The sequence below is a fragment of the Aedes albopictus genome, chromosome 2 (genome assembly GCF_035046485.1).
Source record: "Aedes albopictus strain Foshan chromosome 2, AalbF5, whole genome shotgun sequence".
NCBI classification, from domain to species: Eukaryota; Metazoa; Arthropoda; class Insecta; order Diptera; family Culicidae; genus Aedes; species Aedes albopictus.
The window spans coordinates 284,031,302-284,175,480 of NC_085137.1; the positions used below are offsets into that span (position 1 = coordinate 284,031,302).

At 38.8% G+C, this 144,179-nt stretch overlaps 4 protein-coding genes across 6 annotated transcripts; 2 read left to right on the top strand and 2 right to left on the bottom strand.

Moving 5' to 3' along the window:
• Window positions 1-331: 331 nt before the first annotated feature.
• LOC109416685 (tRNA (adenine(37)-N6)-methyltransferase) lies at window positions 332-5,067 on the bottom strand. Of its 2 annotated transcripts, XM_062851972.1 has the most exons (6): window positions 5,049-5,067; window positions 4,712-4,826; window positions 4,522-4,654; window positions 927-1,310; window positions 610-867; window positions 332-553 (listed from the first exon to the last, which is right to left on the bottom strand). In XM_062851972.1, the coding sequence occupies exons 2-6, from the start codon at window positions 4,780-4,782 to the stop codon at window positions 344-346; spliced, it is 1,056 nt and encodes a 351-aa protein (XP_062707956.1). In that variant the 5' UTR covers window positions 4,783-4,826; window positions 5,049-5,067; the 3' UTR covers window positions 332-343. The 2 variants fall into 2 exon arrangements, with proteins under 2 accessions (XP_062707956.1, XP_029728913.1); XM_029873053.2 differs by lacking the exon at window positions 5,049-5,067 and having other exon boundaries at window positions 4,712-4,908.
• Window positions 5,068-8,174: 3,107 nt separating this feature from the next.
• Window positions 8,175-49,637, bottom strand: LOC115266603 (uncharacterized). Its single transcript, XM_029873050.2, has 4 exons — window positions 49,339-49,637; window positions 14,204-14,581; window positions 9,232-9,348; window positions 8,175-9,158 (listed from the first exon to the last, which is right to left on the bottom strand). The coding sequence occupies exons 1-4, from the start codon at window positions 49,357-49,359 to the stop codon at window positions 9,084-9,086; spliced, it is 591 nt and encodes a 196-aa protein (XP_029728910.2). The 5' UTR covers window positions 49,360-49,637; the 3' UTR covers window positions 8,175-9,083.
• LOC115263672 (uncharacterized) lies at window positions 37,762-44,712 on the top strand. Its single transcript, XM_062851973.1, has 2 exons — window positions 37,762-38,279; window positions 38,357-44,712. Exon 2 carries the CDS (start codon window positions 38,660-38,662, stop codon window positions 44,204-44,206), a length of 5,547 nt encoding a protein of 1,848 aa, XP_062707957.1. The 5' UTR covers window positions 37,762-38,279; window positions 38,357-38,659; the 3' UTR covers window positions 44,207-44,712.
• A 27,451-nt stretch (window positions 49,638-77,088) lies between the features above and the next one.
• LOC109416501 (uncharacterized) lies at window positions 77,089-80,874 on the top strand. Of its 2 annotated transcripts, none has more exons than XM_029873044.2 (2): window positions 77,089-77,416; window positions 79,117-80,874. In XM_029873044.2, exons 1-2 carry the CDS (start codon window positions 77,402-77,404, stop codon window positions 80,638-80,640), a joined length of 1,539 nt encoding a protein of 512 aa, XP_029728904.2. In that variant the 5' UTR covers window positions 77,089-77,401; the 3' UTR covers window positions 80,641-80,874. The 2 variants fall into 2 exon arrangements, with proteins under 2 accessions (XP_029728904.2, XP_062704784.1); XM_062848800.1 differs by lacking the exon at window positions 77,089-77,416 and adding an exon at window positions 78,864-79,056.
• Window positions 80,875-144,179: the final 63,305 nt, after the last annotated feature.

The window sequence follows — 144,179 nt, forward strand, 5'->3', positions numbered from 1 at the left end:
CTTAACGATATTCGGAGTTTAAATGCAACTCAACTGACAAGATGGAAGTTTTGTGCGCTTTTATTGCAACTCTTTTAGACCAAAGCATAGAAAACCACATTTTGGATGATGTTGCAGGTGCTGCTTGGGTTATATTTGAGATTCCGTTTCCACAATCGAAAAAACTCTCAACGTTTTCGTCTTTTTTCAAAATACGAGTGTGTAAGTCTCAATGTTAACCAATCGACCACCAAAATGTTCAGCCCAGTACACCGTAACGCAAGAGCTCTTTCATACCCATATACCGAACGATCTGTGATATTGAAAAAGGTACTATAGACAGTTGAATTTCCTTTCGTCATATTTATTCTGCAACATGATCCTCTGTTGTATCACCGATGTCGCTGAGATTAACTACTTTTCTTACGTGCAAAACATGAACCGTGGAATTTTGGTCGTCAAACTTGCACGTAACAGTGCTCTCACCAAGTTGAAACGTGTATATTTGAGATCCATATTTTGTCCTCAAGTACACCGATCGAGGATCGGCTTGTAGTATGTCAGTTATTGATTTCTGAAGTTATTAAATTTCATTATACTTAGTTTTTATGTTGGAATATTATAATTTACCTTGTCTTCGCCCAATTCTGCGATTTGCTGTTCGGCATTTTCATTGAACACAACATTCAACGTCGATCCGTTCGAGATCCAATTGGGAATGACTACATTTTGACTTGGACCTTTAGATGAAGATGCCACGGCTTGATCTATGTTTTCTTCTCCATCTGGTGCCTCTCTGGAACTGTAGAACTGCTGCTCATCGATTTTTCCTGGAACGTCGTACTGAGGTATGTAGGGTTTAATATCCAACACGGGTGTCTCATCAACCTGTTAAGACACACAGACATATTAGTTCCAGAACGGCATGTTTCATGTTCAACTATTACCATATCAGTGCCATAGAAATAAATGGAAGAGTTTTCAATTCGGTCAAGTTGCACCAATGATAAACCAATCGGACAAGGTCGGTGAGGTGATCGTGTACTGAAGACTCCAACTCGCTCGCCACCAAGACGAGGTGGTGCTACTTTTGCTTTCAGATGGGCCTGGTTGCGGTGGAAGTGATAGATTATCCATATGTGGGAGAAACTTTCCAATCCTTCAATTGAATGCTCGGGGTTGTTGAAAACCGTTGGACATAGATCAATACGGCTTAAAAGCTTTGAAGCAACGTTAGCCTGGCGAGGAACGGCCCGTTTTTCGGAAAATGCAGTGCGGATGACGCCAATCGGATTGAACGGTATGCCTCCAGAATCGGTGTTGTCATGTCCCTGGAATTGATATGTGTTATCATTGGTAATCTTATTTGGAAAAGTATAAACGTAGGTAAACACAGTTCTTAAAATGATTGGCTATGCCCGAGCCACGATTGCTTTTGGAGGATTTCAACTGCCACTGATTCTGCACTTTAAGATGATAGCTGTTCAACCTTGATATGCATGTATATGACTTCTGCTACAACTTCAGCAGGATAACTTTGAAGACTGCAGAACTTACACGTGCGACATTGTCCACATCCTTCAGACAGCCGATCAGATCATAAAACATCAGGGTGACGCACACTCATGTGAAAACCATAAAATACGAAAAATGTCAAGTCTTATCTCCCGAATCCGTTGTTTTGAACTTCCAGAAGCTACGTTCAACGTAAAATCGATTAAGTCTGAAGAAGCGCTCAACGAAAACTTGGTCAAAGGAATGCAAAAGTCTTAAGATTTAGATTTTTATCGCTCGGTGGTGCTGTAAGCGTTGAATTAATAAAAGCTTTGGAATTTTTGTATGCTAAACAACTTTGTCGAAGACCGCAAAGTGTTCCGACACATATGAAGAAGTGATACCCTAGTCAAAGTAATTTCCAGATTTATGATGAACAGCCCCTAATGGCAACGGTTGTCATTCCGGACCCTTGGAGTGAGGACACTAAAATGCGATGGATCCGTTCGCGCCAAAAAAAAAAAAAGAAGCGCGTAAAAAAAAATTGCGTTAACCAAAGGATTTCTTTACGCGATTTCCCTTTGGCAAACGGGCAAAATCGCGTTAAAAACGAGCAAAATAAAACCGTGTAAAAAGCCGTGCAAAAATAGAATTAAGTGTAACTCATAATGTTTAAAAGGATCGAGACAATTTGAATGAGCCTTTTTGGATTGTTGTACTTGAACGTGAACATTTGCTTGTGATTGTATAAATCTTTGAAGTAAGTGTTTATGTTTAATGGTTAAGTTTGATCTATTATTTGACAACTCTGCAGAGATGGATTCGGAAGATAATCTTCTGATGTTAATCGCGAGTGAAAAGGCCACCCAAACCAGTGCGACGGACCCTGAGTAGTCCAGCTGACGATAAGAAGCCTCGCATGAAACACACCCAATCGTCAACCTCCTTAAAACTGTTGGTTAGCCTTTCCAAAGGTTTCGTCGATGAAAATTTTTTCAATGACCTGATGACTCAACTTTTCACTATTCCACAAAAACATGCTCGTGGTGCAATCCTGCCAACTTTCACCGGTTCAGGATATCCCAAGGAACGGGCTGGTTTACGGCGAGCAATGCCCATAGCAAAGAGTGGCTAGTGAATTCTCTCCAGCATATAGAAGATAATATTGTTCCAGAATTTGATATCAAATTTTCTGTACCAATTCAGCCGCTGAGAAAAAAAAATATTTTTTGGGTATCTTTGGTACCTAAGCTTGATAGAAACGCTCACAAAATTGTGCTAAACATGATCGCCAAATTGAACTCGGATGTCAAATTCTGGAAGGAATCTCGCATTTGTCCACTAGTAAATGGAACGCATACTATTGTTATGATGATTGACGAGGATTTGGTTGATTTGCTTATACAACAAAGGAATCGTATCTTCTATTCATTCACTCAACTTTATGTTAACGTGTATCCAAAAGCTTGAAAATGAAAGGCAAGAATCTATTATGTAAAACTGAATTTGAATAAATGCTGAATATGCAATCATTAATAACATTTTAATGAGAATTATTCTTGCAATTTTGAACACTGTTTTTATTACAAACTAGCTGTACCCGGCAAACTTTGTCTTGCCTACTGCGTTTTTTGACGTTTCAAGTTTCTATCCAAGACCAAGCCCCCGGTCACAAAATGTATGGAAGATCAATTTCCAAAAACTCTCAATTTTTCCATGTTTTTTGCCTCATAAACCTTCCTTGGGTGAAAACTAACAGAACAAAACAAAAAAGATCAAAATTGGACCTTCCGTTCGCAAGTTATATATATATAGATGTGATAAATTCATCAGTAATCAGCTCACTCCAGTTTTCATCACTTCAATATAATAATTATATTGTTGCATGGGAAAACTGGAAAAGCAAAAGGTAACCCTAGGTAGTGATGCAGAATGCAAGCAAACAATATTAAACGGATGTTCCAGGTTCACTGTTTGGTAAATCAGCTACAAGTCGTTGATGGGAAACCATTTTTTCAAAGACAGTCTTTTAATCTAGTTTTAATACACATCCAAAAAAAATTAATATGTTTATGTAAAATCTGACACAATCAGCATAAAAAGCTTTCAAAATTCTTCAAATATATTTACACAAATGATTTACGTTGAAAGTATTAGTATTAGATTACGGTATGCGTGCTTACACATCTTGCAGGATATCATGTATGAAGAATGCAGATACGCATGTGAGTGAAAATTAGTTCAATACATTTTTTCCGATTGTCGAAATAATTTCCGTCTTTCGGCAATATGCATCATTCGGATATGAAAAATTGAATTTGACTTGGAGTCTATTACTTTCCCATGTACAAATGCTCTACAGTGCAGAGAACCTTCTTTGAAAACTCTAAGTAGTAATTTCTATATAAAAAACCTATTTTACTTTTGGGCCACCATTAAATCGCCACCAAAATGGATAAAAATTTGACAGGACTCTAGTTTTGCACCAAGAATTGTAATGAATATTTGGAAGCTTTTTTTTAATCTGATCTACTCTAATGGTTAGCTTAGGATCTTTATTACCATTTTAGCATGCACTCGTTCGTGAAGTAGAGCCTTGTACCATTTGGGCAGGTGTACCTATTTTGGGCACTTGCCGCTATAACTTGGTCAGTTTTAAACCGATTGATTTGAATTTTTGTATAGAGTTAGGCACGTGTAGTATCTAACTCTATGCAAAAATCCAAATCAATCAGTTGAAATTGACGTAGTTGTAGCGGCAAGTGCCCAAAATAGGTACACCTTCCCAAATGGTACAAGACCCTACCCTATAAATGAACAAATAAAAATAAACAAATAAATAAATAAATATTGGAAATCTATAATTTACACAACATATTCATTGGAACGTTTTTGAATCAAAATAGAATTTTCTTATTGGAACTGATGCTGAATGAAGAACAAAATTGGCCCATTGGCATCTAGTGAAATGTTCATTTTCCAATTTCCAAATTACTAACAAAAGATGATAACATTTTTATCGACTGTAACATGAATATGCATACTTACGTTTTCAACAGAACTTTCCTTGGTGTGTAAGCCGGTGTTCAATTGACAGGAACGGCACTTGAAATTTTCCAGTGTGTCCTTAATTCTTTGAACATCTTTATGGTGAACGTGCTGTAGATTGCTTATTTGTTGTCTAAAACATAATAAACTAAATGACAAACACTACTAAATCAATTGATAAGGACCATACCTTAAGTTTTTAATTTCATTTCTTGCAATAGAAAGCTGATTTTTCAAAACTTCAATATCACTCTCGCTCATCTTTGATAATTTTTTCTCTTATGTTCCATTAAATATTTCGAAGACTGTAAACAAAACAGAAAAATGTCAAACTGTCAAAATTATCGACGGCAGTCAGCCAGTCAAAGTTGCCATAGATATTTCTAGCATCAATCACAAAAAATATCGTTTTTTCATTAACGTTAAAGTTGGGCACACAATATTCAATTGACGAATGTCTATTGTGTGGCTGATAAGAAAAACACCAAAGAGAGAATGATATTAAACAAACAATAACTAGAACGAACTTAAGAACTCAACGACTGTTTACATGAACAGAAATAAACACAATTCTACCCTTCTCGAATTGGGTTAGAACATGCAATCTAGGCTAGGTACAATATACGCGCTTTTGAGAACTTTCTTTTCTTCGTACATGCACCGCGTGGTGGAGGATAGGAGAACTATTGTAATCGAGTCATTTAAATTGATCGTTGATTTAGTACCATCTTCGATAAATAAATGTTTTTTTTTTTATTTAAACAGTAGATGTATTAGAAATTAGATCGCTAAAAGCAAATAAATTAATTAATTTTATTTCCTATCTCAGATGTATTTATACATTATTGTTTTATACACATGTTGTGTATGTTTTGTTTTGGATATAAAAATTGATTTGACACTTGTAGGACTGGTGTTGACGCTGTAAGGGCGTGGCAAACGAGATGTTGGTCACACGAACACTAGCGACATTGGCATTCTGTGGCTAGTTTTTCTACTATTGAAAAACGCTGCCGAATGTCTGATCACATATAAATTAATCGATTATTTTTATGTGTTTCATTTGTCAGAAATGTGTAAGCTATTTTTTCATCTGTATTAACGAGATTTGCACATTTTGCGAGTATGTCGGGAGTGGGATTCGATCCCAGGTCCTCGGCGTGATAGTCAAGTATTCTAACCATCACACCAGATCCGCTCCATGTGTAAGCTAGTTAAGCTGTCGTGAATTTGGTTGTGACCGATGCTGCCAGTGGTAAAGATATTAGAGTTTCATACCTGATACCAGGTTCATATTGTTCTTGTAAACATTTATTCTAATTAGAAATTTTATCACAATCTCACTCTAATCAAATAATATTTCGTGAAACAAAAAGGTTTGTTATTTGAATTGAATTTATTTCACATTTAAAAAAACCAATAGAAATGGAAACATTACAATGTTTTTTTTTAAATAAGAATTTGATTTGCTTCGTTTTATTGAACAGCTAGATAATAATAGAACAATACATTTATTTTGCATATCCTTCATATTTATTTTGTACATCCATTGTATTTTGTTGATTTCTATTTGCATTAACTCAGTTATTAAACTGGCATTTTGAAATGGCTTTATTTTCAAACGGTTGTCAACAATACTATTGTTCACAGTACTTTTACTGTTTTCAAAACATCAACTACTTGGTCTAAAGAATTATTTTTTACATAAACTGTTGGTAACTACAATGAATATCGCATGCAACACAGCGAAACAAAAATTAACCCTAAAAGGGATACCTGGGGTACATTGGACCCCAGGCGCCTTTCAGAGCTCGTTTTTGATGGAACACACTCAGCGAGGTGACGAAACTGAGGTCATGAAGGTATCCCTTTTAGGGTTAACTACACAGCGCAACATTTTTTGTCTCAAGAGCAAACTTATGTGTCTCTGACAGATTTTGGGCCGCTGAATCCGAATCTGGGCTCAGATTTGCTCCATCACGTCAGAATTTTGAGCTATACCTCAATTTATAGGGCAAAATATACGATTTTGGGCTTTTTTGACTGCCAGTCATCAATCATGGCAATATTTTTTTTAGGCAATCAAAAGGTAAATTGGTCAACTAGCATCTAAATTAACGACCATGTAAAATAATTCGTTTTACCAAATCGAATTTGATAGTTTTAAGCGATTTATGATAGGTACGATATTTCCCATACAAGTCATTTTCCAAAAGTTGCATGCAAGTTTACATACTAACATAAAATGCTTAAATCTATCAAATTTGATTTGGTAAAACGAAATATTCTGCATGAGTCGTTAATTTAGATGTTAATTGACCAATTTACCATTTGATTACTTAAAAAAAATATTTCCATGCTTAATGGCTGGCAGTCAAAAAAGCCCAAAATCGCATATTTTGCCCTATAAATTGGGGTATAGGGTAAGTGTTCCAATTATGGTTATAGTACCAATCATTCGCCATATTAGATTTTCACCATTTAACGGTGTAAACCAACAAGAAAAAAATTGTGAACAACAGATCACGTTCACAAAAGATGGTTGCACTCATTAAAACTCCACATATTGCTCAAATTATGGTAGAAATAAATCATTTTCTTTAACATTTAGGTTTCCTTGCACCCTTTTTCGCCATAGTGTACCAGTTATGGCTAATCCCATAAGGAATGCATGCAAATAGTGCGAAATGGAACCAAAGTTAAAAAATGTAACCATAATTGGTACAGGGTTCCTATCATTAGCACTCGCTGTAATCAATACTAAAAGTAGTTTTGGCTCCGTTTCTATATTTTTCCTGTAAAGTGTGGAAACTTAGCTATCTTTCAACATGTTGATGACATTCGTTGGTCTTCTCGTTATTTTTGTACAAATAGTTTTCCTTAGTAGTGCCATAATTGGTACACCCACTCTAGCTCAAAATTGTGACGTGCTGGAACAAATTTGAGCCCGGATTCGGATTCAGCGGCCCAAAATCTGTCAGAGACACATAAATTTGCTCTTGAGACAGACCAAAAGTTAATTTTTGTTACGCTGTGCTATTAGTCTGTCTCAAGAGCAAACTTATGTGTCTTTGACAGATTTTGGGCTGCTGCATTCGAATCTGGGCTCAGATTTGCTCCAGCATGTCACAATTTTGAGCTATACCCCAATTTATAGGGCAAACTATGCGATTTTGTGCTTTTTTGATTGCAAGCCATTAAGCATGGACATATTTTTTTAAGCAATCAAAGGGTAAATTGGTAAATTACCATCTAAATTAACGACTCATGCAGAATATTGCGTGAGATTACTGATGGAACACATACCCTAGTTGTAGCAGTTCGTACCTACATATTATCTATTTGATTACTCGCTACTTGGTGTTTTATGGCCGGCTCGCATGGCCCCCGTTTACTGTTCGGAGGGACTCAGTAAGTTTGCCGAAGCAAACCCCTCGTCCCTGTTAGCCTATGATCAAAGTTCCCATCGGTTGCTCGTATCCTGGCCAGTGCCAACTAGGAGCAAGGGATCGGAATTTCATGGCAAGAGTCTGAAGGAATAGGGATGAGTCGCGTAGCCAGCCTTCATCATGCCAATGAAAGCAGTATCTTATTTACGACTGGATCAATAGACAGTGGGAAGCATCATAATAAAAAGAAAAACTTCATTAGTGTTTTTTTTTCGAATTACAATTTTTATTGGTCATTCAGTTTGTTTGCAAAATGATGCGTATTAAAATATGGAACCTTGTTTAAATAAAGAATTTAATATAATACTGATCATTACATTTCTACATTGTACAATAAGTTAATATGCTCATCAAGGTAGAAATACAGACAGGTACGAGAATCTCAGTAATCAGTGGAGACTTAGAGAGGTATGTAGAGGGGTTGGTAAAGTTGGCAGCTGGCAAGTTTGTTTTCGCTGCACTTCATTGCTTGGGCTGCTAGGGGTTGTTTAATTGTCTCTGATCGGTCAAGTGAAAAATTGGATACACATGTGATCAATTATGTCCCGAACGGTAGACATGATTAAAAAAAATGCGAGAAAACACCTATTGCTTTCTAGATGAAAGGTGCTTCCTCCAATTTAGAAAAAAAATAGTAAGTTCAGATTCGGTTCGATGATATACATTTTACCACACGAAGCACAGCATTGCTCGAATCGTCTCAAATCAAAACAAAGTGGCCAGCTGTCTTTACCTATTTTCAATAGGGCATATTGAATAATCTGACATCAAGCCCGTGCACAAGGGAGGGGTTTTGGGGGTTAAACCCCTTCCATTGCCGATGTTCCATACACTAGGCGCCCTGCCGCCCTTAGCCAAAATTTGGGAAAACCCATCCCTTGTTGCGTTTTCTGTGCACGGGTCTGTCTGACATATAGGTCTACCTCTCTTATATGTACCTTGATTCTAATCATCATTCGATTTTCAACATTAATACACACTATACACACTATAAATACTTAAAAGGGCTCATCTTATACATTAATCATGCCTAACATAACTTCATTTCGATACTAGAATACAACCATCAGATTCGGTATTGAGGAACAGGCAGAGTCTCTGGATGACCGCCTCTTATTTTCCATTGCGTAGAGAATGTTTATCAACAGTGTGCTCCTTTGGCCACATGCACTCACAGCCCGCATCGTACTGAAATTCGGAGAAGATCGATTACTATTTTCCAGCAGATTTAATTTTCTTTCTGAATGCTGTGGGAGCTTACCTCCTCCATCCTGACGTGTTCCCAGCAGTTCATCGCCTTCGCATCGTCGCCTGCTTTCCGCCTTGTGATGAACATTTTCTGCCTAATCTGGGTGCACGATAGTCCCGTCTCTGAGCACTGGAAATAGAAGAAGTGAAAATTCTGGCTTTAAACGAACAATTTTCACAGAAAAGCGTGCATTTCCAGATGGTTTGATTCGAAAAATTAGATTGCTAGCTTTAGATAGGCACCTACTACATTTGGATAGAATGTGCGATCTAAACTAGGGTATTGGCTCCCTTATTAAACATGTGGTTTCCATTTTCATCCTACGAAAAACAAGGGATTGGAGCGCTGTTTGTTTTTTTTTCTTATTTTTGTATTTTTTGTTAGAAGTGAGCACCCATTCAAACACAAAGAACAGAATCAATCGGTGCGGTAATCGCTTGTTTCCGAATAGGATGAGTATGGGAGCGTGAAATTACTGATGGCACACATACCTTACATGAAATATAAAATCTTCCGCTTTACTTACTAATAGGTATCAACTTTATTCATGTATTTCGTCATTGATTTCAGATCATCACAACATTTGCAAATATTCACTCACATCAACACTGCCCGATCAGATGGGAAAAAAAATATTACAGGTTGTGTTCTTTTGTTACAATGATTTTTGTAACAACGGTTGTTATAAAACATGTACCGTTAGTAGTTAAAATAACAAAAAAATCTAACAAAACTCGTTCCAATTTAAGCAAAAATATAACAAGTTGAGATATAATCATAACAAGATTATATAACATTTTGTTAGACTAAACATGCGACATCATAAATATTACAAAAGTTGATATACACATGTTTTAATTATTGAGACAAGTTTTGTTATAATTTTGTTTCTAAAGTAATAACAAATTTTGTTTTGTTATTATTGTTCACCTTTAAAAATCCTTAAAACAAAATTATAGCAACTTCTGTTATTTCTGACAACGGTCGCTATAATTTTGTTATTATCTTGTTAGGAGCTTCTGGTCGGGTGGTTGCTTTCAAACCAGTTGATCAAAACAGATAAAATTTCGCAAGTAGGTAAGTGTTTGCATGTGTATTAGGGTATTGGTTCCCTTATTAAGCATGTGGGTCCCATTTTCATCCCACGAAAAACAAAGGATTGAAGCGCTGTTTGTTTTGTTTCTATTTTTTGTATTTTTTGTTAGAAGTGAGCACCCATGAAAACAAAAAGAACGGAGTCAATCGGTGCGGTAATCGCTTGTTTTCGAATAGGATGAAAATGGGAGCATGAGATTACTGGTGGCACACATACCCTACATCAGTGTTTCCCAAACTTGTTGGAGGAATCGCCCCCTTGGAGCTTGGGAAAAATATTTTCGCCCCCCTATTAATGTTTCTATAGCACAAGGCTGATACTGTGCTAAGCTGAAGCCCGAAGGATTCGTTATTGACATATTCATTATCATTGAAAGCAGTTTTCTTGTTCAAAAATGAAATCTCCGTAGTGAAAATTTATTCACTGAATTGTGGGTACAAACATTTGCTTTCCGAGCGAGAAAACTGCTTTCGTATTTTCGAAGATGATGATTATTTGAATGACGAATCCTTCAACATTAAAAGCCCATTATTTGACGCTATACTGTGGCAAAACCAGTAGTGGCAGTAATGTATTGATCTAAAAAAGTATCGCTCTGATTTTCATTGCATGGTTTTGTAAACGCATCGATTTTTTTTTGCATTTGAATAAACTATTTTGAACCCTATTGATCGTTCTTACATAAGTTTTGAAATGATGTTTGTACTATGTTTTTGAAGGTCTCAGGCCATTCGGCTGAAGGCCATTGGGCCAAATGGTCATTGGGTCTTTTTTTGCCGTTACGTCCCCACTGAGACACAGTATGCTTTTCAGCTTAGTGTTCTATGAGCACTTCCACTGTTATTAACTGAGAGCTTCCTTTGCCAATGACCATTTTCCATTTGTATGAACTTTTCCTTCTTTGTAACATAGGCTGTTCTTTCTTGTATTATTGTTAAAATAGTTTTTTACAATAATAGTTGAAGAAGATGATAACAACACATCCATTTACAGATAACTGCTAAATATCTATTAGTCCCGATGACAATTCAGCCTAATGTCCATTCCGCCTAATGACCTTCGGCCTAATGACCCAGCATCATTCTTGAACAGTTGTTCATTAAGCAAAATAGAACGATCTGTGAACCCTTATGATCATTCGATATCTTTAACGAGATGTTCTACCAGTGTTCTAAAAAGAATGGTTTTCAACCCCGATGTCAATTTCAAACATTGTTTCAATTGTTTGACAAAAATATCTTTCATGCAAAAAGCATAACTCAGAAATATATTGGGGTATTTGCAATTGTAGTCAGTTTTTCTCATTAAAGAAAAGCTTGTGATCCAAACTGACAAGCTTCGTATGGAATGGAGTACTTCCTATGTTTTAATTATATTATTAAATAAGTAGACATGCAGCAGTCACTTGCAGCAGTTTTGAGGGAATTTAACAATGACTTTCTGGAAAGTTTTCAAACTTACTCTTAGTAATGCAAAGTTTGGAATTCATCCAGGAAGCTTCTCTGAAATATTTTCAAAGTATTATGACGAACTTCATCCGAAAAGTGTTCTGTAATTCGTCTGAAACTTCATGTTTTTGGTTGAAGATTTCATGAAGACATCTACCAATGAATTAAAAATAAAACTTTCTCGTTTAGTCAAGAAACCAATCTCCTTACATAATTTTGATGAAAATCAATCAAGAATGTTCGCCATAAAAGTTTTTTGATGTATGTTTGTTAGATTTCCAGAAACCATAGAATTTGCTTTGGAAATTCATGTAGTAGTCTCACTACTCTCACTTTACTTGTTTTCTAGGAATTTTTGCAAAAAGAGTTCACATGAACACCAAAAATTCTGTAAAATTAAATCGAATTCTAAGTATGAAGCATTATGTCAATAATCCCAGAAACAATACATCTAAAAATGTCAGAGGGTTTCATTATTCAGTTAACATTCTGGACCCGTGCAAACTATTTATATTTTCCAATCATTTGAAAAGTCGCCCCCCTTGTTAGTATTTTCGCCCCCCAATTTTGGTTTTTCAAATTTTCGCCCCCTTCGGTATGATTTTCGCCCCCTAGGGGGCGATTTCGCCCACTTTGGGAATCACTGCCCTACATGATTGCTTCCGAAATTTCGTCATTTTCCTAACTGTACTTTAAATTGTAGCGGAAAGAATCATCTGCCATGCAAATGAAAATTGGTCATGATTGTACAATGTTTGAATGCACGCCTTTTTGTTTTCGAGCTACAATTTAAAAAAGTAACGATTTTAATGAAATAAGCGGATGGTCATGGTTTCGATCCCAGCCCCGGCACTTGAAACTTTTCGTCAGCTGCCTTCCCCCCCCCTGAGTGGCTGACACCTGACCCTTTTCTGAGCATATATAGCTCTAACGAATCCGGAAACTTGGACATCGGCGATCGGCAACCCATAATGGACGACCCCCAATTGGACTGGAGAAAGAACAACAGCCACACATCAACATCATCGTGCTCTTCATTCTACCAAGGACAGGGTAGAAAAAGTGAAAGCAGCACAAAGGAAAACCAGTTCGAATAAGAATACAATAGAAAACATTTAGGCGCTGTACAAAGTGTAAGTGTAGCTGCCAATTGGAATCGCTCACGTAGTGCCCTAGTGGACAAAAAGCTGTAAATTAGGTTAAGTGGTTGAAGAATAAAAAAAAAACTATTAAACATACAGCAAAAAGTTTGCAGTTGAATTTTAGGTCAATTTCATCGATCCATTGCAGATTTACAGCCGTATTTCTGTGTCCCGATTATCGCGGATGCAGGATTTAGGCTCAGTGTACCAGTTATGGCTATAGTACCTCAAATTCGCCATAGTTGATTTTCAACCGTCAAAGATACAAATCAACAACAAAAAAATCGTGAACAACAGATCACGATCACAGAAGATGATTGCAATCATTCAAACTTCACAATTTGCTCAAATTATGGTAGAAATAAATCATTTTCTTTAACTTTTCGGCCTCCTTGCACCCTATTTCGCCATAGTGTACCAGATATGGCAACTCCCATAAGGAATGCATGTAAATAGTGCGAAGTGGAACCCAAATTAACAAATGTGTCCATAACTGGTACAGGGTTCCTATCATTGGCACACGCCGTAATAAATTCTAAAAGTAGTTTTGGCTCCGCGTTTTTATATTTTTCCTGTAAAGTATTGAATCAAATCAATCATTTGACTTATTGTTTACATTCGTCGGTCTTCTTCTTATTTTTGTAGAAATAGTTTTTCTTAGGTAGTGCGATAACTGGTACAGGCACCCTATATAGACTTTAGAAATTTTTGTCAAACCCAACGAAAAATATGAACAGTCATGATTTTTTTTCGCGGTTTTCATTTACGCGGCCGCTTAAATGAAAACTCCATACAAAAAAAAAATCATCGTCTTATTTTTGCATGATTCGTCGAAAAATGGTGATACTTTTTTACCCGGTTTTTTGGATTTTGAACTGAGTTTTTTTTACGTGGTACGTATCCCCCGCGTAAAAAAAACCTGGCTGTATATTTGATACCACAATTGATTTCTTTCTGATGGGTAGCGGCATGGTGTGATGGTTATAATACTTGACCATCACGCCGAGGACTTGGGATCGAATCCCACTCCCGACAAACTCGCAAAATGTGAGTTCTTCCTCCTTCGGAAGGGAAGTAATGCGTGGGTCCCTTGATGAACTAGCCTAGCGCTAAAAATCTCGTTCAGATAAAAAAAGATTCCTTTCTATTTTATATGCAGATTAAGTAATAATTGAGTTATAATGTGCAGGCTCCCTAAAAACGTGTGAATGTATGCAAAATCATGCAAATCAATGCTCACGGCTCTTTTCGACCTTCAAAAACATTTCATATACCTGACTCCCTGCCCTACTACTTACCCTGTTCTGGTAGGTGTTGTAAGAGTTCAGACACGATTCGGTCACGTAATGGTCTGGACGATACTGGTACCCATCCGAGTTGTTCCCTACGTACACAATATTAATAAGCGACTCGCAAATCGGGTGTCGTGGATGGGCACGTTTAAGTTTGAAATCGATAGTCTGAAGGCCCTGTGCCGTGTCCGCCGCCAGTGCACTGGAATAATCGTCGAGCTCATCTGCTGCATCGGGTTGATAGCTTTCGGCCGGTGCATATTGTTGCCGGCGCCATTTGGTCATTGGTCTCCATAAAGGAAATCCAATCATGTCTTTGAGCGGACTGTCGTCATTACTGCCACAAACGAAGGTAAAGGTGATGGCTAGCACTGTGACAATTACCTGAAAGGAAATTTTAAATAAAGTTTAATTGGTTGATTTTCTAAATTGATTTATTTGAACAGAATTGAGCCAAGATAAAGATGAAATTCATATGTGCCACTCCAGGAAGGCGGAAGGTAAGCTTCAACAGAAAGACCAGAGTTGGGATCATTTTTTTGCAGAGTTACAATAACTTATTACTATCTCAGTTCAAAGACTGCTACCAAAAACAATGTATGGATGAATTTAACCTTGTAGTTGTCTCTGAAAGTTTACCGAATAATATTAGGGTCGTACACGCATACCAAAGTCGTGAGCGAGCTGTGAAAGCAACTCTCCCTGCGATGAATGCAAATTACATTTACGTGCTACGATGTTTCTGAAGCGAGTTAACAGGAAGTGAACGTAACTGATTGCAAATGAATGATCCCTTCCCTGAGAAAGACAATAACTCTCCGATGTGCTGCAAGCATTGACAATGACATGATAATATTAGTCGATTTCAACATTTTCCAGGATGCTTTCATGTTTTGACTGTGCATGCATAGACAAGCCTAGTCGCAAAGTATTCCCTTCCAAATATCAAGATTTTTTATTGGGACAATTTTTGGAAGTTTTAAATCATTCGGCGCTTCCCAAGTAACAATTATACTTTTGTGGCAATCCTGAAGTAATTTCTAAGATAGAATAATAAAACTTAGCAATAAAGCTCGTTGTTCAGCAAATCTGAGATAAAATAGGTATAAAACATCCATAAGACTAATCTGGCCCACTCTTCAGGAGATCTTCAAAGCTGCTTTTGAAGACTGCCTTGAAACTAGTTGTATTTATGTACATGCGTTGATGATTGATTATAAGAACTTCATGAATCTATAACAAGAATATCTTGAGGCATGTTGATCTTTTAGCTGTCTTTCTCAAAAGTGTCAACAGTGCATAATAAATGAAATCTGCATTATGCAGATGCAAACAAGTTTTGTTTCATGGATGAAATAATAATTGAAATGCGAATTAATTTTCATCAAATTGAAATGGCTAAAACATTAAAATTGCCTGACAGATCATTGATGACAGGGAATCGAAATTTTCCGTGCCATACCCACTTTTTCGTTGATATGCCACCCAAAACATACGAAAATTACAAAGCGCCTCAAAAACAATATCAATCATTAATATACGAAGACATAAATTTCCTTTAAAAACAAAAGGCTACGCCACTTTTTCAATTCTTTCTAAGCATGGCTGCCGTTCCAAGCGAACAAAACTCATGCAGCCGCCATCAATTGTTATTACCTTTAATCCAAACCCCCTCAAAACAATGATGGAACCAAGTCACCTTGCATGAACGCTACAGCCTTTATCCTTTATTGAAGATTGTTTTTACTAGTTATGATCTTAAGGCAGATTTGTTCGTCTTAAATGAAACTTATTCGTTTTATACAAGAGTAACAGCCTTTGACAATTGTTTGTTTACGTTTTCGATGCTAGAAAGTTGTCTCTGTACATTTCGCGGTGTTTCGCGTCAAAATGTGCCAATTCTATTTTGTTCCCCTGTATTTTTGCTATTAATAATGAAGTGAAACTTACTACAATTACACTATTTGGCATGAGCTTGAGCAGAGTCACAGTAAGTACCCATTTCATTTTCGATTCGCATAGCTATGGCCTGTGTGAGAAACTGGTTGAAGGCAGGACGACAGCAGCCAGCTACTCGCATTTTTGATTGGCCGTGAAATCATTATTTCGTTGATATGATTACTTTTTAGCACAAGAATGGCTAAATTATCAGTGAGCAAACATGTTTATATGTTTATATTTGCATGAGAACGCGGTTTTTCAACCAATTTGTTACATTCATTATTTGGATTGAAAAATAGTTCGTTGTCTTATCATTATTTTGCATAGTTCTTGTTCCAGAGTAATGGCTCTAGCTCAAGAATAGAAGGCTTCAAGAAGTTTTTAAAGGAGGATTAGCCAGATGAAATGCACTTGAATAAACGAAGCATAAGCTTTTAATAAAGTATGTTGATGTTATGTGTTGAAAATAACTTCAAATACACCTTAAAACTTATTATAAGATTTAATGCTCTTGTAAATTAAGTTGTTTTATGCGCGAATTTCAAAATTAACTTGAAGACAACTTAAAAACCGCAAACGAACGAAGATTGTATTCTCTTGTTAAAAACAACTATAAATGTTCCATGAATTGGTCATGCTGTGATAAAGCTTCCATAAAAATAATCAAATCTAAAAGGAATTGAAATTGTTACTTGGGTTCTGAGCTTATTTTTACTTGGGATTTAATAAAAAAAGAGTATGACCATATGAATTATCTCTGCTCTACTCGGTGCTTTATTCTACATCAGATAGACTTAGGATAGAGTAAATAGCAATTTATACCCAATAAATCCAAACTGCAGAAGATCATAACAAAATTTCACCTTTTTAACGAGGGCCATCCATAAAGTACGCCACGGTCCTAGGGGACAGGGGATGGAGGTGGTTGTGAAAGTGTGACAAGCGATGAATAAAGCATAGGAAAAACCCGTACGAAGGGGGCGGGGGTCAAAACTTACCAATTTCAGCGTGACGTACTTAATGGATGCTCCCCATAGGTTGTCCCAAAATTTGCACATAGTCGAAAAGCTTGGGGGCTCACCCTGCAAATGATAGCTAAGGGTGTTAGAAACAAACTTTTGTATGACGGCAACTTTCAGAAATGACGTTTAGAGGTCGCCCCGGCGAGATTTTTGAAAAATGGTCATTTTTCTTAATAAATTTCATACAAATATTTTTTACCGTACAAAATTTGGCAATACTCACTATTTTTATAATTTTTACAGCTTGATATGGATCCAAACTACTTGGGAAAAATAATTAACGACATGTTTTGCAGGTAACTTTTTGATACTGAATTTTTGAATTTACTAAAATTTGTCATTTTTTGATATACTGTGTATTTTACCCATCATAAAAAGTATCTGAACATTATGCCAATTTAAAACAATTTCCATAAAAAGATAGGAAATTTTATGAGGAAAAACTTTGCCGAAGACAGCATAGCGTTTTTTCTATCCGTTTTAGAGTTATTCACGATTTACTATTTGGTGAAATTTTGATTTTTAGGTATTTTTAAGAAAAATCACATAAGAACTGCCCAAAACACATACAAAGTAAAAAATCACGTATACTCAACAAGTTTTTCTCTTCATTGTGTTTAGGAATTATGGTGGCATCATTTATTGAATTTTTGTTTCCGTTGACAAATCCATTTTCTTTGATATAGAAATACCTACTAGCGAGAAACTTTATCATTACGTACCATTTTGAGATGCCTCAGTAGGCCATGGCATTTTCAACGGTTATGTACTGACAATAGTCCATTTTACGATCCGATTTTTTGAATGAATTTTGACAGGAGGTAGCGTCCAATAACCCGTGAAAATCATATCATCATCAACATTGTTGTCACATCGTAAAATGGCTCATGGTTTATACGAGCATAATACACAATCAAACGCCCGGCATATTTTCTATATCATTCAGAAGGTGATACATTCCTCAAAATATGCCGTTTTGGTTTTCAATGATGTTGTTTAAATCGTTCAAAGACATGAATAAAACGTTCTAGTAGTCCCTATCATTTTGATCAACACATAGGACGATAAAAATGACGTCACTTGTTTACGTCCAAAACTGTTGTTTGATAATAATAGCCTACCTTATCTTATTGTATGCCGTGTATGTGTTATGGTAAACAAATTGTTCTAAAGTGCCCCACACAATGCATACGTTTGCGTGTGCGAGACAGTAGTTTTACACATTTCCCATGGGAAAACTGTCAAAAAAAAAAACGCAAACCTCGACGGAACCCGAGCAGGAGAAAATAGCTGAAGAATAACTAACTCAGGTATGGAAAACCGAATACCTACAACCTGAATGAGGTATTAAGTAGCCCTGCATAAGAGGTAAAATATCTAAAATAATAACTGGTGTGTATTCTGTGCATAACGCGTGAATAATGACATCAGGTATGGCAATACCTAAATAATAATTGGAGATTTTTCCATACAAATTGCGATTTTTCCATAATTGAATAATACCTCAAGCAGTCCTCGACACCAAACCAATAACTCATCGAGGTATTGTATCAATACCTACAAAATACCAAAATAAATTATTTTCAATACCTGGATAACCAACCAACCTTCTCTTGGTATGATACCTGACTTTGGTATTCTCCAGTTATGTGTCAGTTATTAGTTCCTGCTCGGGAACGGACGCTATATGTTCCAGGCCTAACTTTGGATAACATTACGTTAACTCACTGGTTCATCTTATCCCACCCGTTTCAATTTGCCTCGGTATATCTTATTTTCGGTGTTGATAAGATAGTTCAAGTCAGTAAATGTAAAAAAAAAACATGCTCTGCGTTTTAGAATGTCTTGAATTGGAACTTAGTATCTAAAAATTGGTATTCTTACGTAAGATGTTCGTAATCGCGATTTGAATTTGGTATGGATCAACGTATTCGCCTTTATTCACTTTGCCACTGTTTCCTGGGCTGTTTCACTGGTCCAGGACTCATACGTCTTCGTGTAGAAAAATAATTGAGAATATGGACAGGAAAGTAAGGTAAACGCGAAAATATGGCTCAACATTTTGTGGAGAATATCTTTAAAAATCAATAGGCAGTACGTAACTTGTCAAGAGAACTAGCTTTTCAAGAAATCTTTGCTAGTTGATTTCTATATGAAGGGATTGAATAACAAAAAAAAACAATTAATTATGTCACCATAATTCCATAACACAATCAAGGCAAAAACTTGTTGAGCATACGTGATTTTTTACTTTGTATGTGTTTCTGGGAAGTTCTTATGTGACATTTTTAGAAAAATTCCCAAAAATTCAATTTTCACTAAATAGTAAATTGTGAATAACTCTAAAACGGATAGAAAAAACGCCATGTTGTCTTCGGCGAAGTTTTTCCTCATAAAATTTACTATCTTTTTATGGAAATTGTTTTAGATTAGCATAATGTTCAGATACTTTTTATGATGGGTAAAATGCACAGTATATCAAAAAATTACAAATTTTAGCAAATTCAAAAATTCAGTATCAAAAAGTTACCAGCAAAACATGTCGTTAATTATTTTTCCCAAGAAGTTTGGATCCATATCAAGCTGTAAAAAATATAAAAATAGTGAGTATTGCCAATTTTTGTACGGTAAAAAATATTTGTATAAAATTTATTACGAAAAATGGCCATTTTTCAAAAATCTCGCCGGGGCGACCTCTAAACGTCATTTCTGAAAGTTGCCGTCAGACAAAAGTTTGTTTCTAACACCCTTAGCTATCATTTGCAGGGTGAGCCCCCAAGCTTTTTGAACATGTGCAATTTTGGGACAACCTACCCCAATGAAATTTCACTAGAAACATTCATGTTTTCTTCGTCAAAAAAGTATGCTGAAAGAGTTGCTTAAGCAGATAAATTTCGAGTAAAAAAAAAAAATGCAAGTTCTACTATATTTTATTATAAATTTGTGTCATACAAAGATTGAGAGCTGGTTAAAAATTGACAAAGTAATGGGAATTAAAGTCAAATTTTATAACAAAAAATATCCACCTTCGTAGTCAATTAGCCACTTCTAGATGTCAATATTTTTGGCTGAGATTCCGATTTTTTTCTCTTTGTGTGATTGTAATATAAAACAGCACATCAATTCCAATTTACAGAAAAACAAGCCACACCCTAATCTTTACCCGTAAAACAGGCCGTTCACTCACTTGACAGTAATCGGCTTAAAAACTGCAGAAGCCGTAATTGCCCCATATTCTAATGACGATTAAGTATTCAATTGCAATATGTTGAGCGTTAGAAACGGAATGCCAATTTCAAACTGTTTCCTGGTTAATCATCATCGACGCGTGAATTGCACTTGAAATCACTCTGGGGAAACTGTTTACACGTCCAGATTAAAAGGACCGAAAATCACCTCCACAGAGTGAAGCAAATATTGACTTAGCATTTTCCAATTATCACGTATCGAATGAGAGCAGCGCTTAACATTTTGCGGCAGCAACATTATGAAACTGTGTTCGGTGTCATCCACCAAATCAAACTATCACCATCATCATCGACATTATCGCCACCACCATCAGAGATAAATAAAGACACGCATTCGAAAGGCTCCTGTAGGCTGCACACTGTTCCAATTGGAACGTATTGGCAGTTCTTGCACCATTATCAGCAACGTTGAATTTGCTAGGTCAACATAATTAAAAGCTAACCTTTAGTGATAACGTTTTATCTATGTACCTATGTACATCAAACGTGCATCAGGTCAAAGCGCCAGTGACGGCCAAAAGCCACCGAGAGTTAGACTGGAGCTGGCGGGGATCCCATAGGTAGTCTCTTGTCAACACATTCACTCTAAGCACAAAGCATCATCACGCGTTTTCATGCCCTAGAGGAGTACCGTGAAAGGGGATGGAATAGTTCGTTTTTCAACTATTCCACTCAATAACAAGTTTGAGGATCACTAGTGTACATTTGTAACGTAACGCTGAAACTGACAGATTTAATTACATATTCTGAAAGTAAACTAGCTAGACAACACTTTTTCCAAATTTCATAAATATTGGATCTCTAAAATGATAGCTTATTGTAGCGCGCAGACTCCGTAGTGATAAGACTTAAGTAGTACTAAACTTTAAACGCGAATATCCCGAAATTGTTTTCTTATTGTAATTCTCAATAACAAGATTTTTAATGATGATTAACCTGGGCTTGTTAGGGGAATATCTGTAAATAAAAAGAAAATTGCGTTAAGTACTGTTCCTTTGAATTCCACTAAGAATTTCTTAGGCAAATTCTTAGTGGATTTCAAGATTTTTAATTCTAACACGGCTTGTCTTCCTTTCCGTAGGAAGAACTTACATTCTGCGAGTTTGTCGGGAGTAGGATTCGATTCCAGGTTCATGACGTTATAGTCATACAATATAACCATCCAACCAGGGTCGCCCTACATCGCGAAATTATGTTTCGAAAAGTGCTATTACGGTCATCTCGATATCTTGAAAACTATATGACCGATTTGCAAACATATTTTTTGAAATTGTTCGTTTTTTTTCAAACAGAATGGATGTGTAATGGATGGACACCATGTTATTTTTATTGTTATTTTTTATTTTCAATTTTTTTTCATCTCATAATTTTATGAAAACAAAATTGAAAAAAAAAAACTTACAGTTTAGGGGAGGAAGGGGTAACCCCGTCACCTTAAGCATTGGGATTATTTAAAATTAATGTAAGAGTTAATTTAATATTTTAACTACGCAGAATGTTTGATTCATTAGTATTTTATAAGATTTGTGCATTAAAATTTTGAAAATATGTTTATTGTACCGAATAATGTACATATCACAAACATATTAAATATTGATGTTGTTAATGCAGTGCGGGTAAGACCGTCACCCCTATGGGGTAAGTCCGTCATACCTTTTTTTTCAAGATACTTTTGAAGATTTTAATTTGAAAATGTTTCCAACATATTTTTGATGAGTTGTGATGGTTTACCAATTATTCTAATCAGTCGTTTTTTATATGATCGTTAATTTTAAAGTATGTGCGACATGCTGGCAAATACGGAAAAATCTACTTAAGCGATCATGCCGTTGTTCTCCATGTACATCAGTATAACTGGAAAGAACAGCCTATGGTTTAACCATTCGCACCGTTGTAAAAAGTACATACTACCAAAAACCTCAATCGTTCTCTTCTTCTATTTCTTCTTTTCATTACGCTTGTTCTATTGTTAAGCTTGTTCTACGAACACTTCCACAGTTATTAACTGAGAGCTGCCTCTGCCAATGACCATTTTGCCTGTGTATATCGTGTGGCAGGCACGAAGATATTCTCTAGTATATGCCCAAGAAAGTTAAGAAAATTTCCTTTACGTAAAGATCCTGGACAGACTGGAAATCAAACCCATCACACACACGGTCATACCTCGAAATAACGTAATTTTTAGCTTGATATAGCGTTCGGCTCCGTAAAGCGTTAAACGTGATTGCGCCTCGACTAACTGAGTTACATAAAAATAATAATGATTCTATTTTGCCAGCCCTCAGGTGAATTCTCGAAGAATCACTGGAGGAATACCCGAAGAAATCCCAAAAAGAGTTCCTGAAAGAATCCTCGCCGAGTGTAGAATTAGCATCTAAGTTAAAATACACATACACTCGTTGCACAATTATGGGTCACTCAAGGAACAATCATTACATAATATGAATCGTTTTTCATACAAAAATAACACTTTCATCGTTTTTATTTTATATTTTATGTGCGGCACAATGCGCAAAAAAGTGCTTTCCATGACAGTTGCAAATTTATCATCTGAAATGCGATGTTAAAATCAAAATTGCAACAAAACGATAAGAGATAGAAGTTTGGTGTCAAAGAACGAATTGTAGAGTGTAACAGGGGCCACAACTTTGCCAAAGAAAGAATTTTAATTTATTACGCATGATTCAAAGATAGTTGACAAAACCCAATAAAAATACACCATTTTTAGCTATTTTGCTCTAAAAAACATAGTTATTTAACCAAACCAATCGATTCAAAGATGCCATTTGTTAGAAAATTCAATAATCTTTCGAATAAGTGTAAAAAAACTTCAATAAGTTTGACCATTTTCAAGTTATTTCCAGTTAAGGCAATAAGAGTCATAAACATGGGAAGTTCAATAACTACGTAACGGTTGAGATTTGACCATATGCGTAGAACAATTTTTTTCTCCATTTATGGTCCTCTATCACCCTCTTAAAAGTTTGCACTCAGGAACCTAACACCCTGTATATTTAAGAGGAAAGTGACTAATAATTGTGTGTGACCCATAATTGTGCAATGAGTGTAAATAACAACTAAAAAAAAAAGAATCCTCGCCGATGAGTGACGGGCTTACCCGAAGAGCCAACTTTTCTTAAATTGCACCGTAATTTCTGAAAAATTATTGAAACTGACCTTTCGATGAATCTTGGCACTAAAGAATAGTACAGATGAGAATACATGATTGATTAAAATAAATTTCTATGCATGTTTTGTAATTCAGAGGTCAAATTCTACCGACGAAAAATTACTTCCACCGTTGGTGCTACAACGTGTGCGTTTGTTTTGTTTATTTTCTTCGCGTTTGACAGGTCAATGTTGTTATCATGTGTCTCAAAAAAGTAAAAATGGTAAAAACAAATAAGATGTGTGGCCAAAATGCTACTAAATAACTATTTTCTGGTAGAATCATTGGGGTGACGGGCTTACCCACCCTCACGGTGTTACCCGCTTTTCCCCTACAGTAGTTTACATTCTTTTGTCCACTAGGGCGCTGCATGAGCACCTAAATGTATTCTATTCTAATTCTACTATATCGCACTGGTTGCCTTTGCACTTCTGTCACTTTTCTACGCTGTCCATGGTAGAATGATGAACACGAGGATGTTGGTGTGTGGCTCTTGCTCCTTTTCCAGTCCGATTGGGGGTCCATTATGAGTTGCCGTTAGCCGATATCCAAGTTTCCGGGTCCGTTAGAGCATATGCTCAGAAGAAGGTCAGGTGTCAGGCGCTCTCAGAGGGAAGAGCAACTGACGAAAAATTGCAAGTGCCGGGGCTGGGATCGAACTCATGACCTAACACTTATGAGGTGAATGTGTGACCACTACACTATGGGCCACGAAAAAAATGGTAAATGATGTGTAAAAATGGATTGTAAACACAAAATATATATAAAAAGACATCGAATGGAACTGAATGGGGGTTCATTATTGATTTTTTTTGCTTAGTTTATCAAATCTACCAGACTGACCGACCAACCGCTCTCCACCCTACGGTACGACGAATAACGACGAGAAATGCCTCGTGAGCATAACAATGCCCATTTTATGAGCGAAATTTGTTTGGATACCCCACGATACCGTACGTGACCGTATGAGTGCCAACTGGTTCTGGCTGACGTTCCTCTAAGGCTGCCGCTATCATACACGTAATGTGTGGATCTGGGAAGCACCGCTTTTAATTATGCCAATTATTTGATAACAACTCAACAGCGCTGCTCATCGTTATCGGCAGTTTGAACATCTTTATCAGAAAACTGCCATGGAAATGTCATGGTTATACTGGGACTGGCTGTAGGGGAAGATCCACAGGCTAGGGTACGGAAGCTGATGATGGTGCCACCATAGAAGGAAGAAGATGCTACATACTCTTTTACTTTTTCAGTGGAGCTACGTCAGTCATACCACGCTAGTGTAGTGTAAAATCATACTGAGTAGTGCCATACTAAGTAAAGGTTTCACTAGGATTGATTTTATATTCTGTGAATCATTAGATATTTCTAAATAATTATCTTGTATCACCTTCATTTAAATCCGTTGTAAATAAATATATTTATAGTGCAGTTTTATTTTTTTGTATAAAGTAGATTTTAATTATATTCGGAACAGCTGTCGCAATTGTTGGGATACCACAACTATACGGATAGCCACCCTTTACGCATCATATGCCATGTAGGATGTCGGGCATGATGAGAAAGCATAACGATATGCTCCCAAGAAGAATATTAAAACGTTTTGATAGGTTTTCCTATTCGATTATGTGTCGGTTAATTAGTTTTATCAATACATACACACCAGTAGGTATCGTCGTTTGATAGTATTAAACACCTGATAAATTGGGCAACAATTTGTTTATCACTTACACAAGTTTACAAAATAAAACGAAAGTCGTGAACTTCTGTCAACGACCAAAATTTTTGAAGCACGATTTAGTGCTGATTTCGAAACCGACCTTCAAAAAATTTAAAGTAGAAGGGTTTTTGAGTTTTAGCTCAATATCGAGTTTTGTAACTTTTCAAAATATGTAATTTACTAAAATTCAAATATATTGCGTTTTGTTCAACCAATTTTAAATCTTTTTCCATAAACTAAAAGCTGAATACAATACCATTCGATCATCTGAATACAGGATTTGCGTCAGATTGATGAAATTAAAGATATTGGCGAGTTTTAGGGACGATCTTCTTAAATTTTAGCAAAATTCCCAAAATTTTTTGAAGAAATGTATTTTTTTCAATAAGAAAAAACCAACTGAAAAAATCTTTCTCGACGTTTATTTGACATATCATATGTAGGCGAGTTACATTAAAAATTTCAGCTCAATCGGAGCATTGATTACGGAGAATGAGATGTTTGAAGTGAGCGACTTTGCTTAAAAATAGAACAAAAATCGATTTCAAATCATCAACCTTGTATGGAAAGTCGAAAAAATTTCCGCTCTACTGTAATTTTTTTCCTTCGCGTTTTCAAACTCAGAGCATGATTCTACACCAAAAATGATCATCAGCTTACCGAGTTCAAAAATGCTGTAAACTAGTGTTATTTGAATAGAGCCCACCGTAGAGATGAAAAGTATCATAGTGATAAGTGTGAATCAATCAAGTTATTGTATTGGATCAAAAATACTTCTAGCGTAACATGTGAAAAGGGCCTAAAGGCTTTTTGTAAACAAAGTTTGTGTAAACAAACATGTTTAACATGTTTCGGTCGCTGTGGGACTCATCTTGATCTGCCCACGGACAACAACACACTTAACAGATAGCCCGAAGATTACTCTTTCTGATAAGCGTGTTGATGTGCGTGGGTGGATCAAGATGAGCCCTTCAGTGACCGAAACATGTTTGTTTACGAAAAGCCTTTAGGCCCTTTTCACATGTTATGCTTTAAATTTTCCGCATATTTTTCTATTACGCGCAGTTTGGCGCCTCAATAAATACTGAATTTTTGCACATAACTTTTTTTAATGATCTTTATTTTGCACCTGCGTGTCAAAAATACATTTTTTTTAACTTATCCTAATTCTAACCCAACTTAAACTAATTAGGGTATTGGGATGCTTCGTTAGCTTAGTCCACTCGTCCGGCCTATCTTAAGGCCGCACGGGACGACGTGTAATTTTTCCTATCTTCCCTCTCTTTCTAACAATTTGCCTCGCGATTTTGAAGAAGCAAGTATCAATTTCCACTGCACTGGCGTAGCTGAAACTTTAATCGATTATGCACCACGAGTGAGCAAATGAACGATCAAATTTCTAGTCAATAATATGAAGTAGAAGTTGAGATTTGCATCTTACTAACAACAGAGCAATGGCGGTCGATTCAACCACCGTCCCGTCCGGCCTTAACGAAAACCAAAAACTCAAACAAACACGCATAACTGGAGATCGTAAAAGCTATGCGACAAACAACTGTAACATTCCGTTTCAATTTTAGCACTTTAGAGCATTAATATGGAATGAACATGTAGCTTTGTTTAGTTTTTGTAGACGCCATGATTCTTCGGCTTAGTAGGTAGTCTATAAACATGATCATAAATGGCATGATTCTGGGACATTTCCAATTGACTTTTCGATAACTAAACATTTGATGCAACGGTCAAAGACGCTATTTTGATCTTGTATATTTGTTGTCTGTCAACGAATAATAACTGTTTTACAAATTAAATGTGGGCCGAATATTAAGGACATTTTTTTCACTATGAGCATGAGCATGAGCAATGAGCATAGATGACCGCACAATTCGTAGTTGCTACTCCGTGATTGACCAGAGCAATCAAATTGCACAAGGAACCAATGAATAGGGCTTGGTATTAGCTTACTATTCTCAATGTGCACAGTTAGAGAGCTCTCAAATTTAGTAAGGTCAATAACGGCGCCGGCCACGTCCTTACGGTCATCGAGGATGGGAGGGAGTGTTAGTGAGACAAATGTTGTTAAAAACACCGCGAATCGCTGCATCTCCACGTTTGTCTCAGGAAGGATTTTTTGTTAGTAGGGAAGGGTACATTGTCAGTCTGGGAGTCATCAGTGGTTGGTGATGTGATTTGACAATGGATCAAATGGATCAGTAAACACTAACTTTCGCGCACAATCGATCACTTTTCTATAAATACGAAAACGTATCTGATGAAAAAAAAACCTGTCGCGTGTCTCCACCCCATCAGGGGGCAGAAACTTTTCGCCCATTCCACGCAGGCCACGCAGGAATGAACTGAATGCAACAAAGAACACATCAATAAACCAAACCTTTTGCATACACAACATGGAACAACACATTACTAAACACTAAACGCGCATCTATTGTTTTCGATTTCGCGCGATACAATAGCGAACGCGATCGATAAGGCTGCGATAGTCACTTCATACCGGAGCGATGCATGCACAGCAAGGAACAACATAACTTAATCGAGAAATGCTTGAACCGAGTGTAGATAGAAATGCCTGTTAGTAGGGATGATTTCGTTGGGCCAAGCTTAACGCCGGCAAGTGGTACAAATTAAACAAATTTTTGATTTTGAAAAGCCGCCATCGTCGATTCCGGGTCGCAAAAGGAAGGCAAACACACAGACAATCGAACGCGCACGGAGCTTTGCTCGCTCTGTTCCGATCTTCTACCGCGAACTCCCGTTCAGTGTCACTGCCAATGCTTACACACCGAAATACGCGCCACAGACAAACAGACGTAACACTTGCGAAATTTCCATCGACCACGCTTTTAACGATCATTTTAAATTTTCATAGTTAGGGCTTTCACAACCAGAAGCGCGCGCATCGTTTTTCTATGCGTTTGACGTTTCACACTAGCGCCTTCTGTTGGCGATATGGCACAACACGGTGATTCGTGCAACTTTTCCACCAGGTGATGGTAGTGTGAACTGGGCGACGGATTTCCATGAAAATCGTTCAAGGTGTTACGTCTGTTTGTCTGTGTACGCGCTGTAACTTTACTAGACGGATGATACTAAAAGGATGTTAATAAATATCGCCATTTTAAGTTTTCGAATAACTATTTTCTCGCGTTAGCGTACTTAACAAGATTGCAAAAATAAAAAACAAAACTCATCATCAACGAATACTCGTGACGCGTAGTATTAGTACCAATAGTTTCACGTCGCTGGCCTAATAATACTGGAGTTAATGCGGTTACTGACAGGCTGACTAAAGTGACAGGATGAACTAACGCTTGTCGCACTTGTAATATAAATAAAAACTGTGTGATTTTTATTAAGGACATTTTTTCACTATGTACCCAAATCTTGGCTCATTAGTAAAATGACATCAAAAACATCGATAAAGTGACGTCAACAACTGTTATTGTTGTTCATATGTTACATTGCTTGCATATGAACCTGAGACGAGACTCGCGAAGAGGAAAAAAAATCAACGTCAAGTGCAGCCCAACTGAGCTGTCAGTTGTGGCCCGTTTGATTACGTTACCTAAAACGAGTAAAGTATTGCTATCCGAGATAAATTCTGAAGCCAAAATTCACTCCGAGCAGCATTTCCTTCTCCTGTACTGTCAAAAATAAATTGAAAACAAAATATTCTAATGATTACTTTGCTTGGAGATTGTTGGCGATGCAAAATTTCACCTCAACATGATTTTGTGCGTGAATGGGATTCAGTCACACTGCATGTGAGGTGATGCGGTCACGTACATGTTTGAACCACCAGCCCAAAACATAATGTCAACACAGATAGGAAGAAGAAAAAAATAACAAAGTGGAGAAAAAGAAGACCGTCTTCGCGAGTCTCGTCTCAGATATGAACCAGAAAGAACGAACAGAAAGACAGATTTTGTGTGCGGTGACTGTAAAAATATAACACAATAATTGGGTTGCGTTGTTTTCGTTACTAAATTAAGTATTTTTAATGATTTATTTATAGTTTTGAGAAAATTTGACTCCGAAAATGAAATTTGAAATTAAGATTTGTAAACAAACAATTATAATACTTCAGCAGAAATATTGAAAAAATGAGAGAATAAGTGGTTCTAGCGATTGGTAAGCAATAGGCCAACGTTGTATCCACTAATAGGCCAATGTTTGTACCATAGACCAGCATTGCATACCATCGCATTGATTTTTTTCAACGTAATTAAGCAAATTCTTGAATATTTATACGTTAGTTTACTTCCAAGTGTTGAAACATGCATTTTGTCTAGAGTGCGTGATAGGGTCAGCATATCATTTCTAGTGCTACTAATTCACGAGTTATGCTCAAAATTGTCAAAGCGGTTTGTATATTAGGCCAAGGTATGGTACATATACCCCTGATTCTAAAATCATTGTAAATTATCGTCAAAAATCGTTGCAGTCTTCTATTGCTGACATCTGTTCCAATGTTTCAATATTAGAAATTTTATGCAACTCATTAGTACTTCAGAATCATTTTCAAAATTTTATTTCGAATTTTCTGTAGTTGCTTTTTTCTGGTATTGCAATAGCTCGACCATATTGGGACAGCGTACAATATGGCCAGTCTGAAAATTTGTTTATAAATCAAAAATTTGTTTTTGCGACAAAGTTTTGATTTCCTATTAATAAGTGGATATAAATACTTAATAGGGGGATTTACTTAACAGCGTAAACTGATTAAACTGATTAAACATCGCGATCACCAAGCCAATCTTTGATTATTTCTTTAGCAAAATCATGAAACATTTCAAAGCAGAAAATCATGGCTTACGCAGCGTTTTAATCTGTTTAGTGAGTACCCCTAATGCATTTATTACAGTTAGTTTGAATACTTTCTATGTGGTTTTAAAAATTTTTTTTTGTCTTTATTTTTGAGATTTTCAGCCCTAGGCTGGTTTATCTCAACAGTTTAAAAGTTAAGTTTTTATCTAGTAAGAGTCCTAGATACTTAACTTCGTCCGATCAATTTATTGGAGTTCCCCTCATAGTGACATTATGTCTACTTGAGGGTTTCAAATAAAGAGCTCTTGGCTTATATGGAAATATTATAAGTTGAGTTTTGGAGTATTTGGAGAAATCTTCCATTTTTGCAAATAAGAAGAAAAAAATATCTAAACTTTTTTGCAATCTACTATAAATGACACGCAAACTCCGCCCCTTGGCTGAGATACCTGTGTCATCTGCAAATAACGTTTTTTGACATCCCTGTGGCAAATCAGGTAAGTCTGAGGTTAAAAATATTGTATAATATTGGTCCCAATATGCTGCCTTGTGGAACACCAGCTCTTCCAGGTAATCTATCTGACTCGGAATTTTGATAGTTCACCTGGAGCGTTCGATCTGATAAATAGTTTTGAATAATTTTAATAATATATAATGGTAAATCATTTTTTTTTCAATTTTACGGTCAAGCCTTCGTACCAAACACTATCGAATGCTTTTTCTATGTCAAGGAGTGCTACGCCAGTGAGGTAACCTTCAGATTAGTTGCAACGAATGAAATTCGTTACTCGTAAAAGTTGACGAGTAGTCGAATGTCCTTGGCGGAATCTGAACTGCTCATTAGCAAAAATGGAATTTTCATCAATATCAATCATCATTTTATTTAAAATAACCTTTTCAAAAAGTTTATTGATAGATGATAGTAAACTAATTGGACGATTACTGGAAGCTTCGGCAGGATTTTTGTCAGGCTTTAAAATTGGAACAACTTTAGCATTTTATTTATTTTTCAGGAAAATATGCTAACAGAAAACATTTGTTAAATATATTAACCAAAAATGATAAGCAACTTTCTGAAAGTTTTTTGATGAGAATATAGAAAATTCCGTCATCACCCGGAGCTTTCATATTCTTAACCTTTCAGTACTCGCGCCAATTTTTGTAACGCGAGCAGTCGCGCGTTGTACTTTGTACAACACCCATACATTCTGAAATATCTAAGGATTCTGATTGTTTAAAGGAGGACTGTCTTTGGCAAAGTTGTTGTAAATTTCATGGGCTACTTGATGCTGACAAAGTTGATTCGTAATATGTCCACTAGGCGGCGCTAGTGAGCAATATCATGTTATATCTTATATCTCAGGATCCGGATGTCTTAGAAAGATGGTGTCTTCGGCAAAGCTGTTTGGTAAGTCAACGGCTTACAGATTATTGGCCGTTTAATTGGAAATTCCACCACTAGGCGGCGCTAGTGAGCAAATAAACTTTATGTCCTATGTATCTCGGAATCCTGATTACTTAGAAAGATGGTGTCTTTGACAAAGTTGTTTGGTAGGTCAAGGATTTACAGATGATTCGCAGTTTAATTTGAATTTTCACCACTAGGCGGCGCTAGTGAGCAATTTCATGTTATATATTATATCTCAGGATCCTGATGTCTTAGAAAGATGGTGTCTTCGGCAAAGTTGTTTGGTAGGTAAACGGCTTACATATTATTGACTGTCTAATTGGAAATTCCACCACTAGGCGGTGCTAGTGAGCAAATAAACTTTATATCCTATGTATCTCGGGAACCTGATAACTTAGAAAGATGATGTCTTCGACAAAGTTGTTTGGTAGGTCAAGTACTTACGGATGATTCGCAGTTTAATTTGAAATTTCATCACTTGGCGGCGCTAGTGAGCACGTAAATATTATATATTATGTATCTCTGGACCCTTATTACCCTTATTACTAGCTCCACTTTACTCAGAAAGACGGTGTCTTCGGCAAAGTTGTTTGGTAGATCAAAGACCAAATGGAGGAAAAGTTACCTCTCGTGCCGACCTTCTAAAAGATCGAAAACTTACAGATAGTTGTCCGTTTTAATCGTAATTTCACCACTAGATAACGCTAGTGAACATAAAAAATGAATATGCAATAGTTCTCAGGATCCTGGTTACTAGAAGAGAGATGGTGGTTTCGGCAAAGTTGTCAAATAGGTTAAGTGCATTTAAGTGGTAAGTGATGCCAATGAGTATGCAAATTTTATATCTTATATATCTCCGAGTCTGATTACCTGGGACGTTGATATCTTTGGCAAGGTTGGTTGGTAGATCAAGGGCTTTCAGTCGATTGACCATTTGATTCGTGCTTCTGCCACCAGAAGACGCTAGTTGTAAATTTGCAAAAGCATGAATGTGTTATTATTCATCTAGAAAAAAATCAACGAGCTGTAAATTTTTATATTTTCGAAAGTTTTCAAAATTTTAAAATTACACAACTAGTTGATTATCATTTGTTTAAATTTGCACTTGATTGATTAATTTTACATGAAGTTGAAGCGCTTAGTAAAATATTCAATAGCTGACCGTCGTATTTCAATATACTCTATCTTAAGGTTGTCAACGTCACGGGATAAGTACATCCATCCTTTATCCGTTAAACAACAATGTCGAAGACATCATCTTTCTAACCCGACGTCTCCACTACACAAAAATGATTTGCCATTTTGCTGGACAGATGTGTCATGACAGAAATGTTCTCTCGTTGTTTGCATGGAAAGCAGCGGTGTTGATCATTTCTGTTAAGTTTTCTATTTCTGGCAGCAAAATGGCAAGACATTTCTATCTAGTGGAGACGTAGGGTAAGGAGGGTCTGGGACTATTTGGGCAGGAGCACCTATTTTGGGAACTTGCTGCTATAACTCAGTAAGTTTTTAACCGATTGACTTGATTTTTGAGACACGATCAGATACGCACAGTATCTAGCCATGTTCAAAAATTCAAGTCAATCGGTTTGAAATTGACTGAGTTATAGCAGCAAGTGCCCAAAAAGGTGATCATGTCCAAATGGTCTCAGACCCTAATCAGGATCTTGAGATATATGAGGTATAAAATGGGAATGCTCACTAGTGCCATCTGGATGTGAAATTGCACGTCATATTTTTCTTCATCAGTTAGTGTTTGATCTACTAAACAACTTTTCAGAAGATACCATCTTTCTAAGTAATCAGGGTCCTGAGACATATGAGTTTTAAAATTTGATTACCCACTAGCGCCACCTAGATGTGGAGTTTCAAATCATACGGCTCTCCATCAGTTAGTGCTCGATCTACTAAACAACTTTGCTGAAGACATCATCTTTCTAAGTAATCAGGCTCGAGATATATGAGTTATAATATTTAAGTACTCACTTGCGCCACCTGGATGTGGAATTCCACATCATACTTGTCTTCATTAGTTAGTGTTTGATCTACTAAACAACTTTGCAGAAGACACCATCTTTCTAAGTAATCAGGATCCAGAGTTATATGGGATATAAAAATTACATGCTCACTAGCGCCTCCTATCGGTTGAAATCTGAATTTCTCAGATCACCTCGCGAAGGCCCTTGATATCCCAAGTAACTTTGCCGAAGACACCATATTTCTAGATCTTTTAGATTTTGAAATACACTAATTCACATTCAACAGTCTATCTTATCTTAAATATAGTACGTTCTTCATATTGCGATTTTCAATTTTCCGCATTATAAGGAGTTATACTGTTTTCAAAAAAGGTCTTATAATATTCCAAATAAGATTCCTGTAGAATACATTTGGGGTAGACATCGATAGAAAAGATGGTTTCAAAGTAATAGTCGATAATTCTCATGTGTTGTACAAAGTACAACAGCGCGATTAACGGAAGGTTAAACTTCTTTATAATAGATCTCATTTCGTCCAAATCAGTGCCCAATGCATTGTTGAAAATGTGCTCATGATTGAGAATGTTTTCGAACTCGCGGGCAACCTTATGTTCTATTGGACTAGTGAGACCTATACTGAAATTTTGCGCACTTCCAATCTGTTTGGCGAGTTTTTGTGGTTTTTTCAAAATTTGTTAATAATATTTTATTATCCTCTTTCAGCGCAGGAATGGGCTTTTGAGGATTTTTCAAAACTTTTGTCAATTTCCAAAACGGCTTCGAACTGGGGTTTTATTGAGAAACTTTACATATGTGCAAAATTTTTGTTTCCTAATTCTGTGAAACGTTTTTTAATGTTTTTTCACATTACTTATTCTTCTTTATGTCGTCGTTTCGAGCTTTCGTTGCCAATTTTTCATTCTGCTTGCGTATATTTAGGCACGAAAGTACTCTATGCCCAAACAGGTCAATAATATTTTCATAACGAAAAAATCCCGGATCGATCGAGTTACCAAACCACCACCCTCAGCCCATCTTGAAAAATACTCGCGCGTTTAGGAGGGGAAGGAAAGGCTTGTTGCAAGTTAGCCAAAAATAATCATCATAGCTTTGTCGTTTCTCTCAATTTTTAGCTGTCAACGTACCACGCAATGCCACGTACACTGTACAACATTATGTTGGACAAAGTTGAAACATTAAATCAATTATTTTATGACTTGATTAACATAAATTATGTGAACGCTCTCGTAGTTGAAATTAATGTCATCGTGTTGTCGCACTTTGGTAATTCATAGAGTTGCATCACTATCTTAGCTGTGATTGGTTCATCAAGTGCGTAATTGAATCATCGTGCATGAATCACGAGTTTGAAATCCTAGATGCTTGCATACTCAGATAAATATTCATAGACGGCGGATCTAGTTGCAGAGCTTGCGTGGTCTAAGCATTGAAATATATGACGTTGGTTACCGTTGTTGGATGACTGTCATGCAAGATTATCATAATTCACAGCCCAATTTGCATTTCAGAAGCTCATCGGCTATTAGTCCTCTCCGACCGGACAGATAGTGGTGGAGGCTCGCTGTTTTTGTCATCCGGTAGGTCAGTCGACAAAAGTGGCTTTCCACTCGATAAATGTCCAGTTCAGATCGGGCATGGCTTATATGGGATACCAATAATAATTCAAACATGGTTAGCCACACAATTTTCACTTAATTAATCAATATGCACTCAGATATTGGATCAGACGTTCGATTTGCAGCATCATAAATCCATTATTACGCACAAATGTATCCTGTTTGCGATAATACTCAACCGGAAAATTGTTTTTATTATTTCAAAGCCATAAGGTAGTGCAACCTGATTGGTTTTTATCTGGTTTGGAGCCAATTTTTACCAATCCAAATGATTAAATGGATCACGTATAAAAGTGAGGTGCTCAAAATCCCAGCTATTGATGGATATTTTCTCATGTTGTTTCGGTCTTTACCTATATCAATAAGTCGATTGATGCTTTGTACTCCGCTTGTGCTGAAGCAAATTTATTTCATCCCATTTTTAATCTACCCTCGTGCTTCCAGTTATCACAGCTTTTGTAGTATTGAATGCACTCTCTACATTCTTCAGCAATTGGCTTGAAATTGAAATCGTCCACAGCCAGGACTGGGAAGTTGACCCAGATGCGGGATGAAAAAAGTGAATAGTGATATACTGCATATAGTACAATCCTATGTCCAATCGACTGAACAAATGAAAAACCGTAAAGTGATTCCAATTCGGGGTGATATTTGCCGGTTTGACTGCACCGGCAATTAGTGCAAAATAAATAGACGCATAAAAACAATTTGGCGTGATAAGCCGGGATGCAGCGGATGGGCAAAAGCTCGAATCGAACGGCGGCAAGCATCAGATTGGATTTATTCACCTTGTTTTGTTTTTTTTTTGTCTGGCTGTGGTACAATAGCCGATCTGAAAGGTTGTGCTTCATTCGATAAATGGATTTTATTTTGGGGCTTGGAAATTTTAACTGGACTGCAAGAATCATCATTTTTCGTCGCATCAATGTGAAGCTATAAAATGTATGTAGAGATATGTAATTAATTGTAACATAGCAGAGTAAACGTGGTTTAGCAAGTTGTATTTGTCTTCATTTTGGCTAACTAAGTTGAGGATAGTATCACTACTATGTGGATTCTCAACTGTTTTTAGGCATGTTGCCACAGACGATCTATGTTGTGTCTGATAAAACGCCAAAACAGAAATGGAATTAAAATTTAATTTGAAAAAGTGAACATTACTCTTCTGTAGTTTTAACATCGCATAATATTTTTGAAGTACACTCCCGTTCAAAAGTTTGGGGTCACCCCCTCAAAAACATGTCATTTTTTTAGGCCCATATCTCCGCCAATTTGCGTCCGATTTCAAAACCCTAGGTTTCATTCAAAAGATAATAAGTCAAAGAAACTTTGAACATGATTTAAAAGAAACTTTTTCAAAAATTTTTGTATGTAAACTTAACCCAAAGTTGCCAAATTTTCTAAAAAATGAATATAAACTTACGGCAGTGTCGCTGGAAGTTGGGTCGACCAAATTTTAAGATGAGAGCGGTAATATGACCCATTTTCTATTAGCTTTCAATTGCTTTTTACAGAACTTAGCTAAAAAATCTAGAAAAAAAGTTATTAAGTAAATTAATCCTTGATGTCATCGACCAAAAGTTTGGGGTCACCCCTCAATATGATGTATCGGCCAAAAGTTTGGGGTCACTATAGTAAAACATGGAAAAGTGATTTGGTGATGTCTTCGTCACCTATAGTTCAATTTTAATTATTTTTGGCTCATTTCAAAGATAATTAACTAAATTTACGTTTGATGTCTTCAACTTAACGTATTTATCGATTTTTGTATATAAAAATGTTATGTAAGGTTAGCACATTTTACCACGCTTCAAAAAATGAGGCAACTTTACGTTAAATTTTAGTATGTAAATTTCAACAAATATGTGTGGTTCAATGTCTATGCAGTAAGTATCATTCATTTTGTTTCAAATAAGCCAAGAAGAATTAAAATTGAATGAAAGATGACAAAGATATCAACAAAACACTTTTCCATGTTTTACGATAGTGACCCCAAACTTTTGGCCGATACAGCATTTTGAGGGGTGACCCCAAACTTTTGGTCGATGACATCAAGGATTAATTTACTTAATAACTTTTTTTCTAGATTTTTTAGCTAAGTTCTGTAAAAAGCAGTTGAAAGCTGGGCCTAAAAAAATGACATGTTTTTGAGGGGGTGACCCCAAACTTTTGAACGGGAGTGTATGTTTCGTTCTGGATCAGTAGTTTTTCGATACAACTGATAGTTTGGTTAGAGAACATACACAAAATTTAAATAAATAAATTAAATTTAAAAAATAAAAATAAGCTGTAGCATTATGTTATTTTTAAGATGGTCGTTTTTATTACTCTGGGTCCTTATTGAAAGGCTTCAGAGTACCAGCTCCTGAGTCATGTTATCTTGAGGAAAAAGTTAAAATTATCATGGACTGGTGTAGGGATAATGACATGTAAGACAATAGGAAAAACTACCCTTAAACAGGGCAGCAATGCATGAGCGTACTGCACAGTTCTGTCATGTTGACATCAGGTTTCCAAACTTCAGCGCCAAACTGGTACGTTCCCAAGGAAATTACACCAATATTGCTCCTCATCAAGAATTTTTTCGCGAAAACCTCTTCATGAATTGTCTTTTTACGATGTTTTTCTGTGTTTATCATGAAAGGGGCATGTTAAATACCCCCTCTGAATTAGATAAAAATGAAATTTCCAACCTAGAATAAGTAAATACTTTTGACCAATAGCAATTAATTTTGACCCACTGTGCACACCGAACGCACAACACTTGTAAATAGTAGCATAAGTAAGGTAAATAAAATCAGTTGAAATCGTTACCCCGCCGCGTATGCATACCCAAATAGTTGCTCCCGGTCTTGTTCGGTTTTGTGGTGTCCGAAAAGTACAAAACGCGACGGTTTAGATTACCCGCCCGCTGGTGCAGTGTCTGGGGAAGTGATTGTCTACATCGATTGAAATCAGAGTGCGAAAGAAGTGCAAAACCAGCTAGAAAAAGTGTCCCACGAACAACCAACGAAAGAAGAGTGGTTAAGTACTAAACATAATTTGGTCCTTCGAGCCGGATTTCTGGACCGCCGGTGAAGAAAAGTGTCCATACAAGCGCCTACAAGAGGCCATAAAGTGACAAGTTCAGTTCAAATTGCCTAACGAACCGGCAAAAAATAGTGCGACGGGTATACACTTACCCCTGTTTAAGTGCGCGAAATTGCGATTCCCGGTAGCATCTAGACGCCTTGAACCACCATTGCAGTGACAAAATCACGAAGAGAGTGCATTCCCCCCAAGAATCTCCCATTTTTACGTAACACTTTGTTGCCGTTGTGTGAACGAGTGGACGATCGTCATCAATCATCCAACCGGCCGACCCACGACCGAAATCGTTCTGGTGTGGTGCAAAGTACACAGAGGGTCGTGTGGCAAAAATACTTGGACGAAAGTCGGTGAAAATCAAGGTGAAAAATTGAAGTTCGGATTGAGTGACTAAGCGGGGGGCTGATTCTTGGCGGTGGAAAATTACGTGTGTGTGATTCATTTGGCGCTACCGGTGAACAAAATGGCGGAAGAAGCGAAGACCTTCGATGAGTGGCTGCAGAAGAAGCAAAATGTACTGGATTCCGTGGCTTTGTTGGAGTTTTATGTGAAGAATTTCGACAAGGAGGAGGCCAGAAAGGAGCAGGTAGAAGCTTGGGCGGAGAAGCTTGAGCGGTTCTACGACGAGTTCCATAAGGTAGCCGTCAAGATGGAGGCCTTATCCACGGAGGAGAATCCCATCGACTTAAAAGGTGAGCGTCAAAAATTTGATTCCCGATATTATGTTCTGCGTGCATTCTACCTGAAGCAGATTGCGAGGGCCGCCAGTTCCTCTTCCTCCAGTCACTCCCCACCTACGAAGCCAATGAACGTTCGGCTTCCGGAGCTGATTCTCCCTAAGTTTAGCGGTCGTTTGGAGGACTGGTGCGTCTTTCGCGATTCCTTCCAGTCTGCTATCGGTTCTCGGAGTGATATCGGTCCCGTTGAGAAGCTGCACTACTTGAAAGGTCTGGTTCACGGTGAAGCGGCACGTATTCTCGACCCTATCAAGGTCAGCGAGCAGGGCTACAAGGACGCTTGGAGAGCACTCACGCTGCGATTCGAAAACAAGCGGCAGCTCATCAAGTGTCACATTCGGACGCTCTTCGATACTCCAGCGATGCGTAATGAATCGGCAGAAGATCTTCTGGCGCTGGTCGATCGCTTCGAACAGCAAATCTCCGTGTTGAAGAGTTTGGGTGAACCAGCTGACAAGTGGAGTTCCTTACTTGTTTACCTGCTGACAGTCCGCCTCGATTCATGTACGCTCCGAGAATGGGAGAACCACTGCGCCAAACTCGACGCTGACAACATCGCAGCCGTTCTGGGAGGAACCGCGTCGACATCCAGCGCAGTTGCTGATGATTCAACTTCCATGCCATCGTACGTCCAGATGGTCAACTTCCTCCAGAACTATGCTCGAGTCCTGCACGCTGTTTCCCCGGCCACATTCGCTCCTTCTCCTCGCAACAAGCCCAAGCTTCCACCTAACTCAGCAGCATTCCCCGTCGTAGCGCCGCAGAAGAGCGCATCCAGTTCGACACCTTCGAGCTCCAGTACCAGCAAGTCGGAGAAGCCGTGCGAGAAGTGTGGACAGGGACACTACCTGTACCACTGCCCGGAGTTCCAGAAGCTGGATATCGCGCAACGGACCGACCTGGTAAAAGAAAACAACATCTGCTTAAACTGTTTGCGCTCCTCCTCCCATTTTGCCCGATCCTGTTCGGGCTCCCGCTGCCGCGTCTGCTCCCGAAAACATCATACGCTGCTTCACACGGACAGCAGTGATACGAAGTCCACATCCAGCACCCAGTCTGAAGAATCTACCTGCTGCGTCGCTGTCGAGGAAATGCTTCCCGTTCCGTCGAATCTAGCGCACTCGAAGTCCGTTTCACAAGTTCAAGCCCAGCAACCGTGTACTCCTAGTACGTCGATCGTTCCCTCTCTCCGTGTTCACGACATTTCCGGGAATCCCCAGTGCGCTTTGGTCTCGCAATCCCAAGCCGTGATCCCTGGAACCGTTTTTCTTCCAACTGCGCTCGTGAACATCCGTAGCAGTAGAGGTCGCATCATTTCCGCACGGTGCTTGCTGGACTGTGCATCCCAACGAAACTTCGTGTCTGCCGGACTCTGTGAGAAGCTCCAACTACCACGGACTCGTCTGCCACAACCGATGACAATCAGCGGAATTGGCAACACCACCACGCGCGTAGAGCACGAAGTATGCGTGAGCGTCTCTTCCCGGATTTCATCTTTCTCCGTGAAATGTTCGATGCTGATTCTTCCGTCGATCACCGTGAAGCTTCCACAGTTCTCCGTCGACACCCGTCAATGGTCGATACCGGAGCACGTCAACCTCGCCGATCCGACTTTCGCGGTCACCAGTAACATCGACATGATTCTGGGTGCCGCCCACTTCTTCCGTGTCCTCCGCTATGGTCGAGTCTCTCTCGGCAACGATCTTCCGCTGCTCCAGAATACCGAATTTGGATGGGTTGTCTCTGGAGAGTGCATGCTGGAAAACCACGACCATGAAGATCCTCGTAACTGCCAGTTCAGCAATCCCTGTACAATCGACGAGCTGGTCAACCGCTTTTGGCAGCTTGAAGAGGTGCAGCAGTCAAAAGGCTGGTCTCCGTCTGAGCGATACTGCGAGCAACACTTCGTCGAACACACCGTCCGAAATGCAGATGGTCGCTACGTCGTCAAGCTCCCAAAGAGAGAAGAGTTGCTTCCCCAGTTAGACGATAATTGGTACAACGCTACGCGGCGGTTCTACTCCTTGGAACGATCGCTGGCCAGAGATCCAGAGAAGCATGCCATGTACCAAAAATTCGTCCATGAATACCAAGCTCTCGGACACATGAGGGAAATTGATCCCAACGAGCGAGACAGTAAACCTCGCTACTATCTTCCCCATCACGCAGTCATTAAGATGGACAGCACCACTACCAAGCTCAGAACCGTCTTCGATGCGTCTTGCCGGTCGAAATCCGGTCTGTCTCTCAACGATGTTCTTCTCGCTGGCCCCGTCCAAGACACCCTAGTCACAATCGTGATTCGCTTCCGAATCTCCGAATTCGTCGTGTCGGCGGACATCGAAAAAATGTATCGTCAGGTGCTAGTATCGGAACAGGATCAACCGCTGACTCGAATAGTGTGGCGCGATCATCCGGATCTTCCGCTGAAGATTTACCAGCTACTCACCGTCACCTACGGCACCAGCTGTGCCCCGTTCCTAGCGATCAGGGTGTTGCAGAAGCTTGCCGACGACGAAGAACAGCGATTCCCTCTGGCAGCTCGTGTACTCCGCCACGACTTCTACGTGGACAACCTGCTAACTGGCTCCAACGACACTTCATCTCTCGCCGCTACTTGCAAGCAGCTCATCGCGATGCTGGCTTCTGCAGGCCTTCCGCTTCGGCAATGGTCGTCCAACAACCAGACTGTGCTCAACGCCATTCCGCCGGAGCTCCGGGAGACTGAAACGCTGCTCGATTTGGACCATGAAGCCTCCGTCACCACGCTCGGATTACGCTGGGAGCCTGCTACCGATCTTCTGTCCTTCAAGCAGCCAAAGTGGAAGGAATATTCAACACTCACGAAGCGGGAGATGCTGTCGCAAATCAGCAGTCTGTTCGACCCGCTTGGACTTATTGGTCCGACCATCTCGAAGGCAAAAATCCTCCTCCAAAGCTTGTGGAAGCTCCACCTTGACTGGGATACACCAGTTCCTCCGGCAGTCGCCAGTGAGTGGCAGGATATTCAACAGAAATTCGCCGGTCTTGTGCATCTGCGGATTCCCCGACACGTCCTCAGCCCAGGTTACGCACGCCTGGAAGTCCATGGCTTCAGTGACGCTTCGGAGAGCGCCTACGGTGCTTGCTTGTTTTTCCGTTCCATCTCTTCTGCTGGATCCTGCATTGTTCGGCTGCTCATGTCGAAGTCGAAGGTGGCACCAGTCGACACGAAGTCAATTCCGCGTCTAGAGCTCTGCGCGGCTCACCTGCTCGCCAAACTCCTAGTCCATGCCATGGATTCCGTCGAGATTTCCGCTACGGTCTACCTGTGGACAGACTCCACCATAGTGCTGGATTGGCTTGCCGCAACACCGTCATCGTGGAAGACGTTTGTGGCAAATCGCGTGGCTGAAATACAAGAACTCACCACACACGCGGTCTGGAATCACGTTCCGTCAAAGGACAATCCAGTCGACCTCATCTCTCGCGGTATGACCCTCGACGAGCTCTCACTACACTCCCTTTGGTGGCACGGACCAGCCTGGCTTGGTGCACTGGACATTCCGTGGCCAGCCAAGTATGCAGCGTCGAAATCCACTAACCTCGAAGCCCGTAAGATTGTCGCCCTTCCCGCCGTCGAAGATGGCCCACTGTACGATCTGGTTCTCCGCTACTCAAGTCTCCGTTCACTGCTTCGAATCTGCGCCATCATTCGTCGGTTCTGTGAGAACTGCCTCCGCCACAAGAATCAGCGGGAACGTGTTGTCGGCCCTTTGACCGTAGCCGAAATCGACCAAACCCTGCTCGCCTTGATCCGTCGGGCTCAGCATGAGCACTTCGAGAAGGAACTCCGTCAACTGTCTTCCACTGGGAAAGTGGACCGAAAATCCAAACTTCGGTTTCTGAACCCACAGTTGGTGGACGGTGTGATCCGCCTCGGTGGCCGGTTACAAAACGCTTCGATTCCAAACGACGAGAAGTGTCCTATCCTTTTGCCAGCCAAGCATCGGTTGACCGACCTCATCGTGACGAGAGAGCACCAGAAGACACTCCACGCTGGTCCTGGGTTACTGCTATCGTCCCTCCGCCAGAAGTACTGGCCTCTTGGCGGCCGGAACCTGGTTCGGAAGATCGTCCACCGGTGCATAACATGCGCCCGCGCTCGACCAAAGCCACTGGAGCAGCTGATGGGTCAACTTCCCCCAATGCGAGTCACTCAGGCGTACCCCTTCGAAAACGTCGGCATCGATCTTGCCGGCCCGCTCTACGTGCGCCCATTCACCAGAAGCCGCAAATCTCAACTAGCAAAAATGTACATTGTCGTGTACGTCTGCCTGGCTACTAAAGCGGCTCACCTTGATATTGTGTCCGACCTTACCACCGAAGCCTTCATCGCGAGCCTCCGGCGCTTTACCAGCCGGAGAGGCAGGCCAGCGCACATCTACTGTGACAACGCCACCAACTTCGTTGGGGCTACAAGGGAATTGAAGGAGCTCCGCAAGTTGTTCCTGTCCCAACAACACAAAGAGTCCGTAGCACGCGAGTGTGGAGAAGATGGAATCCAATTCCATTTTATTCCGCCACGATCGCCATCCTTCGGTGGCATCTGGGAAGCTTGCGTGAAATCCGTCAAGACCCTGCTGCGAAAGATCCTCGGCAATGCTCACCTCACGGAATCGGAACTCCAAACCGCTCTTGTGCAGGTTGAGGCAATGCTGAATTCACGCCCTATCACCCCACTACCGGACGATCCTTCCGAGGAACGCGCCCTCACACCAGGGCACTTCCTGATCGGTAGACCGCTGAATGCGATGCCCGATCCCGACCTTCAGGACGTCCCAGAAAACCGTCTCTCTCGCTATCAAAGAGTACAGCAACTCGCTGGACACTTTTGGTCTCGGTGGCACAAGGAGTATCTAGCCACCCTGCAAATCCGGTACCGCTGGACTGAAGCGCTCGACAACCTCGCCGTCGGCTCCATCGTCGTTCTCAAAGAGGAAAAGATTCCGCCGCTCAAATGGCCTCTCGGACGTGTGATCAGCGTCCATCCCGGCTCCGACGGACGAGTTCGGGTCGCCACAGTGCGAACCAGCACCGGTACGACCCAGCGTGCCATCTCGAAACTCTGCCTTCTTCCGGTCGAAGTTGATCCTGCCACCGTCGTCATTGATGCCCCGCAGTCGCCAGACGTTGGCCCTCGCTCAGGGAACAGAGCCGCCGGACGAGATCCCGGCCCTTGCTCAGGGAACAGAGCCGCCGGACGAGTTCCCGGCCCCTACTCGGGGAAATGAGTCGCCAGATGAGATTCTGGCCCACGCTCGGGGGAATCGAGTAGAACGAGAAGCATCTGTAAAGACGTTAAGCCTTCCATGCGGGTTCGCCCCATGGACTGGACTTAACCGAAGTTAAGTACCATTTCTCGTTATCGTTCCAACAATCTGGCCACAGATGTTCCGTTTTTTCCAGCTCGTCATCCGTACCCGCATATCAAGGACCACGACACTGGAGATCGGCCTGTGCCAGCTGAACCACATTCAATTCTGTTGCATTCATCTATTCAACATGCATCGCGAGCCGTAGGAGTTCCACCGCCAGTGATTGATGAAGTGCAGAAATTTCATTGGCGGCCGGAATGTTAAATACCCCCTCTGAATTAGATAAAAATGAAATTTCCAACCTAGAATAAGTAAATACTTTTGACCAATAGCAATTAATTTTGACCCACTGTGCACACCGAACGCACAACACTTGTAAATAGTAGCATAAGTAAGGTAAATAAAATCAGTTGAAATCGTTACCCCGCCGCGTATGCATACCCAAATAGTTGCTCCCGGTCTTGTTCGGTTTTGTGGTGTCCGAAAAGTACAAAACGCGACGGTTTAGATTACCCGCCCGCTGGTGCAGTGTCTGGGGAAGTGATTGTCTACATCGATTGAAATCAGAGTGCGAAAGAAGTGCAAAACCAGCTAGAAAAAGTGTCCCACGAACAACCAACGAAAGAAGAGTGGTTAAGTACTAAACAGGGCATTCTTGCAGGATTTTTTTTAAGAGTTCAGCAAGAATTTCTCTGAGAATTTGGTTTGGTCCCATGTACTTCTTCCGAATTTTATCCACGATTATCTCCAGTGATGACGAGAGACAAACCAGCCATGGACTGAAAGTCTCTTTAATAAAGACAAATCAATCAAGCAATCAATCCAATGATAACACCAGAAATCCCTTCAGGGATTCTTTCGGTTCTTTTTTTAATTTTTTTCCGGAATTTCTATAGAAAGAAAAAAAAATCCATAAATGATTTAAGCAGGACATTCTCTAAAGAATCCTCCAGGTATCCCTGTAGAATACATACCTGTCTATGAAATTCTTTGAAAATTTCGGAGAATTCTGAGATTTTTCCAAAAATTCTTCCAGGAATTTTCCTTGGGTCTTTATGAGTTTTTCGTGAAATTTATCATAAGATTTATGTTTGAACTAGTCCACATGTTATTCTTAATTCCTTCGGAAATTCCTCCAGGGATTCAGGAATTTTAAAGGAAATCCCTTCAAGGATTGCTTCATTTATTCCTTCAAACATTTCTGAAAGAATTTTCTAAGAATTTTCTTGTGGAATTTTCCAGCAATTCTTCTCACAGTTTCTCATCGCTTCAATTCTTCTAAGATTTTTTTTTCATGGGTTAGGGAATCCTCCAACATTTCTGCAAAAGATACAGCTTTAAGAGATTTTTACAGAGATTCTGAGATTTTTTCAAAGAAGTTTTGTTGTAGAAGTTTGGAAATTTTCCGGGAACTCTTTTAGAAATTATTGTGTGAATTTCTTCAGAGGTTCCTTTATGTAAAACTATAAATTCCTTTATGTAAATTCTAAATTGAATAATCCTCTGGAAAATTTTCAAGAGATTCTTCTGGAAATTCCTCTAGGCGTTTCTCCATAAACTTCTCTAAGTATTCTTCTGGAGATTGCTTAGGATTTATTCAGGCCTTTCTTCAGGATACACTGATATACGGGGGATGGCCAAAATGTTTGGGATAGGCCACTTTTTTTCTCTCACAAAAAAGTTCAACATGCTATAACTTTTCATAGAGTGCATCAAAAAATCTCAAATTTTGACTGTTTATCAACCTATTATATGTGCAATATCATTGGTACAAATTTGGGCTTGATTGAATAATTTTTTGCGAAGTTAGAACCGTTCGGGAAAAACACTATTTTTTTGACAACTCATTTTTGAGCTGTCATATCTCGGAAACCAGTGAACCGAATTGAATGAATTTTTTAACGTTTATCAACAACGCGCAGAAAAAAATATATTGAACTCAAAAATAAAGTGCTTTGAATCAAAGAAAATAAATCATTGAACCACGGCCTAATACCTTTTCTGCTTTGAATCTAAAATATTTGGCATTAGTTTCAAAGCATTCATTTCATTGTTTCTAAAATCAAGCCTCCCCGCGTTGATTTTAGTTTCAAATAGTTCTTCACTTTGAATCTATAACATTATTGCTTTGAAACTAAGCAATTTTGTGATTTCAAAGTATATATTTTTTAGAAACAAATATCCATCGACTTAGATTCAAAAACAAAATATTTTTGTTTAAAAGTGGTAACGAAATGAAAAAAGCATGCGTGAATCGAACACGGGTACTGTTATAATATGCATCACTGATAGCGAGCTATCGTTCACGGCCAGATCTGCTCTTGAAAATCTCAGGGTAAAACTAAATCATCTTGCTCATTATTGGCTATGTGTATTCTCCGATATTGGAATCAAAGAAAATATTTTTTTGATTCAATAAACTCCGCGACTTAGAAATGAAGTCTCTTTGAATTTGGTTCTAATATGTGTTATTTTTCTGCGTGAATATATTGATACCTAATACAACATTATAAAATGTAATATTTTCTCACGGCGAATTAAGTTGTACCGGGTTAAAAATTTTACCCATACAGAGGGAAATAAGTCAAATTTACAATACCGCACAAAAATTACTAAATGTGTTCTTCCTTTAATCTAAATAGCCTCTAATATATCTGATTAAAGATAACTTGAGAACAGAAGTGGAAAATCTTTGGACGTCAACACTAAAATTTATTGACATTGAAGTAAAAAAATTACATTTTTTCGAGAAAAATCCAGAAAGTGTCAATCCATGATAACTTTTTTCAAAGTTCAAAAAGTATCTATGTTTTAATAGTTTGTGAAGCATTTATATATTGTTAGTGTACGTTCAAAATTTCATTCAATTCGGTTCACTGGTTTCCGAGATATGACAGCTCAAAAATGAGTTGTCTAAAAAATAGTGTTTTACCCGAACAGTTCTAATTTTGCGAAAGATTAACCAATCGAGCCCAAATTTGTACCAATGATGCACATATAACAGGTTGATGAACAGTCAAAATTTGAGATTTTTTGATGCACTCTATGAAAAGTTATAGCATGTTGAACTTTTTTGTGAGAAAAAAAAAGATGCCTATCCCAAACATTTTGGCCATCCCCTGTATGTTGCCCTTTACTGACATTTACCAGATTTGCTGGTATGTTATAAACATACAGAAAAACTTGTAGTTAAAATGCACAGAATGTTGCTAATCGACAAATTGACGACCCCGTATTCGCTAGACTGGTGCTTTAACCAACTAAGCCACAGAACAGGTAAGCATTCTGCGGAATAGAAAACCAAACTGACTCCGAGCCCTCACCATGAACATTCTTTTTTTTTAAGAACCATCTGGCGTTGGTTGAAACTTTTTTGACACCAGAATACCTGGCTCAGGACCAATGAAATTGTGCTATGACATTTTTTGTGTTATACTTTTACATAAGGGGCATTACGAGAAGCTACACCTCTCAAACTACATTCGCCAGCCGCATAACGAGGCACGGTGTACTGCGTAAGTTAATTTTTTTGTCAGCGTTAACGAGATTTTTAACCCTAGACTAGTTCATCTCGGGACCCACGCTTTACTACCCTTCCCACATTTTGTGAGTATGTCGGGAGTGGGATTGGATCCGAGTTCCTCGGCGTGATAGTCTTGTGTTCTCGCGTAAGTTAAAAGGTTAATTCTATTGTGTCTATGTCCTAATGTTGCATATCGTTTTTAGTAATCCCTTGAAAAAGGTTCCATTCATGGGACCGAAATGTCGGATTATGTCAAACTAACCATTTCAATCTTATAGACTGAGAAAGCCTCAACAGTCCAATATACCTCACAGTAAATAATATCCCGCGAAAATGGGGGAATATGTCGTAGCAAAACTACAAATAAATAGTTCTATTGAAACATGTTCGAAATATTCACATCACTTCTGGAGCAAGAATAAATCTCATCTGGTCCCGGTGCATTAAGTGGACTACGTAATACCCGGCGATGGTTGCGATACTTCGAATCAAATTTAGAATAACTACCTTAAAAGATGGCAGATTGTCCAGAGTCCACGAAACCGAAAAAAGTGTATTGAATGAGCATTCCTAATCAAAGGGAATTCAGCAAACGAAGTTCTTCCACTCGGAAATACTTAAATTGTTAGATTTTGCAATAATTTTGTTCAACCGTCTGACTCAACTGATTAACTGGAAGTATTTTAAAGTAATTTAAACCGAATGTTAAGAGACGAATGCCGAGAACGGTAAAGTATCTCTAAACAAAAAAAAAATTAAACCTAATCGTTCAGAAGTTTGGAGAAGTTTCATGTAGGACTTGCGAGCAGACTTGAAGCCTTCAACCCTATCGAACGACACCTATTCCATCTCTTTCTACATCGTTTCCAGAGCTTGGTCAAATCAGAGTTCCGTTTCCAACAAATACGTCAATTGTGACAGCACATGTATCTTTGGCAGTTAGGTCAGAGACAATTGCGTTGTTGTCATGCACACATGCTCGAGACATGACAGGCAAGTTCACCTTTTCATTTTTACTGAACAAAAGGGAACACGAGGTTTACAAGGTTATCTATTTACGCAGAATTTTCTCTTACGAAATTAAGCTTCTTGGATTAAAGCCACAAAGTTTGGAATGAACTATTTTGCATTAGTCATCAAAGATTGATCGTTGCTGTAATTTTATACAGAAGATTGTTCCGAGATATCGTTACCACTTCTCAATGCTTCATATATGTGCTGGTTCTGTGTATGAATAGCATGGTCTGAAACATTCACAATAGGTAGTTCTAAGGCGCAAAATAAGTTCCAATAAATTTATTCTATGAGTATATGAGTTTGTTCTGCACTTCTCTGTTGATCAACAGGGTAATTATTCCGATACTGCAAGGTGTTAGGAATCGATTCGTAAATTCCATACTTTCATTTATCATTCAATAGTAATAGTTCATGCCACACAATGAAATATTTTGTTAATGTTAACTGTTATTATTTGATCTACTGTCTCACTTTTAACATTTTTTGAACAAAAAAAAAAAATACTCACAAAATTGTACATTTTGTCCATGTTACATTTAGACGACGCTATCCGTTTGCGCGCCGCCGTTGGTTTAGAGATGGTTGGTGAAAATCAAATGTTGTCAACAAACTTGTGTTAAATCACAAATTATGCTTCTCAGTGCGGCACTACCGTGTGAACACAAACGACAGGAAAGGAAAACGAAACTGAAACGGTCACATCCAATTTTTATCACGATTTATCACGCGTCATAATTCGAATTGCGATGTCGTTTCTGTAGGCAATGTAACTGCTTCACTTAACTGCTGATCCCAGAGTGTGTAATACGGGGGTCATCGGGATTCTTTTATAGTCTATTCATAGGCAAATCCACTCCACTAATCATTTCCTAGATAAGGTTGCTTATCAGTCCGCCGCACAGTGGGGGAAATACCTTTTTTTAGTACTTTACTGACCTTAAAAAACGTCAGTGAAATGCTTTCACTGCTTTGCCCTCTTGAGGATAAGGAAAGATGATGAAATTTGGGCTTTTTGTAGACATACATATGTTAGCAGTTTTTTACCTTTATATCTTATCACCGAATTTCAACTTAGTCTCTGGCCACACTTTGTTTTGTAAATACAACAGACTTAAGTTTTTGGTCAAATTTCAGAAAAAAGTATAGATTGTTCATTCAAAGGCTTGTATAAGTTCCAATAAAGTTCATGTTATAACCACTGTGCATTTGGAGCGCGCATGCCCATGAGTAACACGGTTAATCCTCAATTACAAAAATTAAAAGTTGCGTTACCATAGAATGGAAGGTACTGCGAAAGGATTGGTATCATTTTTTGCACCCAGTAGGAGAATACTTATTTATGGGGCCCATACCTACAGTATTAGGCAAAACAATAAGACCACTGGTCCTATTTCATACAAAACGGCCAAGTTTGACGATATGGTACTCGGTTTCTAGTGAACCGATTTGGCTGAAATTTTGGCAGCCGGCATGGAGTTACAAGAATTTTGATTTGTATTAAATTGATTGAGTTCTGTTCACTGCATCAAAAGTTTGCGACAAGACTCTAACACCAGATATTTATGATGGTTATTTGTGGTCAATTCAATAAAAATGTCACCAAGTTTGAATAACATCCTTAATTTTAGTACTAACTAATCAATTATCAAGCATCAGATAGTCTCATATCTCCTTTGGTAATGGCAATCTGAATCTGTTCCTATTACAGGTCGGACTCGATTATCCGGAGTCGGGTTCTGATGCTTCTCAAACATATATCTGGGGAACGGAATGTTCTATAAATCTGAATTTTTTACATTTTGTCAAGCTAACCTTGATTGATAACACTAGTTTACAAAATAAAACGAAAGTCGTGAGCTTCTGTCAACGACCACAGTTTTTTTTAGCACAATTTAGTGCTGATTTCGAAACCGTGCTTCGACAATTTTTAAGTAGAACAGTTTTTGAGTTTTAGTGCAATATCGAGTTTTACAATTCATTAAAAAATGGAATTTACTAAAAGTCAAATGTTTTGCATTTTGTTCAACTAATTTTAAATCTTTTTCCATAAATTAAAAGCCGGATATAATACTTTTCGATCTTCTGAATGCAGGTTTTGCAACAGATTGATGAAATTCAAGATATTGGCTAGTTTAAGTAACCATCTCCTTAATTTTTAGCAAAATTCCGTAAAATATATTAAAAAGTGTATTTTTTTTTCAATGAGAAAAAACAACTTAAAAATTATTTCTCATTGTTTCTTTGACATATCATATGTAGACGAGATACAGTAGAAAAATCAGCTAAATCGGAGCATTGATTACGGAGAATGAGATGTGTGAAGTAATCGACTTTGCTTAAAAATAGAACAAAAATCGAAGAAATTTACATTCCACTCTAATTAGTCGTTTCGTTTATCTATAACTTTTGATGTAGTGAACCGAAATCAATCAATTAAACACAAATCAATATTCACGTAATATCAATGCGACGGTCAAAATTTTAGTCAAAGGGGTTCACTAAAAACCAAGCATCACATCGTCAAACTTGATCATTTTGTATGAAAATGGCTGGTGGTCTTATTGTTATGTGCGACACTGTGTATAGTTGAAACGGTAACGCACGGATATTTAGCGGAACCAGAAGTAGGTTCTGTTTCAATGGGGATGTTACGTCAAAATGATGAAGAAGAAGGATGAACTATATTGGCATTGGCAAAATTTATATTTCGACGCTTAATAACAAAATATTCCAAAAATTAAAAATGAAATTTTCATTCAATGGAATTCTTTTAATTTTGAGCATAAGCAAATAAGGTGTTGTGAGCGTTTTAGTGTGTTCACCGTAAAAATCATTGACGTATTACCTCATCGGCATGTAGGGTATGTGTGCCATCAGTAATCTAACGCTCCCATATTCATCCTGATCGAGAACAAGCGATTATGGCACCGATTGATTCCGTTCTTTTTGTTTTCATGCGTGCTTACTCCCAACAAAAAATACAAAAATAAAAAAATCAAACAACAAGCTTCAATCCTTTGTTTTTCTCAGGATGAAAATGGGAGCCACATGCTTAATAAAGGAACCAATAACCCATACACAGATTTAGCAATGCATGAAGTATTTTATTTTTGATCCGAAATTATCAAAAATAGCATTTTTGATGTTGATTCGGAGTAAAATGTTTATCATCTGCAATTACAAATGGATGTAAGCGCATAGCATATTTTAAGGCGTTTTAGAAAGTTTTGAAAAAAAAAAAACCGATTGTTTTGGCCTGGCATCCTAGGAGGGTAAAGTCCAACCGAAACGGATTGGCTTAAATAGCTAAAAGTGATTATTTCGTATGTTATTGTGTTTGAACCATTGGGCACAATGGGATAAAATAGGTATAAAACGCGAATAAATTCAATATCTCTGCTCGGAGTGGATGGATTTGAATGAAATTTTGACACAAACTGCAAAAAACTCTACAGTTTCGGATAAGGAGGGGGTCATTCGCCGCACGATGCTGGAAATCAGTGTATCGGGCCCGTTTTACCCCACCCTCTCACTTTTTCACCTTTTTGGAAAAATCCTGAAGTGCAAAATAAATGACTTATTTGATTCGTGTTTGTGTTAAAACTTCCGTAGTATCGAATGGAGCTGGTTTGGCTCACCGCACGGCCTTAAAAATTGAAACATCTTCAAATAACCCCGATATCCCCTATTTCTTTAAATTTTCACATGCATCTCCGCCCGGAGTGGAATGCAATCGACAAGAGAAGGAGCAATTTTATGTTAAATTTCCGATACAATGGAAGTTTCTACATAAAAACGAGTTGAATAAGTCATTTGTTTTGCACGATAGTCGGGAATAGATGAGAATTTTCTCAAAATGGTGTGAAAAAGAGAGCGCGGGGTAAAACGAGCTCAATAGTCAATACACTGATTTCCAGCATCGTGCGGCGAATGACACCCTTTTTATCTGAAACTGTAAAGATTTTTGCTGTTTGTGTCAAAAGTTCATTCGAATCCATCCACTCCGAGCAGAGATATTCGATTTATTCGCGTTTTATACCTATTTTTTCCCACTGTGCATTGATTTTTAGCTAAATTTTCGTTACGAACAGTGAAACACAACTGAAATAACCAGATTGGAGTAAGTTGATCCATCCGGATCACCGTGACAGGTTCCGCGAGGATTTATTCGGGACACTTCTGGTTTTCAACCCAAACATGCCGCGCGACATATCAATCTTCATGATTTCATATGACTGATTCAGAAACGATAGACTTAAGTCTGTATCAACTAATATGGCCACCACTGAACATCTAGCACAGGTTCAAGGGGGGCGTCATCGGGGACATTTCTGGTCTGCAAACAAAACATGCCGTGCGACGCATCAATCTTCATGATTTCGAGAGAATGGGGCAGAAAAGATAGACTGAAGTATGTATCAACTGATATGGCCGCTCCGAAACACCTGGTACAGGTTCCGCGAATTCTTCCGGAGTTCTCCCAGGATTTCTTCTTAAGTAATTTCTACAAGCTTTCAATGATTCCGATCAGACTTTTACCATGGATGCCTTCTGAAGTTTTCATATGGATTCCTTTTTGATTGTCTTCCGCGGAGTCTGCCTCGGTATCTACCTGAAATTGTGTGCTTCGTCCTGGTTGTCCCTATGTGAAGCCTATCCTAGTTGTCTCCCCTTTCGATTTTTTTTAAAGCTGCAATGCCGATAAGATCAGACGTCCGCAAAGTCAAGTTCATGGTATGTGTTCATGGTCAGGCATGAAAACACTAACAGCGTCAAACTAGATGTTCGAAAGTTGTGTCTTTGTTTGCCACAACTGCAGAATGGCTGATTTTCACAGAACAGCAACTTATATATGCACTTTGTATAAAGATCTGGTGGATTTGTTGCCGTTATTGTTTTGTCGGTGAACAAGTTTCTTTCTCGGCCCATATTTTATCATTGGGATGTAACTGCCGTGAACTATTTCCCTGCAAACGTTATTTTGGGAAGTAATTTAAAGGTGTATGTATCAGTTGTGGTCGGTTTTTAGTTAGTTAATTATCTTTTGTAAATAACGGCATGTTTTTGTTTTTATCTTTACTTAAAGTATCTCCTTACTTTCATATAATAATTACAGCAGGAAAACCCATAGAATTAAATAATAAAATTGAATAATTCAAGATTTTTGCCTTTCTCGTACACCAAGGTGTACCGAAAGGCTATATGTTCACTCCAAAAACGAAAAGTTGATAGAGCCCCCGGAGGGGTCAAGTGTTATATACCAATCGACTCAGCTCGACGAGTTGAGATGATGTCTGTGTGTATGTATGTGTGTGTGTGTGTATGTATGTATGTGTGTGTGTATGTGTACAAAAAGGTCACCTCATTTTTAGATAGTAAATATGAACCGATTTCAACGACCGATGGTTCATTCGACGGGCTACATTGTCCCATTGTTTCCTATTGAAAATGGTTCAGATCGGTCCAGCCGTTCCGGAGTTATGGCCATTTAGGTGTTCCGGACCAGTACCCCAGGAAGGGGCCAGATATGAAAATGCAACAAACCCATGCATGCGACCCATCAAACCACGGCATTTTTGATTTTCTGATGAACGGGAAGTAGGAAAATAGTTTCAGACTATATCTGAACCGGTAGTGTTCCGGAACCGGTTCCGGGTGTCCCGTCGGAAGAGGACAAATAAGAAAGTGAACATAACCTATACATGCGATACGTCAAATAGCGGCATTTTCGATAATCTTATGAATGGTAAGCAGGAATATAGTTCCAGACCATGTTTGAACCGGTAGTGTCCCGGAACCGGTTCCGGATGTCCTGCCGGAAGTGGCCAATAAAAAAAGTGAACCAAGCCCTGGCATGCGACACATTAAAGAGCGGCTTTTTCGATAACCAGATGAACGGTAAGCAGGAAAATAGTATCAAACCGTATCTGGACCGGTTGTGTTCCGGAACCGGTTCCGGATGTCCTGCCGGAAGTGGCCAATTAAAAAAGTGGACCAAACCCAGGCATGTGACACATCAAAGAGCGGCTTTTTCGATAACCAGATGAACGGTAAGCAGGAAAATAGTATCAGACCGTATATGAACCGGTTGTGTTCCGAAACCGGTTCCAGGTGTCCCGCCGGAAGTGGCCAATAAAAAAAAGTGAACCAAACCCCGGCATGCGACACATTAAAGAGCGGCTTTTTCGATAACCAGATGAACGGTAAGCAGGAAAATAGTATCAGACCGTATCTGGACCGGTTGTGTTCCGGAACCGGTTCCGGATGTCCTGCCGGAAGTGGTTAATTAAAAAAGTGGACCAAACCCAGGCATGTTACACATCAAAGAGCGGCTTTTTCGATAACCAGATGAACATGCCAATTAAAAAAGTGAACCAAACCCGTGCATGCGAAACATCTAATCATCAAAAATGTTCGATAACCAGCTAAACGGGCAGCAAGAAAATAAACTCTGACCACATCTAAGATAACCGGCAGTGTTGCAGAATCAGGATTGGATGCATCGCTGAAATTACTAAGATGAACAAAATCGATGCAAGCAATTAATATGCGTAAAAGAACAAAATCTTGATAAACATTTAAGCGATCTTGTCAAATCACACCATTTTAGATTCCTGAGACGTCATTATACAGTAGGATGGATCAATGTTTTTACATACAATTTAAATTTTATAGCACCAATCCCCTTTTGCGTCTAAAATTACTGAGAACAATTTTGATGCAACTGATTAAGCCCTCGCGCTCTGTAACACGGTTGAAATTTGAATGGGTATGGGAAATTTCGCTTGCTTGCACTTTTTTTTTGTCAAATTTTACATGAATCTTATAATCAATGATAATAAAATATCGGCTAAAGTGTGCAGAAAAAAAATCGCCGATAATGATCGGCATCCAGTGCTAGCTAGCTATTTTATTAGATCATCAATCAACAAACATGTTTGTTGTTTCAAACTACAGTGTTTTTTTCTCCGTGAGTGAAGCTGGTCAAGCAGTCAACTGAGAGGTTTGATATTTTTCAGCTCTGCCTATACGTTTAACATTGCGTCGGATTATGAGCCATCAATAAGTTTCCAAATTCGATTATGGATTTGATAAAATTCTTGCATTTCTGAATAAGGCTGACACAAGTTTCGATTTTCTCTCAAGTCAAAAGGGGTCCCCCCTTGGAAATTTTGGTCGGAATTTAACCTTTGGAGGAAGGGCACAATTGAATAAACCAATATTTTTTTAATGTTAAGATGAAATTATAGTCTTCCGGAAGATTTCTAATCAAATCCGACGAGTTAAGCGGTTTTGCTTAATTGTTTGAGTATTTTTTCATCAAATACATGTACTATTTCTCTACTACAACCCCCCCCCTTAATTGAAGAGTCAACGAGCACTGTGACAAAAGAAGAAAATGAGGTTTATTCCGTTCTAGAGAATTCTCAGGATTCAGGAACACTTCGGGTCTTCGGGTTATGGCGACGGAAAAATTTTGAGTGCATATTCGACGAGAAAGGCACTATCACCACTAGGTGGATTAATCTGGTTTTTTTTTAAATATTTTTGAAATCTCTTCTAGTTATTAACATATTTAGAATATGGGCAAACTTTTATCTTAGGTCCTTTTTTTCCCCATAATGCAGATTGAAAGCTTTTGAGCTTTCAAAAGTTTATGAACACGATTGAAGAGCAACTAATATACATATGGGCCAGTTGTAGTAATTGCTTCATAGTTAGAATTCATCATTTTTTCATCCTCCTGGTACCTCTCTATCATCATTGCATCTAATCCTTGCTTTTTTCTCTCTCTCTAAGTGGTTTGTTTCTGTATACCGGTGAGCTTGAATAACTCTGAATTATGTTACATTCGGGTAAATGTAAAAATGTTATTCGATTGAATGCTGTAAAATGTAGCGTAAGAGAAGAACAGCGTTAGAGAAATAAAACTGTCATTTCGAATGAGTGTATTCAGTTTTATATCTATATATTAATTCCGCTTTCTTTCGGCACAAGAACTGTCAATTAAGCTCCGATGAAAAATCTTTGTGGAAATATCGACAAGCTTATCCTCCGGAATGAACCGGACCCAATCCGATATTTACCGGATCCAACTTGTAAACTCACAAGGCAAACGGAGACACAGCTGAGTTACGAAACCAGTTTATTACCAGCAACAGCCAGCAACGTACGTTATTTCCCACGACTGCCCAATGTGTCATTTTTAGGAACTGCGATCACGTCCACCATGTAAATGTCATCGCGAAATATGAGTCACACTTTCATATATTTCGCTTTGCCCACATAAATATGCCAGGAGTTATGCACACTTGAGTGAAATATGCTCACTTGAAATGCATTTTACTGCACCCGAAAGCTTGCCGGTTTCTTCCACTTCAGGCTCCATAACGATCCCGGCTGGAAATCAAAGCGCGAATGGGGACTTTATTCTCACCAGTTGGCGTTGATGTGGCACACGCTTCAGATGAATTATGCATTCTCCTCCGAGTTTTCTAAAATCTATATATGCAACAGATTTATGCCCTTTTGATTGAGGATGTATATTGTGGCGCGTGTAAGCCGTTAAGGCAATCAGGGCATGGGGGCATGCAACATTAACTTCAGTGTGTGAATCACATCGAAACCAAGCAAGAGTGGCCCTCTGAGTGCTTTCATAGCTTACGTGACTGATGTGGCTCACAATGGCATCATATTTTTGCAATTCATCCACGAGCTTAGGTTGTCAGCACTGTGTTTTTCACTATTATGTTGTTGCCACCAAGCTTAAGAATTTGTTCCGCACAGTTTCTTTTTTAGATAATAAATATTTATTGATGATTGGTAAAATACATATTAGGTACATATGTAGTGAACATGAGAGGAATCTATGAAAGGTCAACACGAAGAAAATCACGATCGCTTCAATTTCGCTGGAAACTGAACCGTGGACTTCCACGGTATCCCTACATTCTTCTTCTTGGCGTAGTGTTCCAACTGGAACAAAGCCTGCTTATCATATTCTATGTACACTTCCACAGTTATTAACAGTTATTCTTCTAGTAATGACCATTTTGAATGTGCAAATCGCAGGCACGAAGATTCTCTATGTCCAAGGAATTCAAGGAAATTTCCTTTACGAAAAGTTCCTGGTCCAACAGGGAATCGAACCCGCTACCTTCAGCATGAGCCTGTTGATTACCCGTGCGCTTATTGCTTCGACTATATGCGCTCCGATATGTTAACTAAAATAATTCGAACGAAAGCAATGGTGCTCTCTCTGAAACGCAAATTTACACGCATATTCGTCAGAACATCAGAATCAGATCACATTGCAGTGTGGCGAAATTAAATAGAACATACCTAAACCTAGAGAGCTGGGGCCCGAAGCTCAGTGGTTACACTTTCACTTCATAAGTGGATGGTTATGGATTCGATCCCCCGGTACTTGCAATTTTTTGTCAGTTACTAATTGCTGTCTGAAGGGCTAAAATCACGTGTAGTCCCTATACATGTTTCGACTATAAAACTGTTGATAGTGCATCGATTTTTTTGAAATTTTGCATATGCGACAAATGAAGATTAGGAGTTTTGTGTTCAAAATTTCAGCCATTTTCTTTAGCAAATTCAAAAGTTACAGCGCTGACAAGTAAAACTAGGGGCTGTACAAAATTCAATGGCGCTCATTCTACTCTTTCATTGCTACAACAAAAAGTACTGCATCGATTCACATGAAATTTTGTAGGGCACACTTAAATTTTTGTGTCCCGAATTTCGCACGAACATTTCTATTTGCAGTAAGGTTTCACTAAATGGTGTAAATAGCAGAACGTTATGATTTTGCATAGTAAAATAAATATGAATATTCTTAATAATTCTGAACTTTGACGTAGCCGAATTTTTGTAAAAATTTCTCCAGGGATTCTTCCAGGAATTTTCCTGGGACTTTCCTGGGAGTTTCTCAAAAAATATCCTTAATCTGGTTTACGGGTTTCCGCATAAATTCCTTTCGAAAATCCTCATGAGGTTCTATAAAGGATTAAAGAGAAAATTCCTTCAAGGATTGCTACATAAGTTTTGCTTGTATTTCTTTTTTTTTCAATATTTTTGGAGAAATTCCTCCAAATTTTTTTCAGGAGTTTTTCTATAGCATTTCTTCGAAAATTTATCAATGAATTTTTCCAGGGGTTTCTCCATGAATTTCTTCTCACGTATCTTGAAAAGATGCAATCCCAGGAGATATTTTTCTTTAACAAACATTCAGAGATTCTATCGGAAACTCAGAAACTTCCAGTTTGTATGAAGAACTAGCATAATTTAAAATACACAAAAATAGAAAGATGATAAAAAATAAACTTCAAGAACCATTCCAGAAATTATTGCTTAAATTTCTACCTTAAGGATTACTCCATTTTTTCATGGAGTTTTATGTTTTTTTTTTAATTTCCTCTAGAAATTCTCAAAAGGTTTTTCTGGGAAGTTCCTACAGGAGTTTATTCAAGATTTCCTTGAGGTATTCCTCCAGGCATTTCTTTGGATTTGTTCAAACCTTTTTTCAGGATTTTTTTCTTTTTTTTTCCAAAAGATTCTCTCAACAATTGCTGCAGAACTTCTACTAATAAGCATTTTTCAAAGATTTTTCTAGAAATGTTTCAAAGAATACTTATTTGTAGAGGGTTCTCCAGTTCATGTAGGTTTTTCAAAGATTCCTTGATTTTTTTTTAAATTTTTTTATTGGTTCTCTACAGAATTCTTCCAAGAAATTTCTTCATAAACTGCACGGTTTTTTTTTTCGATGAATCCTTCAGAAGTACTTCCAGCAGTTCTTCCAAGGATCCCTTCAGAAAATCCTCCAGGGAATCTTTAGAAATTCAATGAAGGATTTCTTGAAAAATCCTCAAGTAGCTTTGTCTGCAATGTCTGCATTTTTTAAGAGATTTCTCCAGAAATTCCTCCACGGATTTTCCAGGAATCACTGCAACAATTTCTCAAGAATTCTTTCATTGATAGAGTTAATCCAGAAGTATAGCAAGATTTTTTTTAATTTTTTTTCTATAAAAAACATGAAGGAGTTTCTGCAGGAATCACTGAACGAATTTCTCAAAAAAATCTTGGAGAACCCTGGGAAGAGTTTCTGAATAAATCCCTTCAGGATTTGTGAATAATTTACTTGAAGAATTTCAGAATTTTTATTTTTTCATTTAAACTCCATGAAGTAACTCAGTTTTGAAATTTTGAAGAAATCTCTGGAGATAAATGTATCTTCACATACGAATTTCTGAAGAAATGTAAGCAGGAAATTCTGAGAAAAAGAGTTCGAGGAAGTAAAGTTAGTGGTAGGTTAAAAAGAAAATCGGGTTAAGTACTGTTCCTTTTAATTCCACTATGAGTTTGCATACTTTGACAGATACGTACTTCGACCTCAACTGTAAGGTCGTCTTCTGTATCTCGTATTCGACTTCAGTCGAGTCAAATACTAGTTGAGGTCGAAATACGTATCTGTCAAGGAATGCAAATTCTTAGTGGAATTGAAAGGAACAGTACTTAACCCAAATACCTTTTTTTACATCCTAGAAGAAGTTTCTTAAGAACTTCCTGGGAAAAAAACTGGAGAAACATTTTGGGAAATCCTTGGTGGAACGCATTACAAAACATTTGCAAAGATCCCAGGAATAAATTCTCCAGATATTTCTTAAGGAATTTCCATAGAAATTCTTTGGAAATATTTTTGGATGCTCTCCGCCTTTTACCGAAATTCGAAAAAAAAATCCTCCCATGCCGCCTTTTCTGTACTTCAACAAGCTAAGATGGCCAAAATTGCTAGGGCGTGATATTCACACCCGAAGGACCTGAGTTCAATTCGCGTTCGCAATTCATTTCTTTTCATCTGCAATGTAACGTTGAGAATGTTCAAAAATTTCCATCACAAATGACGTGTTCCTTTTGCTACATTCGATGCATCATATTTTTGCAGGTTGTTCTCGTACTCTGTAGTTTCCAAAAGCTCTATCGATTTTTAATCTTAAACACAATTTTATAGTTAGTAACTCAGATGTTTGAAAAGGTGTGTACTGGCTGTTTCTTCTCAGGTTCGATTCGATATTATTATTTAAAAAAAACTGTCATTATTTTCCATTTCAACGTGATAGAAACGTAAAGAAGCCCGCCCTTAACGTATGCTTATTGCATATCTAGGACGTTTTATGTTTCGCAATATTTTTTTTTAAAATTAAATTAAATTCGAAAGAAAAATTCTCCTATAATGGAATGATTGAAAATTGAGGTCAAATGTGAAAACTATGAATAATTGAATGGGTTTGTACTCTCAATGATTGTTATTACTTTATTTTTCATCTTGCGTGAATGTATGAGGAAAAAAACATATGTGAAGGAAAAATCTGTAGCATGATCAGGAAATCTGTATTTTTTCTGTACTCTGTATCCTGTATGTATCAACCTCTAAAAATCTGTATAATACAGAAAAATCTGTATATCTGGCATCTCTGCTCCGAAGCCGCACAAGTGCTCAAAACAACTTTTACACGCAGACGGGCGCACTTCGTCAGCACAAAGATGGGTGCCGAAGTGATTTCCCATTTGATTTTGCTAGAAGTTCGGCACTGGTGCCGAGAATTGGTGCTAGCTAGGTGCAGTAAACTCGTTCAAAATCAACTTTCCGGCAGAAAATCTTCACAACAATCACTGTTAACAAGTTCACGCAGTAAGGTATCTGGTTCAAATGGAAGAAGTGGACGAAAACGGTCGTTTCGTTGTGAGTTTAGGAATTCAATAATTTTTTTACATGTAGTGCCGGCAATGGGGTCAAAAACCTTAGTTTTTAAAGCTCGGCAGGAGCTCGTAATGCAAGAGCAGGATGAGTTCTGGAGCGTGAGACTTCTTATGACACTCATACCCTACCTAGCGTGCTTGCAAACAGAAAACAGCGAGGGTACTCAAAGTGATCTACACAAACTCAATCTGTCTAATGGTGAGGCTAAATCGAGATGAAGTATTAGCAAAATTTGCTTAAATGTTATGGTTTAATTCGTTGCGACCATCGTTCTCAATGTCTTTTAAACTTTTGAGAGTCTGTGTCCAGGTTTACTCTCAGTTGTCACATGCAAGCACATGTTTGGCGTTCGAAACTTGCGCGTGAAGTCATAGGCAGCAATCTAATTCTTCATCCTTAACCCTAGTAGGATGTTGGGGTCCAGACATGCACGCTGGACGTGCACTACGCCATCGTTGTGCGAAAATCTTAACATCTTAGGAGGATTAAATGAACAAATAAACACACTCATATGGTTAGTGTTATAACGAACAAGTCAACCATCATGAGAAGTATATTTCATTTTCAAATAAAAATGCAAACCATATTTCTTGTAGAGTAAATTTGATTGAAAAGTTTAAAACATCACTCATTACAACTGTCACTGATACAGACGCGCTTTTATCGAATCGAGCAGAATTGTGGGCGTTTGGATTTTCCATCATGTTTGGTCCGATTTTTTTTTATCATCGACCGACAACTAGGTAGCTTTTCAGTCGCTCAGTTCTGACATACGGTTACTCAATCATCATTATGATGCGTTAACAATCGAATAACGTCAATCAAGTGTGGTTGGTACGAATGATAAAATTTATTTGCCCTGGTATTCCACGATGATTCGTGTGTCAATGATTATCGCCAGCACTATCTGTGACAGGTTGGTTGACGTAAGTTCATACAACTGTTACCCGCTTGCAAAAGTTGAATGGGTGCATGATTCAATATGGGGCTTATAACGGCAACGATATACGCTTTTTTGCTTCCCTTTACACTTCTACGAAGTGCAGGAAATGAATACCCTTTGGAATTGGTTCGGCGCATGAAAACCTACTGATAGGCTGTCTTTTTCAGATTATCGAAACAATAGAGTCTTCGTGGAAAATTGCTATGGGGATGGTGTAAATGAAAGCGTAGGATCAGATTCATCACTTTTTTGAGTATAGGTATGTATCCTCTTACCATAGTTCCACTGCTATTGTGTACATGAAAATGAATTCGATAATCATTCTTCACCGGCTGATGTGTTTTCAAACAACTGGAATTTTGGGAATCATGGAGTGCAGTTGATAACAAACATAGATTGAATAGTCAACTTTGAAACGCTCTAACCATGGTTTGCCTTAAAAATTGTGCTTAAATTTTGACACAAAACTAAAATCATGCTGAATTTTGTGTATGTAAAGTACTAAGTATGTCCAATCAAAAGCTTGACAAGGAAACCAAACTGTGCAAAAGTAATCAGACAGCGGTACCCCTTTGATTTACACGTTACTGCAATCCGATCAGTATTGCACATTTGGCATAACTGGAACATGTTGTGTTGACAAAGATATCAACAAATCACTTTTCCATGTTTTACAATAGTGACTCCAAACTTCTGGTCGATGACATCAAGGATTAATTTACTTAAAAACTTTTTTTCTAGATTTTTTAGCTAAGTTCTGTAAAAAGCAGTTGAAGCTGATATAAAATGGGTTATATTACCGCTCTCATCTTAAAATTTGTTCGACCCAATTTCCAGCGACACTGCCGTAAGTTTATATTCATTTTTTAGAAAATTTGGCGACTTTGGGTTAAGTTTACATACACATACACAAAAGTTTCTTTCAAATCATGTTCAAAGCTTCTTTGACTTATTATCTTTTGAATGAGACCTAGGGTTTTGAAATCGGATGCAAATTGGCGAAGATATGGGCCTAAAAAATGACATGTTTTTGAGGGGGTGACCCCAAACTTTTGATCGGGAGTGTATATCTATATGCAAAATTAAGTAAAACTGTAGTTGCGTAATTTATATTACAAAGTTGCTTGTGTTTTACTGCAAACTTTTTCACCGATTTTCTTTCCTTTTGATTAAAGACTGCTAATTAAAACTATGCTTTTCTTTTAAACTACTAAAAAAAATGCTTTTCTTTTAAGAATAGGCTGTTCATTCAAGTTAAAATGTTGTAACATTTACTGTCGGCCAAACTACTGATTCCAAAGAGAATTGGCTGTTCTTACGAAGTCAATTATTCGATTGGTATATCATTTATGAAGCCTAAGTCGACCAAATATTAATTTGGAATAAAGTCGTTTCGGATTAATGACTAAAAATTAGAGTGACTGCTCAAGTAGCAGCAGGATTGTATTCCCGTAAATACACTACCGGTTGGTTGCAACGTTCTGGTGGCAATGAGATTACCACAATTGAGTATATCAGTGAGTATTAACTGCTTACTGGTTATTGTCAGTATTTAGCATAGTTACATGTTGAACTAATGCACATGTCGAGGCCCTCATCAAGCTACCAGGGTCATAACCACCGGTAGACAACATATGTCCTCGAGCAACACACTCAACTATATCCATGCAGAAAGTCACCTAAATTCAATTAAAACAATGGACTCATTCCCCATCCTAATTATCATACGCTACAATAGTCCACAGAATTGTTTCAACCACAATCATACTACTGTTCAAGGTACACACAAAGCATTAATCATACAATATATTGTATGGTTATAATATATATGCATTTGTTGATAAATATGCTGAAAGATCATTAAGTCAGGTTTGAGCAAGTCAATGAGGATCTTGAATGAAAGCATAATTAATTTTCCACCTCCACATAGTTTTCTCTATAATAAAGAGAAATAACACGAATGTTTAACATTCAAGAACCAAAGAATAAAAAAGGAGCGAATTCTTATTTCAAAGCAAACATTTCTTCCAAGACGAAACCATAGTGGTGCGGAGAAAACACTGTCGGCATCTATCTATGCTTGTGTGGTGCAGAATATTAACAAAAGGTATGACTTTACCGCCTTGAGGCTCTCCTGGGTGCAGCTTCACACTTGCTTAATGATGAATTTGTGCAGAGAAGTGTGATCACAAAACAACGTTGAAACGAAGCGATACTGAATCTCGGGAGGAAAGTACTTTCCAGTTGAAGGAATTCTTCTGGATTGATGTTCTCCTTCTTCGTAAACAGATTTGAGCATTTGGATATACGGTGATAAATTTAAGAAAGGTGATTCAACAATCTAATAGTTGAAATTAGTTGATCTTACTGCCAGTATTTTATTCAATGCGATTATGCACCTCGAAGTGTCGAGCGATTGTAGGATTTCCGATTTGACCTAGTTTGAGGTTTAATTATTTTTAAATTAGCTTTTAATTGCAATGAACTTTACCAACCTCTTAATTTCGTTTCGAATTTGCTTAATTACTTCTGCAGTTGCTTGTGGCGCTTCATCAATTGCCATCAGGGCAAATTGCAAGACTTGGAAAGAATGAAAGCACAAACATAATTACGACGAGAGCAGACAGCATCCCGTAAATTGAATTGGCAGTCGTTCACACTAATTGAAAGAGCATGGAAAGGAAGATGCTATAGGCGTTGTTGTACACCGTTTCTGTCCGGAGTGGTCCAATCCAGGTTAGTTTCGTGCAATCTATGTCAATCATGGCCGGTGTCAACTTAGCCGGACACAAGTTATGTAAACATATCGGCGTAAAAAATACAGTCTGAGATGACCAAAAATGAGTCTATGTAGTTTATGAACCCATACATGTTTGCTTGGGTTCCTATTTCGTGCGCATAGAAAGACCCACTGTGAACTTTTCCCCGTGCGAGCTTTTGTCTCGCATTACTTAATCAACGATTGCGCAACAGGCTCTACGTCTAATCTCACATAATGCACACAAAAACCGTACAAAAACACCTTTCATTTCTGATAAAATATTTTTTTCAAATCTGGCTCAAATTACCCTATAGTAGCCCACGAGTGTCCACTGCTGGTATGTTATTATTAAATCGGTGACAATAGTGAACCCCCTTAGATTTAACCCTCATATTTAGTTAGTTACATTTAGAGTGTGCGGTAGTTCGGCAGCAGCAAAGCTTCGCGCGCTGGCTTTGCTAGATTTTTGCGATTTTTTTCTTCTCTCTGCGGGGCTCCGACGACGGGACGAGTGTGCGCGCGCCGTGGTTCGAGTCGGTTCCGAATTTTTCGCTTCCCGTCGGCGCTAGTTTCCAATACACTTTTAGTTGATAATAAATATTTTCTTTCATTTTTTGCATTTACACAAAAGAGTGAAAAATGTTAGTTCGGGTTCGCCGGTCGAGAAAAAATCCGGGCGCCGACAAGTGAGTCGCGTTCAGTGTATTTCTGTGTGGAATAGACTAAAGGTTTCTGCTCCCTAGTGGAGTGGAGACGCGCGATAGAATTTTCTTTTTGGCTAGTTCTTGCGTCGAAAAGTGGTCGGTTGTTAACGGCGGTTTGTGTATATTGATCCATTGTCAAATCATATCACCAACCATAGGTGACTCCCGGACTGACAATGTACCTTACCCTACTAACAAAAAATTCCTTCCTGAGACAAACGTGGAGATGCAGCGAGTCGCGGTCTTTATAACAACGTTTGTCTTACTAACATTCCCTTCCATCCTCGATGACCGTAAGGACGTGGCCGGTGCCGTTATTGACCTTATTAAAGTTGAGAGCTCTCGACCTGTGTACATTGAGAATAGAAAGCTAGTCCCAATCCCTATTCATTGGTTCCTTGTGCAATTTCGATTGCTCTGGTCAATCACGGAGTAGCAACTACGAATTGTGCGGTCATCTATGCTCATGCTCATATTTAGTTAGTTACATTTAATCAAGGGGTCATTTAATCAAGGGGTCGTCCACTATTGGTTACGATTTATTTTTAGGGGTTAAGGGGCAACCTGTGGCGATTTTTCTTTGAAAAACTGATTTTCCCCATACCAAATCGTATGAAAATTTAAAATGGCTGGCGGTAAAATATGGTTTCTCCGAACGATCTGAAATTTTGCACAATTGATATGGGACCAAAATGGAACTCAAAAAGTGTACAGGAGTAAAATGTCTTTTTGTGTCCCACGCTAACATACATATATACTTACATACGTAAAGCCTGTATTCGCAATAATCGGGACACAGAAGTACAGTTGTAGCTCTGTAATGAATCGGTAAAATTGGCCAAATAATTGACTGAGAACTCTTTGGTGCATGTTTATTATGTGTGCCAAATTTTATAAAAATCGATGCATTACTTTGTGGATGAAAAACAAACAGACATGGTTTTAAGCATTTTGTACAATTATGTCCAATTTTCATTTGCATAATAGATGGTTCTTTTGCGTTACAGTTCTTAGTTCTGTGTTGCTAATTATGAAATCTCGTTAGCAGTTATGATACTTATAGAGACACTTTCTTGCAAAATTTCATCAACATTGATTAATAAATTGGTTTGCAAAATACTGGTGTTGGTTAGGGGTGAACCTTAGTGAAAATTTTTCGTGTTTTTCATGTGAAATATTTGCCTATTCATAACTTTTGAATTTCTCTGCCAATTTTCATGAAATTTTCACAGAAGGTAGTTGATTATGTATATATTATGCCTGCAAAATTTGATGATTATTGGTATAGTACTTTCAAAAGTACAACCGAAACAATAAAGGTTGCTGACTAATTGCTGTCTGAGGGGCTAAAATCACGTTCAGTCCCAATACATGTTTGACTATAAAATTGTTAATAGCGCATCCATTTTTTTGAAATTTTGCCTATGCAACAAATGTAGATTGAGAGATTTGTGTTTAAAATTTCAGCTACCTATTTCTTTTGCCAAATTCAAAATTCAGCGCTGACTACCAAAACTAGGGGCTGTACAAAATTCAATGGCACACATTCTACACAGATCGAAAAAAGAGTGTAACATTCTGTGACATATGATGCACATAATTGGAGCGTGGGATATCGCAGAAGTTTACATGACATATCGTGTAAAGTTCATGAAATATCATGTAAACTTCCATTATATGTCATGTAATTCAGCATGACTCTGAGAGTTTACATGACATATAACACAAATTTACATGATATATCATGTTAACCATCAGAACAGTAAGTTTACATGACTAAAATGAAGTTTACATGACGTGTAAATCTCATTATTTTTATCTGTGTACTCTTTCATTGCTACAACAAAAAGTACTGCACCGACTCAACTGAAATTTTGTAGGTGAAATGAACACATCTGAAGATGTTATTTGGCCAAATTTGAGCAATTTTAATGTATCTATTGCAGAGTTTCAGCTGTATTTCTGTGTCCCGATTATTGCGGATACAGGCTTTATATACGTACATACATATTACTTATATTTATTGAATAATGGTTCTGGACGATCGCTACAATATATTTTTTTATTTCTTTTTATTCGTGAATTTTAACTTAGGCTAAGGCTACAATATTAGTTTTACTATCAGATATTTTTTAGTTTTTCAAAAACATGTTCTTTCGAGTAATAGGCTGACCGTCACACACTGTTGCGGATGGCCCAAAAACGTGATCGAAATTGTTTTGACCATGAAAACATGATTTTTGATCTTTGGTTTCTTCGGCAAAGTTTTTCTTTAAAATAAGCCCGAATTTATGGAAACATCAGTTTTGTGATCAATCCCCCTAAAAGTGAGAAACGATTTCCAACTTTTTTATTTGTAATCTAAAAATATGTGTGTTCAGAGAAGTTGTAGACAATTTAACTAGAAATAACTTTGCCGAATATAAAAAAAATTCTATCTTTTGATTTGTATGCACATTTGAGGCGTTTTTTATGAAGCACCCCTAAAAATCAGTTTTTTGCTTATAACTTTTTCTATGCATTTTTCACAATTTCCAAATGTTCTAGCAAATGTTTTGCTTTATTAAAACGCGTAACTTTCTCGAAGAAAATATATATCTATCTCTCATATTTATCATGTTATTGAAAATTCTGCTTTTAAAAATGCTTATGTTTGACATGCCCATTTTTTTAACATTCGCACGTTTTCGCAGACCAGGATTTCCACATTTGAAAATATGGAACGAGTTTTATCTTTTGCAAATATAGCCAATTTTAGCCTGATTTCGTCTGTATATTAAAACTCACATACTAGAAATGACTATCATTATAAAATGTATCATTGTAAAATGATCAACATATCAAAAAATGTACTCAGTACTTTTGTTACTTGATTTTCCCACATGAGCACGCAAAACCGTATTTACAGAATCACTTGGAACTGAATCATATGACTTTACCATAAAATTTATGTTTTGTGGTTCTCAAAGTAGTACGATAAGTCTCTTCCACAAAATAAACGATATTGTTAAATGCTCTTGATAATGCTCATAATTGTTTTCGTGTTCATGTATACTTTGCAGAAATGTTAATTTTCAGAATGTTGAAATAACAGCATCTAATGATTCGATTATAATTGGTTTTCAATTTGTTTACTTGAAAAATATAACTTATCTGATATTTTTAACACATATCATTGATTAACGTCATCACTAATTATATTGCTTCCAGTTACTATCTCGTCATATGTTTAGAGCAAAAGGTTTTTCGCATCCTACGTTTATGATGTTCTAGTTTTTTTTCGGAAAAAGTCCAATATTCCTTATTATGGGATCAGATGTTTCAAGCAGTCGATGTAAGAGATCTGTGTTAGTTTGGATTCTTGAAAACTTACGTGTATGATCCTCTCTGTAATTCCTGATGTCTTTGTTGCGTGACAGAAAAAAAACATGTATACAGCAACTGGAAGCAATACATTTAATGATGACAGTAATCAATGATCTGTGTTAATATTAACAGAGAAGTTTTATTTTTTAAGTAAACAAATAAAAAATCAATTTTAATCGAAACATCAGTTGCTGTTATTTGAACCTTCTGAAAATTAACATTTTGGCATAGTGTACATGAACACGAAAAATTTTATGAGCTTTATCAAGAGCATTTAACAATTTCGATTATTTTGTGGAAGAGACTTACTTTGAGAGCCACTGTTTATCTAAAAAAAAACTTAAATTTTATGGGAAAGCCATCTGATGCAGTTCCAAGCGATTCTGTGAAAACATTGTTTGATATGTTGATCATTTTACAATGATACATTTTATAGTGATAGTTATTTCTAGTATGTGAATTTTAATATACAGGCGAAATCAGGCTAAAACTGGCTATATTTGCAATAGATAAAACTCGTTCCATGTTTTTAAATGTGGAAATCCTGGTCTGCGAAAACGTGCGAAAGTTAACAAATGGGCATGTCAAACATAAGCATTTTTTTAAAGTGAAATTTTCAATAACATGATAAATATGAGAGATAGATATATATTTTCTTCGAGAAAGTTACGCGTTTTAATAAGGCAAAACATTTGCTACGACATTTGAAAATTGTGAAAAATGCATAGAAAAACTTATAAGCTAAAAAACTGATTTTCAGGGGTGCTTTATAAAAAACGCCTCAAATGTACATACAAACCAAAAGATAGAAATTTTGTATGTTCGGTAAAGTTATCTTCTATGTATATAAAAATGCAGTGGCATACGTGGGACCGCGCACAACTTGAGAACGAAACGTCGGATTTGGATCGACTTTGTTTTGTTCTATTAGCTTTCACCCAAGGAAGGTTTATGAGCCAAAAAAAACATGAATATATTTAGATTTTTTAAAAATTGGGTTTTTACATATTTTGAACGGGGATGCAACGGAGACCTGAATTTAGAACGTCAAAAAACGCAGTAGGCAAGACAAAGTTTGCCGGATACAGCTAGTTTGTAGTAAAATTGCCTACAACTTCTTTGAACAAACATATTTTTTTAGTTTACAAATGAAAAAGATAGAAATCGTTTCGCACTTTTAGGGGGATTAATCATAATGACACGTTCGGTTTAATGAACTTCATCCAAATGACACAGCACCTGGGATGTATGGCTGTACAACCTCCCTTCCTCTAGAGCGTTACGTGAACTGTTTGTGGTACTATATAGTAATGTATGCCTAAGGGTTCGTTCAAATATTACGTAACGCTAAGGGGGGAGGGAGGGAGTCCAGCGCTGCGTTACGCTTCATACAAAATTTCAAAATTTTCCATACAAAAGTTGTTACTTGGGGGAGGGAGGCAGTGGCGTAGCCAGAAATTGTCTCTGGGAGGGGTTTTCAACGGTCAATGATATTTTTTTTTGATTTGACACTTGGGTCATTCCATATGAAGTGACCGAGAAAAAGTGGAAACGTGTTATCGACCATCACGGATTTTGATCAAATTTTGTTGGAATGTTTGTTTAAATGGAGGAAGAAAAAATCCAAATTTTGGTGCCGATCGGATCACCTCTCGGCCCGTGGCAGCACCCCTCGTCTTTGCCAATACAAGAAAAATCCAAGTTTTCCCTTCCTTTTCTTAATTTATAGCTTTGAAACTATAACACATACACATTTGTGACCTTCGGCTTTTTTGAAGAAAACTGTTGGAGGATTCCAGGAAAAATATTATTTTTTCGATACAGTGTTGCCAAACATGTTATTTTTCAATTTTAAAATTTAAAATCGATTTTTCGTCGAATGAGTATATTTTGATTTTAAAAATTTTGATTCCATCGTGTTTATTAGACATTTTCCAATCGAAAAAGCTTAACTCCCCGAGGTCTTTTTGGTCGTTCCAGAGATACAGCGTTTTTAAGCTTGAAAACCGTTTTTCTCTAATATATAAAATAAGTCCAATTTACAAGTTTGGCTTAGAATACATTCCAAAAGCTAGACTTTACATATACTGGCGTGAGTGAGAAATGGACAAATTGAGGTGAAATTTGCGAAAAAGTTACTCGTCCTCTCGGTGAGACTCGAACTCACGACTCCTAGTTCGAGTCTCACCGAGAGGACGAGTAACTTTTTCGCAAATTTCACCTCAATTTGTCCATTTCTCACTCACGCCAGTATATGTAAAGTCTAGCTTTCGGAATAAAGTAAAACTTCCATTCGGCTGGTTAAGCCGAAAAAAACGATAATTAATTAATTTAATTATGTCATCGAGCAACGGACTCATGTTCCGTAACCGGTCGTTTGAGAACGTCGCGACCCATTGGAAGCTTTCCGCTCACCGCGCGATCTCTTCGACACAGTCGTCGATGAGAGGTGTGTGGACTTCCAACACACAAAAACAATGCGCTCTCGCCTAGGCTTTACATATACAATATATGCGTAGTGTGGATGTACATCTCATTCCATCCGAAAGGGGTGCAATCTGTGGAAAAAATAACCTCGGAATTTTGTGTTGAACTTGAATTCAGGTTAGCAGCTACGTCTTCGAGTCTTCTCGTGGCGTAGCGGCAACGCGCCTGTCTAGTGAGTAGGAGTCGTGAGTTCGAGTCTCACCGAGAGGACGAGTAACTTTTTCGCAAATTTCACCTCAATTTGTCCATTTCTCACTCACGCCAGTATATGTAAAGTCTAGCTTTTGGAATAAAGTAAAACTTCCATTCGGCTGGTTAAGCCGCAAAAATCGATAATTAATTAATTTAATTAGAATACATTATTCGATGCAATTTAAAGGTGATTTGGGCTGATTTAGACCAAGGAGGATAGAAAACTATGTAGAAATAATAATATGACAGTTTTGCCAGTTTATCAATTATGGATTTATTAGAATGGATAACAATAAATTGCTAAAATTTTAAATTTATGTATTATAATCCTTATTTCAATTGAAATTCTACCTATGTAAACATTAAGGTTGACGAAAGTATTGCCAGACATTTTAATTTTATTGTAAAAATCTACATGACTACTTTTGTATCAAATCAAATTATCAAGCAAGAATCATAAATTCCTTTTTCTCAATTTTATTACTATTGGCAACACTGAATCTTGAAAGTTTTCGTTTGTTGCGCAACTTTTTATTCTTCTAACAAACCTAAGGGGAGTGGTAAATTCAAATGTTCACTGAAATGTATTCATGGTTCAGAATTACGCTTATTGATTCCGACTGTTCTTGGTGTATTTTTAGGATTTTTTTAGCTTTTCAGTCTGATTATGAGATCAAAAACAACCTTATTTTCTCATACTCCTACGCTTCGTATCGGATCTTGAGAAAGATAGTTTATTACCGATTTTGGCAACACGAGGTGAATCTTATGTTGCCAAAATGGGGTGTTGCCAAAATCGGTAAAAAGTTTTTGTGGATTATTTTTAACTTTTATGCTTCAATTTGGCTTATATTATAAATATGGACTATTCATAAGCTATAAAACGATCCCTGTAGGTGACGTTCATAAATTACGTCATGATTTGTAAAATTGTCGATTTATGAAAATTTAATGAATTTTGATTTTTTAAAGAAAAGTAAGGCTAAAATAACAATACATTTACAAATATAAACGATTTTTCGGCAAAAATTGTTGGTCAAATTTTTTTGTTGCCAAAATCGGTAAAAAATTGTTGCCAAAATCGGGTGTTGCCAAAATCGGTAAGAAATTGTTGCTAAAAACGGGTGTTGCCAAAATCGGGAAGGAAATGTTGCCAAAAACGGGTGTTGCCAAAATCGGGAGTAGACAAAAACGGGTGTTGCCAAAATCGGTAAGAAACTGTATACGGATCGAAACGTCGGAGTAAGAGAACATAAGGTTGTTTTTGATCTCACAATCGGACTGAAAAGCCAAAAAATCCTAAAAACAAGTTCACAATTACGAAAAACCTTTCTGGATGACATGTTATGCCTTAGCGTTCAAGTTGCTATTCAATTTTTTAAAATGTTTATCCATTGTTTTGAACTTGCACGGAGAAAGTTAAGTTCCCAAAAGTGAGTTCAACCCAACCTTGAGGTGGACAATTTCCATTAACTCGCATACAGACAGAGTACTTGGAGTAGAAGTTCTTTTTATCAACCGCCAGTTCAAATTATTCAACTATCAATACTATGTCACTTACACATTTTTGGCCAATCTTGTTTAGGTTGTTTAGGTGCCTGGATAATAACACCTTGTATGCACTCCCAGGTTGCTAGTCTTTCAAATGTGCCATCTAATCCTTCGTTTGGTCCTTTTTCATGTGCGAAACAATGCAACTCTACAAGAACTCAAAAATCCTTCCGGTGAAACTTTTACATTTAAACCAACTTTTGAGCTCTTTTTGCATCCTCTCTGATTCGCTCTCTTTAATGTTGTCAAAAAAAAAGAACAAAACAACACAATTTTGGAAATTCAATGCGGAAAACCAAAAATGAGTAAGTGACATAGTATTGATAGTTGAGTAATTTGAACTGGCGGTTGGGTAAAAAGAACTTCTACTCTAAGTACTCTGTCAATGTGCGAGTTAATGGAAACTGACCACCTCAAGGTTGGGTGGATTGAACTCACTTTTGGGAACTTTTCTTTTCCCATACAAGTTCAAAACATAGATAAACAGAAAAAAAAATTGAATAGCAACTTGTAAGCTAAGGCATAACATGTCATCCAGAATGGTTTTTCGTAATTCTGAACTTATTTTTAGGATTTTTTGGCATTTCAGTCCGATTGTGAGATCAAAAACAACCTTATGTTATCTTACTCCGACATTTCGATCCGTATCCGATCTTTCTCAAGATCCGTACGAAGCGACGGAGTATGCGAACATAAGTTTGTTTTTGACCTCACAATCGGACTGAAAAGCTAAAAAATCCTAAAAAATCCTAAAAATTAACGTAATTCTGAACCATGAATAAATGTCAGTGAACATTTGAATTTACCACTGCCCTCATTAAAGGTCTGTTCGAAGAATAAAAAGTTGCACACTAAACGAAAACTATCAAGGTTCAGTGTTGCCAATAGTAATATAATTGTAAAAAAGGAATTTATGATTCTTGATGGTAATTTGATATGATACAAAAATTGTCATGTAGATTTTTACAATAAAATTAAAATGTCTGGCAACACTTTCGTCAACCTTAATGTTTACATAGGTGGAATTTCAACTGAAATAAGGATTATAATACATAAATTTTAAATTTTAGCAATTTATTGTTATCCATTCTAATAAATCCATAATTGATAAACTGGCAACACTGTCATATTATTATTTCTACATAGTTTTCAATTCTCCTTGGTCTTAATCAACCCAGATCACCTTTAAATTACATCGAATAATGTTTTCTAAGCCAAACTTGTAAATTGGACTTATTTTATATACAGTGACGTTTCGTTCGTTGAGAGCTCGTTAGATGGGCGTCTCGATGGTTGAATGTTCACTGGTTGGGGCAAAACCCAACTAAAAAGCACTGTCAATGTCAAAATAGATGTCAAAACGAGTTTGACGTCTGACCGCCGTCGCATCACAGCTCCTGTATACAGAACGTTTACGCAAGTATGTGAGTGTTCCGTGACGTATTTCTCGTCACTTGCGTGTGTCTAGAGCATTTTGACCAGTTGTCAGTTGCCCCAACGAACGAACACGATTCGCTAATCGGGGCGCAGTCGTGACCTAACCAGCGAATCCGGACTGTATTTGAGAAAAACGGTTTTCAAGCTTAAAAACGCTGTATCTTTGGAACGGCCAAAAAGGCCTCGGGGAGTTAAGCTTTTTCGATTGGAAAATGTCTGATAAACACGATGGAATCAAAATTTTTGAAATCAAAATATACTCATTCGACGAAAAATCGATTTTAAATTTTAAAATTGAAAAATAACATGTTTGGCAACACTGTATCGAAAAAATAATATTTTTCCTGGATTCCTCCAACAGTTTTCTTCAAAAAAGCCGAAGGTCACAAATGTGTATGTGTTATAGTTTCAAAGCTATAAATTAAGAAAAGGAAGGGAAAACTTTGATTTTTTCTTGTATTGGCAAAGACGAGAGGTGCTGCCACGGGCCGAGGGGTGATCCGATCGGCACCAAAATTTGGATTTTTTCTTCCTCCATTTAAACAAACATTCCAACAAAATTTGATCAAAATCCGTGATGGTCGATAACACGCGGTGTGTACACTTGGTGTGGAATGACAGTCCAGACGCGCCAACTTGGTCAAATTATTGGGGGGGGCAAAGCCTGATTTTCCCATTTTTTTTTCTTAATTTTTGTATGGGAAAACTGAAAAATCGTCAAATATTGGGGGGGCAAAACCATGCTTGCCCCCCCTAAGTTGGCGCCTATGAATGACACACTTACATTTTGTAAACAGTAATGAGTAATTGCATTCGTAGTTGGAAAAAAGCAGCGCAGCCGAAAATTTATTTGTCGCAAAGCGCTTTATACTGAAAATTTGCTCCACAAATTTTGGCTGTGGGGGGGGGGGGGGGGGAGTTTAACCCTAAACCCCCCCCCGTGGCTACGCCAGTGGAGGGAGGGGGTCTAAAATTGTCAAATATTGCGTTACGTAATATTTGAATGAACCCTAAATATGTTAAGGAAATCGAAAACGTCATCCAACATTGATTGACGCGAGACATCTTAAGAATGGTATTGCATTATATTTGTGACAGCTGCGTCAACGCCTGAGTTGAAGAAAGCCTCTTAGCTTTGCTGTTAAATGTGCTGAATTATTCGCTATTATGCTGGGGAGAAGATTCCACCCATTTTTTCTTTCTTGAGAATCTTGTTATTCTAACTACGGCCACATATGTGGGTGGGTACGAAGAGTCATGTAGTCATTATGCTTTGCGTCTTAGTGCTTATGCAAAAATATGTAAACAGGTTGCTAGTTGTACAAACATGCGTAGCAAGTACAAAAATGCAGCTTACGCAAGACACATATTTTTCTAGCATTTTCACTTCATTCGACTGAACACAACTTCCCAAACGAATCGTCTCTGGAATGTTATCCAAAAGTACCACACACTTTGTGGTTTGGAAAAAATGTAAACTATCGTTATGCACACATGCTCATAGTCAATTATCGTTTTGCCTTTTGATTCTTGAAATTGCACTTCAACAACATCAACTTGTCTGCACTCTCCCTTTCCAGTTCTGCAAATTTGCCTAGTCAGGTAGAAACTTTTATCAAGCACCCTACTGCAACTTCAAGTGAGCTGCACAAGTTGCTATTCCATGTTGGTGGCAAGCGTTAAGATTAAATTAAATCCAAATATTTCCCGGCAATTAACCAGGAGCGTTCGCAGCAGAAATTACAGTCATCGCCCATTACTGCTCCTATGGCCTTTCTTTGTGCCGATTCATCCATTACATTTCATCCTTTCTACCTGTTTGCCGGAAGAATTTATTGCACTTTTATGCTCCCGCAAACCATCTCTTTTGCATTGCTTTTACTAGTAGAGTTGGGGGAAGACGGAGCAAAATTTACCTTGAAAAATTACTTGAAATGGATTATTTTTTTAATATGGAATGTAATCGTTGTATGTTGAAAATAATTACCTCGGAACTTTTTCTGATACTGGATACATTTCATTACGAGTGAAACAAAACATAGAAAGGCGGTTGAATTTGTGGTATACATCAACACTTGTTCATAAATTATATATGCAAGTGCATTTCGTACCATCCTCCTGCACCTACCGAGACGTTAGTGGAGGTGGTGGTGGGTTTTTCGTGGAAGGGCGTCATCCAAAATGAGCAATTTTGAATAACGACATAGATTTGCCGTCCAGTTTCGGCGAGCAACGGTAGTGTCTGAAAAGAGGAAGAAATTTGTGCTACTTGATATTTTTGCCAATTCAGTCGAGCGTGTAATGTGCACTTGTAAGGTTGTTGGATAACTTCAATTCTGTGGCATTGGTTCCATAGACAAAATGAATAAATTGCATGTAAGTGTGGTCTACGTATGAATATCCTTTATATTTCGTGTGCGTTCTATTGTTTCGGATCCTGATAAAAACTTTGTGCTACCATACAAGAGGGGATTGTTTTGTACTTTTATGGATCTGTAAAGTTGTTTACCCTTATGTTGGCGAGAAGATGCAACTTTATCCGTAATTCTGGAATAGCACGGATATGGATTGAGATAACGAAGAAAGTGCTGGTGGAGAGCACATGTGAGGCTGAATTGTTTCTCGAAAGTGTTTACACCTGTTGGCAAGAAATATAAATTCAAGCCTGAATAAAGTCGAATAAGTGGTGTTCTGTGAAGTTTGTCAGGTCGTACATCGTCAAGTTGTATCAGATTTCATTGGAAGGATTTCGTATCAATATGTTGTTTTGTTCAGAGAAGAATTGTTACTAAAGTGGAAATAAGAACAACTATCCTAGTTTTAGAATAATCGAACATATTGTGCGATGAGTTTGTCTTCAGTTTTTGGGCATTTTCGAAGTGTTTTCAGCCAGATTAGAATGGTATGCAAATATATATTTAAGCGTGCTTACCGGATAGTGAAGCAAGAGGTGCTCTCAAGAAGACATAGGGAATGAAGAGAAAATAAGTTGGTGTTCTTGCGCTTCACACGTGCTCTGTGACTGTGGATCAGGCATGCAATAAGTTCAGTTATGCATATCTGTATAATGTCATTTTATATGAAATACACTTTTTTAAGCCAGACGAGTTATTTTTTGGTTTGGGATAGAGATTTTTACACTGTATCAGAATGAGTGATACAGATTATTAAAAAAACACCCCTGTTGCAGATCTTAACCCTCGAGCAGTTGCGTCTTTGACTACCTGAAGCGACGCCGCGCTCACGCTGTGTACCACAAGCATGCATTTTTCAAGGTGCGTGTACTCAGTACACGACGCGACCGCTCCCGGGTTAATGCGTTAGTTATTCATATAAGTTATGTAAGGTTCTGCTCTTATAAATATAAATTTACGCATAACAGCTACTATATTGTTTATATAATGAACTTGAATAATTTCATCTCAATTTGAATGATAGTATTCGGCACCAATCAAAGTGAACTCAAATCGCAGTACTAGTTTGAGTCATTCGTGTAGGGCTGATCTAGCCGCACAATGTCTTCATATATCATATTTTCAGTTTCAGCTTCTGAAATGGGCTGTTTGCAATTGAACCTAGATACATATGTCAAAATTAAATTTTCAGCACCGATGTTTTAGTTATCACATAAACCAATGTATAAATTTATGAAGCTGAAAGTTATATTGACCCACTTACAAACACACGTTTGTCTGAATCATTATCTCGCTATAGATAACGGGAAGTTGTTAGTACTTACTAGTATTGTGAAATTAGCTAATGATTAATAGTTTTCAACTGGTTTCTTACGAATTCACACTTCCCATGTATCTGGATTCACAGCTGTTTATATTTAAGTACACTTACTTCTTGGTGCTTAATATGGATTGAAGTGTCACTACTTATAGACAATGTTTGATTACGATTTGATCATATGAGGAATTTTATTATTGTGATTGCAAATTGCATTGACCCTCGTTGCTGAATCAGCAGTGCTCATCGATGACTATTTCTTCGTTACGCTTCCCATGTTTGGAGTATTTATAACGTCATACGTCTCGTGATAATTTCAATATCATTCTTTCATATTCTTTCAGATAAGACTGATCATTGGAGTGGCATTACTAGCCACGCTTATTCAAGCTACCCCCGCCGAGCAGTTCAAGCGATCGAAGCGAACCAAACGAAGTATATTGCAGGCGCTGTTTGGTTCTACTACTTCCACTACTGAGCCACCAACTACAACTCCGGATCGGGATGTGGTGATGGAATCTTTAGAAAACGGCGAGCCCGTATATCTAATGAAGCCGAAGCAGGATTCTGACGGGCCTCCTGCATTCGTGCCAATGATGCCACTACGATACTTTGCATCGCCTTCGGGACTACATTTCATTGCAGTTGAACCCATCAATTTCAACGATGAAAACGAATATGTCCAACAAGAAGGAGCGGAGCAACAATGGCAACCTAATTATCTACCTGTTCCTGTGAAAAATCTACCGAAAGGAGTTCACAAAAAGCTTCCCTCGCAATTGCAAGGACTGACAAGTTCTGAGATCCGCGAGTTGAGTTCCCTGGCGAAAAAGATTGGAGTTAGAAACCTGGACGATTTACCACCATTGGAAGAGGTAATGTCATTGTTGGGCACGACTACGAAACATGAGACAATAGAGGCCATTCGAGATTATGCATCAACTCCAACTGGGCTGGATTTGATCAAAGACTATATCCTAAGTTATCAGCCTGTTAAGCGAATGGACATCATAGGATCCGACGGAAATGCGGAAGATGAAAAGATTCCTATTGAAATGCTTGATGCTTATGCAGCCCGTGGTGAAGTCATGTATGTTAATCATCCTGTTCCAATAGTTGGATATACCGTTCCCAATGCTTTGAATCCCAACCAATTACAAGAACCAAATCCAACTACAGAGGAAACGCCAAGCCCAGGATTTTTCTCACGAATTCGTTCATTTTTCTCTTTTGGATCGAATTCCGAATTACCCGAAGAAGAGCCCAACACAAATTTATTGGCCAACAATCAGTCCGAGTTGAACTTGATTCCCCACATCGTAATTCCCCTACGCCACTGGTCTCCTGCGGTTGACTCTAGCGGTTATACACTGGAAGACATGCAGCGCTATCCAATAATTCCCTTTCTACAAGAGCAGAGCCCCTACGTGATGACGCCTGAGCCGGATCAAAATGCCGGTAATAATGCACCTTCCAATGATGCTATGGATCCGGTACTAAATGAGGCACATATCTACCACGATAATATTGATGTGCTCGACATCAAAGATGATGCACCGATAGCAATCCAACCACCTGTAAGAATTTCTCTACCGGAAGAACAAACCGGGCAGTTTCACAAAGTGGATATTGCCAAAGTTGAGTTACCTACTGCTATCAAAAAACCAGAGCAGAAACAACTAGACGTTATTACTCCAAAACCTGCGATAGCACTGAGCACCATGAAAAATATCATGGTGAATGATGCTACGGTACCAATGACCACAGCAGCACCACCAGTAACAGCATCAGCAGCAGCAAAGGAGCAACAGCACGAGTTAAATAAAACTACGGTACCAGAGACCACAGCAGCGCCGCAAGAGCATTGAAATAGGCTAATAGAAAAGCTTTGCTATTGGTAACATTTCAGTATCGTGTAAAACCGAGGGAACTGAATTTTGTGCCTTCAACCCTAGGATGAGGCAAAGGTCGACCTCAACCATTCATGCATATGACGCCTCTAGGGTTTCATTTGCCTAAAACATTAGCGGTAGTAATTTATTGATATTTAATTATTAGCTGATAAATAAATCTTGTGAATAAAATAAACATGAGCTATCGTGTATTTGTTATTTATTATGGGATTGATCACATTGCAAACCACGTTCACCAATAAAACTGAAACTTATAGACAAATTCAAAATTATTTTCATTGAATTGAATCTCATCAAACTGAAATGTGTCATAGGTTACATACAAACTTCATTCTTCTTCCTATCTATTTTGGCACTGACACATTCTACGGGCCCCGTATCATCAATACTCATTTTTCAAAGTTTAAATTTGGCATACCGTCGTTGGGGGTGAGAATGGGTTTTTTTTTTTCCAAATCATTTATTTGTATAGGCTCAATTGTTTAACAAAAAACTTTACGTAGCCGAAATTCTAATTAATATTTAAACATTCTAATGACAATTTGAAAACAATCCTAGTAAAGCGTTCTTCGTGCGCATTTCTTCTTCACCCGCGGTCCGGAACCTGAGCTTGAACCAGATGCGGCGAATTGAGCCCTACGCTGATCAGCAGTCGGATTTCCCATCACATCCTTAATGACCTTGGCTACTTCTTCCAGTTTCTCCATCTGTGTCATCGGGCGCCATTCATTTTCCGAATCTTCGCCAGGAACCCCTGATTGTGCTTGTTCTCCATCTGTTGTTGTGTCCAACGGCTGATCCTCCAACACTTCAATTATATCATCTTCCGATATTAATTTCTGTTCCGGAGAAACCGGACCCTGCGACACAATAGCTGCATACGAGCAGGTTTCCGTTACTTTCCGCTGTTGATCCGCCTGGTGTGTTCGAGTTCCTCGTTGAGGACATGAATCTTTCCGATGGCCGACTGCTCGGCACAGGAAGCAGGTATCCTTCAATCCGTTGTGAAAAATCCGTCCTTTCCACTTTCCGACGTCAATCATTGGTGGTATGTCCATTTTAACGTCTATGAATACTCCTCGCACGCCATTGTGGATATGACCGAGTCCCGATTCCGCGGCGAACTTTTCGCGAATCACTTGATCTATTTTTCCATATTCTGCGAGTACCAATGACAAGCACTCGTCACTCAGCTCCGGCGGCAAATCGAAAACCCGCACATATTGCACATTCGCGCCAGCGATGCACATCCGCACTTCGACGATCTTCCCGTTCGCGTAGATGAACTTTTTCGGATCCGCATTTTTCCGCAAAGCTTCCTTCATTGCCTCCAACGACGAAAGCTTCAAAAACAATGAACGATCATTTGCCGTCTTATATGCTGATTCAATAAGCAGCAAATCAGTTTCCAGCGATTTCAGAAAACTAGCTATTTCTGCCCAGGACGGTCGCGGACTACCCGCCGGGAATCGAAATTGTGCGGTATTGATTATGTCACACATTTCGATATGAAGATGTTCCCGATAGCACAAAATGCACCACTGATGAGCAAACAAACGGTGAACGACCGGGAGACAAAAGACACACGGGACCGTTTGCGCCGCACCAACTGATGGCAAATAAAGAGTTCGCTACGAAGTATACATTTCCTGCGTCTATACTCGACGGCAGCTGCGATCAAACTCGTGAGAATGGGTCAAAAAAGGATACTCAAACATTGTTTGATAAATAACAAATGCGATTGAAGTCGGAATAATTTTTTATTTGGTATTTATACTTTCCTATGTGGTAATGATAGTTGAGCAAGAAAGTATCACGCTATTTGAATTACTTACTAAACTACAAATGATTGAAAATCGACCCAATCTCACCCCTTAGAGGGGGTGAGAATGGGTCAAAGTATTCGAAAACACCTATCTAAGAATATAGGTTAATTTTATTGATCATATCTTGTAAACCAACTTAAAACACAATGTTATCATGACGAATAAAAACTTAGGTAATTTTAAAAGATGATTAATCCACCTAAAAGGACTAATACAACCGAAAAAATGGTTGAAATTTGATAAAATAACGTTTGTATACTGTATCACCATTTTTAGCCATCATAATCATCCCCATTAAGAATTTAAACCTCCATGAGAGGAGGGGAGATTACAATGAGGGAGGGGCGCATTGAAAGATTGATTTAAAAAAAAACATGATAGTTTTTGTATACTGTATAAAAAATGTTTAACCAAACCCTCCGTTATAAACTCTTATGTACATGGTCATTGGTCTCTTCTATATTGCAAAAGCAAATCACTCCATCTCAAGATAGAGGGTCGTTCAAATATTATGTTAAGTCTACTTTGTGAGCTTACGATATTGCAGTACACTAAAGATTAGCTGATGATTAGAGGAGCTGTCCAAACGCATGGGTGTATTGTTATAAATGATTTTAGGCACTAAACGTATTAACACACTCGTTTGATACTTCTCGAAATAATTTCGAAAAAAAGTGTGATTTTATGAAGATACGGTGAACATGCCACCACTCTATCGTCAAATGGGGACTGGATAACACGTTGAATTTTTAGTTAAGGTTATGTGCACTCGATAACTTGCTTGACCCAATCTCACCCCCATTCTTAATATTTAGACATAGGGTCGAACATATTGAGATTTTAAATAAAAAGAGCAATGACAGCCCGCTTTTTTCCTTACATCAACCAGGTAATACCTACAGCTAACCACTTATAAGAAAATTTATAGTTAGGTACTTGTGTTAAACATTACGAAGCAGAATTTTTTTCAGAGTGATTTACTAGTAGTTTCATCATATAAGTTTAGCCACAAAGTTAACAAAAAAACGATTTTTCCAAAACATCTTATTCTGCATCATGACGTGTAAAAACATCTCCTCTTTGAAATAATATAAAGTTTTCAATATAAATTAGCGATAGTTGATGAGCTATTTCAAATTTTATGTTTCTCCGTTTTGACCCAATCTCACCCCCCAGACCCATTGTCACCCCCATCGACGGTATTTCAAATCTCTATAACATTCTACATGACTCCTGTCGTCCAAAAATGTATTCAGCATGATATAAGTGTTACAATAAATATTTATTGAATGACGGTTAAGATTAACAATTAAAATCGTGATTTTAAGGCATTTAGACACATTATTCATCAAAGCTGCCGTACTTTAAAAACCAACGCACTGATTTTTCAAAAGTCTTCCATGATTAACAGATAAATGTATGCAGATTTTCTAGCATACAACAATTTTAAATGTAATACTTTACAACTCTGAGATAAGGCTGGTCAAAGTATAGGTTTTTAAAGCGTTGTAATGTCACGGAAAATCAACCTTTATGGAAATTATTCAAATTCGAAACAAGTTTCAAATTTGAAATTTTGTATGGTCTTTGTACTCCAGAATATCTTTCAAATGAGGCTAAAAGAAAGTAAATAGGTTCACTGACGTCTGAGTTCCACCTGGTTGAAGTTTGCGTTGTAACGTCACAAAAAAAAGTTCTGTGGAAAAAAACAAATTTCTCTGGCTTGGACGACTTCTGCAGTGGGCAAAGGTAGTTCTACATTCAAAACTATTACTGTCTCGTTGTGTATGAGCCCTTTTTCAAGATATCATTCATAAATTGCGTCCCTTTGGGGCTGTTCATAAACTAAAGAAAAAAAAAAGAAAAACTGATAATTTTTATGATATCAGAGCAAAACAGACAAAACACTGACAAAATTACCATCTCATATATCTCAGGGTATTGACAACTTCGACAGTTAGTGTTTTCAGCAAAGTTGTTAGATTGGTCAAAGACTTACAGTTGATGGATAGTTTGGTTTAAAGTTCCACCAAAAAGCGGCGCTAGAGAACTTACAAATTTTAAATTTCATATATCTCAGGACACCGATTACTCAGAAAGACGGTTTCTTCGGCAAAATTGTTTGGTAAGTCATTAGATGCGAGATTTCGCCACTAGAAGACGCTAGTTTCCATTTTGCAAAAGCTGGCAAATGATTAGAATTTTTCAAAAAGTGTTCTACACGTTGAAACTTTTTTCACTTTTGTCGAATACAAGTAAATGGTAATCAAAGACCAATATATTAGTCATAAATGTTCAAAAATTGATTTGATTTGATTCCCTTGATCCCAAGATATAAAAGTCAAAAGAGATGTATTGTGCTTGAATCGCTCCATCTTTGTGGAGAGCTAACCAATCAAGTCAAAATTTGTGGCAATTACAGATAACAAGATGAGGAACTATCAGTCAAAATTTGAGATTTTTGATACATTTTTTAGAGTAACGGCTTGTAGAATGTTTTCATGGTGAATAAAAAAATGGTATGCTTTTGAAAATTTGCAACTAGCGCCACGGTGAGATGTTGGGGGTCGGGAACGTGAAGCTTAATTTAGGTATTATTTGACCAATTCATACTTTGCCTGCTGTAAACAAATAATTTCCATGCTTAGTGGCTTGCAGTAAAAAAAGCCCAAAATCGCACACTAGGAGTGCAGTGTGATTCGCGATGGAGGTGTCAATCAGCGGGAGAATTTCGCCTTTTCTGGCTTCGCGAAGCTTCGATTTAGTCGCGTCGTCGTTGAATTGTGTGTACGCGTCGTCATTCTTTGTAATTAGTCGGAGCAGTTCAGTGTGATTCGTGGTAGTGATGTCGGTCAGTGACAAGATGCCGCCTTTCTATGCGTTGATTAGAAGCTCATAATCTCGGAACACTGATGGATATTTAACGGTGAGTTCGTTCCATATTTTTAAAATGATTGAATTAAATAATTTTGTACGATATGTGAAATTAAACAAAACATTATAGAAAATTGAGCTATATTTTTCGTGTACAGGGTGCGGCAGGAAAAAATGCGAAAAGTTCAAGGTACTATTACACGCTAAATATGGGATATATATGACTATTTTTTCATGACAGTGTATCAGTCAATGTCTATATTCTAGCACTGAAAAATAAAAATGAACATATTTGATGTTTAACATGTGATAATGTAGGCCTAATAAGCGGATATCAATAAACTGCGCGCCCAATGGTCATTAAACAAAATGACTATAACAGTAACAAAATTAGCTCAAATTCGATGAACAACCATACCACACTGATCCAGAGCCATGTAGTTTCACATACCAGATGAAATAAGTACATATATTTGATGATATTGTAGAGAAAATCAAAAATTTTGTTTTATCAGATGCGAAATTTAGCGACCTGTGCGATTTTCTGCGGTTTGAAAATTCTGGTTGTCTTCATCTTCAGGCGCCGCCCTGTAAAGGTTAATGACGAAAATGGGAAATTTTTTAATTAACTTTTCAGAAAACTAGCCTATTATAGATCATGGAACGTTGAAACATAGATTGGTTAATGTCAAATGGACGAAAATGAGGTTTGAAGTTGAAAAACATTTTCGCATTTTTTCCTGCCGCATACTGTACCTTACATTTCTTGAAAGGTTCGTCACGTCAAGTGTCGGCGAAAGTCCCAAGCAACACGACTTGTTCCTAAGCCAGTAACAGCAACCTTAGTGCAATTTATTCACTCTCCGTATTGCGGACGACAGAACACAATTGCTTCTTCCTTAAAACCTAAAAAGCGCAGATTTTGAATTCTTATGCAACATAAACGAGGACGAATGATAAAAAAATGACTCGAACCAGGAGTATTATCTACTCACCTTACATACTACACCAAGAGCTGTGTGAGAGGATCGATGTTCAGCCATAAAAGCTACTGAAGTTACTTGTCACTTTATTGCACCTTCTTTGCCACAAGTTAGAGAACTGTCAAAATGAAAAGACACTCAAATTTTCTGTTTCTCATTTGGAACCTAATCAGAACAAACAAACCAGAGTTAGATGTTTCATGCATGTTACATAACATATTTAATGTAAGCTGACTGTATTATCACTTGCGAGCAATATGTAAGCTTCGCCTCCACGAATCGATAACAAACACGTGTTAATTTGTGATTTCTATGAAACAAAGCCGAAACCTTACGAAGAGTTTAAATGCAACTCAACTAGTACAATCGAAATTGTACAAGGAACCAACAAACGAAGCTTGGGAGTAGCTTACCGTTCTCAATATGCATCTTCGAGAATTCCAAACTTTACTAAGTCAATAACGGTACCGGCCACGTCCTTACGGTCATCGAAGAAGGGAAGAACTGTTAGTGTGACTTTTGTTGCTACTAGAGACCGAGATCACCTCATCTTCTCCTATGACGGGCTTGGTGGTCTAGTGGCTACCGCTTCTGATTCATATGCAGAAGGTCATGGGTTCAATCCCTGGCTCGTCCCTTTCATCCTACTTTGTATCTTTCTATCCACTTTCTCTCTCTCTCTTCTCTACATATACATGTATATTCATATGTTCATAGCCATCGCTAGAACCAGAAACGAATTGGAAAAAAGTCATTTCCCTCTCTTCCAACTTCCACTCACAGCACAGTGTATATAACGCCTACAAGTTATGCAACCAAAGCGTGCTGTGCCGCTTGACCTTATTCACCTTTTTCACCACACAATGTATCAACTTACGAACACTATAAATAACCCCCAATCCATGGATCGCATCACCGACCCAACGGTGACTCCCAGATCTCCCATCCTTTCCATCTAACAAATACCCCAGTCCGTCCTGATTGTGGGGATGCAGAGGTGATCTCGGTCTTTAGTAGCAACAACCAACACACTCTAACATTCCTTTCCCTTCCCAACTGAGTATAAGGACGTGGCCGGCGCCGTTATTGATCAAAAATGTATGAGCTGCTTAAATTGCACTTTGAGACTAAGTGGAGTGTCCCAGCCCTTATTCATTTGGATCTCAGTGCAATTGGAACCAGCTCAGATCAATGACGGAGTAGCAACCATTGACATGTATAGTCAGATTTGATCGTTTTTTGATCGATCGTACTAGAGACCGAGATCACCTCATCTTCTCCACGACTGTCACGGGAAGGGGTTTGTGTTAGTAGGGAGGGGGAAAAGTCACATGATCTGGATTCACTTTGGTAAGTGATGTTATTCATGCAACCTCTAATATTTATATTTATATTTATTTGTTTAATTTCAACTGACCTACCTGGTCTCATTGAAATACTTATAACTAAAAGGACTGGACTTATACAACATTACTTGAATCAATAATACTAAACTCGGAAACAAACATCATTACAACGCGCGGACAAACTTAATTTAACAATCAACATTCGTAAATTTACAACACAAAAACAAAGAAGTGGGGTCAGCAGCATATTCGATTAGGTACATTTTTTACATTATTATTCCGGTGCCCAAACGGTGAAACGGTTCTCAAATTCACGATACTTAAGTCCTACAGGCCAAGTTGATTGATCCATTGCCAAACACTTGTGTTTTGAATCGAGTGCAACTTTGAATGAAATATAATCTAAATCATCCATTGAACATCCCTTGGGTAGCAATTTCCTTATTTTCACAGTTCTCCTATCACTGATATCAAGACATTCACATACAAGTTGCATTACATCCTCATCCGTTGCGCGACAATCGATATGAGTAAGAAATAGAGAAAACGTATCATTTCGTTTGCAACTATGGTTGGCGATCTCGCTTGTTTCCCTAGCAGTGCGACTGGTTTTTGTTCCATCCAGTAGATGAGTGCTTGCGTTCGGAGATGATGATACAGCAGTTGAGTGCAGTTTCTCGCTGGGCTGCATTTGATGATGTGGTCCTAATGTAGTAAGGGTGTCGAAGATCTCTTCCACTTTAGCTTTCAAGTCCGCAATATCCGATTCAATTTGATTGTTTGGCCTAGTTGCGTCGTCATCGATCTCTGCTGATATGGAATTATCTGCATCACGGGTCGCGCAATAATGATCCAAACAAGTATCACACATCCACAAAATATTTTTCGTGAACAATGCACACATAGTCGGCTCCGCTAATCCCACACATGAAGCGTGGAAACGTTTGGCGCACTTTCCTTCGCAAATTGTGTACCGATCATTTTTTGCGATCGATTGCGAGTGTACACTTGTTGCACTCCATGACTGCCACTCACAAAGTGTAATGGCTTTTGGCGCAATTGTCGGCCTGAATAATTTCGGTTATTCGGTAGATTTAACGACTCTTCAGAGCTTTTTAACAAATTAACTTTATCACAAGCGGATTCTTGGATTGACAACGTTTCACGAGGAACACATAGAACTATTTTCCGCGATAACAGTCAACTGTAATTAGCTGGCAATCAGCAGGGCAAAAAAGACGGCGATTTCCAAACAGCAGGTTTTGTGTCACTAATAAACACTTATTTTGACTAAGGTATTACACATGTCGACACCGAAGATGACGAATAATTCAAATTATTATGTAAATGCAAAAAAATGGAATGAAAATAATAATTATTAACAAAAAGAGACTTGGGAACCCCAAGCAGCACCTGCAACATCATGCAAAATGTGGCTTTCTATGCTATCGCCTCAATGAGTTGCACTAGAAGCACACGAAACTTCCATATTTTCATGACTTTTTGACTGTATATGACTATATATCAGGTATCAGTAGGTCGTTCTCCTATATGACTATATAATATGACTATATTATAGTCAATCATGGAGTAGCAACTACGAATTGTACGGTCATCTATGCTCATACTCATGCAGTCAAAAGAGCCCAAAATCACACATTTTACCCTATAAATTGAAGTTTGGCCTAAAATATTGAACTGCTGGAACAAATCTGAGCCCTGATTCGGATTCAGCGACCCAACGTTTGTCACAGACACATACGTTTTGAGACAGACCAAAAGTTAATTTTTGTTTCGCTGTGCTATTATAAATACTTAAATAAAAATATTACAGAGGGCAGGTTCTCGTACAAATTTTAATCGGCTTCACAGCTCAGCCCAACCGTGCGTAAGGAAAGGTCATCAGGACTGAAGCTCTCCCACCAGCTGTGTACCTTCCATTAGGGGTCCCTGCAGCCTTATCAACACCATGCGCTCTTATAACCGATTCGTGCACGAGTATGCCGGTCAGCATTTGGTAACAGCACACCGGGTGGACACGTATACGAATCATCATTTTTGAATGTTGGGCTCGTGTCTTCGGGTCAATTGTGATTGTTCAGTTCGACAGCAGCCAAACTGAAGAAGCGTCTAGCAGTGGCGGCGACAGTTTGCACCACGAGAGCTCCGCCCATCCAACCAACGACGAACGAACGACGACGACGAAGCGAGTGCTGAACAGCAAAGCGGCGATAATAAAATTGACGGCCGAACAGCGACCAGCGTCAGTATTCTTTCATCCGTCGTCGAGAAAATCACACAACAGCGAAAGCGAAGCCGAAGCGAAAGAGAACGATTGGGTTCCACGTGCGGACCGCATGATCCCGTCGACAGCAACGAACGACGGTGCGCTGGTAGCGTGATCGGCGCGTGGCTCCACCTCGAGTAGGATCGGGGCTATAAATACAGTGCGCATCGTGGCGGCAGTATCAGTTTTTTACGAACCACCGAAGAGTGTACATCAAAGTTAAGTGAAGAGAAGATGAATATAGCAGTTTAAGTAAAATCTCCTGTGTTTGTATCTAGTCATCGCGCTTCTGAAACATCCCCGATTCCACCAAAAGAGTTGTTCAGAAATAATTTTCCTAGAGTTATTCGGAGCAACAGAGTTGTTCGGAAATTGTTTTCCTCCACACCCAACAGCCTTTATCAAGGCTCAAAGAGTTATCAGGTTGCTGCTAGAGGAGTCTAGTCCAGCTCAACCACCGGGGCTTCATGAGACGAAGCCAGGCCAACGTACGGCCATCATCCTGGGAAGGAACGCGAGGGTTCCTGCTCCCACCCGGCTCGGTTCCTGAGCGGAACGCGAGCACCACAACGTAGCCAGCGCAGTACAGTCCACTGCCATCCCGTACATGGATTTGGTCCTTCGAGCCGGATGCTCGAGTGCGAGTGTCCGATTGTGTTATCGACGGTGATCGGTGGTTGGATCAGATGAGTGGTGATTGGAGGCAAACACGGAGAAGATAGTAAAGTGATTGAGAGACAAAGACAATAAGTGAACAAGTGACAGTTAGTGTGAACTATAACGAACAAGTGAAGTGAACTAAAGCAATACAGTGAAAATGAAGCACACGCCAATGAAGTCTTCCAAGATGGCCAGCTCTAGTGAAGAAGATCTGAGCACTCTTGTACTGTTGCGTGGCATGGCACAAGGTAACATCACGCGCATCAAGAACATCTTGACCCAAGCCCAAGCGGACCAGGCTGAGCTGCCTTCCGCTCAAGTGAAAGTGTACGTGAAGAAAGTGGAAGGTGCCTACAACGAGTACCATCAGCACCACCAGCAGATAGTGGCGATTCTTCCTTCGAACAAGAAGGAGGAACAGAACGAGAAGTTCCTGCAATTCGAGACGTTGCACGAAGAGGTGTCCATCATGCTCGAGACCCTTCTCGAGGCTCAAGCCGCACCACCTGCGGCGCAACAAGTGCAGCCACCGGCGAACCAACAACCGTTGGTCATCCAACAATCTCTTCCTCGTGCCATTCCCACCTTCGACGGGAGGTACGAGAATTGGGAACGGTTCAAGATCATGTTCCGTGATGCAGTCGACCGTACCAACGAAGCACCTCGAATCAAGCTGTATCACCTTGAGAAGGCCCTCGTCGGTGATGCGGCGGGTATCATTGACGTGAAGACGATTGCCGATGAAAACTACGCCCACGCCTGGGAGTTACTGGAGGAAAGGTTCGAGGATCAGCGACGAATGATCGACATCCATATTGCTGGACTGCTCGGAGTGAAGAAACTTTCGAAGGAGGATTTCGGTGAGTTGCGTTCCTTGGTCGAGTCTACCACTAGTCACGTGGAAAACTTGAAGTTCCTTGACCAAGAGTTCACCGGCGTCTCTGAGCTCATTGTCGTCCACCTGATCGCACGTGCACTGGATCCTACCACGAAGAAGTTATGGGAGTCGACGATAAAGCGGAGAACTCCCAAACTACGAAGACACCATACAGTTCCTGAAAGACCGCGTCTCAGTTCTGGAGAGATGCCGCGATACGGATGAAGAAGCCAAGGCACAGCGTACATCGGCGAAACCAGCTACGAGGAAGCAGGCGTTTCCCAATGCCAACGCAGCGACAGCTCCTCCATCAGCGGATCAGCGGTGCACCATTTGTGATGAAAGCCATGTGACGTACAAGTGCTCTGTGTTCAATGGCTTGAGTGTGAGTGATCGACTGGCCAAAGTCAAACAGAAGAACGTGTGCTACAACTGCTTGAGAAGTGGACATAGCGTGAAGAACTGCCCATCGAAGAAGTCGTGCTCCAAGTGCAACAAGCGGCACCACACCCTGCTCCATTTGGAAGGTGGTGCAATCTCGTCGCAGCCTGCGAATGAAGATTCAGCGAATGAAGTTCCAGGATCAGCCCAACCAACGGCGTCGGCTGTCAGACAGCAGTCGACCGAGAACCAGCCATCAGTGACAGCAGCGCATTCCAACAACCCGGTGAACCCAGCGAGCCAGGTGGTGTTGCTCACTGCCCTTGTCAACGTTTTGGACCATCAACAGCGGCCTCGTGTGTGCAAAGCCCTGCTAGACTGCGGATCTCAGGTGAGTTTTATCTCCCAATCATTTGTCAATACTCTTGGTATTCAAGTGGAAGAAGTAAGTGTCCCGATAACAGGCATAGGCAGTGTAAGGTCGACAATCAGGCAAAAATGTACCATTAACGTCCACTCTAAATGCAGCGATTTCTCTTTCATGGTGAATTGTTTGGTCTCGCCGAAGATTACTGGTCAGGTTCCGTCGGTTAAGATAAATTTGGAGAATTGGGAACTTCCTCAAGGTCTCAGACTGGCTGATCCATCCTTCCATGAACCTAGCCACGTTGATTTGCTCATTGGAATGGACTGGTTCTATGACATTATGAAACCAGGGTGTTTGAAAATAGACGATAATCTCCCTAGTCTTCACGACTCTAAGCTTGGTTGGTTAGTCGGGGGCAAGTTGCTTGACTGTTCTTCCAATCTTGTGCTGAATTCCTGTGCCGTTCGAATTGACCCCATTGAAGAACTAGTGCAGAAATTTTGGGAAGTTGAAGGTGTGTCTTCGGAGGTGGTTCTGTCCAGTGAGGAAGAGCAGTGTGAATCGCAATTCGCATCAACCCATCGTCGAGACGACAGTGGTCGTTTCATCGTTCACCTCCCATTGAAGGACAACGCATCTCAACTATCGGATTCCCGTACCATGGCCTTGCGACGATTTTTCCTGCTGGAGTCTAAACTACAATGTCATCCAGATTTAAAAGCCCAGTATGATGCCTTCATGGATGAGTACGAATCTCTTGGGCACTGCCGGGAGGTCCAAGAACGCTACGATCCTCCTGGAGTTCTGAAGTGGTATCTTCCCCACCATGCCGTCCTCCGCCCATCGAACACAACTACAAAATGCCGGGTGGTATTCGACGCATCTGCAAAGGTGGCCGGATTGTCCCTCAACGATGTTTTGATGACCGGATACAACGTTCAGAGCGATTTGTTGTCTATCATCCTACGGTTCCGGAGGTATCGATACGTTATGAGCGCCGATGTAGCCAAAATGTACCGCCAGGTTGCCGTAGATCCCGCTTTCACTCCACTACAACGGATTTTTTGGAGAAAGTCGCCTCAAGACCCACTACGTGTTCTCGAACTAACTACTGTGACGTACGGAACGGCCTCAGCTCCTTTCTTGGCCACGCGATCTCTGCTGCAACTTGCACGGGATGAACGTGAAACCTTTCCGCTTGCTTCCGCCGTTGTCGAGAAAAATGTCTACATTGACGATGCTCTTTTTGGTTCCGACGATTTCCTGCAAGCATGTGAGCTTCGAGATCAGCTGATAGCCTTGGTACATACCGGTGGAATGCACCTTTACAAGTGGTCATCCAACACTAGTCAGCTCCTATCGCCCATCCCAAGTGAAGGTCGAAACAGCTGCGCATCTTTCAGCGAGAGTGGCCTCAACGAGGTCATCAAAATCTTGAGATTGATGTGGAATCCTTCCACAGACTCGTTCCTTGCGGCTTTTCAACGATTCGTGTCCAGACGAGGACATCCCACGGAAGTCTTCTCCCATAACGGGACTAATTTCATCAGAGCAAGATCAGCACTGCAGGAGCTCTATCGGCTATGCAAGGAGGAGACCACCCAGAACAAGATCTTTGAGTATTGCCAAGCAAAGCAGATCGTTTGGAAGACTATTTCCCCAAATGCGCCACACTTTGGAGGGGTTTGGGAGGCCGGTGTGAAAAGTGTTAAAACAGTGCTCAAAAAGGTTTACCTATCCACCTCCTTAACACTCTCCAGACTATCCACCCTGTTGTGCCAGATTGAAGCAATCCTCAACTCGAGACCACTTTATTCCCAATCTAACGATCCGACGGAACCTGAAGCGTTGACCCCTGGACATTTTATTGCCAACCGTCCACTATTAGCAATTCCCGAACCGTCTGTAGTAGGTATCCCGACCAATCGTTTGTCCCACTGGCAGCACATACAACAGCTTCGCGAACACTTCTGGAAACGATGGTCGAGAGAGTATCTCACCGAATTACAAGTGCGAGGCAAATGGACCAAACAGAAGGTAAACATCCAACCGGGAATGGTTGTTCTCCTGAAGGATGACAATTTGCCCCCACAGTGCTGGAATCTGGGCCGGGTAGAAAGGGTACACCCGGGAGCCTATAACCTGGTAAGAGTGGTAGACGTTCGAACGAAAACTGGTACATTTAGACGACCTATACACAAGCTTGCGCCTTTGCCTATTTTGGACAATGATCCAAATTTCCAAACTTCCACTTTTTGCCGGGGGGAGAATGTTCAGTTCGACAGCAGCCAAACTGAAGAAGCGTCTAGCAGTGGCGGCGACAGTTTGCACCACGAGAGCTCCGCCCATCCAACCAACGACGAACGAACGACGACGACGAAGCGAGTGCTGAACAGCAAAGCGGCGATAATAAAATTGACGGCCGAACAGCGACCAGCGTCAGTATTCTTTCATCCGTCGTCGAGAAAATCACACAACAGCGAAAGCGAAGCCGAAGCGAAAGAGAACGATTGGGTTCCACGTGCGGACCGCATGATCCCGTCGACAGCAACGAACGACGGTGCGCTGGTAGCGTGATCGGCGCGTGGCTCCACCTCGAGTAGGATCGGGGCTATAAATACAGTGCGCATCGTGGCGGCAGTATCAGTTTTTTACGAACCACCGAAGAGTGTACATCAAAGTTAAGTGAAGAGAAGATGAATATAGCAGTTTAAGTAAAATCTCCTGTGTTTGTATCTAGTCATCGCGCTTCTGAAACATCCCCGATTCCACCAAAAGAGTTGTTCAGAAATAATTTTCCTAGAGTTATTCGGAGCAACAGAGTTGTTCGGAAATTGTTTTCCTCCACACCCAACAGCCTTTATCAAGGCTCAAAGAGTTATCAGGTTGCTGCTAGAGGAGTCTAGTCCAGCTCAACCACCGGGGCTTCATGAGACGAAGCCAGGCCAACGTACGGCCATCATCCTGGGAAGGAACGCGAGGGTTCCTGCTCCCACCCGGCTCGGTTCCTGAGCGGAACGCGAGCACCACAACGTAGCCAGCGCAGTACAGTCCACTGCCATCCCGTACAGTGATGATTTGTTTCCGACCGTAATGACCACGTTTCATAAAAGTATGCAGCATACAGAATGAATTCCGCTCACATTTCGGGTCGAGGTTTTCGTTGTCATATAGAGAGGAAAAGTTCATGAATCATTTTTTATTTCAGCTGGAGCAGTAAAAACGTTGCTTTAAATTATGGGGTTTTAAGCTGCAATAATTCGAGAACATTTTGAGCGGTCTCACGGAAACCAAACACAAGTGTACTGTATACACACAGTAGGAAGAATGGGTGGGAAATGTTGGGATATCTAGTAGTGCGTGAAGCACTGTGCTATGATTCTGGCAGCCCTTGAACCCTTTGGGGGTGCGTTAACGCGAACGACGAAAGCGTATCACGGCAATTAATTTATTCAACCATCGTATACGCTCGTGCTTTTTTTGTGACAAAATCATGTTTGATTCAAGAGGGATGCCGTGTGGTGGTGCAATTGTCGAATTGAATACTGATTGGAATTATTTGATATCTTTGGGGTACTTTTGAATTCAAAATGAATTTTGATTACGAGTGCTGAACAGGAAAAAAGGAGTCTTTGATGGGCCTAGGGCTGCATGCTTATATAGCAAGAGAGACTATACATATTTCGGTGCAGATGTAGTTATCAGATCCTGGGCAGGGACAATTCACTTATTTTACTTATATATTTTTTGTTACTCACTCTTCTAACCAAACAAGCAAGAAGGGACACTTTCATCCTGCTCTTTCTCGTGTTTATCAAGAAGAATGAGTGAGAAAAAAGGAAAAGCTGACTACGCTAATGGTTGTGGATAAATTCATATCAACCCAAAATTTAACATCGATCTAGACATCGATTCTATAAATAACCGTGCTAACATTTTAACATGTTAAGATTATACATAAAACGTTAGCTGTTTTACAAAATAAATAATTTCTGAACACAAACTTTTTTTTTTCAAGAACTGCATAACGCATCTCTCAACTGCTTTAATGATAACTGTGTAAAAGCTTTTGGCATTGCACTCCGAGTAATTCCATTCGTAAAAGCAATATTTCCTCGGAAAGACGATCTTGTTTTTGTTGTCCTTCAAGCACGTCATTGTCTCGTTCATTCTGAGAGCATTCAATCAGTAAAATGAAATCGTCTTGTCAAGTGCAAAGGATCAATAAAGCTACTATCTCGTAAATGAAACAGCCAGTTCTCATTGGGGATGAGGATGCCTTTCTGACGCCGGAGGCTACTCACCACCATGGACGACTCTCTGCCTATAAATCCGTCTCCCATTTTACTACTTCACCACAGACGAGATGTCCGTCGTTGGCTGCGAGGACGGAAAAATGAAGTTATATTGGAAGTTATACGGAATGAATGCGGAACGATGTCCTTTAATCAAGCCCGACAGAAATTCGCCTGAAAGACGGAGATGATGAATTCTAAGATTGCCATACCAAAAAGGGCTTTTTCGCGTTTTGGTGGTATTATTTTTAGGCTGTCAGCTTTTTCGTTTTTTTTTCACATTTTTGCTGTCGCATTTTTTGTTCTCATTTGGTCGAAGCTTTTCGTGATGAACATAGGCTGGTATGTTTTTTTGGAATTAGTGAAACTGGATCCTTGCTTGTAACGGCACGGAGAAGAACAATATGCTGGATGGGTAATTAGGTTTGCATTTTTGCTTTGTTCTGGTTAGAGTTTTGAAGGTAGATTTCTATCCATAATTGAAATAGTTGCTCAAGGTGAAACCGCCACATTCATCAATGCAAGGAAATCAAAAGAACAAAAAAAAAACGTTTTCTTAAAATTTAGCACTTTTAGAAGATATTTAGGCCTAGCCCATAAACGTGTAGTTATTCGGATTGATGGTATTAGGTTTCTCGGTACACAAAAGATTTGTTTTTGTAATAGAAATTCCCATGAATTGCCTGGGGCTGAAGTTTTCTCTACCCACAAGATAAAGCACTTAGTCCACTAAGCCTTATTTTTGCTATACGTTCCCACTGAAATTTAGTATGCATTTCTTTATTTTAAAAGTGTTCTTTAATTTTGGAAATTTGAAATGAGCTGTCCATTTATTACATAAAGGAATTTTTACGATTTTTGGGGTGTTAGTCCACCTTATTAGATTTTGTTGTATGAGAACCCAAATATTTTCGTTCGCGTGAGATTTCTTAATCCCCCCTCCTGCATAAATTCATACGTAATCAATGAATAGCCCCAAATTATAGTTTGCGGTACTCTCAATTATGGCGTTGTATAATTTCATCATCAAGCAGCATTATTCGCATTTTGTTTATTATTTTTGCACAAAACCTTGACATTGTTTATAATACAGAGGACACAGTTCTACACTACACATTTCTGTTCGCTGCTTCTCTCCAACCTTTTGAGCCTCTTTCAATAACCAAATCACACTCGACCTGGTCAGCCCGCATTGTCCAATGTGCTACAAGTCGTCTGGTACCATCCGGATTCCTTGCGAATACAATCCTTGCAGAAATGCTATCTCTGGCTTTTCGGGCCCGTGTGAAGTTGATCATCAATGTTAACTTTTTTTTCGACTGGTTAAGAATAGCACTACGACCGCCTGTTGCAGTGGTAGGAGTCCACTTATCAGGTGACCCCTAATTCTTTCATCCCTGGCATTCTGGGGAAGAATTGGCCTCCCTAGCAGGGTTTCTCCAATTGATTGTCCTCGTCATCTAGTGTCCGTGATCGGACAGTGTCTACGATTAGGATAGTTCAGATCAATCTTCAGCATAAAAGAACAGCAACGATCAATCCTTACAGACTTATGCAAAATGGTACAGCTCAAGTGGCTTTTAGTCTAAGAACCTTATTTTCGTAAGAGGTATTTCTATCTAGGAATTCTAGCCAAGGGCTGAAAGTCTCTTAAATAAAGACAAATCAATCAATCAGTCAATCTAGGAAACCTTGTGAACCCGGTGTTTGCTACTTTCAGTGAAAATGAAATGGAAAACTCGCATGTCATGCCTCGAGCCTGTGTGCTTGATAACAATGCAATCTTTGCTACGCTCATATCTGAACTACGACATTTCGAACCCTCTAAGCAGAATATCCTCTTCGAATAAGTGTAATCAGTTTTGTACCTTTAAAAGGTTCATGGAACAAATTTCCCAAATGGAGGAGAACGTGCCTCTGGAGTCGACCTACTGAACGCGACTTTGCGTTCATAGTAGACAAAGAGGTAAAAGTAGGCAACATAATCAACATAGTAAAAAAAAGTTCAGAGCTTATCACAGAAGTTTTAGTGTTTGATATATATCATAGAAGTAATATAGAGCCTAATAAAATATCTATAGCATTATCGGTTACTTTCTGCTCCCCAACTCATACTTTAACTGAAGAGGAAATTCAAAAAGAATCCAATGCTATAGTTAATTTAGTGTGTGAAAGTACCGGAGGAATTTCTAGATAATAGACCTCTTTCGAAACCTGTTTGTGGTGAGAAATTTTTAGGAGAAGCAGCAACCACAGTATACTGTTGTGTAGCGTAGAAGAACAAAGTTGCCATCAGAAATCGAGTTTCGAAAGAGGTCTAATGCTAAATACCTACTTTTTGTAAAGATAACCTTCTCCACTTTTTCTAGAGTATAGTTTTTGTACTTTAATTTGTTCTTTTCTGAACACCCTTTGTGTCTCCATGGTACACCCCAACTTCAACAAAAAAAAAAATTCAGGAACTAATAAAGACTTAGCTAATTTATTTACTTCTTCTAATTTAACATCATTGATATGATTTGAAAAATTATTCATATAATTAATATCACGATCATGTACCTTTAAAAGGTACATTTGTAATCTTCCTCAGGGTGGAGTGGATAACTGACACTGAGGGAGATTACAAGGGGTAGTCAAAATACGCGTATCTGTCAAAGGATAAGCAAAATAGGGCGGAATTTAAAACTGATAAACTGATAAACTGATAACACTCATTCGAAGAAGAAAGCTTCCGAAAATGCGTAAGTTCCCCTATGTGCTATTTCAATTAATGTATCTGTCGGAAAACTCAACAGGAAATACGCCTGTTACTCGGTTTATTTACCACATGTTGCCCATCGACCCTTATCATCCTCCGTTGGAGGTTGCAGCTGCAGTCCCTCGTATTGGGCGCACTTCTCTTTGTCATGGTGAGATGCGACGCTTGAACTACCGTCGTATCGACTTTGAAGCGCTTACGGAGTATTTGTCGAATTTGGATTGGACCGTAATATTCCATGATATTGTTGATGTGGACGATATCACTGTGCGTTTTTGCAATATTTTATGCACATGGCTTAATGAGAACCTACCGATGTTAAGACCCTCTCGTAAACCACCTTGGAGCAACCCGGAGTTAAGCAAATTAAAGCGCCTACGAAATGCTAAACAAAGATTACTGCGACGGAATCGATCTTTCTCCAATCAACGGGCGTTTAAAATGGCTAGTGATGCGTATCGTAATCTGAATGCGTCTCTTTACAAATCTCACGTCATGCGTGTACAATTTGATCTGCGTAGGAACCCGAAAAGTTTCTGGGGTTTCATAAACTCGAAAAGAAGAAGCTCCTCCATTCCGTCGAACGTTTTCCTGGATGAATGTGAATCGTCTTCAACGCAAGAGTCGTGTGAGCTTTTTGCCAAACATTTCGCGTCTGTTTTTTCATCTCACACCACGTCCTCATTGGAAGCTAATGCTGCTGCTGCTAGTTTACCTGTTAATGCTGTAGATCTGGATACTTTTGCTGTTTCGTCGGACATGATTATCGCAGCTTCAAAAAAGTTAAAAAACTCGTACTCTCCTGGACCGGATGGTGTACCTGCCGTAATATTTCGTCGTTGCGCTGTTTCTTTGACTTTACCGTTGGCTCTTATTTTCAACAAATCTTTCGAGCAAAGGAAATTCCCCGCAGTGTGGAAGCAATCGTTTATGTTCCCCGTACATAAAAAAGGAGATAAGAGAGACGTTAGAAACTATAGAGGAATAACCAGTCTATCAGCAGGGTCAAAAATCTTTGAAATAATAGTAGGTAATGTCATTCTTAGTGCAACCAAGAACTACATTTCGTTCAACCAACACGGATTTATGCCAGGTCGCTCCGTAACAACCAACTTGATGGAATTTACAAGTACGTGTATATCGCAGATTGAAGCTAATGCGCAAGTGGATGCTGTATATACGGACCTAAAAGCTGCTTTTGATGTAATTGACCACCGAATACTCTTATCGAAACTCTCCCGTCTAGGCGCATCGGAGCGTCTTACTCTATGGTTGGAAAGCTATCTCTCTCACCGAGTTCTGCGTGTAAAACTTGACTCGTGCGTTTCCTGTGCGTTTAGCAATAAATCTGGCGTTCCACAAGGTAGCAATCTAGGCCCCTTGCTGTTCACGCTGTTCTTCAACGACGTTGTCTTGCTGTTAGGTTCCAAATTCGTGTTAGTATACGCTGACGACCTGAAAATTTATCTGGTCGTCAAGACGATGGAAGACTGTTTCCGGCTTCAAAGTTTGCTGGATACTTTTGCTGAATGGTGTAGGCTTAACAAACTTGTCATGAGCATTTCAAAGTGCGTAGTGATTTCGTTCCACAGGTCGAGAAATCCTATCACGTTTGATTACTGCATAGACGGTGTTGTCCTTGAGCGCGTTGATCAAGTCAGCGATTTGGGTGTTGTTCTTGACGCAAAACTGACATTCAATCAGCATATCTCCTCCATAATTTCCAAAGCTACACGTCAATTGGGCTTCATCGCAAAAGTGTCTCGGGAATTCACTGACCCTTATTGTTTCAAAGCACTTTATTGTGCACTGGTACGGCCTATATTGGAAAACGCTGCAGTTGTATGGACCCCTTACCACTTGTCGTGGATCGCCAGGATTGAACGTGTTCAACGTCGATTCATCCGAATTGCTCTTAGAGACCTGCCGTGGAGAGATCCACAAAATCTCCCTCCATATGAGGCACGTTGTCGGCTTATTGGGCTCGATACGCTGCAGCGGCGTCGTAAAATCCAACAGGCTTCGTTTGTTGCGAAAACATTGAGTGGAGAGATTGACGCCTCCGAACTTTTGTCCCGAATCGAATTTCGTGCCACCGGGAGACTATTGAGGGGTTCGTCAATGCTGATGACCAGATTCCATCGAACGGCATATGGGTTTTACGAACCGCTAACCTCGAGTATCCGAATTTTTTCTTTGGTGGACGACTTGTTTGAATTTGGGGAAAATTGTAGATGTTTCGTCAGAAGAGTTGAAAGGTCCGGTAGATTAAATTAGATTTAATTAGTTATATAAGACATTCATGTAGACTACTGTCAGATGGATTAAAATAAATAAATAAATAAATAAATAAATGATGAACGGATGCTGTTGATACCGCTACGTCGACAGCCCGTCGATCTCCACATTCCCCACGAGTAGACATGACAGGCGAGACCACACCTATTGTTTAACAAAAGGATTGTTTCGCAGATCAAGGTCAGGAGAAACTTCACCGGCGGCTAGATCAATAGTCTATTTTTTGTAACGACAACAGTGCTGATATTGATATTAACACTCACGGCTTTGGGCGCAACCTCCTGTCAAATTTTCATTCATGAAATGAGCAATCAGCTTATCCGAAACGTCTCGTAAAATGGCTCATAGATGAGAGGAAAAGCTGCAAAAGTGAAGATACTGAAATGCAGTTTAGTGGTGAAACTTAAAATTACGATGAAATATGATTGTTTGTACTTAAAGCTACTATTTATATGAACTTAAGGCCTAGTGCATACATGAACTTAAACCTACTATTTACATGAACTTCTACCTAGTGCTACGAACTACTATTTACATCAACTTAAGACCTAGTGCTACGAACTAATGGAATTGTTATTTACATGCAAGTATGCTATTGTAAAAGCGTAAATTGAGATCTATAATCTTTTTTCCAATTGCAGAATTATTATTTGCTAACCTACACCTAATTAAGATCTCTCTTAAGATTGTATAAAACTGAATTCGTTATTTTTTCGCCATTAGAAGTTAGGGTGAACAAACCTTCTTAAATTTCAAGCTTGTTTCTAAATATTCGTCCTCTTTTAAAGCAGAAACTTATAAATTATGTCAAACAAACAAATAAGTAGGACATAACACCGTTTAAATCAAGATTTGAATCCTATTTGAGCTACAAGGTGAGCCCACATAATCAAAACATGCTCAAAATGTATGTCTAATCTAAAACTATGTTTAAACAGGACCAACCAGATTTGTAGTCAAGGATAGCGGAAAAGGTTGTGCGGTAGCGAAGCACTACAAGTAAGACCCTAATGATACCACTGACTGCAACATACTAAAATTTTCTTCTTTATTAGTAGGTAATTTTGTATTTTTTTTCGCAACAATAAATTGACAAAATTAATCCTTCGTACACTTCCGCCCAACAGATGCTTTCAAACAAGTCATCGCATACTGCACTCCAAAAGGCCTTCCGCTAAATATTGGCGGTGATGCTCACCATATCATTTGGGGCAGCTCAGACATTACCTTGAGAGGCTCCAGTTTGATGGAATACTTAAGTAGCACAGATCTTGCATTACTTATCATAGGCAACCGCCCAACCTTCATGGTATATGTTAGAGAAGAAGTGTTAGACATAATGCTTTGGCTGACCAATTGGCATGTGTCAGATGAAGAATCTTTATCTGGCCATCGCTACATTTTTCTGAATACTTAAATGTTACATCCCCTTTTTGCTTCAGGAATCCCCCGGTCAACCAACTGGGATATCTTTACTGATTTGGTTGCGGCCAAATTTCATGGATACTCACTTCCCATTGACACTTCAAGTGATTTAGATGATATCATTGATACTAAAATAGCGACTTTCTTCATGGAGCTTATGAAGAAGCTTGCCCTCTACGGTCTGTGAGGTCTACAAGAGGAATATCTTGGTAGAACTCTGATCTGCCGAAGCTCAGGAAACGTAGAAATGTAGAAAGAGTTGTAACAGACGACGTTCGGCAGGTTCAGAGCCTGTTGCTCGACAGTTACTGTCTTAGATAGCTGAAAAGCTGAAAATATAGTTCGGCACCAACATTTCAAAAGGGCGTAACTGCATTTACAACCAATGCCTTCTCACAAAGCTGTGGAGCGTATCCCATCCCTCTCGAGCAATCCACTAGCACAAATAGAAAGATAAAATCCTCCTCTTTCGATTAATGGATGTGAATTGCGTGAGATGAATGAAATACGACCCACAGCTCTGTGAGAAGGCATTAATTGCAAAAGCAGTTACGCCCTTTTGAAATGTTGGTGCCGAGTTCATTATCAAATGTAGAATTAGCATAAGTTAAAATACACAGAAATAAAAAAAAACTTTATTATCACAAATAAATTCATCTATCTTATAATTAGCTTACGATTTCGGTGACATGTCACGGGGGAACACGTCTTCGCTATACTTAAAATCCCTATTCAATAAATATTGTTTGCTCGTCCAGCTGTATAGCATTAAAACTCAGGGGTTCTCAATTTTAACTGAGGTAGTCTCAAAATTTTATAAATGCGACCATGTATAACAGAGGCTTTCAGGTCGGCTCGCAAGGCCTACCAGAAAGCTCTCTGGTTTGCTGAACGATCTGGCTGGAAAAAACCTTTGTACAAATGTTTCCAGTTTGAGTGAAGTCAGTCGATTGAATAAAATCCTTGCAAAATCTAAGGATTTCCAACTGAACGAACTTCGATTGTCAGATGGCGATTTTATTTCCTCTGATGGGGGAGACCTGGAATGCTTATTTAGCACACTCTTCTCCGAATGTGTGGATATTACATCTTCGGATTAACCCGATGTCTTTTCTTGTAGTTATGATTCTCTGGCTTCAACGCGGAGTTTTGTAACTATAGAATCGGTTGAGTGGGCACTAAATTACCTCTGCCTTTTCAAATCTCTTGGGACAGATGATGTTTATCCTATTTTGCTTCAGAAAGGATTTGATTATTTCAAACATGTTTTGAGAAATCTACTTGTTTGCAGCTTTGCTACATGGTATATTCTCAAATCTTAACGAATTATTACTGTAGAGCTTCTCCGATAGTGGACCGTGCTTCGTATGAAGAAGCAAAGAGTTTCAGACCTATCAGTTTGACCTCTTTTCTTCTAAAATGCTTAGAACGCATTGTGGACATCACATACGTGATGTTCATCTGGCCAACGTGCCTCTTTATGTGAACCAACATGCCTACCATCCTGGTAAGTCCACTGTGACTCTTTTACACAAGGTTGTTTACGATATCGAGAAGACATTCGCTAAAAACCGATTTTGTTTGGGTGTTTTCTTAGAGTCCAGGGTACCTTTCGATGCCATATTGGAGTCATGATTTATCTCCAATGATTTCTAATCGGATTTACCAAATGCTGAAAAACCGATATATCTTCTACACTTTGCGTCAAGCAGCGTTTAGGAAATTTAGTGTTTGTGGATGCCCCCAAGGGGGAGTCTTGTCACCGCTTTTTTGGAGTCTCGTAGCAGATACGCTATTGAGGCAACTTAATAATAGCGGTTTTCCTACTTATGATTTTGCCGACGACTACCAAGCATTGTTAGTTGGTATGTGTATCACCACCCTTTTCGACCTGATGCAAAGTGCCCTTCAGATAGTTGAGGGCTGGCGTCGCCAACATGGCCTTTCAATTAATCTGAGTAAAACATCTATTATTCTTTTTACGGAAAGGCGAAACCGTAATGGTGTTCGATTCTGGGTTTCTTTGATTCTAAAATCGATGTGACTGATCAGGTAAAGTACGTTGGAGTCATTATTAATGCCAAGCTTTCTTGGACACCCTATATTGAGTTCAGAATCAAGAAAGCGTGTATGACCTTCGGGCAATGTCGGCGAACTTTTGGCAAAACTTGAGGTCTAAAACCCAAGTATATAAAATGGATTTACACAACTGTTGTTCGACCAATATTGGACTCCCCAGCTAACACAAAGTCGTAAGTGGTGTTGAATAGGATGCTTAAGGACAAACGTCTTGAAATCCCGTTTCAATAGTACATCAAAACTTCAGACGCACAAATCTCAAGAAGCAAGCTTCAAACAACAGTGCATTTTATTATTCTGTTCTTGCTCACTTGTAATAAGCTTAAAATAAGAAGATCAGGTGCGCTGGTTTTGTTTACGAAGAGATTTGTGCCCTCGAAATCGTGAGTAGGTCCCAGAATCGGCCATTGTGGCGGCCATATTGGGATTCTAACAAGTCTGTCCTTAAGTGGAGGCCATATACGCACCTGCTTGCATTCAACTGCGTGTGAAGTGTACGCATATCGCCTCCACTAGCATATGCGATTGTGTGTTGACTGGGTATGGATAATTGGATATCTTGTGGAGCGGACCTGGTGTGATGGTTAGAACACTTGACTATCACGCCGAGGACCTGGGATCGAATCCCACTCCCGACAAACTCGCAAAATGTGAGTTCTTCCTTCGGAAGGGAAGTTAAGCGTGGGTCCCGAGATGAACTAGCCTAGGGCTAAAAATCTCGTTAATACAGACAAAAAAAAAAATTGTATATCTTGTGTGGTAACAAAAGGGCGAAGTGAGAACAATCCAATCAATATTAGGCCATCTCCAAAGGATGTACTTAATGGCGATTTCTAGAGCATTCTCTTCAACTCCCACGGCAGCGCTCGAAGTTCCCTTTGACGTGCCATACTACGCATTCATCTCAAACAAGAAGCACTCTCTTGCACTTACCACCTACGGGTACTCGGTTTAATAGAGGAAATTCCTGTGAATCGCAGATCAACACACACCTTGTTGTTTCCACTTGTGGTGAATTGGGACAAAGTTGTCCTTGCTCCAAAATGATCTTACAATTGCTAGTAATTTTCCATACATGATATTGTCCTTGAAATCCCCTTCCCGGGAAGAGTGGACATCTGGATATCTGGAGAGAAGTATTTCAGACGGCATCGTATGTTACACCGATGGCTACCTTCTCGAAGGTCGAGCTGGTGCTGGTGTCCACTCTGCCCAACTAATCTGCACCAAAATCTGAATTTTCAACTCGTACTTAAGGGGAAGCTTACCGGGCGGGCCGGTAAAACCCGACTTCGGCGCACGTTTCGATTTTTTAAAAATTAACGAAAAGAGATATCGAAATATAAAACAAATCACGCTGTAGCTGAGATGTTGGGCTTCATTTTCATAAAAAAATATTTGATTTTACTCAAAATTTGAAAAAGTTGGACTCTCGAGAACACCAAAATTTTTGGTAGGAAAACCGCTCCCATGCCGCAAATTTTTGTGTTTGCACAACGATTTCTCCCGTAAAAATGTGTTTTATCATATAACTATGTACGGTCATTTTGCTCAGAAACTAATAACGAGTCGAATGGTATATAAATATCAGGGGGTTTCATACAAAAATCTACATTGAGAGGCATTTGTATGAAAACATTTCCAAAATTATTGCGCGCCACCGCGATCGAACAGCAGCTAACGGTTTCTTGGCTGGCCTGCGGTGGGCACCCGTGCGGATGATGCAACGAAACAAAGCAGCAGATTTGCCTCACTGACGTTGATCCGGTAAAATAGTTGGACACAAATTGATTTCAGAAAAAATATGTAATTGATTGCATATTGGTTAATGCACATGCAGTACACGGATGATTTTGTAATAGAAATAATGCATCTAGACAAATAAACAATGGTTACTCAAATAAAGTGTTTCAGGAATGGTACTCGTATTTATATTGCAGTACAATATTGAAAAAAAAAACATTTTTATTATTGAGTAGGCTGAGAAAGGAATGCGCGATATTTCTGATGAAAAAAAACGCGATATCTCGCGTAATTCGTGATAAGGGCCTAAAAGCCATTAGTAACCAAGTGTGTAGCACGATGCTACCGAGTAGATAAATGAATAAACAAAAATTTAAACGCCAGCTTGATCAAGAGGAGACTGTCCTCTATCTGCCAATAGGTTAAATTTTGATGTTTTCCTGCTGTTTCTGTGCAGAAAACAACGAGCTACACACATGGTTACCAATAGTTTTTAGGGCGAGATCACGAGTTATGATGATAAGTTCAGCTGAGGATCATTTTGGGGAATATAAATAGGATTGAAGAAATCTCGCAGCGGTAAACGCGCGGTTAACCAATATTTAGAAGGACCATGCTGAAAGTACTGGATTCGATTTCCGAACGGTCCAGAATCTTTTTTGTGATTATTTGTGATTTTTTGAGATTATTTAGGAATACTAATGAATATTTGAGCCTGCTGAGCTTATTCGAGGATTCTTGAAGAATGTTAGGAGTTTTCCTCGATTTTACGATAATTGAAAAATTCATATAAATATTTGAGTTCACTGAGCTTGCTCGAGGATTCTTGAAGAGTTTTAGAGTATTCCCCGATATTTTGTGATTATTTAGAAATTCTAATGAATATTTGAGTACACTGAGCTTGCTCGAGAATTCTTGAAGAATTTGAGAATATTCCTCGACTTTTTGTGATTATTTAGGAATACTAATGAATATTTGAGCCTGCTGAGCTTATTCGAGGATTTTTGAAGAATGTTGGGAGTTTTCCTCGATTTTACGATAACTGAAAATTTAGATGAATATTTGAGTTCACTGAGCTTGCTCGAGGATTCTTGAAGAGTTTTAGAGTATTCCTTGATTTTTTTGTGATTATTTAGGAACTTCAATGAATATTTGAGTTCACTAAGATTGTTTGAGGATTCTTGAAGAGTTTGAGAGTATTCCTCGATATTTTGTGATTATTTAGGAACTTCAATGAATATTTGAGTACACTGAGCTTGCTCGAGAATTCTTGAAGAATTTGAGAATATTCCTCGACTTTTTGTGATTATTTAGGAATACTAATGAATATTTGAGCCTGCTGAGCTTATTCGAGGATTCTTGAAGAATGTTAGGAGTTTTCCTCGATTTTACGATAATTGAAAAATTCATATAAATATTTGAGTTCACTGAGCTTGCTCGAGGATTCTTGAAGAGTTTTAGAGTATTCCTCGATATTTTGTGATTATTTAGGAACTCTAATAAATATTTGAGTACACTGAGCTTGCTCGAGAATTTTTGAAGAGTTTGAGAATATTCCTCGACTTTTTATGATTATTTAGAAATTCTAATGAATATTTGAGCCTGCTGAGCTTATTCGAGGATTCTTGAAGAATGTTAGGAGTTTTCCTCGATTTTACGTCAGCTGAGAAATTCAGATGAATATTTGAGTTCACTTAGCTTGCTCGAGGATTCTTGAAGAGTTTTAGAGTATTCCTCGATTTTTTGTGATTATTTAGGAACTTCAATGAATATTTGAGTTCACTAAGATTGTTTGAGGATTCTTGAAGAGTTTTAGAGTATTCCTCGATATTTTGTGATTATTTAGAAATTCTAATGAATATTTGAGTACACTGAGCTTGCTCGAGAATTCTTGAAGAATTTGAGAATATTCCTCGACTTTTTGTGATTATTTAGGAATACTAATGAATATTTGAGCCTGCTGAGCTTATTCGAGGATTTTTGAAGAATGTTGGGAGTTTTCCTCGATTTTACGATAACTGAAAATTTAGATGAATATTTGAGTTCACTGAGCTTGCTCGAGGATTCTTGAAGAGTTTTAGAGTATTCCCCGATATTTTGTGAATATTTAGAAATTCTAATGAATATTTGAGTACACTGAGCTTGCTCGAGAATTCTTGAAGAATTCGAGAATATTCCTCGACTTTTTGTGATTATTTAGGAATACTAATGAATATTTGAGCCTGCTGAGCTTATTCGAGGATTCTTGAAGAATGTTAGGAGTTTTCCTCGATTTTACGATAATTGAAAAATTCATATAAATATTTGAGTTCACTGAGCTTGCTCGAGGATTCTTTAAGAGTTTTAGAGTATTCCCCGATATTTTGTGAATATTTAGAAATTCTAATGAATATTTGAGTACACTGAGCTTGCTCGAGAATTCTTGAAGAATTTGAGAATATTCCTCGACTTTTTGTGATTATTTAGGAATACTAATGAATATTTGAGCCTGCTTAGCTTATTCGAGGATTTTTGAAGAATGTTGGGAGTTTTCCTCGATTTTACGATAACTGAAAATTTAGATGAATATTTGAGTTCACTGAGCTTGCTCGAGGATTCTTGAAGAGTTTTAGAGTATTCCCCGATATTTTGTGAATATTTAGAAATTCTAATGAATATTTGAGTACACTGAGCTTGCTCGAGAATTCTTGAAGAATTCGAGAATATTCCTCGACTTTTTGTGATTATTTAGGAATACTAATGAATATTTGAGCCTGCTGAGCTTATTCGAGGATTCTTGAAGAATGTTAGGAGTTTTCCTCGATTTTACGATAATTGAAAAATTCATATAAATATTTGAGTTCACTGAGCTTGCTCGAGGATTCTTTAAGAGTTTTAGAGTATTCCCCGATATTTTGTGAATATTTAGAAATTCTAATGAATATTTGAGTACACTGAGCTTGCTCGAGAATTCTTGAAGAATTCGAGAATATTCCTCGACTTTTTGTGATTATTTAGGAATACTAATGAATATTTGAGCCTGCTGAGCTTATTCGAGGATTCTTGAAGAATGTTAGGAGTTTTCCTCGATTTTACGACAGCTGAGAAATTCAGATGAATATTTGAGTTCACTGAGCTTGCTCGAGGATTCTTGAAGAGTTTTAGAGTATTCCTCGATATTTTGTGATTATTTAGGAATTCTAATGAATATTTGAGTTCACTGAGATTGTTCGAGGATTCTTGAAGAGTTTTAGAGTATTCCCCGATATTTTGTGATTATTTAGAAATTCTAATGAATATTTGAGTACACTGAGCTTGCTCGAGAATTCTTGAAGAATTTGAGAATATTCCTCGACTTTTTGTGATTATTTAGGAATACTAATGAATATTTGAGCCTGCTGAGCTTATTCGAGGATTTTTGAAGAATGTTGGGAGTTTTCCTCGATTTTACGATAACTGAAAAATTTAGATGAATATTTGAGTTCACTGAGCTTGCTCGAGGATTCTTGAAGAGTTTTAGAGTATTCCTTGATTTTTTTGTGATTATTTAGGAACTTCAATGAATATTTGAGTACACTGAGCTTGCTCGAGAATTCTTGAAGAATTTGAGAATATTCCTCGACTTTTTGTGATTATTTAGGAATACTAATGAATATTTGAGCCTGCTGAGCTTATTCGAGGATTCTTGAAGAATGTTAGGAGTTTTCCTCGATTTTACGACGGCTGAGAAATTCAGATGAATATTTGAGTTCACTGAGCTTGCTCGAGGATTCTTTAAGAGTTTTAGAGTATTCCCCGATATTTTGTGAATATTTAGGAATTCCAATGAATATTTGAGTTCACTGAGCATGCTCGAGAGTTCTAGAAGAATTTAAGAATATTCCTCGACTTTTTGTGATTATTTAGGAATTCTAATGAATATTTGAGCCTGCTGAGCTTATTCGAGGATTTTTGAAGAATGTTAGAAGCAGTCTTGTTAGAGATCACAGTCATTGACACCTTTTCGTCGATATTCGGCTGCCTTCGTCTCATACATTCGCAACACAAGCAATCAAACTACCGTACGAAACAAAAATGTCAAACGAATGCGCTTGACCACGATTGCGGCTTCGGGAGACGGTTCGGCTTTTGTTATTCCTGTCTTCTTCCACAATGAGAGCTGTGTTGGCCACATGTGTGTCGTATTCAATTCAACAAGCAAGAATAAACTAATATTAACATTCATAATCGGAATTGGCTGAAATCCATACGAAAAGCTACAATTAGACAAATGTCATCGTGTCAGACGACATTGATTTGACCCATGTTTATGTTTATTGATCTTCGTCCTACCGTTCGTGTTGTGTGTAAGAAGTAACGGTAGTGAATGAATGTAACAAAGCAAGCTGACACCCGACTGCGGCACCGAAATGAAGGTAGTGAAAAGTGTCGACTGTTTACAAGACTGGTTAGAAGTTTTCGTCGATTTTACGATAATTGAAAAATTCAGATGAATATTTGAGTTCACTGAGCTTGCTCGAGGATTCTTGAAGAGTTTTAGAGTATTCCTCGATTTTTTGTGATTATTTAGGAATTCTAATGAATATTTGAGTACACTGAGCTTGCTCGAGAATTCTTGAAGAATTTGAGCATATTCCTCGACTTTTTGTGATTATTTAGGAATACTAATGAATATTTGAGCCTGCTGAGCTTATTCGAGGATTCTTGAAGAATGTTTGGAGTTTTCCTCGATTTTACGACAGCTGAGAAATTCAGATGAATATTTGAGTTCACTGAGCTTGCTCGAGGATTCTTGAAGAGTTTTAGAGTATTCCTCGATTTTTTTGTGATTATTTAGGAACTTCAAGGAATATTTGAGTTCATTGAGATTGTTTGAGGATTCTTGAAGAGTTTTAGAGTATTCCTCGATATTTTGTGAATATTTAGGAATTCCAATGAATATTTGAGTTCACTGAGCATGCTCGAGAGTTCTAGAAGAATTTAAGAATATTCCTCGACTTTTTGTGATTATTTAGGAATTCTAATGAATATTTGAGCCTGCTGAGCTTATTCGAGGATTCTTGAAGAATGTTAGAAGTTTTCCTCGATTTTACGATAACTGAAAAATTCAGATGTATATTTGAGTTCACTTAGCTTGCTCGAGTATTCTTGAAGAGTTTAACAGTATTCCTCGATTTTTTGTGATTATTTAGGAATACTAATGAATATTTGAGTTCACTGAGATTGCTCGAGGATTGTTCATTGAATTCAAATATTCACCAGAATTCTCAGGTCATCATAAAAATCAACAAATATTCACAAATTCTTCAAGAACCCTCGAGCAAGATGATTGAGCTCAAATATTCACCAGAAATCCCAGGTCATCATAAAAATCAACAAATATTTTCAAACACTTCAACAAACCCTCGAGCAAGATGATTGAACTCAAATATTCACCAGAATTCCCAGGCAATCATAAAAATCAACAAAAATTCACAAATACTTCAATAAACCCTCAAGCAAGCTCATTGAACTCGAATATTCACCAGAATTCCCAGGTCATCATAAAAATCAACAAATATTCATAAATACTTCAAGATCCCTCGAGTAAAATCATTCAACTCAACTATTCACCAAAATTCCCAGGTCATCATAAAAATCAAAAAATACTCCAACAAACCCTCGAGCAAGCTCATTGAACTCAAATATTCACCAGAATTCCCAGGCAATCATAAAAATCGACAAAAATTCACAAATACTTCAATAAACCCCCAAGCAAGCTCATTGAACTCGAATATTCACCAGAACTCCCAGGTCATCATAAAATTCAACAAATATTTACAAATACTTCAACAAACCCTCGAGCAAGATGGTTGAACTCAAATATTCACCAGAGTTCCCAGGCCATCATAAAAATCAATAAAAAATCACAAATACTTCAACAAACCCTCGGGCAAGCTCATTGAACTCAATCAAATATTCACCAGAATTCTCAGGCCATCATAAAAATCAACAAATATTCACAAATAGGGTATCGGGATGCTTCGTTGGCATAGTCCTCTCGTTCGGCCTATCCTAGCGTTAATTAAAAACTCAAACAAACATTTTCTTTAGGAATTTCCTCTCGGAATTTCTTTAAGGAATTTCCTTTCGGAATTTCCCTTACGAATTTCCTTCCGGAATTTCCCTTACGAATTTCTTTCCGGAATTTCCCTTACGAATTTCCTTTCGGAATTTCCCTTACGAATTTCCTTTCGGAATTTCCCTACGAATTTCCTTTAGGAATTTCCTTTCGGAATTTCTTTTTAGGAATTTCCTTTAGGAATTTTCTTTAGGAATTTCCTTTAGGAATTTCCTTTAGGAATTTCCTTATGGAATTTCCTTTAGGAATTTCCTTAAGGAATTTCCTTTAGAAATTTCCTTTCGAAATTTCCTTTTGGAATTTCCTTTCGGAATTTCGTTTAGGAATTTCCTTTAGGAATTTCCTTTCAGAATTTCCTTTAGGAATTTCCTTTTGGAATTTCCTTTCGGAACTTCCTTCAGGAATTTCCTTTCGGAACTTCCTTTAGGAATTTCCTTTTGGAATTTCCATTAGGAATTTCCTTTCGGAACTACCTAAAAGAATTTCCTTTCGGAATTTCCTTTAGGAATTTCCTCTCGGAATTTCTTTAAGGAATTTCCTTTCGGAATTTCCCTTACGAATTTTCTTTCGGAATTTCCCTTACGAATTTCCTTTCGGAATTTCCCTACGAATTTCCTTTAGTAATTTCCTTTCGGAATTTCTTTTTAGGAATTTCCTTTAGGAATTTTCTTTAGGAATTTCCTTTAGGAATTTCCTTTAGGAATTTACTTTAGGAATTTCCTTTAGGAATTTCCTTTAGGAATTCCCTTTAGGAATTTCCTTTAGGAATTTCCTTTAGGAATTTCCTTTAGGAATTTCCTTTAGGAATTTCCTTTAGGAATTTCCTTTAGGAATTTCCTTTAGGAATTTCTTTTAGGAATTTTCTTTAGGAATTTCCTTTAGGAATTTCCTTCAGGAATTTCCTTTAGGAATTTCCTTTAGGAATTTCCTTCCGGAATTTCCCTTACGAATTTCTTTCCGGAATTTCCCTTACGAATTTCCTTTCGGAATTTCCCTTACGAATTTCCTTTCGGAATTTCCCTACGAATTTCCTTTAGGAATTTCCTTTCGGAATTTCTTTTTAGGAATTTCCTTTAGGAATTTTCTTTAGGAATTTCCTTTAGGAATTTCCTTTAGGAATTTCCTTTAGGAATTTCCTTTAGGAATTTCCTTTAGGAATTTCTTTTAGGAATTTTCTTTAGGAATTTCCTTTAGGAATTTCCTTTAGGAATTTCCTTTAGGAATTTCCTTTAGGAATTTCCTCTAGGAATTTCCTTTAGGAATTTCCTTTAGGAATTTCCTTTAGGAATTTCCTTTAGGAATTTCCTTTAGGAATTTCCTTAAGGAATTTCCTTAAGGAATTTCCTTTAGGAATTTCCTTTGGGAATTTCCTTTCGAAATTTCCTTTTGAAATTTCCTTTCGGAATTTCCTTTAGGAATTTCCTTTAGGAATTTCCTTTCGGAATTTCCTTTAGGAATTTCCTTTTGGAATTTCCTTTCGGAACTTCCTTTAGGAATTTCCTTTCGGAACTTCCTTTAGGAATTTCCTTTTGGAATTTCCTTTAGGAATTTTCTTTCGGAATTACCTACAGGAATTTCTTTTCGGAATTTTCTTTAGGAATTTTCTTTAGGAATTTCCTTTAGGAATTTCCTTTCGGAATTTTCCTTACGGATTTCCTTTCAGAAATTCCCTTACGAATTTCCTTTCGGAATTTCCCTTACGAATTTCCTTTAGGAATTTCCTTTAGGAACGTCCTTTAGGAACTTTCTATAGGAATTTCAATGTTACCCCGGATTACGGTAGTACGAATTTTTCGGTCAACTATGCTCATGCTAATCTGATTTTTTTCTGACTATAAATTACTCAGGATTTCCTTAAAAATATTTCAGTAGGCCATGAATTCCAAGAGAAATTGCGCATTTTTGAAAAATCTGAACCTGATTCCGTTGCCGTAACGATATGGTAGGCTGACTTTGAAGAAGCTGTTACATAATTGCCCCTTACCTTTAAATTTCCAAAGAACACAATTTTAGGGATCTTCGCATATTGGTTGATTGTGATAGGTTTTTCTACGCTTTTTTTTTTCATGCGCACGCATGCCAATTTTATATTTGCTTTCAAGGGCGTAGCCAGCTTTTCGGCCAGGGGGAGGCGAGCACCCTTACACTGAAAACCAAATTGCAGTAACAAGGAGTTCAAATACTTCATCATTAAAAAAAAATAAAAGTGAAGTATGAAATATGGGTGATTAACAGGAATGGTTCAATGTAAGAATCATATATGATTATAATCCTGAGGAATTCCTCAAGATATTGCTTCAGGAATTTCTTAACAAATGCCATCATGAATTTGAATTTATCCAGCAGTTTCTCCAGAAATTTCTCTATTATTTTTCCAGGTTATTTTAATGTAGATATTCCAGCAGAAATTACCTTCGGAAAACTTGCAGTAATTCCGTTGGCAATACCTTCAGAAATTTTTATCAATAATTCCTCCAGAAGTTGTATTACGAATTTCACCATGCATTCTTTTGAGAATATCTCCAGTAATTCTTTACAAATATCATTCTTAATTCCACCAGAAATCCGTCTGAGAAACTCCAGAAAATACTTTAAGAATTTCTCCGGAAATTCTTCCAAAAAATCCAATCAAACTAAGATTCCTTTCCTTGAGGAATACCCTTACACACTCAAAACAGATTTGCTGGCTCGGCAAAAACGCGCACAGCCGTCTGCTCAGTAAAACTATCAGCTGATATCCCAGCAAAAAGTGACATTTGTTAGCTGACTCTCAGCAAAACGATTGCCGAAGCTCAGCAATGAACTGTCAAAATTGCTGAGATCTCAGCAAAATTGTTGTTTGCTGATTACTCGGCTGTGCAAATCTCGGCAAAAGAATGGAAAAATGCTGATATCCCGGCAATCTGAATTAAGTGTGTAGAAATTTTTGGAGAAATTTCTTCGAAAAACCGGAAAAAAAATCTTTGAAAATTTCTAAAGGAATACTTTCGGAAATTCCTGGAGGAATATCTTTGGAAGTTGCTAGAGGAATGCATTCGGAAATTTCTCTTTGAGAAATTCCATAAAACATTCCTTCGAGAGTTCTTCTACGATTTCCTCTAGAAGATTCTTCGGGAATTCCTTGAGGAATTTCTTTGAAATAGATATAAAATATTCCTTGAGGAACTTCTTCGGAGTTTTCGTGAGAAATTCTTCCGAAAATTCCTTGAGGAATACCTTCAAAAATTCTTGGAGGAATTCATCCGGAAATTTCAGTGAGAACTCCTCTTTCGAAAATATTGAAAAAGTTCCATTAAAAGTCTCATGAGATATCCCTTCTGAAATTCCATAAGGAATTTCTTTAACATTATTTCAAAACTTCCTTGAAAAAATATTTCGGAAATTCCTGAAGAAATGCTTTTTGTGATTTTTTATTTCCTAGGGGAACTCATTCGGAAATTCTTTAAAGAAGTCCTTTGAAAATGTTTTGATAAGGAAAATTCGGAAATTGTTAAAGGAGTTTGCTTGGAAATTTTTTTGACATATGTCTGAAATGTCTTATGGAATACCTTCGGAAATTTCGTGAGAAATTGTTTGATAAGTTCGTTGAGGAATTTTTTCGTTTTTTTTATAAATCATAAATAAATCCAGCGAGAGATCCTTGAGAAGTTTCTTCGGAAATTCCTCAAGAAATTCCTTCAAAAATGTATTGCGGAACTCCTACGAAAACTTGAGAAACTTCTTCAAACATTCCTTCAGAAACACGTTTGGGGATTATGTGAGAAAATCCTCAGGAATTTTTTTGAGGACAACCGTCAAAAGTATTTGAAGGAATTCATTCGGAAATTTTTGAAGGTATTTCAAGGCAAATCGATAAGAAATTTCTTTGGAAATTCCGGGAGGGATTTCATTGGAAATTCGTAGAGGAATTCCTTCGGAAATTCAGGAGGAAATCCTTTGAAAATTCCAGGAGAAACTCCTTTGAAAATTCCTGGAGGAATTCCTACGGAAATTCCTGGACAAACTCCTCCGGAAACTCATGGAGGAATTCTTCGGGAAAATTCTGGAGGAATTCCCTCGGAAATTCTTGGAGGAATTCCTTCGAGAATTCGTGGAGGATTTCCTGCTGGAATTACTGGAGGAATTTCTTCGGAAATTACTGGATGATTCCTTCGGAAATACCTGGAGAAATTTCATTCTGAAACTTCTGAAGGAATTCATTCGGAAATTAATGGAGGAATTCCTTTAGAAAATCCTTCGCAAAAGTCCTGGAGGAATTATTTCTGAAATTTATGAAGGAACTCCTTCGGAAATTCGTGATGGAATTCCTGGAGAAATTCTTTCGAAAATTCCTGGTAGAATTCCTTCGGATATTCATGAAAAGTTCTTCAGGAAATTCCGGCAGGAAATCCTTTGAAAATTCCAGGTGAAATTCCTTTGAAAATCCCTGGAGGAATTCCACCAGAAATTACTGCAGGAATCCCCTCGGAAATTCCAGGAGGAATTCCTTCGGAAATTGCTGGAAGATTTCCTTCGGAAATTCCTGAAGGAATTCCTTCGGAAATTTATGAAGGAATTCCTTCGGAAATTCCAGGAGGAGTTCCTTCGGAAATTGCAGAAGGAATTTCTTTGAAAATTCCTGGAGGATCTCCTTCGGAAATTCCTGGAGAATTTTCTCCAGAAATTTCTGAAGAAACTCATCAGGAAATTCATGGAGGAATTTCTCAGGAAATTCCTGGAGGAATTCCTTTGAAAATTCGTGGAGGAATTTCTTCAGAAATTCGTAAATGAATTCTTTCGGAAAATTTCTGGAGCAATTCCTTCGGAAATTCATGGAGGAACTCCTTTGGAAAATGCTTTAGGATGTCCTTCGCAAAATTCCTGGAAGAATTCCTTCGGAAATTCTTGGAGAGATTCCGTCGGAAAATTTCTGGAGGAATTCCTTTGGAAATTCATGTAGGAATTCCTTCGGACATTCATAGAGGAATTCCTTCGGAAGTTCCAGAGGAAAAAACCTTTAAAAATTCCAAGAGGAATTCCTTTGAAAATTCCTCCGGAAATTCCTCGAGGAATTTCTTCGGAAATTCGTAGAGGAATTCCGTCGGAAAATTTCTGGAGGAATTCCTTCGGAAATTCATGGAGGCATTCCTTCGGAAAATCCTTTTGAAATTTCTTGGCAAAATTCCTGGAGGAATTTGTTCGAAAATTCATGGAGGGATTTCTTCGGACATTCATGAAGGAATTCCTTCGGAGGAAATCCAGGAGGAAATATTTTGAAAACCCCAAGAGGAATTCCCTTGAAAATTCCTGGAAGAATTCCTGGAGGGATTCCTCCGGAAATTCCTAGAGTAATTCCTCCAGAAATTTGTGGAAAATTTTTTCCGAAATTTCCTGGAGGAATTTCTCCGGAAGTTCCTGGAGGATTTCCCTCGGAAATTCCTTGAGGAATTACCACGGAAATTCCTGGAGGAATTCTCTCGGAAATACATGGAGGAATTCATTCGGAAAATCCTTCGCGAAATTCCTGGTGGAATTACATCGGAAATTCATGGAGAAATTCTTTTGGAAATTTCCAAAGATTTCCGACAGAATTTCTCCTGGAATGTCTGAAGGAATTCTTCCTGGAATTTCCAAAAAAAAATCCTTCAGGAATTTCCAAAAGAGTTTCTCCAGGAATTTCCCCTAAGAATTTCAGAAAGAATTCCTGCAGGAATTTCCAAAGGAATTCCTCCATGAATCTTCAAACGAATTCGTCCAGCAATTTCCGAAGGAATGCCTCCCGGAATTTCCCAGAGAATTCCTCCAGGAATTTTTGAAGGAATTCCTAAAGGAATTTGTAAAGGAATTCCTCCATGAATTTTCGACGGAATTCCTCTTGGAATTTCCAAAAATAAAATCCAAAAAGACTTTACGAAAGAACACCTCCAGGAATTCCCGAAGGAATTCGTCCAATAATTTCCGAAGAAATTATTCCAGCAATTTCCGAAGGAATTCCTCCTGGAATTTCCAAAGGAAATCGTCCAGTAATTTCCGAAGGAATTCCTCCAGGAATCATAAAAAGCATTCCTCTAAGAAGTTTAGAATGGTTTTTTTTTCCAGGAATGTCCTAAGGAATTCATCCAAGGATTTTCTCAGGAATTTATCTATAGATTTCTGAAAGAATTCCTCTAGAAATTTTCGGAGGTATTCATCCAAGATTTTTCGAGGGAACTCCCCAAGGAATTTCCGAAGGAATTCCTGCAGAAATTTCCGAAGGAATTCCTTCAGGAATTTCCAAACGAATTCCTTCAGGAATTTCCGAAGGAATTCTTCCAGGAATTTGCGAAGGGATTCCTCCAAGAATTTTGGAAGGAATTCCTTCTGGATTTTTTAAAGGAATTCCTCCAGGATTTTTTGAAGGAATTGCTTCAGGAATTTCCGAAGCAGTTCCTCCCGGAATTTCCGAAAGAATTCCTCCAGGAATTCCTAAAGAAATTCCTTCTGGAATTTCCGAATGAATTCCTCCAGGAATCTCCACAGGAATTCGTCCAGCAATTTCCGAAGGAATGCCTCCCGGAATTTCTGAAAGAATTCCTCCAGAACTTTCCGAAAGTATTCATCCATGGGCTTCGTGGCCGTGCAGTTAGCGGCGTCAGTCGTCTAGGCGTTACGTAAGTCATTGAGTGCGGGTTCGATTCCCGCTCCAGTCGGGGAAAACTTTTCGTCAAACGGAAAATTCTCCATTGGGCCACTGGGTGTTAAGTGTGTTGTCCGTTGTCTCGTGTATGTAATGTTCAGTCTGCGCAGCCTCTGGCTGAAGACGGTGTAGTGTCTTTATAAGATTTTTCGAAGGACCTCGCCAAGGAATTTTCGATGGAATTCCTCCAGTAATTTCCGAACGAAGTCCTTCAGGAATTTCCGATGGAATTTTTCCAGAAATTTCCAAAGGAATTCTTCCAGGATTTGCGAAGGATCTCCAAGAATTATGGATGGCATTCCTCCAGAAATTTCCAATGGAATTCGTTCAGCAATTTCCGATGGAATTCCTTCAGGAATTTCCGAAAGAATTCATCTAGGAATTCCTAAAGGAATTTCTCCTGGAATTTCTGAATGAATTCCTCCGGGAATCTCCAAAGGAATTCGTCCAGCAATTTCTGAAGGAATTGCTCCCGAAATTTCTGAAAGAATTCCTTCGGAGTTTCCTGGAATCTCCGAAGGATTTCCTCCAGGAATTCCGCTAGGAATTTCCGAAGGAATTCCTGCAAGAATTTCCAAAAATAATCCAAAAAATATTTCCGAAAAAAAATCCTCCACGACTTTCCGAAGGAATTCCTCCGGGAATTTTCAATGACATTCGTCCAGCAATTTCCGAAGGAATTCCTCCAGGAATTTCCAAAAGCATTCCTCCAGGAAGTTTGGAATTATTTTGTCCAGGAATTTCGAAAGGAATTCACCTAAGGATTTCCTCACGAATTTCTCTATGGATTTCTGAAAGAATTCCTCCAGGAATCTCCGAAGGTATTTATCCAAGATTTTCCCAAGGAACTGCCCAAGGAATTTCCGAAGGAACCCTTCAGGAATTTCCGAAGGAATTTCATCAGGAATTTGCGAAGGGATTCCTCCATCAATTTTGGATGGAATTCCTTCATGAATTTCCAAAGGAATTCCTCCAGGTATTTCCGAAGGAATACCCTTAGGAATTTTCAAAGATATTCCTGCAAGAATTTCCGAAGGAATTCCTGCATACATTAAAAAAATACAAGGATGCAGGCGAATTTAATTTTTACTAGTCAAAAACAGCTCTGATCATCTAAGTTTTTCGGTTAAGTTAGAATATAGTTGCTCGGCCAAGGGGGGGGGGGGTGAAGGGGCACGGCGCCCCCTGCCCCCCCCCCCCCCCCCTCCCCGCCTGCGCCTTTGATTGCTTTTGTGGATTGATATTTTTTTGAACAATATTGCTTACAAAATAGTTGTCAATGAATGGAACAAGGCCAGGTTTTATTTTTTTTGAAAAAAAAATCTTTTTCAAGCTCGATGCATAACTGTGCTTTCGTTTTTGCTATCATTAAATCTCGTTAAAATGAGTTATAGTTTTATAGGGTATAAATTATTCAAATGAACTCGGATCAATTTGCGGTTTTCGGCAATGTTGTTGAAGATAGATTTTTAGATAAAGATGGAAAATTTGGTGATGATTGAACATATACATCGCTACCTAGACTAAAAAACTGAAAACATGTGGTTTCTCCGTATAACTGGATGGATTTTCCCATACAAACTTCCAGCCCGTTGAGCGCCCCTCTAGACTTGTAGACTTGTCCGATTTCGCTCAAAATTTAACAGTAGTTTCTGAGAGTCAACAATAAAATATTTTTGGGGTAAGACTTAAGATTTTTCCGTATATACATATACATCGCGTCGGTTTTGTCGGTTTTGGATATGTACGGCGGAAATAGGAGTCATATGACAAAATGGCATGATACGCTATATGTTGAACAATCCCGACAGATGTTTCACATTCTTTTTTATTTCTATATAATACTGAAAGTTAAATCGGACAGAATATATTCGACAAATAATCTTCCTCGGTATTTATTCTGTATAAAAATTAAAAAAATCTCTTATCATAAAAGCCACCAAAATTGTTCAATGAACATTATTAAGATTCTTTCAAGTTTTCCTGCTAGAGTAAGTAATTCAGGCTCCTCTTGAATTTCTCAAAATATTAAGTCAGTAATTCTGACATGTTTTTTTAGGAATTTTGTCAACAATTCTGCTCTTAGTGTTGTATAAAAAAATCATTTGGGAGTAACGTATGAGGAGTATTTTGATTTATCCTTCCCAAATTATGCCACACGACGGCTGGTCGCGACGATTATGGTCTAACAAATCAGCAAAACTTACAATATACCTTTATAGCACATCACCATCACATGTTCCGGTTTGAAAACTTACTTCGCCATTTCTTAAACATTTTGTGTAGAAAATGTGACACAACGGAAAAAAAAACGTTAAAATATGCTATATTGACCAATACAAATTATCCCCTAGTTCTAGCATCTTTATTACATCCGCGAACTATGCATTTGTTCCATGTGAGCATAGCGACAAATCTTTTATATTATTTTACCGTTTCATGTTCTTTCCCATCATCCGCACGGGTGCCCACCGCAGGCCAGCCAAGAAACCGTTAGCTGCTGTTCGATCGCGGTGGCGCGCAATAATTTTGGAAATGTTTTCATACAAATGCCTCTCAATGTAGATTTTTGTATGAAACCCCCTGATATTTATATACCATTCGACTCGTTATTAGTTTCTGAGCAAAATGACCGTACATAGTTATATGATAAAACACATTTTTACGGGAGAAATCGTTGTGCAAACACAAAAATTTGCGGCATGGGAGCGGTTTTCCTACCAAAAATTTTGGTGTTCTCGAGAGTCCAACTTTTTCAAATTTTGAGTAAAATCAAATATTTTTTTATGAAAATGAAGCCCAACATCTCAGCTACAGCGTGATTTGTTTTATATTTCGATATCTCTTTTCGTTAATTTTTAAAAAATCGAAACGTGCGCCGAAGTCGGGTTTTACCGGCCCGCCCGGTAAGCTTCCCCTTAAAATCTGTGCTACTGTACGCCAGTGAAACTTGGTGTGTATCTGTGGAGAACACTGCAGGTATTCATTAATTGATGCTTCTTCTTCTTCTTTTCGTTATGGCTCGACGTTCGCATTGGAACTTGGCCTGCCTGTCCTCAACTTAGTGTTCTTAGAGCACTTCCACAGTTATTGATTGAAGGGCTTTCTTTGCCCGCCATTGCAAGAATTTGTACATTGTGTGGCAAGTACAATGATACACTATGCCCAGGGAGTCGAGAAAAGTTTCCCCAGACAACCAGCAATCGTATAAGATGTTGCATAGGATGATAAAGTGGAGGCCATATCCATAGCCTTAACCACTAGGCTAACTGGAGAATAGATGCCTGCGGTATAGATTTCGTGCATAGTAGCCTCGCACTCCACTTTTTACAGGCTGTATGCTTTCTCCCGAAAAAGGTGTATCTGCTACTTCCTCTTCCATTTGTATTGTTCCTCGTTACTTCCACCACGTTTATCCCCACTCTAACAGTAAACTTATTGTTTTTTTTTTCATTTTAAACACTGTATATCATAATGAAATTATTAGCCTTAAGCGGTTTAACCTTGTTGCTTGTTCTAATCCATCATCATATTTACTTCAAGCATTGAGCTTGGCTATACACGGTGTTCAATAAGTTCGAATACACAATAAGAATGGTTTTGAAAGCTCATATAACACTGATCAAATACATGGTTAATCCTTTGGGGACGGATGGGGGGGCATATGTGCCCAGCCGAGAAAATCGACAATCACAAACGTGTTCTAGACCAGCGAGGTTGCATCCTAAAAGGTGAAAACTCCTCTCCAAAGGGTTGAATGAGTTTTGCCGTGTAAAAAGCAAGGCTGCGTCATGCCTCAGTTTATCCCATATGTAATTGCCTTTTTCAAAACTTGGTTATATCCCTATTGTGGAAAATTTTGACCTAAATTTGCTTTATATAGTATATTTATGCCTTTTTTTATAGATATTTATGGCACAAGTTGACTTTTCTTGGAAATTTATCGCCATATCATCACTGAACTAGCAGTGAAAAGCTCTTGTCTGTTAATTTAGTATAATGTAATCTCAAAATTCAGCGTTTTATACTGCTGCTACAGCATTACTGCTGTAAAACTTTTCGAAAAAAAAAATTCCACCGTGCCGGAGCTAACAAACTCTAGATAATCTAAGGCTAATAAAAAAGTAGAAGATGGCGTTATTCAAAACCATTTGAACAGTGTTATATGACTTTTCAATATATATATTTGCTTTGAAAATCAGGATTACAGATTTGAAATTAATTCAAGTTATATGATGTATTCGAACTTATTACACTATACAAAGGCAACTATCCAAACATTGGATGCCAAATATTGTGAAAAGTGATCAGCTTCACAAGAAGATATGGTACAGTTTTTTAATGTTGTAGGTAGTAGTAAGAAACAAAATTGTTATGAACCTGCTACTGCTTGATTTTTTGGAATCATTTTATGAGTTGTCGGTGAATTACAGAAATATCATAGAATTATTCATAATAATCGTGCCATCTCACAGTATATTACATTATTACGTGTTCCATTGGTTGCGATAAAAATCATTTGGCGCTTTGTTTGTATTTAGCTTCTCGTCCTCCTTTTGTGGTGGGTACGACAAAAGGTATAAATAAAATTGCAGAGCGTAAAAAGCAGCTATCACTTCTGCTGATCACTGTTTTGTATTCCCATGGCAATTTTGCAACGTGCTTTTAAAAGCTTTCAAAAGGTGGTGCGTTTGCTCGCCAAGGCGTGTACGGGGGATGCTCGGCGCGACCTTACCGGCCTTCTCAGAAATGTGAACACCGTTGGAAACACAAGGGATTAAAGTGCAGCGAGGGACGTTTCCACCCATTTAAGATGAGAAATTACACAATGCTTAGATTTGCTGGGCTGTGACGCAATGCGATTGAAGTACGGAATGAGAGAAGTTTTCCAGGTTCGAAGGGTGTCCTAGCGAGTAGAAGCGTGACTATGGTGGTATGCTTCGTGAATCTGAAATTCGCACATTTTGTTTTTGATAATTGACAATTTATAATGTCAATTTTACCATTTTACTCAAAATAAGCATTTTCTGAAATATTAAGAAAATCGTTCTACACATCGTAATTCAAGAGTCGGTCATTAAGGAAAATTTGAGGGAAGAAAATATATCTATGCACAATACTTTACAATGTACATTGTTACTAACCAAACAGATTTATCATGATTTGATTTTTCTTGGCCACCCTATAATCATTGTTCCCTCCTATAGAGTTGATGTCTTTCAACGCAAAACAGACTTGAATAAATAATTCAGAGACAGTTTTTTTTTTTTCAATTTTATTAGTGTTAAATATAAAACACAACGAACGTGTAGGATTCAAGCGACCATATCTTGGTTTTGCACGACATTTCTTGAAATATAATTTGCAGTTTTTATGCTTTGTTTGGTGTATAATAGGGTTGATTAAACGTGCTTTTGCATTGAATTTAGTCTAGATGTTATTGAATTGAAACCTAATGAAATACTAAGCGTCTAAGTCTATGACATTGGAATACAATCTGAAGGTGATGAGTTTGGTTTTCGTCGGTAAAAAAAAATATGGTTCTGATTGGTGTAGCTGAATTTGTATACAAGAATTCATGTTTGTATAAATTTTTCAATGATTAACTATGATAATGAAAATGAGAGCAAACTTCATGCGGACTTAGTTTTCAGAAATCAAACTTAGTGCTGTGTGGAAGAAGCTGCAGCGGAAACGAGCTTTTCATTATGCGGGGAATTTCGGGGTATGAATTAATTCCGAAAACATCTGGATTTGTTATTCAAATTGAAGTCCTCGCTTGCATCTGACAGAATCCAGAATGTTAACAAATTTCATAGCTAAGACCCATTCTTGTAATTCCCCGTCGGCTTTCTAAACCGCAAACACGGAGTAAACTAGGACGCTGGATGGAGCCCGTTTGTCTGCCAGATGTGCTAAGGCGAAATAATATGTAAATTTAGTGGGAAACTATATCTCCCCCTTCGCTAATGGTTATCTATTGCCGTCTGATGTTGGCTTTCCGGATCAGTCGTCACGTATAGGAAAGTGTTCGCCAGCGGAACGATTCTGTGGCGTGATGTTGAATACGGTCAATCCATTTGATGCCACTCAACTGGAAGATATCATAATTTTATCAGACGATGGGTCGGTAACAACATTTGCTCAGAATGCAATGCGTATGAATAAAAAGCTGGAAATCTATTGAAAAGGCCAAACAAGTTATAATAACTTTTTTCTTTCTTATTATTCTTCTATTTAGATGGATGTGAACTGAATATTTTTTACGTCTTATCAACCAGACGGTTGAAGAAGAGTCATCTTGTTTGATTGTTTTTAATGAGATCTCGATTTTTGAAATTGAACGCAAATTGGCGTAGATGTGGCCATAACCAAACATCATGCTTGGTGACCCCAAACTTTCGACCAGGAGTGTAGCTTTTAATGCATTTTCAAAGGAAATAAAAGCATTTTTCCAGTAGGCATATAAATGACTTACGTTGCATATACTTCAGAGTACACTTTTGTCTTGACTTTTGTTTGTGAACATGGGAAAATATATAGAAATTAACATGTGGTACCGGTAGATCGAAAGTCGATTGCCCATTAACAAACAAAGCTGAAGCAATTGATTCCACCGCATTACAGAGACTTGTTTAACTATTAAATACAACAGAAGTGTACATCCGTTCCTGCTTCCTGCTTTATGAATACCTTATAATGTCTTTAAATCGGACGCAAAGGACCTATTGTGAGTACTGCGGAAACATTTTGCAGTTCATTAAGTATGATTGCATACACATTGAATGTATTGCAGCATTATTGTTACGAAGCGTTAAAAAGTTTTTGCGACCAGTACAACTACAACTTGTGACACTACAACTAAAAGGCTAGTTTTTAGGATACATTTGGCTTTCATGATTTTTAGTAATTTTTGCTTATTTTCTACAGCAATGATGTCCAAGAAGCTAATAACCACAAAGCATTGGAGAATATGATGCCGTTTTAAAAATCTCAACTTATTACGTATAATAGGGTGTTCCAGAACAAAATCTATCAAAAAACAAGCTTTTTAAGGTTTCTCTGATAACAAATTAAGCCTAACTTTACCAAACACCGTATCTAACAAAATCCACGAACGGAGAAAATCGAAGGGAAAATTCGCTGTTTCCAACTCATACATGCATTTCAGGAACGTAAAAAATCGGGGTATTTTGTCACAAATTATCCCCAAAGGTGAGTAATACAAGTAGTCTTTAACGAAATTCAGCACCTCATATGAAAATCTCTTTTTTTACATATGTTACATACGGTGTTTGGTAAAGTTAGGCTTGAAATGTGACAATTACATATGTTTCCTTTAATTTTATTGGGATACGTTGTTTGGAGAACTTGTAGAAAACAAGTATATCTTTCATTTTCTGCCGAAAGAATTATTTTTTTAAAGTTTTAGTGTAGTTATGATATTTTGAAGTTCTAAAATAGTCGAAAAAAAAAACAAAATTGATATGGTGCACCTCTTAATTTTATTGGATTTGGCTGAAATTTTGACCAGTTACTTCTTTTATAATGCCAATCAAAATTTGCGGGTGGACTTGAGAATCGGAGAACTTTTTTTTGGAAAAGTGGACAGGCCTAATCAGCATGGATCGCCTGACACCTTGAATTGAAGACCCTTGTTTGGCAGACTTTTACCCCAGGGTGTCCCCAGTGCTATTCTAAGCCGTTAGCTACACGGGTAGATTGCGACGCTTACGCAGGATAATATTTATTGCAGCAGTTTATGTTGTTTAGTAAACTTTTAGTAAATTCCCTTTATGTTTTTCAATTAAATTCAATTTTAAAATTGTTTTGCTGGGGACCTACAAATTTGGAACTACAAGGGCAGTAGGTTTAGAATTTGCATATCATTTCTTTTTGTAAGTTGCCATTAGGAGAATTGAAAATATTTCATCTTTCAGATTTACTCTGTCGCATTTTCAGTTTATTATAGGTGTAAGAAGAAGGCTGCCTTTACGAAACACGACTAGGACGATGCATGTAAGTATGTACAAATGAAAGTGACGTGTCCATTTCCTGTGTGAAGAATTAGCAATAAGTTAAAATTCACAAATACAAAGAAATTAAAAAAAAAAAGTGTCCATTTCCTTGCGCTCGGATGGTTGTTATCAGCTACGGTATTATCATCTTAAATCGCGTATGAGTGGCGGAAAGCAATTTCCATGCTATGATTATTCTATAACGTATATGGGTTCACACGTTATTAAAGGCGACTCCTTGCGGAGTGGATAAAATGATACTGTATTCGATTTTTTTTTGTTACTTCCCATTCCCTGGGAGAAGATCTTATCGCAGTTCGGTTTCGCCTTTCGTGCTTGCCCCATTGGACGTTCTGTATATCTACTGCTCAAGTGTGAAAACGCATGGTAGAAGGAAATCGATCCGAATGGAGAAAAAGCGTTTTTTCCGGGATATTGATAACATAAATCTGTGGAAGTTGCTGTCATTTATTCAAATTTCTAAAAGTGCAACTGTGCCAATGTGGCTGTGGGATAGTGTGGGCGAAGAGGTTTCAAACTTTTACCAACTTATTTTGAATTCATTCACAACTGCCGTGCAGTTGCTTGGTGGGCTACACCAGTGGGTCTCAATCATTCATAAGATATGATATATACACACTTACTTTTTATTACCGAACTCAGCAAATTTTTTGACGAGATTAGAACAGCTGAGCGCTCGGCGATCAGTTCGGTAATTAAAACTATTACTGAGCACTCAGGAGTCACGGCTTTTGAACGACCTGTCAAAAATAACCGAAGCGACTGCTATAGTATGACGACAGGTCAGCACTTTTTTGAAAACCGTTCGGTAAAACTACACGAATTTTTCGGTTCGATAGCTGAATAGCTCAGTATTTATTCTTTGACGAAGTTCGGTTTCCATGAGATTTTTTTTTACTCTAAAAAATACTGAGGAACCCAGTATTTCGAACAAGTTCCTGTGAGTAAACAATGTTTTTGGCAAAAAAAACTTCGAATTCGTTTTTTATTAATTTCGCAATAATATAATATTTATCATGAAAGCTTCCGTGTTCATTGGATCGAGTTCGAAGCCAGATCCGGGTCCACATCTTTAGTATCCGGGAATGTGGTGACTGTCGACAGAAACTGCTGCTGTCGTCTAGCGGTTTGCTTTTCTACAAAGAAAAACATGAAAATGGATTTACTTACAGTTTATCCTTTGCGCTAACATCACTTTGTTGTACATACTCCCGATAATTCCGTCTATTTTCACTTTTTAAACCGTCCTACTTTTCTAAGAAACATTCTTTATGCATGGAAAGAAACAAGATGTCGTTCGATCAAACTGTTTGACACTTCTGCATAAGAAAATAACAGTTCGTTCAGCACATTTGAACAGTCGTTCGGTAAACAAATAACGAATGTTCAGTAAAAAATTAACAAATGCTGATTGTTCAGTACCGATTTTTACCGAACTTTTTCGCTGCAGGAGAAAACTCAGATGTGCTGAACATGTCCAGCAATCAATTTTACTGTACACAGCATATAATTTGTAAAAACAGCAGTCGTCGGTAGTGGTTATTGCAGTTTTCAGTTGAGGCTGGTAAAAAAATGCCGAATGTTTAGCAATTGTGTAGTTTTGACGAATTTATCTGCTAAAAAAAGTACCGAACATCGAGTACGGGATTAACACACTAACTATTTTTTATCGAACTCAGTAATATTTTTGACGAGATTAGAACAGCTGAGCGCTCGGTGATCATTTCGGTAATTGAAACGATTACTGAGCACTCAGTAGTCACAGCATTTCAACGAACTGTCAAAAATAACCGAAGCGTTTGCTATAGCATGACGACGGCTCAGCATTTTTTTGACAACCGTTCGGTAAAACCATACGCAATTTTCGGGTGGATAGCTGAGCAGGCCAGTACTTTTTATTGATGAAGTTCAGTTACTATTTCGGATTGTTTTCACTATAAAAATAACTGAGTAGCTCGATATTTATTATCGAGCATCAGCAAAACAACATTTTTTAAATTCTTAAAATGCGGAAACGAGGTTTTTATTCACTGCACTATAAAATATAAATTTTGATGAAAACTTCTGACTTCAGCAGATCCAGTTGTGAGCTATCTACGTTTCCGGGAATTAGACCGATAAAAAAGCATTTTCTGTCGTCTTGCGATTGGTTTTTCTATAAAGAAAAAGATCACGAAAATGAAGGTACTCACAGTTTATCATTTAATCATACCTTACGCTGCTGCAAATGTTCGAAAATGCCGTTCAATTTTGCTTTTACAGCCGCCAAACTTGCCTTCGATTCTTTAATTTCACTGCACACTGAAAATAAACAAGATGGCGTAGGTTCAAACTGTTTGACAGCTACGCTACGATAATAACAGTTTGTTCAGCACTTTTGAACAGTCAAATGAAAACTGCTCAGTAAAAATTTCAATATTGCTGACTGATCAGTAACAAATTTTACTGAACTTTTTCATTACAGGAGAGAAATTGTGTGTGCTGAGAATATCAGCAACAAGTTTTACCGTAGACAGCATATAATTTCAAAACACTGCAGTAGTCAGCAATGTTTGTAGCAGTATTCAGTAGAGGCTCGAGAAAAATGCCGAGTGTTCAGCAATTTTGCAGTTTTGACGAATATATCCGCAAAAAAAAGTACCGAACATCGAGTGTGGGATTAAGTGTGAAGTGTGTAGTTTTATAATCAGAAAGGAATTTCCCGTTTCCCTAGCGGAATCTCGGCGAGATCCTAGCAGATTCGCAGCGGGATCCTGGCGGATTCCCAGCGGAATCCTGGCGGATTCCCAGCGGGATCCTAGAGGATTCCCAGAGGAATTTCAATGGCTCTTAACGGGAACCTAGCGGATTGTCAGCGGGATCCTAGCAGATTCCCAGCGGGATTATAGCGGATAACCAGCGGGAACCTAGCTGATTTCCAGCGGGATCCTAGCGGATTTTCAGCGGAATGTACATGGCTCTTAGCGGGATCCTGGCGGATTTTCAGCGGAATTTAATCGGATTTCAGTGGGATTCTTGCGGGTTCCCAGCTAATTCCTAGCGGGATCCAAACAGATTCCTAGCGGGATACTAGTGGATTCCCATCGGGATCCAAACAGATGCCTAGTGGAATCCTAACGGATTCCTAGTGTGATCCTAGCGGATCCCCAGTGGGAATCTAGTGAATTTCCAGCGGGAATCTAGTGGATTCCCAGCGGGATCCCAGCGGATTCTCAGCGGGATTCTAGTGGATTCATAGCGGAATCCTTGCGGATTTACAGCGGAATTTCAGTGGGATTTCAGTGGGTTTCTTACGGATTCCCAGCACGTGGCAATCTGATTCTTAGCGGGATACTAGTGGATTACCATTGGGATCCTAGCGGATCCCTAGAGGGATCCTAGCGGATCCCTAGAGGGTTCCTAGCGGATTCCCAGCGAATTTCATTCTCAGCGGGGTCCTAGCGGAATTCTAGCGGGATCCTAGTGGATTTCTAGTGGGATCCTAGCGGATTCCCAACGGGATCCTAGCGGATTTCCAGTGGGATCCTAGTGGGTCTCCAGCGGCATTCTAGCATATTGCCAGCGGGATCCTAGCGGATTCCCAGCGGGATGCTTGCGGATTCCAAGCGCGATCCTAGCGGATTCCCAGCGAGATCCTAGCAGATTCTCTGCAGGATCCTAGCCGATTCCCATCGGAATCATAGCGGACTCACAGCTGTATTTTAGTAGATTCTCAGCGGAATCCTAGGGGATTCCCAGAGGGATCTTATCGGATTCTCAGCGAGATCCTAACGGATTCCCAGCGAGATCCTAACGGATTCCCAACGGACTCTTGCGGATTAAAAGCGAGTTCTAGTGGATTTCCAGCGGTATTCTAGCATATTTTAAGCGGGATGCTTGCGGATTCCCATCGGGATGCTAGCGGATTCCCAGCGGGATTCTAGCTTATTCCCAGCGGGATCCTAGCTGATTCCTAGCGGGATTCTAGCAGATTCCCAACAGGATCCTAGCGGATTCCCAGCGGAATCCTAGACTCACAGCGGGATCCTAGTAGATTCCCAGCGGAGTCCTAGTGGATTCCCAGAGGGATCTAATCGGATTTAAAGCGACATCCTAACGGATTGACAGTGAGATCCTAGCAGACTCGCAGTGGGATCCTGGCTTATTCCCAGAGGGATCTTAGTGGATTCCCAGCGAGATCCTAACGAATTCTCAACAGACTCTTGCGGATTGCAATCCAAGCGGGTCCAAGTGGATTTCCAGCGGTATTCTAGCATATTCCCAGCGGTATTATAGCATATTCCCAGCGGAATCCTAGCGGGTTTCCAGCGGGATGCTAGCGGATTCCCAGCGGGATCCTAGCGGATTCCCAGCGGAATCCTAGCGGACTCACAGCGGGATCCTTGTAGATTCCCAGCGGTATCCTAGTGGATTCCCAGAGGGATATTATCGGATTCCCAGCGAGATCCTAACGGATTGCCAGCGAGATCCTAGTGGACTCGCAGCGAGATCCTAGCTTATTCCCAGAGGAATCTTAACGGATTCCCATCGAGATCCTAATGGATTCCCAACGGACTCTTGCGGATTCTTAGCGAGTCCTAGTGGATATCCAGCGGGATTCTAGCGGGTTCCTTTCGAGATCCTTGCAGATTCGCAACGGGATCCTAGCGGTTTTGCAGTGGAATTTTAACAGATTTCCAGGAGAATTCTGATGGGTTTTCAGGGAAAACCATGTTGAATCTTAGTGTTTTTGCACTTGCAGCGAGATTGTAGCAGATTGCCTGGGGGATACTAGTGGTTTCCCCGCGGGATTTAAGCGGAATCCTAGCGGAATACAAACGGATTTCTAAAAAATATCCTAGCGGAATCTTAGCGAAATGCTAGTGAATTCTCAGCAGCATTTAAGCATATTCCTTGTTTGCATCGGGTTTGCAGCGATAACCATTTAAGAAAGACGTAAATTTTTGCTTTTCCTCGCATTCCCAGTATCTAGCGTAATTTTATATATTACTGTATAATATTATACACGTATTGTTTTCTTTGTGTTACCTAAGTGATAAAAATGTAGCCAGATTTAGGTTGAGAACACCTAGGATATAGCAATGATATGCAAGGAAAATTGGATTGGAGTGTTTTTTTGGAAGCTGTTGCGGATGGATGATTGTACGATAAATTTACCAAAATTGAACTCGTTTTCTTCTTCGTATGAGCAAAAAAAAAAAAATCGAGCACAGTCGGACTAACAAAGGCAGAACAAACATGTATGTTTGCATTTCCTTAAGGACTATTATTGGCATCGACAGGTTTGAAAATACCCCTGCAACGTAAGATTTGAACACCAATGCTATCTGTATCGAATCGTTTTTTTAGTGCAGGCGCATTTCGTTTCTGAGAGGAATAGTACTGCATTTTCACTAGCTCAACAATAATAAGCGTTCATTCTGCTGTTACTAGTAACTACACTTATTTTTGTGGAACACACACATGTTCGTTCGGCACTGGGTAATATCTTAGTGGGAAATTTTCTTCATCCATCGTGCATTGCATTGCTTTATTTGGATACTCCTGGGGGTGAATATGATACAGAAATTCCCATACAGTATATTTCTTGCACAGTAGGTTTACGTATAATTTTAAAGAAAAACAAGATAAGCCAGTTGATACTGTCGAGGAGTGCTTGTGGAAATATGTTTCCACAGCATCTAGGACGGTTTCCAGTTCATGAAACAGAACACATGTGAGTTTTACTCGTATTTCAACGGGTGTGTAGATCTCTTTCAGCTGCTCAGCTGCTCCGGGGGAATGCATGTAGAATTTAAATAATGGCAAATGCCGTGACATTTATTGGACGGGAACAATTCTCCAGCAAGCAGCATCTTCCCCTGGATCTGTCGCCAGCAGCACCCAATTTATGAAAGTGCGAGCCATACCAGGCTTCTGGCAAAGGATCTTGCGGTGGTTGTTTTACTCAGAGAAATTCAATTATCGATTTTCTTTTGGTTTTGCCTGACACCAGGTCGACGGTTATACTATTCCCCTGATTCCTCTGATAGTGGCTTGAATGCTGGAAGCAGAAAAAAATGATAGAGAATATCCTGCTTCTGAGTCAAAGAATTATTTTGGAACTTTTTTCAAATGGTAATTGAATATAATTTGATGGTGCTATTATTGGTAAAATAGATAATGACAAAATAAAATCTTTGTTTCTTCTTCTTCTTCTTTTTGTGGCTCTACGTCTCCACTAAGACTTGGCCTGCCTCGCTTCAACTTAGTGTTCTTTGAGTACATCCACAGTTATTAATTGGAGGGCTTTCTTTGCCTGCCATTGCATGAATTTGTATATTGTGAGGCAAGTACAATGACACACTATGCCCAGGGAGTCGAGAAAATGTTCTTGACTGGAACGGGAATCTAACCCGCCGTCTCCGGATCCATAGCCTTAACCACTAGGCTAACTGGAGACCCAAAAAATTTGATTATAAAGACTGAATAAGTGTACTTTTGCAAAAACAAGGTTTATACCTGTTTTTACTCCACTGAAATAAATCAAACTGGGTATTAAGAAGTATTACATTATAATTACAACGATACTGCATTCCGTCCAGCGTTACAAATATCATCCGTAATATGTACACTTGTTTGATCCTTCAAACATTGCACGAATTAGTATGACAAGATCAAAATGCATCTCTGAGTTATCTGCAAAACTCTTCGGCTGTTCGAGTCCGTATGAAGTTGATCATCAATATTAACTTCTTTTCTCGATCAGCCTAGATAGCTGTGTAGTGTCGGTAGCGATTGTCTCAATTGGCTAAGAATAACACTACGGACCGCCTGTTCCGGTGGTAAGAATCCACCAACAGGTGACCCCTAATTCATGGTGTGATGCGGCTTTATGCTTACCGTGCCTAGGAATGAATGGCTAGGGGGGTCTAATAAAAACCTAACCGCTAACGGAGCCTGTGGAGTACCAGGGCGCCCTCCACAGTATGTAGCCCTTACTGCGCTAACCGGAGCAATGGTGCAGTGGACCTTGTGTTTCTCCGAGACAATCAGCTGCCCTTCTTTAGTCTCACTTGAGGCTAAATAAGGGCGGGATTATGAAGATGTTGTTAATTAGTTTAAATTTTCACCTATATGGTTTCGCATTATGCGATTTACACAGTGTATTCTGTGTATCCTCGCCTTTGGCGTTTTCCAATCGATACCGATTTGGTTTTATTGTTGCTGTTCTTTGTTGTGCTGCTGTTGCGAAGAGTTTAATCTTACCTAGTTTGGGTAGTGGCTACGGTTAGGACAGCTCAGATCAATCTTCAGCATAAAAGAACAGCAACGATCAATCTTTGCAGACTTATGCAAAATGGTACAGCCCAAGTGGCCTTGGTACAAGAACCTTACTTTCGTAAGGGAAATTTCTATCTAGGAAACCTTGTGAACCCGGTGTTTGCCACTTTCAGTAAACATGAAATGGCAAACTCGCGTGTCATGCCTCGAGCCTGTGTGCTTGTCAACAACGCAATAGTTGCTACACTCATCTCTGAACTAACCACCAGAGATGTATGTGCTATCACAATTGATGTATCTGTTGGAAACCTCAACAGGAAATACGTCTATTGTTCTGTGTATTTACCACATGATGAACCATCCCCTACGGATGCTTTCAAACAAGTCATCGCATACTGCACTTCAAAAGGCCTTCCGCTAATTGTTGGCAGTGATGCTAATGCTCACCATATCATCTGGGGCAGCTCAGACATTAACTTGAGAGGCTCCAGTTTGATGGAGTACTTAAGTAGTACAGATCTTGCATTACTTAACATAGGCAACCGCCCAACCTTCATGGTATCTGCTAGAGAGGAAGTGTTAAATATAACGCTTTGCTCTAGCAGAATTAGTCACGAGCTGACCAATTGGCATGTGTCAGATGAAGAATCTTTATCTGACCATCGCTATATCTTTTTTGAACATTTAAATGTTACTTCGCAAACATTGCGTTTCAGGAATCCTCGGTCAACAAACTGGGATCTTTATACTGATTTGGTTGCAGCCAAATTTCATGGATATTCACCATCCATTGACACTCCAAGTGATTTAGATGATGCCGTTGATACTACAACGACCTTCATCATGGAAGCTTTTGAAGAAGCATGCCCTCTACGGTCTGTGAAGATCACAAGAGGAACCCCTTGGTGGAACTCTGATCTGGCGAAACTCAGGAAACAATGTAGAAAGAGTTGGAACAGACGACGTTCGGCTGGTTCGGAGGCTTTCAGGTCGGCTCGCAAGGCCTACAGGAAAGCTCTCCGGTCTGCTGAACGATCCGGCTGGAAAAACCTTTGTACAAATGTTTCCAGCTTGAGTGAAGTCAGTCGGTTAAACAAAATCCTTGCGAAATCTAAGGATTTCCGGGTGAACGAACTTCGTTTGCCAAATGGCGATCTGACTTCCTCTGATGAGGAAGTTCTGGAATGCTTATTCAGCACACACTTCCCTGGATGTGTGGATATTACATCTTCGGATGATCCTGATGTCTTTTCTTGTAGTTATGATTCTTTAGCTTCGGCTCGGAGTATTGTAACTATAGAATCGATTGAGTGGGCTCTTAATAGCTTTGCTCCTTTCAAATCTCCTGGGGCAGATGGGATTTATCCTATTTTGCTTCAGAAGGGATTTGATTATTTCAAACATGTTTTGAAAAAACTACTTGTTTGCAGTTTTGCTACAGGGTATATTCCCAAATCCTGGAGGGATATTACTGTAAAGTTTATTCCGAAAGTGGGTCGTGCGTCGTATGAAGAAGCAAAGAGTTTCAGACCTATCAGTTTGACCTCTTTTCTTCTGAAATGCTTAGAACGCATTGTGGATCATCATATCCGTGATGTTCATCTGGCCAACGTGCCTCTTCATGTGAACCAACATGCCTACCAATCTGGTAAGTCCACTGTGACTCTTTTACACAAGGTTGTTTACGATATCGAGAAAGCATTCGCTCAAAAGCAATCTTGTTTGGGTGTTTTCTTAGATATCGAGGGTGCCTTTGACAACGTGCCTTTCGATGCCATATTGGAAGCCGCACGGAGTCATGGTATATCTCCAATGATTTCCAATTGGATTCACCAAATGCTCAAAAACCGATATCTCTTCTCGACATTGCGTCTAGCAGGGATTAGGAAATTGAGTGTTTGTGGATGCCCCCAAGGGGGAGTCTTATCACCGCTTTTGTGGAATCTCGTAGCAGATACGCTATTGAGGCAACTCAATAATAGCGGTTTTCCTACTTATGGTTTTGCCGACGACTACCTAACATTGTTAGTTGGTATGTGCATCAGCACCCTTTTCGACCTGATGCAAAACGCCCTTCAGGTAGTTGAGGGTTGGTGTCGCCAATATGGCCTTTCGGTTAATCCGAGTAAAACATCTATTGTTCTTTTCACGGAAAGGCGAAACCGTAATGGCGTTCGACCTTTGCGTCTCTTTGATTCTGAAATCGATGTGACTGAACAGGTAAAGTACGTTGGAGTCATTCTTGATTCCAAGCTTTCCTGGACACCTCACATTGAGTTCAGAATCAAGAAAGCTTGTATGGCCTTCGGGCAATGCCGGCGTACTTTTGGTACAACTTGGGGTCTAAAACCCAAGTATATCAAATGGATTTACACAACTGTGGTTCGGCCAATATTGGCTTATGGATGTCTTGTGTGGTGGCAAAAGGGTGAAGTGAGAACGGTCCAATCAAAATTAGGCCATCTCCAAAGGATGTGCTTAATGGCGATGTCTGGAGCGTTCTCTTCAACTCCTACGGCAGCGCTAGAAGTTCTCTTTGACGTTGCCCCACTACACATTCATCTCAAACAAGAAGCCCTTTCTTGCACTTACCGGTTACGGGTACTCGGTCTACTAGAGGAAACTCCTGTGAACCGCAGTTCAACACACACCTCGTTGTTTCCACTTTTGGTGAATTGGGACAAAATTGTCCTTGCTCCAAGTGATCTTACAATTGCTTGTAATTTTCCATATAGGACATTTTCCACGAAATTCCCTTCCCGGGAAGAGTGGACATCTGGTTATCTGGAAAGAAGTATTTCAGACGGCATCGTATGTTACACTGATGGCTCCCTTCTCGAAGGTCGAGCAGGTGCTGGTGTTTATTCTCGTGAGCTAAGGCTGTATCAGTCTTATTCACTTGGTAGACACTGTACCGTTTTTCAGGCCGAAATCTTTGCTCTTATGTGCGGAGTGCAATCAGCACTTCAGCAGCACGTAATGGACAAAGTAATATACTTCTGTTCAGATAGCCAGGCTGCTATTAAAGCACTTGCTTCGGCCAACTCCAGGTCGAAGATAGTTATCGCTTGTCGAACTCAAATCGAGGAGCTGAATTCAGCAAACGCTGTTCACCTTCTATGGGTACCTGGTCATTCTTCCATCGCTGGAAATGAATTGGCTGATGAGTTAGCTCGCTCTGGAGCATCACATGACTTCATTGGCCCTGAGCCAGCTATTCCGATATCGAAGTGTTGGATTAAGCTTCAGATTCACACCTGGGTGTCGGAATCTGCCATTCTTCCACGAGCCAAGCGCCGGCGCTGCGGCACACTTCCTGCCGGTACTAACCACTTCGCGCCGGAACCTCGTGCTACGGCGTTCTCGACGCCGGAATTTCGCACTGCGGTGCACTTTTCGCTGGAACTTCACACTGTGGCGCACTTCGCGCCGGAACTGAACACTACACACTCACTCGATTGATTATAGTCCCGAACTTCCGTATTATACCTCGGCACTTCGAAATATCACGATCCGTTTCTTTCAACATCTATCTCGAAACTGAACTCTATGCATCATGTAGCCAATCCTCCTCGGCTGATTCGCTTCGAAGGAAGTACTAAATCGAGTACTAAAATTCATTCGCATGCACTGAAACGAATAATCAATCACTATTTGCTATAAAGATACTATATCCTAGTACTCAATTTTATTTTCTTGCACTGAAAACATTATACACTAAAATTATTTTCTATCCAATATTCAATTGTTACTACTATTCCTACATCTGCCTTCTCCTCTACTCTATAGTAGCAATATTAAGGGATAGAGGATGGATCAAAAATAAAAAGAAAAAAAAACTCGAAATTGGTTATTAATTAACTGAATAATATTTAGTGTAGTCGCGGTTGAAACCCGAAGTTTGTCCACACACGACAATCGATTCCTCTCAAATCCATGCGCGAAGCGAAACCCAGCGAAACGTCGAACTCACGTTTCAGGATAATACTCGATTCTCGCGTTACAGAACGATTTTCAACCACACGGAATATTTATCGACCCCGTAAGAATGAGCCATTTTACGAGACGTTTCGGATCAGCTGGTCGCTCATTTCATGAATGAAAATTTGACAGGAGGTTGCGATTCACTCGTTAACTTGCGGAAAAAAAATTAAATAAAAATTTCTTATTGTGGTTTTAGCCAGTTTCAAAAACTACGCTTGACTTGCGCGCAGTCATTAACCATCATCAACCGGATGATGATTGAAAACGTAAACATCAGAGCGCGGAGTTCTGTCGTTTGACTAGCCTCATAAAATAGACTATTGAAAACGTAATCATCAGAGCGCGTACTTCTGTCGTTTGACTAGCCTCATTTTGCAACCCAACGCAAAGCTCTGTTTTTACCCAGCGTTGACTCTCACAGTACACTAGTGGGTTGAAACAAACCCACTTTCGGTAAACGGCAAAAAAAAAAACAAATTTGACTTCTCGCACGGACATTATCGGCTAGGTAGCCACTTCTCGCCTTGTTTTTTTTTTTTTTTTACAACATTGCGAAGGGGAGAGCGAGGAACAACCCACTGCTTGGTAAAAAGTTCAAGCGCACGCTAAGAAAATGTTACTCTAAAATGAGTAAGATTCACACAAAACTGAGCTAAACTGGAACAGCTCAAAAAATGAGTAAATTGCATTTCCAGCGATAGCGCTGGCCCAAGTGTAAAAATCCAACCAATTTAGGCCGTATAATATTCTTCACATCGGCAAGAATATTATACGACTTAAACTGATGAGATTTTCGCACTAGGGCCAGCGCTATCGCTGGAAGAAAAATTTACTCAATTTTGAGTTGTCCCACTTTAGCTCCAAAATGAGTGAATTTTCTGACCGTGCGGTTTACTTATTTTTGCACTCTTAACGTATTCCTGCGTCTGTATTTTTTCCGTGCACATCAGTGTCGGCAATACTTCTTTCGACCAATTTGCGAACACCGTTCTCGAATTCTCGTTAACGCTTCGTTAGATGACGTTTCTTTTCGTTAACACACGGATAACTAATGTTGACGACATTATTTACAAGACACGCAACATTTACAACTGCGCTCAAATTCAAAAACCGCTCATAAACATTTTGAGGTACTTTTTGATAGGTATGTATTCATAAATATGATGATTTGTAAATACACCAACCAAATTAATTTTACTGTTCCGAGATCGTTGCGATATATTACGCCCAGCCAATTCAAAAGACGCGATGGTTCGCACCCACACATTCGATGAGTGCCACGTGATTATGTTGCGAAACTACCGAATTTTTAGGCGTGTATTAAAAAAAACAGTGCAACCTTGAGCGGAACCAACCGTAACAGAAAAAACTAGGTGCAATCTGTGCAATATTACGTTTTCTATGTAGCAGATATATTTTCGCTGGTTAAGGTGAGTTGAAATCATATAATATTAGATACCTATTTGTTTTCTAAAACCGCCTACAAATGATTCCCGATTGGGATGACGGAATCAATCGTGGTTCGGCATGCAAAAATCGCAAGCACTGCAGCTTTCAGCCGACCCAAGCTTCTTTTTTTTATATTTTTTTCTTTGTACCCTAATAAATCTCTTTAAATTGGTCATCCAATAGTTTCAGATCTTCGGAACGGGTTGCGGCGATGTGACTAAACTGCTGATTGAGAGTTTGCTGCGAATTATCTCCATCGCCGACGGGAAAGAACACCACACCCAGCCGTATCCAACGTATTTGGAATGAGGAGGACAATTCATCAAACCTATTTTACTGCTCAAGGCGACCCTTTGAATTTGGCTGCTCGGCTTCAACGGTTAGCGGAGCGTGCGGAGCAAGTGATTGCGGATGACGTGCGTTTAGGAGCAGCTACTAGACGAAACGTAATTTGAACGAATTGCAGAGAAAATGATGAGAACTGCATTCGCGCGGAAAACGAATAAAATAACCCTGGGGAACAAGATGCATCTAAGGCAAAAACCTCGCATAAATGATGACTGCTGTTATGAAACAACTCCGGTGTTGATCATTTTCCGGCCCCGAACTAGAAGCGAAAATCACCAAGCATGAAATACAGGACTAGCCGTGTTGTCACTTCGTTGGCAATTCTTCGACCAACAGACATCGATTGTTCTCCATGTTTCTCAATCCAACCGAGCAAGATAAACACTGTACGATCTTCTTTGATCCTATTCGACGCAGCTAAACGACAAGGCTAAGGACTAAGAAAAGATCAATGTGAACACCTAGTATGAAACCGATTAGTAAGTATTTATATATTTATTTTCTGACTCAAACATACAACCACTTTGAGTGATAACAAAAGTAATAGGACTAATAATAATCATACCAATAACGGATGTCAGTAAAAGGAATTTTAGGCAAATTCAATCTTTATTAAACAACTCGTGTGCCAATATCTAGCAACAATCACTTGAAAAAGAAAAACAATCCATATTTCCATTTCATACCAATGATAGTTGAATCTCCTGCATCAAAACCTAGAGGATGAGAAAAATGGACTTTGTCAAATGAGGGAGAATCATGATGGAATGAGCTGCAACTTATCTGTTTTATCTTACCTTCTGTTGAAATCAGGCACGTGATATTGGAGATAAGCACAATCGCTGGAAGGTGGCAGCAGCTCTTCCTCTCTGGAGCCACCATATGTTGACGACGGGGCACTTACACTCCGTGTGGTGTTTCTGTCAGCTGCCGCGACGATCACTTGGCGATGACGACGACGACGATGATGGTAATCACACCACATCAGATGCACGGTACCGTTGCGAAGGGAGACGGTATTCGATTCCGCGTGTGCCGATCAACAGGCAAGAGAAACGCACTGAATAAACTGTCGACGACCGAAACTACTTACTGATACTCGGAGGATTGAGTGGTAGATAATTAAAATCGATTGGTCCAAATCGAATGTGGGAGCGATCAACTGGCCTTCCTAGATCCGGTCAAATTCTTTCGCATTCGAAGACGTGACTTAGTCGGATGAGGAAAAGTTGATCGCAATGCATTTATATTTTTCTAGACTCATGCCAAAGTTACTCGCATTCGGAACCGTGGCTTACCAGAGTGAGAAAATAAATGCTTGCCCACACTTGAATCGGTGTCAAACTGGCCTTTTCAGACTCTTGCCAAAGTTACTCGCATTCGGAACCGTAGCGTGCCAGAGTGGAAAAAGTTTGATCGATTCAGTATGATTTAGGACTTCCTCGATTCTAAGTACCAAAGTAACTCTTTTCAAAGACTTAAGTTTTCCAATCAAGCTCCAGCCAACTCCTTTCGCATTCGAAGGCTTGGGTAATAGGAGGGATTAGAAAAGATTAAGCTTCTCAAAGTGCTTGGTAAGAAGGATTTCGAGTAGCAAGTGAATGAGCGTTCTGTAGCTTGTGACGTACAAGGCAAAACTGCTACCGTCTTTATTGTTCGATCGCCTTTTATACTCTCGTCCAGACATTATTCGCACCCTCTTTTTACATGTCTTTTCCTGATTCCTACGTAAAGCATAATTATTATATGTGTATCGTCCAGAAACTATGCTCACCCTCTTTACATCATTAATTAACTCATGATTCATCAAAATTCTAACTTGTATACATACAATCCTGCAATGAATCTTTCCAACAAGTTTTGCTAACAAGTTTTGCTAACAAATAATTAATCCCTGATCAAAACCTTTTCTGGTACTCGACCATTACAATACATTGGGGTTGCGTTCTTGACTTTACGTTAGTTGTGAGCATTGATAATTGATTACAATTTTATATCCTATCGGTGCATGTCTGGAACTAACAATTACAAATGGCGTAGCTTGTATTCTAGTTTAATGAATTTCACAATATTGCGTAATTATATATCATGCTTATGTGTAAGTGCTATCCGATTGCGCAACATTAAATCCGATGGTGAAATTCCATACCGCGCTTGCGCATTTACGCTGTGAAACCGTGAACATACTTGAATATGATATCGTTTCTAATATGAATTAAAATGATTCATCCCCATGCATACTATGAGTATGCGTTCCGGGCTAATCGATTACTACGCACGCGCGGTTTGTTCCGTTCTTGATCAACCATCCCCGATGCTGCGCTATCGTAGCATATCGTATACAACGTTGTGTGAAAGGTCGCTCGTTTTCAATTCGATCTAATTGATTTTGCATATTGCAATTTACACTGGTTGTCATGAATATGTGACCAACACGATTCACAAAACGTTACCTCTACGATTATTATACAAGCTTTTGCGTTAGATTATTACAAGCGATTTGCTTAATGCTAGATGTAGGAAATGATTGGAATTAGTGTGCTCTAGTTGTTAGAAATTAATGTACTTCACGCGTCGCGTTCGTAACATTCCAGCCCTCGTAAATCTACTGAGGAGATTTACTAAATACTTGTAGATAAGCGACGTGGTTTCCAAACATTTCCTTTACAATTGTTGATTATATTTTTAAATTTACTTGTTAGTGTATTATAACATGATTTTTCATTATTTTTGTTATTATTCTGTTTCTTGGGTGTTAATCCTGATTAATTATTTAGTGTTTATTATTGGATACACACTAGCTCTTTATGACTCATCAATATTTTCATTTTGATTGATGACTTGGAGTTCTTCAACTACTTCCATATATTTAGTTCTGTTATTTTCATCTTTTGGATTTCTTGTTTCTTTCATGATTTTCTTGTGAGATAGGAAATTAGTGAGTGAGTCCCAGCATGACAAAACTAGTTTCCAGGTTAATCCATATATATCAAATAAAATAATTCCATGAATCAACGTATCAATTAAGGGTTTGGTAAGCAAGTTATAAGGTATAAACTTGGCTTCGGTGGAATGATATTTTCGTTGATGACGATTAAATCAAGTTAATAACATGTTCTGGGATTCTCACTCATTAATTCTGCTAGTAAAAGCTTTTTAGTGTATCCTTTTTCCAAGAAATCTTCTCATTTACCCTATCTTTAACTCTTTACTTTTTGTTCGGTGACCTTTCTAATGATTTTAATCTGTTTAGGGCGTTATTGTAACTAGGAGGAAAACATGATTTATCAACTTTCCACAAGAGACCATGTTCGTAAAGTCGGTCTTTATGATTAAAGGTTTGATTAAGAATTTTCTATGCCCATTCGTTATCTTTTGATTTAGGAAGGTCCTCAATGATTTTCACTCCAAAATTTTCTAGTGAACAAAAATCTTTTAACATCTTGGAAAGATTTCC

Bases quoted from the DNA above. Each gene is read 5' to 3' on its own strand.
- LOC115266603 (XM_029873050.2), bottom strand. From the start codon at position 49,359: ATGGACAAAATGTACAATTTT. The intron at 14,582-49,338 runs GTGAGTATTTTT...ATTTCCTTTCAG, and splicing joins TGGACAAAATGTACAATTTT to GTAATTGTCACAGTGCTAGC. The intron at 9,349-14,203 runs GTAAGTAGTAGG...TTCTATTTCCAG, and splicing joins ACAACACCTACCAGAACAGG to TGCTCAGAGACGGGACTATC.
- LOC109416685 (XM_062851972.1), bottom strand. From the start codon at position 4,782: ATGAGCGAGAGTGATATTGAAGTTTTGAAAAATCAGCTTTCTATTGCA. The intron at 4,655-4,711 runs GTATGGTCCTTA...ATTATGTTTTAG, and splicing joins AATGAAATTAAAAACTTAAG to ACAACAAATAAGCAATCTAC. The intron at 554-609 runs GTAAATTATAAT...TAATAACTTCAG, and splicing joins CAGAATTGGGCGAAGACAAG to AAATCAATAACTGACATACT.
- LOC115263672 (XM_062851973.1), top strand. From the start codon at position 38,660: ATGGCGGAAGAAGCGAAGACCTTCGATGAGTGGCTGCAGAAGAAGCAA.